Consider the following 143,812-nt stretch of genomic DNA (forward strand, 5'->3'; position numbering starts at 1 on the left):
TCCAAAAGAACAAATCTATGATATGCAATTTATGTAAAATACTAAGTTACTGTGCTGTAACCTGGGCCAAAGTTAACAGGGATTTTTTATTTGTCATCATTTAAGTTGCGCTGAACGGCGACAGAGGTCCACAGTTTCTCCGCAGCGAGGCTCCCCCCACCCCACTGCTGCAGCGTGCTCTCTCTCTTTTTTTTAAACTTTATTCTAAACTAAACATTTTAAAATCTCCTTCCTGCATTAAATGTGGCCATCCATTAAATGATTGGCCCCATCACGGCCCCAGAGTAAAATTAGTCTAGAACTGCCACTTGCCACAGCAAGTGTATACTACTTAGTATCTAAGAATAATGACTTAGTATCTCAAAACAACAAGAACGTTTATAAATTGACTTATAATTACCTAGTATCTAAATGAACAACTTAGTATCTAAAATAACAAAAAAAAACGTTTCCAAATAATCACATAGTATCTGCAGAATAACTATCTAAAAAATGATGACTCAATATTTCAATATAACTAGAACCTTTTTTTTTTTAAATGAATTGGTATCTCAAAAATAATTAATAAATACATTATTTTATTATCTTGTCAATAATTACTTAGTTTCACAGTAGTATCGCAAATAATTGAGACACTTTCTCGAAATACAAGGACTCAGTATCTCAAAAGTAAATATAGGCCTAGCCTATTTAAAAAAGAAAACTTTCATAAACACAAAATCAACATTTCTGAGTAAGTTTCTAAAACTAATGACTTGCATAATGTTGTTTGTTGATATCACATAGGCGGAAGTTTCCTGGCTCCTAAACTCCGCCTCTCCTTCGCGCAGTCTTTCAGCGCATCCGCGTGCGCAGCTCAGGTGGCACTTGTCTTCGTGAAGCAGCACGATAGGAGCTGAGAATAATTTAGCCCCTGCAGAAGTTAAATTGAGTTAAACTGGTAGTCTGTGCAGTCAAACAGGTGTACCCACACTGTTAGCGGCTGAACGGGACACATGGAGGACACGGGCGGTGCCACTGCGTACGGGGTTTCGCTCGCGGGAGGAGGCTTCGACTTCTACAAGTTTATCCGACAACCTCAAACCATCGTGCGGATACTCAGCTGGGTGAGTGGGCGTAGGGATTTATGTTTTAACAGATTGTGTACAAAGGTTGAAAGGAGACAGCAGATATATCCAACCAGGTGCGCGTGAGACCCCGCTGTCGGTCGGTTTAAAAACATATTTATTTTTGCCGGAACAACAGGCTACTGTGTGCAGCGGCTCCGCGGGGCTTCATGTTGCAGCAGCTGGTGTGTGACAGCAGCTCGGAGACAGCGCAGGTCAACACTACTGTTGTCAGAGGACAAAAGACAGGAAACTGAAACTGAGAAAGAGGCAAAACACAATCTCAAATCTAAAATGTTAACTTTAATCTGTCAGTGATTTCTGCAGCCTGTAACACTATAGCTGTGTTTACCAAAGGATAGAGGTTGGAGTACTCAGATGATATTGTACTTAAGTTAAAGTAGAAGTACCAGAGTGTAGGAATACTCTGTTACAAGTAAAGGTCCTACAATAACATGTTACTCAAGTAAAAGTACAAAAGTATTGGCATCAAAATACACGTAAATTACCAAAAGTAAAAGTACTCATTATGCAGATTGTTGTATTCAGAATTATATATATTATACGTTCTGATTTTAATGATTGATCATTAAAGTGTTTTCAAAGCTGGTAAAGGTGCAGCTAGTTGTAATGACTTTGTATACTGCAGGGTAGATTGTGAATGTACTCCAGGTGTAACTAAAGTCTTATTTAAGAGTTACTCAAAATCTGTAAAGTAACTAAAGGTATTAAATACATTTAGTGGAGTAGAAGTACAAAGTAGCAAAATATTGAAATACTCGAGTATTGTACCACAACATTTGACTTAAGAACAGTACTTGAGTACATAGTTACTTTACACCACTGGAAAGTAACACAACACAAACTCAAATCTAGGATGTGTGATGAACTTGAATCCGTCTGTGATTTATGCAGCCTGTAACACTATAGCTCTGTTTACTAAAAGGAGGTTTACATTCATTGTAAGTTCTAAAGACAAACATATTACTGCCTACTACAATGTTTAGCTTGGCAAAACTTGTAAAATACGAAATATCAATAGTTGTTGTCATAAAGGTTTTTTTTTCCGTTAATGTATTTGTTTAAAGGGGTTTTCCTGTAGCAGGGAAAGTTCGGGGAAGGGATATTAGCTGCTGGTCACCTGTTGCTAGGCAAATCTTGTGGCAATGATTTGTTTTTGTTCTTATGAGGAAACTGATCTGGAAAGTCCAAAATGAATTGTAACCTGACATGTTATACAATCAAATATGTTGTTGTCGTTTAACCCGTGAGATTGTGAGCATGCAGATTGAAGAATTGCTTCTGTCCTTGTACTTCATGGTCAAAGAGAAAGTAAAGATGTTGGTCCTCATTCAAAGTGAGTTTTCTTGTACGTGCTCTCGTCTCCTTTCTGACTCCGGCCTTTGATTATTGAGAGACTGGGTTTGATTTTCATTTACTTGGTTCATGAAGCGTACATTATTTGTGAGGCATGCAGGGTGATAGGGCTGCACAATTTGGGGAAATAATCTAATTGAGATTTTTCTGAAAGATATTGCGATTCGCGATATTTGTTTTTAAGCGACCCAACTGAAGTTTATTGTAAAATGCGGCCATATCTCCGGCAAGGAAGGTCGTATCAACGTGCTCCCGTCTCTAGCACCCCCGCAGCCTGAGCTACGAGTGAAAGAACTAAGCTTACATGAAACTTCCGTTGGGTTGCTTTAAAGTCAAGCTTCAGTTTAAGATACCCCGTAATAGATGTAAAACATGTGATGGAGCATTACTAACCTGACTCAGATGGTTTGTTTCACCAAACCATCTAGGAAAGCTCCATTGGAAGCCATTTGGAAAAGTATTTCAAAAATACTTGGAATGTATATCATGGGCCACTCCCGATTGGTTAACAATGGCTGGTACATGTGGAGCACAGCGCTTCCGATTGGTGTGGATGACTGACACACAAGAAGAAAAAAAAAGGAATAGGCTTTGCGATTTGATAATCGCATCATTTCAAATCGTGATTTCGACTTAAAATCGATTAATCGTTCAGCCCTACAGGGTGAGTGTATTGTATGGATGAGAAAACACACAGCGTCACCTAGACACTGTAGAAAATCCAGTGTGGTAGATGAGGACAGAATGTGCTCTGGTTGTACCAGCTGCTGTGTGTTGCTTGAGATGATGTGTGTGTCACTGGTAAACAGGGCCTAATGTGCAGGTAAGGTGACACCTCTCCCCCCTTGACCCTCGCTTTTAATCGAGGTAAATATGTGGCGCTACTGCTCTACCTCTTACACACACACACTTTGTGCAGCTGTGCCCAGCTCATCTCAAATTCACCTTGGCTAGCTAATCTCACTTCCACGAAACAGCACCTATGACACAAGGGGGATTGTTCACTTTGTAGCACTGCCTACAGGTCCCATGATGCACCACTTCTGCACCTGGGACAATTTAAAATTCTGGGTACAATGGCGCTTGGTCTTTTAAAGTGTTGAATGGCCTTACTATTGTTACTCTGTAAAGAAAGTGTATTACAAGTATATACACGTTAATTATGTCACAATATGAACATTTCATGATTATCCTGTTCAAAATCATTCTTAAACTCTAAAATGGCACCAATTTATACTGAAATTACTTTATCTTAAATGTTGTTGAAGAATCAAATATTTATAACTGCATTAGTGATAGGATGCACATTTCTTTTTGGTTTATATTTTTGGGGTGAAAAACAAACAATGTTACATCAGGTAATCATCACAATTTCATCCTGCATAATTAAAGGATACATTTAATAAAAATAAAATAAATGTATATAATGTGTGTATAAAAACTCTTATCACGCTATTTTTCCAATTTATAACGGTATCATGGTAATTATTTATTTACTTTCAATGACTGGAAATGTATTTATATTTATACGTTTTTCCTATCATAGGCAGTCCCTCGAACAAATGCGTCTTAAAGAGACGCTTGACTCAACTTTACTTTAGGCATTTCACCAGTAGTGCTTGTTGAAGCAGATCATATCTTTATACATTCTTCGTACTCCAATAAGTGCTTTCTGTTGAGGTGGTGGGAGTAAATGACTTGTGTTACCTCCTTGGGCAACAATTTTAGTTCGACAACATTCACAATAAATGTTTGTTTGGTCCACGTCAGACGTCCAGACGACAGTCACAGCTCCTCTCCTCGTATGTCATATCCATCTCCAGTCTCATTTTCTTCTGTGTCAATCTTCACATTCAGCTTCACATGTTATGCTACTGCTACTAAGTTTGGCACTGTACCCCATCATTCATTTCAGTGGTGCGGCAGTGAAATGACTCCCGAGGGGAGTTGCCGCACCGCTCGAGCGCCCATCGCCACTTTTTCAACAGTATTGCGGTTTATTAAAAATGAATATCATACAGTATAAAGTTCACAGTATTCGGTATGAAACGGTATACCGCCCAGCACTACCATCTGCATTAAACTCCTATATCTTTCCATCCCACAGTGAGCCCCCAAAGCTTCCTCTATACACATATAGACGGATAAGGCTAACATGTCTTGTAACATCTGTCACTCGACACACAAACCATTTGTCTGTTCAGTTCAGAAACACCGTCTGCTCCACTAACGATCCCTCACTTTTGCCTTGTGTTTTGGAACTCCCCCCACTACATTCACTTCCCTACTGTATCTGTCTTCTGCAATTTTTTGGTTCTTTTTGTCTCACCCTAGCAGCAGGATTGTGGCCCATTTTCTCTCTCCTTTCTGCTCTCTCATCTGACCTTGTCCTCCTTCCCACCCGTTCAAACTGTCGCTCTCTATCCTCCTCCCCGATCTCATTATGAGTGTTGTTAGTGGCATCTCTGCAGTCACATGGCAGGCAGCTGCAGTCAGAAGTAGGTCACATGGTTAGGTGGGTAACCAGAGGAGACAGCAACAGAGCATGGGACGCTCGGAGGGACCGGGCCGCAGATAGTACTCGTCACTTTGTAAACACGCGATGAGCAGAAGAGTATTTAAAGAGAATGTTTATGATGACACACATTTGTCCCTGTTTGTGTAATGATGTACATTTCCCCTCTGTGGGACTAATAAAGGTATTCTGATTCTGATCTGATTGCATGTTTTGATTTGTTAAATAGGAAATGGACAGAGGTTCTTTCAGGACTTTCTTTAAATGTTATGACACATTATTTTAGGGTTTTCTGTGGAGATGGCTTTCAGTAGGCACAACCCTGAGGATGTTGCTTATTTTGTCACATGAAAATAAATGTTGAGGACTCACTCTTAGTATATTTGAAATATTTGATATTTAAACTGCTTTACAGGAAGCTCTGTAATACAATGAAAGCTGAACACATTATTTGCATAGAGGGCACAAAGCTACTGATTGAAAACATTTTTGGAAGCAGATCCAAATACCAGATGTCGGGGTTTTGTTTGAATTCACCGCCAGAGTTTTCCAAATGGTCTCCCTCTCAACTACACTTTCATATCACAGTGATTCTGATTTTTCAGTAAGACTTTAGTTCTCTGCTGGTAGATTGTCACATGGTGCTTTTATGAAGTGAAACTAATGGCTGCCCGAAAAGGAAGCAAATCAGTCTCAAAACCACATTGAGCAGTTCTATGTTACTGTTAATCTGAGAAATTCCTATTGTGTGACTTTGCAAATTATGAAATGCCACATTTTCCTTTTCTCCCTATCAATGTAGATATTTGCCCTGGTGGTGTTTGCCTCAATCACAACAGAGGGACATGTCAACACTGCCCACAGTCCCGAAGCAAAGTGCATCTTCAACCAGAATGACTCGGCATGTCATTACGCTATCGGCATCGGTGTGATTGCCTTCCTGGCATGTGTGGCCTTCCTGGTGTTGGACGTTTACGTGCCTTTTATGAGCAACGCAAAGGAAAGGAAGTACGCTGTCATGGCCGACCTGGGATTTTCAGGTGAGCAGGAGAGTCAAAGTGATTTCTTAGTTGGTTTGTTTGAGATTTAAAGCTGCACTAATCAATATTTTATTTTACTATCACATAATTACTTAATGAATTGAGATAGATGTCCCACAGAGAAATGTCCATTTTCTCTGGTGTTCACTTCAGCTCTGAAACCCTGGCTCCAAAATAGTTGAACAAGCTCTTCATTTATATCAGGGCTACAAAAATTTCTACACATCTTCTATCCTGAACTAAAAACCAACCTGTTCAAATATATATAGAATTGTATCCTAATAATAATAAAAGCGTAACTTAACTATATTTCCCTTAGGCGTTGAAGGAGACCAAAAACGGAGCTAAAACAGAGTGTATATTGGACACATCCGACTCCATATGAATGCTAATGTTGTTCCTTATCTCCAGATCAACTTTATGTCAATGTTTTATTTATACAGAAAGTCCCTGAGTAATAACGTAATATGCAACAGGCTGCTGTCTGTTTTCCTGACATAACAAGAAGTATATTATACATCGCTGCACGCAGTAGAGGATGAGTTGCGGCAGATGACATCACAGATTGGGATGAGGTTAATCATCCAGCAGCTGTACATGACACAGTTCACAGTCAGCCATTCTTCGAGGAAACAAAGAAGTGGTAGTTCGGAAAACATCTTGTTGAATTGAGCAGATGGCAACAAGAGAGCTCTTTGTGTTCTTTTGACATTGTTGTTAGTGTTTCACAGCATTTTACTCTTCATATCAGGGTTTTCAGCCGAACACTTTTGTTGTCTTTTCATGCAGTGAGTATCTGTGTGTGTTTTTACATCTGTGTCCTTCTATGCTTTGCAGGGGTGTGGAGCTTCCTGTGGTTTGTGTGTTTCTGCCTGCTGGCCAGTCAGTGGGCCAAAACTCATGACGTCAGCGGTCTCCCAGAGGACGCTGCCCGTGCCACCGTGGCCTTCTCCTTCTTCTCCATCGCCACTTGGGTGAGCGGGAATGCTAAAAACAGCTCATATTTGTATTCTCATCTGAGTGAATGCTTATTACCATATTTCCCGAAATATCGAAATGTATCCTTGAAGCAAAAACTTGAAAGAGACTTGAACCCTGCATACTACGATCAGTAATCAATGTTCAGTATTTATTTATGGCTATCAGTATTCTCACATGATATCACAGGAAATCCCATAATGTATGTGGAAGTCTACCTGGTTGGTGTGTTCAATTATGGTGGGAACTTTGGACATTTTACGCTTGAATCAGCTGCTAAACACCAAACCTTTTATCACTAGAAACTTTGATTAAATGTGTGTCATACAAATACATGTATTATTGTACTGACTTGATATTACTACAAGGGCTGAGAGCAAACACCCAACATTTGCTTTTTGTTTGTCTTCTGGACAAATCATGGGTTTGAGGCGTCCCACCATCACTTGAATCCACCATTCAGGAGGCTTCAATACCACACATTTGGCTCGGATAATGTAGTTCCTTTCTTTTTACGTAATAAGAAACAAAATCCATTGTTTGCAAAAAGATTAATCTCATTTGAATACATCTGGAATAGTTAAAAAGCTTTTAATTAATAAATTAGATCCACACATATTCTTTTAAACATCTCATTTAATTTTCAAGTCAAATCAAATGCACTTTGCATTATCAGGATTGTCAGTAGGTCAAATCACATGACCCTACTTGAACAGACTAGACTACAGGTGCACTGTGTTTGTTGGTTTGTTTGGTTTCAGTTCCTGTCTTTTTGTTGCTACTGCTTTTTAATCAAATGCAACATGGGAGACTAGCTCTTGTAATACAAAATGAGCTCTTACTCTAAATGTTCATCTGCCATTTTCAATGCAAATGAAAAAGAACATCATGCACAAATGAACATTAATTAACAAATGTTTTTATTGAACCGGCTCTTATGATGAACTGATTGTTCATAATATTCAACTATTGTAATCCGAGTTGATGATTTACCCATTATTGTTTCCTTCTTCCCGATTGCATGTTATCAGTTACTACCCAACCATGTGTAACAGTTTAATGCAGTATATGTGATAGTTATGGATTACTTCCCCCAATCTAAACCAGTTCAGTTAGAAGCTGATAAGAATATGTCCATCAGTCAAATAAGTCCAAAGTAAACTACGGCACATCCTCTGAAATGCTGTATAAAAACGTGAATCATTGAAAGTACTGGAAAAACTAACTGTAATACGTTTTCGTTGTGCAGGGAATCCTGACCTACTTTGCTCTGGTCCGTTTCCGGCGCGGGGTGAACGATTCGACCCTCCCGACCTACACAGAGCCTCCAGAGGATCACCACACCGCCTACCCTCCCACCTACGCCCCTACCTCCTACAACCCCACCACCTACACCCCTACCACATACTCAACCTATCCCAGCAATGTGCCCGATATGCCTCCCTTCACCCCCAACCCCCCGCCTCCAGCCGATGCCGGCTACCAGCCGCCCAGCTACTGAGAGAAAGGGACGAGGCGGCGTTTCCTCTGTCGGCTCACTGATGAGAGCTGCACTGCGCAGGCTGAGCTATATCATATTGATGTGATTTGACATTTGATTCAACAATCTTTCTAAGTGTTTTTCGACTTAAAAGCCTGAGCAGTGCAACTGCAAGGTGTAGATGAGAGACGCTGCTGTTTACGTCAAAGGGTCTCAAGTCAGATCTTAAGAAATCAGCTGACCGTTGAGATCAGTGCTGACTTTAGACCTGTGTGCAAAGATGCAACTTTTTTTTACCTCATAGGCTGATCCTGCAGAGGATAGGTAGTTAAATTGAACCGAGGGGGTCAAAGGTCATTTGACGTTGTGAAGAATACCTGTGACGGCTCCAGCTCTCTGTTGGAACCTTACGATGTGCATTTGTACATAGATCCTACCGTGCAAAGCTGCCATTTTAATGGTTTTATGTGCCTGGATTTCTTTTCTTATTTGGTTTAGTCAGTGGATGCTTTCCCTTCTGTACATTTATCTTGAGGACCTTTATTAAACTGTTGGGTGGGATGTAATAAATTGACAAATTATTTTGTGGGAGTGCATTGGCAAAAAGACCAGTATAAGCCAAATGTCCACTATCTGTTTTAGTTCTCTATTAAATGTGGGTTCTGTAACGATCAGCAGTTAGGTTTCTTAGACATAAAAAGACATCTGAAAGAAAGTTTTGCCATCTATGTGCTTCATCTCAATTACTACCACTCTTAAACAGACGTGTTTAAGACAGGTACATGAACATTCATAAAAAACCCTCCATTTCTTAAACAAATCAGTATTGGTAAAAGTGCAAAACTAGAGGCGTTTATAGTCAGTGTTGCCCTTTGAACTAGTAGCTAACATCAAGATAGAGAAGAGGGAGGAGAATGTACTTAACTGCTCTTATTGATCAGGATTATCTGCAGAGAATGTAGAAGAGTAACTTATTAACTTCTTGAAACAAAGCTCCCTCTTCACACTTCCTCCAAGAACCTCATGACATTTAGGTTCGTTAACACTGAGGTTTTATCTCCGGTTTACTGGCTCCTTAATCTAAACTGCTGAAGAGCGACTACAGTGGACACACCGTCTTACTTTACAGATGAACACCTCAGCCTGCAGTAGTGGGACTCAAACACCTCGCCTTAGAAAGACCGCTGCTTCTCTTTGTTGCTTTCTGCCTCAGTGATATGTCTAAACTGTCTAGATCAGGTTCTGGCTGTTTTGGCCCTTAATGCTTAACTCCTGTTGTCTTCGGGTCAAATCTGACCGATTTCCTACTTTCATCAATCATAACTTTTTTGTTTTACAATCGATTGCATTAAGGCTTTATGATATCCTTCACAGTAGACATTTGAACATATAAAATTGCTGATCAGCACTTTCATTGAATTTTGGATGATTTAGTCAACTTTGTAACACCCATGGTGTTCCCGGTCAAAAATGACCGCCATAAAGAAAAGGAATTATTAACCTTCCAGATCAGATAAAACGCAAACACCCACACTCTAGATGTGCCCATCCCCCCATGTGAATCACACCCGACACCTGACACACACACACACACACACACACACACACACACACACAGAACAATTTGACACATGTCCTGCTCTTATGTGCCCATCCCCCCACATGGATCACACCTGGCACAAGCAATACATGTTCATTGTCTGTTCTTTGTATATTTACTGCAGTTTTTCATGTATACCAGTAGTCTGATACAATATTTACAGTTTGAAAGGGTGTTAAATGAAATTTGGTGATGATTAATGTTGTTTGTGTTAATGTAATAGCAGTTAAAACAGGGCCGGTCAAATTTGACCGCGAACACCAAAGTAAGTGGGGGGGAAACGAAGACAATAGGAGTGACGCTCAAGAGTTTGTCAGGATCAGAAATTGATTGTGGTTGTATTTATTAAACATGACGCTACTGTGGTACCACATTGAAGACATGTGTACAATACATGGTTGATTATAATGTGGAAAACAATGTGCATGACCTACTGAAGCCAAATATGATAACAATCTGCTGTTGATTTGTCTTTTGTGCCTTAAGGAGAGGAAATAAAGTCCAAAGGGTTTGTTGAATAATTAAAATGTACCATGATTAAATATGAATGATATATGATGTTGAAACTATTCAATTATTATTCAAGGATTATTGGAATCCGATTATAAATCAGTTAAACCTGCAAAACTTTAAAATGTTTGTATCTTCTGGTTAAGACTGAACCAACATAAATGACAGTGAGTCTCTAAATTAAGCCTTTTTATTTACTATAAGTATTGTTGTTGTACCAAAAGGCTACAGCTCAATATGTAATATATATTTGTAGCCCAAATACATTTTTCTTAAAGTTAAGTATGCTTTTATTTAGTAAGGTTAACTTGTATTTAATCAAGGTCCATGTTTGAGATGTGAGACTAGAATGATTTGTAAAAACTGGCACTTCTGCTTTTAGCTCGATTTGTTTTTTGTAATCTGTTTCAATGTTGTTGATTTTTGGATGTTTAAGACATGTGTTGCAATGATTTCATATCATGGTTTAAGAAGCACAACGGGGATTTACTGGAGACCTTATTTGTTTATGAAATAATATCAGGCACAGGATGTAGTTACAATTCAGGATGTTGATTTAGTGGTAATTCCGGTTTTCACTTTTTTTTTCATTCCAATCTTCCTGCTCACTGCAAGGCCTTCGAGCCGGATTGAAACAGGTTATTTTGGTCCTCTGTAGCATGTGACTGGGTTACGCAACAGTCAGTATAAGAGTTAAGAAACATGTACTGCACGTTTTAAAAAGTTGCACCCTTTTTATTTAAAAGAGGCCCTCTTATGCATTTTGCAGTTTCGCTTCCTGTAGTGTGTAATAAAGGTATTTGTGCATTTAAATTGTCTGCAAAATCTAAAATCCCAAAATGTCTCCCCCCCCCATTGGACGCCTGTTTACTTCCGTAACATGGTGACATCACTATGGTTCACCCATGCTCTTATTGGCTAGTGCTCCAACACATTGTATGTAATAGACTAATGAGCAGGACATCTCTAAGTGGTTGACCAATCACAACAGAGCCGGCTAACCAATCAATCAGAGTAGACTGGGCTCTGGTTTCAAACAGAGGGTGAAAAGAGATGCTGCAGCACAGGCAGTATGTGAACAATAAAGAGCTTTTTGAACATTAAAGCATGGAGACATGTCACAGTAGAGACACTAAATACAAATATGAACTTGAAAATAAGCATAATTTACGTTTATTAAGAAACCACCACTGCATTTCACATGCACAATACATTTAGTTCAACAAAATAATTTAATATCTTACATTAGGCAGGCTTAAGATAAAGATGTTGAAAGAAACTAAAACTGCATATTAAAACCACAGAGTAATTAAACCTATGAAAGTTGCTTAAATCATTGTTTACGTCCATTTAAGTGCAACTTTACATTATGAAAAAACAAAAATACATGCACCTATACAACACCTAATACCAACAAAGGAAATACATTATTATGTTCAAATGTAGTTATTTAGCAGTAACTTAGAGGCACCTTAAAATAACATAAAAATATTTAGATTTAAGGAAAGCCACTCCAATGCGCAACATACACAAACAATTGATTACAGGATTTGTTCCCACTGCTCAACTTTTGCAGTAAGTCTTTTCTTTGCTCAAAGTTGGAGAGAGGAGAAAAGCTTCCTGGGAAACGCAGAGTCCACAACTTTTCCTCCGTAGGTGTTTTGTGGAGTTTCGATCTTGAAAGGAGCGCTGTTCTCTTTTTGCACCACCAGACCTCCGTAACACTTTCTACACACCGCCTGGTACTTGTCAGTTCCACCAATCACTTCCACCTGTGGCAGAGGACACATTGTTACCAGGTTATAAGATTTCTTCCCCCGTTAATATACCACCAGGATTCAAGGTGATGGACACAACTGATGATGAATTAGGGCCACTGTTGGTAGAAGAGGCAAATTCCCAAGAATGTTTTGGGATGTTCTTTGGGATTAATGTGTTATATTTCCAGAAGAAATACTTGAAGGTCTCATTTAAAAGAACACTAGATATTTTTGGTCAAGTTAACTTGTTTCTATTTCATAAATTTCCCAAATTCAGAAGTCTTTCTCTGATAATTACCCCCTCTCCTGCCTAAAATGGTCTTAATACACCCTCTTACACACCATCTAAATAATTTTTATAATTACCGCTGAGAACACGAGATTTCAAATAACAAATAGGCTTTTATTGAAATAAGTAACTGTTTGAGTATTGCGAACAGGTTTTGGTATGACCATCTTGTTATAATATAATTCAATATATAGACACGCCATAGTATTGAAGGAAACGGATTGGCCTCCTCACCTCCTTCTCTGCTCCTATCCTCTTGGTGTAGGCAGCCTCTTTGTAACACTGCATGCAGACGGCGTGGAGCTTCACCACGCTCTCCGCTAGAGGGATGAGGTTCAGGATATTTCCAAAGGGCTACAAGAATGCACAGAACAGCAGTCAGAAAATGGATGGAGGTTTAATAACATTACAAGGACAGAACACTATAGAGAGTGATAATGAGCGCTGTTAAAGAGTGCTGCTCATGCAGATTGTTCACCGTCCTCGCTTAAGAATGTTTTTATTGTCTTGGACTTTTTCCAGACAGAGGGGCATTATCAGCATCCACACAGTATCTCAGTGATGGTGAAATATACATCGAGACAAAGACAGATACTCACTTTTCTCTGAAAGGTTCCATCCAAGGCAGCCACAATGACTATCTTCCCTAAATTGGCCATTTCTTCACAAAACTCCACTGTGTCTGAAAACTACGATAACACAAAAGAAGCAGGGATTGGTTAGTGAGGAATCTGTCCCAAGTAAGACATACTGGTTTCTACAAGTGAACAATATAAAGAAAGAGAAAATGTGAAGCATATATACACTTACAAACTGTCCTTCATCTATTCCAATGACACAGGCTTGTAATGCCTGAGGTCGCAACTCTCCAAGACGATTGGCTGGTACAGCTTCCATTATGTTTCTAACAGATGGAAGGAATAGAGGGGGGACATTAATATTGACACAGATTTTAAAATGTATCTTATACATTGCAAGTTACTTTATGCAGGGGGGGTAACAAAATAATTACTAAAGAAAGCGTTGAGATTAACAACAATGGAGGAAAACCAAGTGTCGAGTTTCCGATTTTCTAAGAGAGTTCCTCTAATCAGAATACAAAGGTGACATCAACAGAGTACCGTCTTCACTTGATGCCAGTAGATTCAACATGTGTGACACTCTGCACAAGGGAGGCTCCCACTGCAGCCAGTTGGCTTAGTTTTGGCACAATACCGTTGTACATACCGACTTTACCAGCAGCCTCGTCTGTGCACATGTCGACCAACTTTGTCGTCCAGTGATCATGCCTCCTGGAAGAGCTTCAAAGGTCCGTCTTTTATGGCCTGCGCAGTTCGGTCAGCACCCAGTTCAATCAGTCCAAGAAAGTCTAAAGCAACTCTCCGTTGCTGGAAACGGACACAATATGAACGATCTCCTGCTCGGTTTTTGTGATGTCCTCAGATCCATGAGAAAGCAGCCCCGAAAATTCAGCAGACTTCAACTTGAGTCTCAACTCCCCACTGATAGTTTACGCGATGGTCTTCATTCTCCGTGTCCCCCCCTTCATGTGAGTGATAGGCGCTTCCGAGATGTACCCCTAGACGATTTCAGTAAAGGAATATCCTCGAAATGGGAAGACATGGGACGTGCATGTTTAGCTCTATGAAAGTCAAGGAGAAAAGAGCAACCGGTCAGATGGGGACCTTACGTTACCCACCGTCCTGGACACTAGCTTACTCCCGCCCCACTCGCCATCTTCGTCCTCGCTCCCGGAGGAGCAGACTTTGTTGCCCCAAACACCGCCTCGGTGGCCCACATGTCCCAGGGGACCTCTGAAAAGAGAGCCTGCCCGGGTACATCTAAACAATATTCAAGGCTTTATTGTCATGTGCAGAATAGCTACAGCGTAGATCTGGCAATAAAAGACGTCAGTCCCAGGCTCCTCCAACAATGAAACATAATATGTAGGACATAAAACAAATAAAACCAATAAAATAGTTCAAGGAATAACAGAATAGAAATAAAATAGTTCAAGAGAATGTTGTAAGATGTGCAAGTAAATACAAAATAAAATTGAAATAATTTCAAGAAGAGTTTATATACACGTAAATGGAATATGATAAATACATTATAAGATGCAAACAGATGAATGTTTATGGAGGCACTTTACAGAGCTCAGGTGTTGAATAGTCTTATGGCCTGTGGGATGAAACTGTCTCTGAAGCTGGTGTTTTAGTCCAGATGCTGCGGTACCGCCTGCCAGACAGCGACAGACAAAAAAGTTGGTGCTGGGGTGATGGGGGTCTTTAATAATCCTGAGGGATTTCTTCCTGAGCCGCTGGGAGTAAAGGTCCTCCATGGATGGCAGCTCCGTCCTGGTGGTGATCTGTGCATTTTTCACCACCCTCTGTAAAGCCTTACGATTGAGGGCGGTGCAGCTGCCGTAACAGGCCGTGATGCAGCCAGTCAGGATGCTCTCTATGGTGCACCTGTAGAAGGTCAGGATCCTCTCTATGGTGCACCTGTAGAAGGTCAGGATGCTCTCTATGGTGCACCTGTAGAAGGTCAGGATGCTCTCTATGGTGCACCTGTAGAAGGTCAGGATGCTCTCTATGGTGCACCTGTAGAAGGTCAGGATGCTCTCTATGGTGCACCTGTAGAAGGTCAGGATGCTCTCTATGGTGCTGCTGTAGAAGTTGCAGAGTATCCTGGAGTCCATGTTGAACCTCCTCAGCCTGCGGAGGAAGAAGAGCCGCTGTCGAGCTTTCTTGGTGATGGTGGTGGTTTGAAGAGTCCATGTCAGGTCCTCAGTGATGTGGTCACCGAGGAACTTGACGCTGCTGACTCTCTCCACCGTAGTCCCATTGATGGCGATGGGGGCGTGTCCCTCTCTCTGCTGCTTCCTGTAGTCCACAATCAGCTCCTTGGTTTTGCTGACATTGAGGTTGTTATCCTGGCACCAAGATGTCAGGTTTTTGACCTTCTCTCTGTACGCTGTCTCGTCGCCGTTGGTGATCAGGCTGATGACGGTTGTGTCGTCAGCAAACTTCACGATGGTGTTGGAGCTGTGTATGGCCACGCAGTCGTGTGGGAACAGGGAGTAGAAGTACAAGAACCCAACTCGCCTGTACAGTGGGGTAAGGCTGTAATTTTGCAGCTCAAAAAGTGGGTTATTTTTGCACTGTAGTTAAAAGGCTTTAGCATAGAATACTGTTCTGTTTTACACCTCACTCATGTATTAGTACTCATTTGAGATAAGAGTACAAAAAGTTAAGCTTAATTATGATGTTTCCTATATATATATATAGGAATATATATAGGAAAGAATGAATGGGGCCATGTATCGTGAGATTTTGAGTGACAACCTCCTTCCATCAGCAAGGGCATTGAAGATGAAACGTGGCTGGGTCTTTCAGCATGACAATGATTCCAAACACACCGCCCGGGCAAAGAAGGAGTGGCTTCGTAAGAAACATTTCAAGGTCCTGGAGTGGCCTAGCCAGTCTCCAGATCTCAACCCCATAGAAAATCTTTGGAGGGAGTTGAAAGTCTGTGTTGCCCAGCAACAGCCCCAAAACATCACTGCTCTAGAGGAGATCTGCATGGAGGAATGGGCCAAAATACCAGCAACAGTGTGTGAAAACCTTGTGAAGACTTACAGAAAACTTTTGACCTCTGTCATTGCCAACAAAGGGTATACAACAAAGTATTGAGATGAACTTTTGTTATTGACCAAATACTTATTTTCCACCATAATTTGCAAATAAATTCTTTAAAAATCAGACAATGTGATTTTCTGGATTTTTTTTTGCTCATTTTGTCTCTCATAGTTGAGATATACCTAGGATGACAATTACAGGCCTCTCTCATCTTTTTAAGTGGGAGAACTTGCACAATTGGTGGCTGACTAAATACTTTTTTGCCCCACTGTTTATATATTACTTTAAGCCAAATTGTAAATAAATGTGTTAACCTACCTGGTAATAAACCTGTTTCTGATTCTGATTATAATAGTGTTTTTGGAAAAGGCAGTTTATTATTTATCCAGTAGTGGGCAGTAATGCAACGTTTGGATTCCAACCACCTCTAAAAATAATCCAAGAAGAAGAAGATAAAATAAGAAGGAATGTCCCCACTAGAGGTCCTCTTTTGCCAAGGTATCAGGACAACAAAAGGCACACAGAATTTCTTCCTTTCTCTTTAAAAGCAAATAATACAATCCTATATTTAGTTTAAATCGAAATAAAGTCTACTCTTTTGGACAAAATAATAATTTATTTTCTTGTAGAAATATTTTAAGCAATCTTAGCTTTACATTGTTCTTTTGACATTTCTATTTTAGCCTACTTAGTTTGTTTAGTGCAAACATTTTATGTATCGCTTGTTTTTGTAGGGAAATTGCAAAAACAGATGTGCAAACATTTACAATTCAGAGCAAGGTAACACAGTCTTAAGATCTTTCATTTTTGTTATATTCACAAACACAAAGACTGGTATATTTCTGTAAATCAATTAAAACAGGGTACTTACTTGTCATGTGTTGCCACGCCTGCGTCAGAATAACGAGTGTCTTTTGCATACTTGATCACCAAGCAGTTGTACTGGGCTATCTGGAACCTGCGCACTCTCCTCATCAGTTCAGTGCTTCACAAATAAAGATAATAGTTTAGTTAACGTCAGAAGAAACATAACTGTACATTAAAATGACATTTCCTCTAACAACAATTTTAAACGACATTCTACTACACGAGTCAACATATACATATACTATATTGTGATATTGTTTAGTATAATGTGCAATATCGTTTTAAAGTGGTGCTACAATGTATTAAAAATACAAAGCAGACTACATAACTTGTGATTCATAACCTCAATAGACAGCAGCTGGGTAAACAATGGAGGATATTTGGCGGGATGTTCAAGTATGAGCGGAATATATTTTTAACATTACTTTAAAATGTTGAAACTGAATGACAACAGCTTGCAACTGATTGAAAAGGACGTGCATTTTTACTGTTTTATGGATTAAAAACTCACCTTTTGCCTGAAAACATTGGTCCAAAGATTATCTAAAAACAAGAGTGAAGGGTGGTTAGTAAGACTAAGGAAGTCGGTAACGTTGATACAGCCTATGGTCAATAACACACATATAATTGATTTAATAAGACACATAACTGTAGCTAATACTCAGTCCTGTTTGTCCAATTTAAAAGGCATAGACTACTTTGTTCACGTCAGCAAATTGATGGGATGTAAATTGAGGCAAATAAAAAATAAATAAAGTTACTAACCTGAATTTGTCCCCGTGCTTTCCTTGGTGAATTTGGCAGAACTCTTGGGAAATCCACACAGTCCATTTTGACTTAAATACGCTGTAATTAAGTAAATACAGTACAAAAGTAACATATAAATGTAGTCACACAGAACAGTACGAGTGAAACTGACTGTTAAATATTTCGCGCCTTTGCAGCTTCAGAGTCACATGATTCTTGAACCAATCAGCTTCCACGGAAATTCAACGGATGTGGCGACAGACTTAAATGACCAATCAGCGAAGTCTGACTCCCATGGTGGGAAACGCTTGTTCGGAAAAATTGGGGGAATAATCCTAACCTAACTAATTGAAACAAACTCTGATTATTTTCCTTATTTTAACAAAAAATATCTTAATCAAAATCACCCCGTTTCCCATCCTCTTGTTGAGCCTCATATTATATCACTCAGTCAAACAACCTCAAAGGAAGAAGAGCTTTAAAGAAATATGAAACTTTTTTTAAATCAGACAAATATCTTTGCATGATTTTACTTCCTCACTCTGTAGGGGTCACATGGTTTGTCAGAGAGATTGTTATGGAGACAATATATTCAGTAGTTGTCCCATCCCCCTCTCTGCTGTAAACACGTTTTCAAGGTCTCGCCAGCAGTTACAGGGAACCGTTCAACTGTAGCTTTAGTCTAAAGTGCAGTGCTTCAGCTGTGGCTCTGATTTATCTGCCTGCAGACTTTGGAAACTCCAGGAGAAAACATGTCACACTGGACTGATCTGAAGAAAGATGTAAGAGTAGTAAACCTTTTATTTTAATCTCCTCTAGTATTATGATATTGTTGTGCGCAGAGGTGGGAAGTAACTAAGTACATTTACTCAAGTAGTGTAAGTACAATTTTGAGATACTTGTACTTTACTTGAGTATTTCCATGTTATGCTACTTTGTACTTCTACGTCACTATAAATCAGTGGTAAATAGTGTTATTTTACTCCACTACATTTACTTAATACCTTTAGTTACTTTGCAGATTTTGATTAATGATGTGAACTATAATCAACTCAGACTTTAGTTACACCTTGAGTAAATACATAAGCTACCCTGCAGTATACAAAGTCAAATAAAACTAGCTGCAACTTTACCAGCTTTGATAACACTTTAATACATAAATAATGTTATTCCTATCTGCATAATGAGTACTTTTGGTACTTTAAGTATATTTTGATGCTAAAACTTTTCTACTTGAGTAACATTTTGAATGCTGGACTTTTACTTGTAACAGAGTACTACACTCTGGTACTTGTACATACTTAAGTACAAGATCTGAGTACATCTTCCACCTGTGGTAGTGCGTATGAGAATTATAATCAGTGGTGGAGGAACTAGGCCAAACTAGTAATACCGAAGTGTAGACGTTAAAACTAAAGTAAGTCTTGCATTCAAAACTGTATTCAGGTTAAGTGTCAGCATTCAAAATATAGGAGTGGCAGTTGGTAATGCATAATAAATCTGAATGATTAACTAATTCATATTTACCATGAATAATCTAAATCTGCGTAGCACCTAATATTATCAAAATATCTTAAGTAGAGTAAAGTAGCTTTCAATATTTGGAGTAGAAGGAAAAGTACTAGAAAAAGAAAATAATCAAATAAAGTAGGCGTCAGTTACTTTAAAATGTTATAATTATAAAAAATGTTTTAGTTATTAATACAAATAAACCATAATACCATCTATTATAAATGTTATATATTTTAATAAAATGGGCATATTCTTACTTGAACTGTTATGTTTTATATATTCATTTCATTTTATGTTTTTAGTGCACAATTGTAATTCAACTGTTAATGTTTATATAAGTATTTTTATTCAATTTATTTATAATTAGACACGGGTATATTGGCAAAAAGTTAACACATACATATAAACCAATTTGCTTTGTGTAAAATAGTGCTTACATAAACATAGTAAAAGGAATGCAATTGTAAAAAATGAGCAATTATATAACTATAATAAAACATCTTGCTTTTTGAAACTATAACTTTTGTATTTATGTTTAGGCTACAAGAACAATAATATACTAGAAAAATACCAATCAATCAATCAATCAATCAATCAATCAATCAATCAATCAATGTTTATTTATATAGCCCAATATCACAAATGTTACATTTGTCTCAGTGGACTTCACAGTTTTTACAGAATATCAGTATGACAATTTGACACCCTCTGTCTGACCAATAAGTAAATACAACAGAACATGACAAGTTACCCTGAAGAATTAAATAAATGCAGTATTACAGAATAATAATAATAATAATAATAATAATAATAATAATAATAATAATAATAATAATAATAATAATAATAAAGAAAGGTTGCTCCATTTTACTTCCTTGCATGTTTTCTGTAGTTATATTTGTATTCACCCTGCACAATGCAGTTAAAACGGCCCAGCTCTCAGAACTAAATGAACTCAGAGACTAAAGCAGGGGGCTAATGCAGGGGAGGGCGCTGTTCACCGTGTTCCTCTGCGGCTCATGGGGGTCGGTGTCTCGGCTCTCATGGCTGACAGCAGTCCCTCTGTGTGACAGGAGCTCGAGAAGCAGTACTCCCCCAGCCGGTGGTCGCACAGGATGTCTGCAGACGACGTGATCAAAGCTCACGTGAAGGCTCTGAAGGAAGGTCGGTGTGTTTTGAAGCTAACATGCTAATTAGCAACAATGCCCATAAATCCGGTTATTAGCACACAGGGCAGGCCGGGGCAGCGTCAGAGCAACACAGGTGTTCAGATAAACTGTAACCCCGTGGATATCTGTCAGTGTCGGAGAATTTAAACCCTAAATAGGAGATATCCTTTTTAAAAAGATATTTGGAAACGCAGGCTCAAGCTGTGAAAACAAATGTCAAACGTTTTTAAAATGAATTAATAGGCTATTTTTAGACTATATTTGTGTATGCCTACTAATGTAGGCTATATTCCTTGAACAACTTAAATTTAAACAACAGAGGCTATAAAAACGCCTCTTCTTTACATATTCTATAACAAATGACTTAGTGAGACATTCATTGAATTGGGTATGCATACTGTCCATGGTTTCGCAGCGAAAACTATAACAAGGAAATTGTATATGAGGGTCTTTAAAATATGTTGCTCTTCCTTGTTAATAAAGTGTTTAACATTTTCTGTTTTTATTTAACCTCATTGAGACATGTTCTGTTGTACAACTTTACTGTGAATATATTTTGTTAAGTAAAAGTAATATATATATATTTTTAACTAACTAACATTTCGTAAGTTTATTTATATAGCACTTTCAACACAAGGCAATTCAAAGTCCTTTACAAAAGTGAAAGACATTAAGAACACTAAGAAATAGTGCAGCGGAAACACATTATAAAATGGCATTTCGGCCTTTCTTCTTTCAAAAAAAGAGAATAAAACAAACATAAAACATGAATAACACAGGTATAAAATAAATGAATAATAGTGTGTAACAGAATAAAAAAACATGTTATTAGTTATTGACTATCTATAATTGATGAGTTTTAAGTTTTCCGTAGTTTGATTGAAAATCGGTTTCTTTATAAGTATAAAAGGGGCGTTCTCCTTTCAGCCACACAGATATAATATTATGCCAGGATATTATCAAGTGCAGCATTTTAAAAAACATGTGTTTTACACATGTGACACAACACAAGTTGTGAATGTATTTATGTCAAAATCAGTCAAAAATCAGTCAAAATGTGTTTTCATGTCCCCAACTTCTTTTAATATTGACTAACTCATCATTCCATGCTTATTATTATTCTGTTTTTTTAACTTTAATGTATTTATTGCATTTTTTTCTTCACAAACTGATATTGCTTTACGGTGTGTTTCCAGGTACGGAGCGTGCCCGTGGTCTGGCTCAAACGTTGCTCAACGTGCCGTATGGGGAGGGAGATGGAGAAAAACTAGATGTTTACATACCCAGCACCAACTCTTTGGGTACATACATGTGTAACATATGACATATACAGACACATATTTAATGTGTAGGGGTTTAACTGATCTGATTCTCTCTGTTTCAGATGTCCCCCTTGTTATTTACCTACATGGAGGCTACTGGCAGTTTCTCAGGTACTGCATTATACTCTCTCTTGCATCTCAGTTTGATTTCAATTTCTTGCTCATGATTTTGACATTGATCCTTTTTTCTCATGCAGCAAGGAGGATTCAGGATTCATGGCTGTTCCACTCGTTGGTAAAGGTGTAGTGGTGGTTGCCGTCGGCTATGACATCGCCCCCAAAGGTACAGATTTTCAATTCTGACAAGGTTGTCTCTCTAGGTTGTGGAAAATAAGACATTTTTTTATGTATATGAAATGGGAATGATATCCTTCTGCTTGTGTCTGCTTCAGGCAACATGGACCTGATGGTGTCTCAAGTGCGCCGCAGTGTTGTGTCTGTTGTCCAGCAGTATTCTCACATCAGGTACCTCTGCTTGTTATCGGTGATACTTATTACTGAAAATATTCATCTTAAAAACATAATATGTAACTTTTTCAATTACAAAGGACTGGATCTCCTATATATATTTGTATTTATCTCTATACCTGTGCAATTCAAAATGTTTCCAAAAATGTTAAACCTAAAGAAATATACCATTTCTATCACAGTAACAGTACGTTTCATTTGGTTTCCTCCAATCGTGTTCTATTTATTTTTTGCATGCGTCAGGATTGAAGCTGTCATAAGTGTACTCTTTATCCAGTTTTAAGCCACAATTGTTCTATCATGCTATATTTGAATAATATAGTGTAGGACCATACCTATATAAGGCATATTTATACTTTTTGTTTTTCAAAATACCAAATAGATCATGCATTTTAGCCAGATTTTAGCCATTCCTCATTTCACTCAATTTAACACTGTCTTTGCATGGGCTGATTCTGTGAGAACAGCACCATCTACAGGCCTGGCATATGTACTACAGCGTCTCCAGCGCTTTCGAACGGCAATGTCCGTGGCTGTCTCCTCCTGATTGGTGGAGTTGGCCCAATAGCCGTAGCGCCACTTCTGTGACGTCATAGAAGTGTTCAAATGTGGATCAGTCTGTATCAGATCCATTGCAGCCCCTTTTTAAGAGATTTGGGTATGGAGGAAAATAGAGAGGGTTGTGTTTTCTGACACTTGGTGAGTTCCCTGGAACACCGGGGACACATATTCATGTGTAAAAGACGTACAAAATTGCCTTTTTCATGATAGGTCACCTTTAACCAGATGAAGGGTTTTAGTCATCAGGCATCTTGATATTAAGGTATCGGAGACACAAGCTGAGCAAACATTAGCCACAGCTAACTGGGAATCTTTGTGTCTGCTGAACTGCTTCTGAAAAACACAGATTTTAACAGGAAGCTGTTTTCTCTGTGTTTTACTGCTTTTAATCACCGGTTGGTTTGTTTTCGAGAGGAGGAGATCTTGGTGTTTTGTTTGGCTCCCAGCTAGTAAAATATTTGGAGCAATGATCAGAATAGCAGTTACAACAACTCCAATGATCCCATGCTCCTTCCATGTTTGGGCGAACTCTGACCCTGCTCTAAAAAAAGCCACAAAATCCACTGTCTCGGTTAAACTTATTTTAATCTGTCCATCAGCGGCTTGTACCTGTGTGGTCACTCTGCCGGGGCTCACCTGGCTGCCATGGTCCTCTCCACTGACTGGTCTGAGTACAGCATCACTCCTCAGATTAAAGGTAAGGTCCGACAGGTGAAATGCGTCCAACTGACAAACACTAAATACTTTAAAAGAAGCAGACACTCAGAACAATTAAGACCAATCCAGCTCATGTACTTTTTACCTTTGTTGTATTTTCTCTAATTGTCTTGTAGGTGCTTTCCTTGTCAGTGGAATATACGACCTGCTGCCCATCCTGTCCACCTATGTCAACGAGCCTCTGAAGATGACAGAGTACGTTCCTTACTGCAGTGCATGTTCCTTTTAAGTGCAATTACATGCACTGTAGAGATCTGATAGCTATACACTTTTTACAACCTACCTGTGCAGAACCAGTGAGCATTATATTGTTTACATAATTAGAGTTCTGCTGAAAGAGACCAGATCTTAAGCTGGTTTATGCTATATGAATACAGGGACATTGGCGGGATTCAGTAGTTTTTGTTACAATTTCTTATGGACATTTGCAAGTCAGATAATACAGAACAACTTTGGATCAGTTCTTCCCAATCCATCTTAATTTGGAATATCATGTGGAAGCTATACATTTTCTTTGGGTCACTCCACCGATCATTGAGTTGCTTAAATCCTTTTGTGGCTCCTGGAAGAGCTATGCAAATTGTGATAAATTATTCTATTAACATCAGTCTTAATTTATAAATATTCTATAGATATTTTATTTTTTCCCAAAAATCAGCTATGCCATGCCAAGCCAGCTTTACATGATACTACATTTTGAGCTTCTTTAATTCACATAACTACTGGAACAATAGTGAACTGCAAAGAGAAGAGCTTCCAGACTAAAAATGAGATCATGATCCAGATGAGGAATCAGTGAGTTAATGTAATGTGTTATTTTCTTTGTGGAAGAGATCTGTATGGGTGTGTCTGTGTAATAATCCTGTGCTGATTTGTTGTACCAGTCAGCATTTGACTCCTCTGTCCCCCGGGTGTCACCTGTTGGCAGGGAGGTGGCGGTGAGGAACAGCCCCAGTCAGCTGGTCCCTCAGCTCAAGCTCTCGTCCTCCAGCTGCCACATCATCGTAGCCGTCGCTGAGAACGACTCGCCGGAGTTTCGCAAGCAGTCAGAAGAATACTACAAAGTCAGTGCTGCTGATGAACACTATTACTGTTAGATGTTAAAGGTAGTATTTATTTAAGGTGGAACTGTCTTGTGAGCAATACAGTGAAACAGGCAGGATTGTGTAGCGTGTGCATCCCTGTTTAAAGTCCAAACAATACCTTACTATTAAAAATATAGCAAACAAACGCTACTGGTCAACAACTCATTGGGGTTGATTTGAAAGGTTGCAGATAATTATTATTTTTATCATCAATAATCAGATATTTTTACAGATGAATGGCTTTGTTTATAACATTTCAACAAATAGTGACAAATGTCCACCACAAAATGTTGAACCCAAGGTGAACTTTGATGAATTACGTGTTACAATTAAAAATAAAATAAAAACCAAGACAGTTAACAAATCCTTTACCTTTTTAATTTAGGAAACTGTAACAAGACAAAATGTTACATTTTATATTTGAACGTTAAACAATTGATTAGGAACCAACATTTTTTAAATAGATAGATTAAATAGATTCTATCATTTTTAAATCAATATTTTGTGTCAAAATATTTATAATAAGCGTGTTGTGTCGGGGATCATTTTAAATTAATGACAGCCTCACTGTACAATTAACCTTTAATTACCCTGTTGCTATTCACCATGTGCTAATAGTTTTTTCAGTGTGTGATTTGTAAGCATTCTGTGAATATGTATTATTTTCTTACCTCTGTCTCCTTGCTTTAAAGACTTTGGAGGCGTCAGGACTTGATGTGACCTTGGAAGATGTGGCCAACACAGACCACTTTAGTATCATCGAGCAACTTGTAGATGGGGAGTATCACCTAACAAAGGTACAAAGACTAAAAAAACAAAACATAATGAATGTTAATGCTATTTTCCATCATTTCTTTCTGTACTGACAACAGCAAAAGCCATTGTAGTATACTTACGTTTTTATTAAACATCAAACCCATTTGAAGTAGTTTCCCACACAAAACTTTTGGTAGGAGCAGTTGTGTTTTGATTCATTTCTATTTTCCTCCGTAGCTTCTCTTGGAGACGATGGGGAAGAGCTGAGGTGGCAGTCTTTGATGCATCATCTAATATCCACATACCTCTGTATCCACATGCACCTCAGAACAGGGTCATTGTGAAATGATAATGATAATATATGCATTATTTCAGGTTTGTAAAACAGTAAATGTACAATCTTGCATGGATTGGTTTGACTAGTTAACTCTATCATGACCTCTATGTTCACTGTAGCTACTACTGTCAGAACCCGAGTCACTATAAGGATGGTCATTGTAGCAAATTCTACTACTTTTAAACCTGCTCATATTCAAACAGACTATTAACCGACCATAGTGCACAATGGTATCATCAAGAAGTACTGTTCCACCGGCACACTGAGAGGGTGGGTCTGTCTCTTTTGTGATTTTCGTTCTTGTGACAATCTGAACCGCCACTTAAAGACCATGGGTAAGACAACAATACTCATTTCGGGAGTGCTGATGTATCATACAAAAAAGAATAAAGCTTTTGTTTTGTATACACATATCTCCCCCTGGGAAATTGAATGAACACTATATATGTGCACTGTTTATTTGAGCCTAATATAGAAGATAACTGATATTTAAATGCACATATTTTTAAAGATCAAATGAGACAAAATGTCCCTGATGCACATTGTTACTGCGCTTGTTCTAGTATCTTTGGTAATTGTTTACAAAATGTCTTAATCATTACTGTAGATTATAGAGAGAATCATCTCAATAAATATATATATATATTTGAAAATCTCTGTAATGATGTTGTTTGTTTTGGTATGCATAGGCTACTAGTAGAAGAGATTTGCTTTAATTTGATTATAGTGGCATATTATATAATGCTCCAAAACAAGATGGTAATGTCTTTGAATAAAAGTGTATTAGGGAAATGTTTACCACTGATATGAGGTAGGCCCTGCATCATTACTATTGTCAAACTCTCTGGAAACCTTTTTTTATATATACCTTTCTTATCCCAAATAAAGTTTGTAAAATTCCCACAATCTAAACAAAAAACCAAGGTAACTTTATAAGTCAACTTCATGTAGCTAAAACGAATAAAGTCTGAATAAAACAGCCCAAATAATATCTTTAATACACGTTATTCTGTTTAGTTTGACTTTAAATTGCTTGTGTTCTTAATATTGAGTCCACCTCATCTAGATCATCAAAGGTGTGTTAGATTAAGGCTGTATCAATTATTAATGGACGGTCAAGTTTTTTAGGAGCTTTTTCACCCCTAAATGTTTAGTGGCCATGGGTGGAGGGATTGTCCCTATCTAAAAATGATTTTCCTCTTACTATTTCTGTTATTTTGTGAATTTGTAGTCAATAATACATCATATATCAGTGTTAATTATTTTTGATTGGTTCAACATCATTTGCTGTTCAGTAGTTGAGGTTTTGGGGGCAGTTTGGGAAGTTGAGTGTTGACATCAGTTGGTCTCCAGGCAGGAGGAGCTAATCGCCCGGAGATCACAGCCCATCAAATATGGCCAGTCGGTCGAGCTTGGATACCCTCTGCATCAGGTAAGCCTTAAGGTTTTTAAAGTCACAAAATGACGACCTGATGACTCTTACCTCCGTTAAGCGTCCTAAGTCCACTGAATAAGAGTGTTAGCAGTTCTAACGTTAGCATGACATAAGAGTATGCTAGCAATCTGAGTTGCTAGCTGGTGTTAGCTTCACGGCTAACATGTTTAAACGGACCGGTGTAGTTCCAACTCTTACATAAACAAATGCTTAGCTCTCTTTATATTAATCGACATTTCAGTATTTCTGATGAAGGTCATGTTTAAACATTTTTCTGGGACTGAAGTCAGCGTTTTAAGGTTGACTTTTGAACATTTTCACTTTTTTGAAAGCTGGTCAAAGTTTATTAGTGTTATCGGGAGTGCACAACACCGGCTCGTCGGGTCCGTCTGTCTTGGTGGCTGGCAGGCAAAGATACATTAATTTACTTATCAAAAGAGCAATGTTGCTGCAGCTTTAACGTTACCTTGTCGGTTCTACAAGGACTAATGTTTGTTCTCTTTATTTCTTAACATAACAGTACTGTACATAATGTCTTGAAACCGTTGTTATGTGGGCGGCCGATGCTGAGGTTATGTACTACTTGTCTGTTTACATCTTCTTTTACCATGTTAAACACGAGTTACTATTTGTTATTGGTCAAAACAAATGTGTGTATTGAGCTTAATAGGTGTTGGATCTGTAGTGTCAATAAAGGTCTGACAAAGTGACATAACTAACAGAAGACATACAAACATTTGCACTATGGTGGTTGTCCCTGTTTAATGATCCACTTAATCGGATATATGTATTACAATGCCCTCAAAAGCCACTGAGACATCCCTGTCAAACCTCTGATGAATATCAGTTAGAAAGAAAACAAATGTCATAGGGTGACAGTGAGACCATGAGAAGTGGTTGAATGCTCCAAAAAAGCTTCTAGGTGAAAGTTATGTTTTTCTTTTGTAGGAATACATCTGTAAATATTAAATAGGTATACTCTGAAGTTGTAACCTTTCGCTGCTTAATAAACTGGATTTATTGATAATATGAATACGAAATTATACAATTTATGCAATTGACATCCTCTGAAAATTGGTGTTAGGGTCTATGACGAGCACACTCAGGAAACAGTCAAGATTTAAAAAAGTCAAACACAGACAAACACACCTCTGCTGCCCTTGTTGTGACCTTGAATGACACAGTGGGCATGAAACATAATGGAGACTTGGACGTATTAAACCATCAGGGGATTTAGACTTATATTTTCTGTCTAGACATCTTCAGTTCTCTTTGGAAGTGCAACCTTGGCTTTTAAAAGTGAATTCAAAACCTTTTGTTCAAGATTCACTGTGTTGCCCCGCCGAATAATCAATTACTTTAATCCCATTGTTATTCTAACAATCACATAGTACACCTTATTTTTATTTAAGCCTCCCCTTTTCATTTTTGGAGTCAACAAGAAGGGGTGGAAACTTGAGATAGGGTAATGGAGAGAAAAGGAGGAGAGTCTGAAGATAGGGATCAGTTATTCATGTGGGTCAGACGGAGGGTTGAAGTAGACCTAAAGTTCATTATGGGATGCATGCGAAGGAGAACAGCATGATGGTTACAGCGTGTTCAGGAGACAAGAGGCAAAGGAAGGGTGAATAATTTAATTCATCATACAGCGAGGCAGTGTTTGGGTCTGTGCTGTAGAGAGACGGGGAATATGGGCAATGTGTACAATAGTGACAATAAGGGCATTATTTGTTGGCCAAGTTTGACATGTCTGCGTGTAAGCATGTTAGTTGTGTAATATGAACTTGTTGAGAGTCGCTGAAGAGGCAGAGCGCATATGTAATGGTTAACAGCTGAATGGGATGTGGTTGAAATATTTCCTCAAACCGGCTTGTGTTTTTCTCCCATGTTTTGGAGTTTTCTTCAGCTGCCTAATATTGATCTCTCACTGAGACCAACATTACCGCTGACGCTGTTGTGACATTTATTTTGGGTTGCTTAATGGTGATAACTTATCAATTTAATTGCTCTTACTTCAGTCTCAGAGTTATTGCCACAAGTTTACCATAATTGTGTAATTTACTATGGCATCATCCTCCAACGCTAAAAATTCCATTCATTTTGTAGCTGCATTGTCACGGTAACTAATTATGATTCAATCTCAAGCAATCATTTGTAATTGCTAGGAAGGTGGTAAAAAATGTTTAAGGAAATGGCTTTCTGAACTGCAAGCAATACGGCTTTTCGGTACTGAATGTGCAAGGAAAAACATCTAGTAAAATTACAATAATTATAACATTTGTTCAGTTATTACTTCGCAATGATTATTTTTTAACCACATTCAGTTAGCATGAAAGGGTTGATAGAGCTATGACTTATGACTGTACATGCTGGTAACTCTTGACAACGGAAAGGTCAAGGTTCATCTTGGCACTCTAGTTCTCACAAAACAAGCGCACCTCTCCTATTTCAGCGTGCAGGGTGTCTCTTGGCGTCTCATTCTAACCTACACAGTCTTCAGAACGTTGACTTCACAGTTTTAGATTTGGTTGTTTGGTGAAATCACAGTATCCTATTTTCCTGTCTTTGACCTTAAGATGAGTTCCTTACAACCTTACGTTTACTATTACCTGAACACATTAGGCCTGAGAGGTGTCCGACTGATACTACAACTCATCAGGTGTATATTTGTATCTTTTCAAATATTTCTTCCACGAACAGATTAAGTATTGGCTTGTTTTTTACTTGTTGACATTGCATTTTAGCTAATGCTCTTTGGTCGATTCCCTTAATCCACAGAGGACGTTATTAATCTCATGATTTGATCAATGTAATGGGTAGATGAGGGCCTCAACAACATTCTCACTCATTAACGCGTCACACTTTGCCTCCCTAAAGATTTGTCTTATTTTAAATTACTTTTTGTGGAGGTGGTCTTTATTTGTGTGAGATGACCCACATGTGCTTCAAAAACTCTTGAACCCTTATGTCCAAGTAAAAACATGAAAAAGTCTCACATCTATTAGAGTTGACTGTTTTTGAATGTGCTGATCCGGTATTGGTCCAACACTGGCAAAATCACTGGACCGGATCACGGGGATAAGGAGTTTAACCAATCATTGAGGTGGAGGCCACATCAAGTGTAATGTTATATGTGAAGTGGTGCAGAGCAAACTAGTTTTCCCCACACCGCACAAGTGATTTACAGTTTCAGTGCACATATAAACATAATTTGACCTTAACATCAAAACAGAGCGAGGACGGGCCTTTAGCCTACTCAGTATGCAGATGAGAAGTTCTGCTTGAGTACAACAAAGCTCTGTTTTGAACAAAGAACAAAAGAACTAGCCGCCTATTTTCCCAATTCGTCATCCTCCCCACGTTCATTCTTTCATGTTCCCCAGCCATTGTTTCGGTGTTATTTAATCCAACATCCTACAGATCTTTGATAACATTTGACAAAGAAGCTGCAAATAGGGTTTCTAATGTTCATGTAATGAACAATAACTTAACAAGGTGTTTTGAATACCTAAAGGGAATATGTATATTGAATTTTAAGCAAAAGAAATATATAGATGTATTAAGATTTTTATCTTTTTTACAGTTGTCTGTTTTTGTTATATTTTGTAAAATACCACATCCCCCATCTTGCCTCTAATGTGCCTCTCTCCCTCAGTCCCAGGCTGTAGGGAATGCCCCCCCCCGTCCGAGCCTGAGGATGGAAGCAATACTTCGATGAGCTCCTTCGGCCTCTCGGTCCGGGGTCTCCCTCTGGCCTTGGTGTCCATGACACAAGCTACCGCCTCAGACTCACGCTTCCACCCTAAATGGCGGGCGATCACAGTTGCGACCCTGCTAGCTTTAGTGCTCATGCTATACCTGAACCGGACAGTAGGGGGCAAAAACGCTGCTACGAGAGGTGACTATCGCAACGGGGTTCACAGTTTGCAGATGCACAACGAGGGTGAAGGGGGCCTCCTCAGGGACATAAACAGACAGGCTGCACAAAACCCGACCCGCCACCAGAGAGGGTTAAGACCTTACAACAACACGTACCCGTTAAGTCGGCCGGTGAAGACGGAGCACGGCATCCGCTACCGTATCGCCGTGATCGCAGATCTGGACACAGCGTCACGCAGCTCTAAGGACCAGACGTGGTTCAGCTACATGAAGAGAGGATACCTCACTATTTCAAACAGTGCCGACAGACTGGAGGTGGAGTGGGACGCTGACACGGTCACGCTGGAGAGTCATCTGGCTGAGAAAGGACGAGGTATGGGAACATTAACAAACACACTATTCTCACAGTAGAATGTTAGTTACCTCAATTTGTCTTTGTCCCGGTGTTGCAGGTATGGAGCTGTCTGAGCTGGTGGCGTTCAATGGTCACCTGTACAGCGTGGACGACCGTACCGGCGTGGTGTACAGGATCGAGGGCAACCAGGCGGTCCCCTGGGTCATATTACCCGACGGGGACGGCTCCGTCTCCAAAGGTCAGTCTGAAAATATGTCCATATACCACTATCCATGTATTTCTATATATCTGATTCTGATTTACTTCAACTTCACAAGCTCTTTTCCACACAAAAAAAGTCTAGAAATGAACCAAAAAAAGTAGTGCATTGAAGCCTTTCTTATATTGTTTTGGTGTTCAAGAGGTTAACGAATCACTCCTTGCTTTGTGTGCAGGATTCAAAGCAGAGTGGCTGGCAGTGAAGGATGAGCACCTGTATGTTGGCGGCCTGGGCAAAGAGTGGACCACCACCACTGGGGAAGTCGTCAACAACCACCCGGAGTGGGTGAAGGTTGTCGGTTACCATGGTGACGTGCAGCATGAGAACTGGGTGCCCCACTACAATGCCCTGCGGAGCGCCACAGGGATACAACCACCAGGTCAGGACTTTTCTTTATGGTCCTGTCACATACACTATCAGTCACTGTTGGTATTGGATCTTATCAGGGGTACTGATGGTGCAGTTTGAGTTTCAGATGTTGGGGGTTCCTTATTTAAAAAAAAAAGAAAACAGGAAGAAAAATGCTGTATATAAAATCACCATTCATTTCATTGGAGGATAACGTTTTTTGCAACTTCTTTAATGAAGAAAAAGTTGAGAATTTACAACTCAACCTAAGAAAATATCCAAGTCTTTTTTTTTTTATCTTGTAAATTCTAGGTTTTTTTCTCTGAATATTACACCCCCTTTACTATCTCCATATTGTTTGTTTTTTAAATATCTACAACAGACCTAATACACTGTCTGGTCGAGAGATGCAGAGGGAAAATGTAGATGTTTTGAAACTTAAAGCTTCTCATCTGTATTTTGGCTGCCGGACAGTTATAGCGCATTTCCACCGCAGGCCTCGCTCGACTTAGTACGGGTTTGTTAGGCCTTGTTAGGCCCGGCTCACTTTAATGCTGCGCTTAACTATAGTAATGCAGTGTAGGCGGAGCCGTGACGTCATATTCAATGAGCGCCCCAGAAAAACAACACAGCCGTTAGCTGTTAGCACTCAGAGCTCGCAGCTCCTCATATCTGTTCAGAAACTAAACAAAAGTTAAACAAGTACAAACCACAGACTGTCTGTGTCATGGCGAATACAGTCGCTGGTTTATTTATGTCTGTATAGGCCGTTGTTGTGAGTGTGGACGGTCGGAGCATATACAACGTTAGCTTAGCCGATCTCCATTTAGACAACAAATCAAATCAAGTTTTATTTATATAGCACATTTTTAAACAATTTTTGGTCGAGCCAAAGTGCTGTACATATAATAAAAATACCCTACAGTAAGGACACTTTACAGCAAATACAACGGCACAGTTTGTGCAGAATATCAGTAGGAGAAAAAGACACCCTCTGTCCTTAGACCCTCACATTGTACAAGGAAAAACGTCCGGGGAAAACTCACAGTTTAAAGGGAAAAATGGGAGAAACCTCAGGGAGAGCAACAGAGGAGGGACCCCTCTCCCAGGACGGACAGACGTGCAATAGATGCCGTGTGTAAATCGAAAAGATAATAAATTTTACAGCATAGGTAGACCAAATGTTTGGAAATGCATGTGTCTATAATAAGAAGATCACACATTTTAAAAGGTTTTTCGCCTGCCGTCTGTCTGCAGACTTGTCAAAGCATTAATTCATGGTTTTTACGGTATCAGTATGTTGTTACTTCGGCATCATTTTGAAACGTGTATTACAATTAAATCACGGTCAAATATGTTCATTGTGTTTTAGTTGTAGCCCCCTTGTGATTCTCTCTCTAGTTTAGCAAACTCAGCCCGACTCAGCCCTGTTTGTTGGCCCCGATAGAACCACGATTTTGTCGGGCCAGAAAAAAGGTGAAAAAGTAGCCCCGGGCCGGAACTAGGCATAGTGGAAACGCAACCAAAAACAGGCCCGACATGGCACGCTTAAACCGCGCCATGGTGGAAATGCGCCATTAGAGGACATTTTGTGAGTGAATCACACCCAACGGGTGGGATAGTTGGGGAAAAATATATTTTGAGGAGTAAAAATAACACCCATGAGTGTTACATTTGGTCTCCATAACTCCTCATACTCTTCTTCACTCCTCATACTCTTCTTCACTTCATTACCTCTCCTTGTGCTATAGGCTACCTTATCCATGAGTCAGCAGCGTGGAGCGAGCGTCTGCAGCGCTGGTTCTTCCTCCCTCGGCGTGCCAGTCACAAACACTACGAGGAGGCAGCAGACGAGCAGCGTGCCGCCAACCTCCTCCTGTCCTGCCCCGCAGACTTCAGCTCCTTCACAGTGCGGCACGTCGGACCGCTCAACCTCATCCGCGGTTTCTCCTCGTTTAAATTTGTCCCAGGCACAGACGATCAGATCATTCTGGCTCTGAAGTCAGAGGAGTACGCAGGCAGCATCGCCACCTACATCACTGCCTTTACGTTAGACGGCCAGGTGCTGATGCCCGAGACACAGATAGGGAATGTGAAGTTTGAAGGGCTGGAGTTCATTTAAGAGGAGCAGAGCTGAAGGTGTGCAAGGTCTAGGAGATTAAGAAGTGGACTGAATACGTGCAACACTCTTGTTTTAAGTCTTTGTATTAAATTCCCCTCAGTTCTACTGTGCAATAATGACACAAAGCTATATATTTCATAATGATATTGTATAAGAGCAGCAAGAGAGGGCAACAGAGAAGGAGAATGTCATCACAAGGAGAGACAATGGAGTTGACTAATTAAGTTATTTAGCATGAAAGGGTTGATAGAGCTATGCTAGTTATTAAGATATTTAATGGTTTTAAAATCAGACACTACTTATATTGCAGATGAGTCTGGGTCAAACAAACGATATAAATAAGGAGCTGTCAGCGTATGAAACCCCAGGTAATGTGGATCTCTTGCCCTGCAGCCAAACGCTGCTGCTCAGACACTCAGGATAACATACTTTTAAAGGATGGAAATAAATATCCTACTACTTGAAATATCAAACTCACTCAATGCTCTGTGCTTTATCTTACCTGATCAGACACACTGAAATCTCATATATAATTTATATTAATGTAATGGGTTTATTTACTTGATGCATATCAACTTCTGATTCATAAGCTACATGTGATATTTTTTCAACCTCACATTTCTCACTTATTTTAAATAAACTGAATATTATAAGCTTCTCAGGCCAATATGTGAAGCACCAGCTATTACATTTAAACCGTAACATTTCTGTAATCATTTTGTATCCTCTCAAAATACAAATATTTAAAATAAATTCTCTTGTTTCAATGTGTGCTATGTATTCAGTCCGACAACAAATAAGAAACTTCAGGTTGGATAAATGTGTTAACATTTATTGTGCTGGGTTAAAACAATTAATTCATCTTAAAAAAGTATCTATACATTTCAAATGTTCTAGAAAATCAGTAGTACATCAGTGTTACCCTTTTTAATTTTATGCAGTAGTTTTTTTTACAAATGTCTTAACAAACTAATGTTACAGTGTTGGAGATGGCTTTAAAATTACACAAATAATTATTTAATACTACTAAGAAATGATGACGGATTACAGTTTGACATGCTGCAAAGTTAGCAAAAAACATTCAAACCTGAGGTAAATCCTTGCGATGATTTTCGCAAAGGCTTGTTCACAAGCTTGTTCACAGGCTTGTTCCCATGGCGATGATGTCCTGAGGAAGCCCGGCCATGGTTATGGGTTTGAAGAAGCCCAGTTTAGGATACAAGTCGAGCATCCTCCGATCGCTGTGCCTTACCTCACAGAACACGCCTCTGGAACCTGAAAGCAATACCAAGATGGTGTTTCAGATGCATTTCCTATTCTAGAATTAGCATTAGGATTGTGTTTGACAGATACAATCGCTCCATGTTTGAACAAATGTGTGTAGTGTCAGGGGATGCAAAGCTCTGCATCTCAGCAAGAAATACATTTCAACTACAGGAAATATTGATTTCTTCACCTGGATACATCTAACATCAAATATCATGTTGGCAGGTAGCTGGTGTGATAATGACATAACTCTTTCTTGTGCAGAAAATTGTGTATTTAAGGGAAACCTTACCATAATATCTAAATGAATATGTTTCCTCTTAGCTGAAGTGCTATTTATGAATCAAGTGTGTTCTGGTGTGAGTTACCAGGAAATCATATATCCATCATATTCTCCAATATAATGATACTAGAGGGCACTTGGTTTCTGGTGCTTAAAGTGACAACAGCAATTTCTCTTTCCAGAAACAGAGGATTCAAAATAAGATGCATTTGTGAGAAGTTTCAAGTAGGAACTATTCTTTCTTCTGCTCAGTGTGCATCTTCTAATGCAGGGGTTCCCAACCTTTTTTCCCAAGAGCCAAATGACTCCTGTTGGAAGTTGTGCCCACACACACACAAGAGGGCGTGCAACAGCTGTAGTTAAAGTTTAAAAGTCTCAAATGCTACAACTACTGTCACAAACTGGATGAATGTGAAGTATTTTGTTAAAGGAGGATACAAGTGTAATTAAGGAGCACTATTGGAGTGACTTAATTCATTTGGATTCCCGCTGCATGAAAAAATTAAAGGACAGTGGAAACAATTCACAAAGGGATTAAATTGTTTAAAACACATGCTCAAAGTAAGCCGGATTTTGCCGATGTGTTTATGTGGATTCAAAAGTCGTAAATAATCTACAAAATGGAGGAGACCGATCTGATCGGAGCAACTGTGACAAATAATCCAACTGAAACCGGCATGGACAATTACTATGTTTTAAAAAATGCGCTAGAAAATCCTGGTTTGGACACTTTATGGGCAGAAGAAACATTTCTATTAAAGACAGAATTATACATTTCTGTCTTTTTATGCCTTTATTAGCTACTAACTTAATTAATTAATCAATTATTTTTTATATTTTATTGTAATGTAGAGACAGGGCCTTTAGCGACAATCATGTATTGCCGCCCCCCCCCCCCCCCCCCCCCCCAATTTCCTTGAGCTGACACTTTTATGGTGTGTGTAATTTGGTAGAAAGATTCCTACATGTAAGTGATGATATCTGGAAAGAGACATTGTTGTATTATTGTTTTTTGGAGGGGTCTTTGAACTGCACAACCTAAAGGTAACCCATTCCCATTATATTAGAACTACGGTCGATACCTCCAACATGATTATTCTGCGGTGCGCTGTCTCTTTAAACCGTGTGAATTGGTTGTAGGCCAGTTACGTGAGCACTATCAAAAGGCATTGTGCGAGGCCTTGACCTACCACTGCTCCTGATGGAGGACAACAACCGACCAATCATGCGCTTGGCTGGAGAGGGATCAGCGACCCGGGGCAACACTTGTATGGTGACCAGGGAGGGGAAGTCCTGGAACACTGAATCACTTACTGCCCTCTAGAGATACAAGATAAAACAAAAATACATGTCATTCATTACATCTTTAAAGGTCCCCCCTAGTATACTGTCTTTCATCAATATATTATAGGTCTCAGATATATGCAAACATGTCTCTGAAGTGTTTGGCTCCAAATACCAAACAGATCATTGTAGCAAGCAACCAATAATCCCCTCTGTTTCAACCCTGTATCAAAAGTGCTGATTCTCTGTCTGTTACTTTAGATGAAAATAAGGAGCCACGCCCCACTGAGAGAGATTTGGTTAAAAATAACACAATAGTGCTCTAGGAGGAGATTCAGGTGGGGGGGGGTCAGCTCAAAAGAGAGAATCTTCTTTCCTGAAACTTTCAGAATCTCTTTACACAGAGGGGACACATGTTTATGTATTAAAGACATGAAGAAGTAGATTTTTCAAACAACTGGTTGCATTTGATCACCTGAATCCTGGCAGCAGCTGGTTTGGCGTCGGTGAGTGCGAGGGCGTAACCACACACCCCCATCTCATCCTCCAGGACCAGAGCACACTGAGGGGAGGGGGGGATCTCCCCCGCTGAGAGGCTGCAGCGGGACACAGGCAATGTTAATGTTAAGTATGAAAGCATGAATACTTACAGAGAGAGGATGTGACTCTTTCTCACCCATCACAGATGAGGGGGGGCTGCATCATCAAGGGGACTTTGCCCTCTCCCGCACTCTGCATCTCTCTGAAAATCCTTTGTACCTCCATCTATTGCAGAAAACTAAACTGTAACATCAACTGCTGATCTTTAACAAAGAGATCACATATCGGCGGCGAAGACAAGCCATACAGACAAGCACAATCTGAAGCATAGTCACAACTGGTATCCGTGGATTTATAAATTCAGTATCAGTGACACTTAATGATGGTAACTAAGAGCCACCAACGTTCCCGTGCTAATATAACATATATATATATATATATATATATATATATATATATATATATATATATACACAGTCTATGTACATACTGTAAGGTGACATACATCCTGCAAGTTCTTGTTTCTGAGCCAGCCCTAGCCTCTGCTCATCCTGACATCATTCAACATAGTAAGTGCTTTGATAGTGCTATGTTCTTATGAGTTATCTGATCAATACATGTATTATTTTACTATGAAACCGTACCTCATTTACAGAAGCTAACGGGCATAATATATTGTAGCAGTAGCCTGCATTAGGGAACATCGGTATGAACAATACTATAGTGAACCAATTATTACCTGCTGTCTCTTGTATCATATCATCAATGCTGGCATCCTCACCTTGTCTTCAGGGCAGAACATCCGTATGCTGTAAACCGACGTCATGAGAGGATGTCTGAACAGGTCCCTGTTTCCGTGGCAGGGCAGCATTCTCTGAAAGAACACATATTTAGTTCATTCATATTTATTTTGACCTACGCTGATGGATAATTAGGTGAGAACGCAACACTTGTTTTATTAATGAAGTCTATTACTGTACACTGGGAAAATGGCAAATTCATTGTGATATTAAAATAAGAAAACATTTGAAATGTGTCTTTATACTGTTTTTAGATAAAGTTACCTGGAACTCTCCAGAGAGGCCTCCTCTGAAACCCCAGGGTTCAGGATCAGTGTTCAGCAGCTGGGCTGCGGGGCGAGCCTGCCCTCCTGGAGAACACATTAACACGAGTGATGCTTAAGAAGGTCAAATCTTAAGGATTAACATTTTCTAGATTATAGAGAATCCAATTGCAGCAATGTTTTTGCTTCAACCAATTCACTTTTCATTGAAGTTGCTCCCCAAATACTGTGTATTTTTTCTCCTTTCAAGGAATACTTCACCCAGAAAATGACCATTTCTATATTAATTACTCACCCCCTCTTTCCTGGAATGCTTAAAGAAATGTGTCTTCTTGCATGCATACGCAGTGAACAAAGAATCAAAAATAGGATTATTGCTGAATTAGTATAAAAAGTAAATTGGGGGATTATCTTTTGACATGGATACAGCTGCCCTATCCTGTGTGATTTGATGAGCATTTTCTCACCGAGTGTTTTCACGTAGGCTCGAGCCAGGCCCACCCCACTCTTGATGTCACAGATGTAGTTGTAGAGGTCGTACAGAATGCTGCGGTTGGGGGCGTTGGACAGACGGTTGAACATCTGCACCACCGCTTCGCACAGGCCATCAAACTGGTGTGCTCTTGAGCGCCATTCCGCGGTCTAAAAAAAACACAGTTAACGCATGAAATCACAGAAAACCAGGGTCATTATCTGCTTTTGGTTGCAAATATAAAATCACCACTACCTTGTCCGTCTCGGCCGCCGCGGCCCAGCTGTGGTTCTTGAGCCAGTCCAGCTCCTGCAGCATGGTGCGGGCGGTGGGGCCGTGTTCGTAGGGCAGGTAGAAGAGCTCCGACAGCAGCTTCAGGTCCTCCAGGGTGAGGGGCTCGGCCGTGTACAGAGGGTTCTCCCCAGGTCCTGGGATATAGGAGCCCTCCCCCATATCTGTCTGCATGGGCTCCTCCTCTGAAACCTCCTTCTTCAGACAAGCTGGAGGACGACAGGGGCCTGGAAGGAGGAGGAGGGGGAAATTAGATGCTTTGCTCTACTGGGACACCCACCCCACCCCTGGCCTTAACATTAAAGGACTCCTATCATCCAAAATGAACTTTTTGATGTCTTTTATACATAAATATGTATAATATTCATACAACCCTCATGAGGGATGGCTAGAATGGGTGATCTGTTTGGTATTTTGAGCAAACGTTTCATAGAAATGTTTTTTATATATCTGAGACCTATAATATAGTATAATAGGAGACGTTTAAAGGATTCTTTCATGACTCTGTACCTCCAGGCTGGTCGGTGCTCATGAACTCCTGCAGCCAGTCGGTGAGGGCCAGCATCAGGGCTTTCTGGGGGCTGTAGCAGGGGTCCTGCTCCTCATCGTCTGGGGATGGAGGTCAGATGACAGTAAGACAATAAGAAGAATTCTCACTTCTATATATCATATGTAATAAGTTCCCAGGCTTTTGCAAGTGTATTGATATTTTATTACAGCCTAATTTTAAGCAACAGAAGCCTGTTTTGGCGCCTCCATATAAGTTACATTTGGAAGATCTTGTCTTTTTATGCATAAAAAAACGTCAGGGACAGACTGCCGCTCCCTCCACACATTTACTATTTAAAGTTTCATTGCTAATGTTATATAAAAGCACAGTCAAATCTTAGCGGAGATTTTCTGCAAATATGCCAAAATGTAACCATGCATTCAAAAGGAAAGATATTTTGATTTCTAAATATAACTCACCCATTTCCACATCCCTTTGTCTTCCATCAGCAGTTGCTTTGCACCATGTAGCTAATGTGTGGATGGCCACAAAGTTTGGGTAGAACTCGCAGTTGGGATTGGTGAGGACCCCTCTCAGTTTGGCGATCAGCTCAGTAGGACGATCCTGACAGGAAACATACAACGTTAATAATTATTAGATACCAATAAGACTATAGGCATCTAAAGGTACTGACTTTGAAGGGTCCGAGGAAAAGCCTTTGAGGGTCGTAGTCGTTTGCGTGGATATTGTCCCAGATGACTGGCGGCCTCCTCAAGATGGAGGACACCTCTTCTATGGACTCAATGGAGATTTTGTGGGATACCACTTTGGGACCTTAATAACACAAATAACCGAGAAAGAGAGAGTAAAAAAAAAACGTTGTATAACTTTACATTTGATTACGTCTGTAGCGGTATAGGACAGCCTCACCAGTCCACAGTATGTCTATCCCAGGCAGCAGCTTCTCCCCCACAGTGTGCAGGTAAGAGGACTGGAGCACGCTGGGGGTGCAGAACGCAGCACAATAATCTGGAGGGACAGAGCAAGTGTAAATGAAGGGAAACAGTGACAGATTATGAGCTTATCATGTAGAAATTAAGGGATCAAATGTTGTTTCCATAGCTTGAAACTCCCAGGCTGTCTTTAAATGGGCTTGATAATATCTGGAATTTTTTACAGAAACGACACGCTTACGGCCTGACCTGTGGGACAGAAGAGGAAGGTCTCGGGGTCTCCTAGGTGCTGGTACACCGCATTAGTGATGGCCACCTGAGCGTAGGCGAAGGAGCTGAAGGCCTTCTTATCAGCCGCACACATCTCAGTCTCGATGTCATCGAACAGTAAAGAGAAGGACCTGCAGCCAAACTGCCTCACCTGAGGGGGGGAGAGCACAGCTTGGGCTTTGGAGAAATCTTTAAATCATTTGGTTATCCTAATCCCTACATCACCATTTTGAAAAATGAAGTTATCCACTAGTTATAAACCAGCTACTAGGAGTGTAAGTGCCATCAGTTGCACGTTGAGCTCCTAGCTTTGTATCTTCTATTTTACTGCTGCATTTATGGAGCTATTTCAGGGTCATAAGTTTTGATCATTCAAAAAAATACAATTTATTTGAAAGTTCAAGTTTTTATCCTGAACTTTGAAAAATACAATGATGTATTCAAAATAAAAATAAGTATTTGAAATCATTTTTCAGGTTGAATATTATTTTTGATTCACTTCAGCAATTTTTTGGAATAAAATATTTATTTTCAGATTTCACTTTTATACATATTTTGACATTTGAATCCTTATTTTTTTCAGTTGCAGATTTTTCGTTTTCAGATTCATAACAATTATTTTTTCAGTTTCAAATCTTGTTTTTTCAGGTTTCACATTGCTTTTCACCTTCAGATCGTTTTTCACTTTCAGATCTTTTTTTTTCGCTTTCAGATCTTTTTTTTCCGCTTTCAGATCTTTTGGCCCTGAAGTGGCTTAAGGGGGGCGGGGCTTACCAAAGCGTAGTTTGGCATCCTGAGTGACAGGCCTCCCTCTGTCATGTTGCCTTCATGGATGTTACAAAACTGAGACCAGCGTCAAAGTTCCGTTAAGCGAGCTGTTGAGCATTGTAGTTGGCATCAATCAAGTACCAATAAACTGTGCTAGAATGTGAAATCCGCAACGAGCCAGCAGGTTGTTCTGGTTGTTCCTGACGCCATCCCCCGCTGTCTCACGGAGAGATACCGCAGGTCCTTCCTTCCTGCAGCGGTCAGACTATACAACCAGCACAGCCCCTAGTAGACCCCTTACAAAACAACACAGACTATAACACCTCTTGTTGATAACTACCAACTATGTGCAATATTTGCAGTATGTGCAATATATATATGCCGTTAAAAACTGTGCAATATATAGGCTACCTGGCTGCTAAATCCGCAGAACTGTCACAGGGTGTGTGTATTATGTAAAATGTGTAACTTTAAAAATATATATAATGTCTTTTTTTAATCTTTAATACTTTAATGCATACTTTAGGTAACATTAAGCTGTCTTTGGCTCTTGTCTGCTGTAACAATGTAAACGTATCCCCTGTGGGACTAATAAAGGTATTCTGATTCTGATCCCAAAAACCAAGCCAATACTATGCTGCGTTCATGGAGCTACGTGGAAATGGGGAAGGACAACGCTTGATTGCGGATACGTGATTTGAGATTCTCCCACAGTTTATTGCTTTCATACCTTGTTGCCAACTACGATGCTCAACAGCTCGCTTAACGGATCTTTGACGCTGGTATCAGTTTTGTTTACCACCAATCACGGGAGTATTGTGTATAGAAAGTGTGTAGTTGTATTTCTTGCGCTACCTAACATCCATGAAGGCATCATGACAGAGGGAGGGCTGTCACTCAGGGTGCCAAACTACTCTTTGGTAAGCCCCGCCCCCCGAAGCAATATCAGGGTCAAAACTCTGAAAGCGAAAAAAAAGATCGGAAAGTGAAAAACGATCTGAAGGTGAAAAAAAGATTGAAACCTGAAAAAAAAAGATTTGAAACTGAAAAAATAATTGTTTTCTGAAAACGTAAAATCGTAAAAAATATGTTTCAAAGTGCAGGATGAAAACTTGGACTTTCAAATAAATTGTATTTTTTTGAATGATCAAAACTTATGACCCAGAAATAGCTCCATATGCATTTCATATGAAGTAATATGGTGTCCAGCGCAAACCCTTTAAAGAGCCATAAAGACACATACAGCTGATGATATGATCTCTCCTGCTGCACCCTTCATCTGCGCATAACAAGTCCTCACCTGATCCAGTTTCCTCATCAGGGCGGCAGCCTCTTTGGGGTTGGAGAAGGTAATGTCCAGGCCGGGAGAGATGGCATAGATGAACTCCACGTCGTGCTGTTTAGCAGCTGATATCAGGGCGATGAGTTGTTCTGGGAAAAGAATGGAATATGACAAAAATTGAAGGATTGTATAAAGACTTAAGCAATGCCAACCAATTAAACGTTTTCAACCCACACTGTCCTCCCTGCTGGACAATATGTCCCACCCCCTCCAGGACACCCTGTCCCCACTGTGCAGCTCCTTCAGCGACAGGCTGCTGCACCCCACCTGTCACACGGAGAGATACCGCAGGTCCTTCCTTCCTGCAGCGGTCAGACTTTACAACCAGCACTGCCCCTAGTAGACCCTCCTACACACACCACAACACAGACTATAACACCCCCTTGCTGCTAAATACAAACCAACATTGTGCAATATGTGCTATATGTGCAATATATATATGCCATTAATAACTGTGTAATTTATACCTGGCCACTAAATCAATCAATATATATATGCCGTTAATAACTGTGTAATTTATACCTGGCTGCTAAACCCTTGTTACTGTTACAAGGTATCTATCTTGTATTTTGTAGATTGTGTAACTTGCTGCTGTTAAATACCGCCAAACTATGTGCAATATGTGCTTTATGTGCAATATATACTTGATATACATATGCCATCTTTAATAACTGTAGTATATACTGGGCTGCTAAATCCTAAGAACTGCTACAGGATTTGATTTGTAGATTTGATTGATTTTTGGTCTGTATTTTTGAAAATTATGTAACTTTTTTAGTTTTTATCTTTTTTTAGCATATTGTTTATTATATTATAACTTAGTACTTTTTTAGCATATTGTTGTGTTGTTTGTTTATTATATTATAACTAAGTACTTTTTTAACGCATTTAAGATATGCAACACTAAGCTGTCTGTGGCTCTTTCCTCCTGTAACGCTGCAAATGTCCCCTCTGTGGGACTAATAAAGGTATTCTGATTCTGATTCTGAAGACTTAAGCAATGCCAACCAATCAAACGATTTCAACCCACAGGGAGATTTTTGGGCCAATCGTGTGCCTATATTCTCAAGTCTGTGACGATTCTAACAGAAATTCAAATCTGCCGTTTTGAGTACACCATGTCCGACATTATTCCTGCCCGCGCATCCTGCATTTATGTGATGGCCACCGGCAGTGTCTGTTATGACCTACTCTCAGAGAGTCCTCAGAGACATGATAGTTTTAATGGGTCCAACTTCATTTTTGATAAGATGCACCCAATTAACAAAGGAGAGGCTCTGAACTGAGCAATTAAACAATGTATTTAAGGAGATAATGATGACTCACAATAGGACTTTGGTATGACACCGTGTCACAAATGTTAACCACTAAACATAACCTTGATGCCATTATAAACTACATGGTTTAACTACAAGTGCCAGTTAAGGATATTTTTTGTTTCAGACCTCGTTTTATTATTCAGGTAAGATTAGCGGAGATTTGTGCATTCTACCTATGTGTGGGTCACTGTGGCAAAATAAAATATGAGTATAGTTTTAAATTGAGAGGTCTGAATGAAAAATAGTCCAAACCTAATTACTGTATATAAATCAGTAATAAATATAGTATTTGCAACCTTTGTTTTAGTAGGAATTATAAGCACCTTTTTTCGATACAGACACTTAACTTCTTAAAAATACTAACTTTAAAAATATATTACATGGGATATGAATGCTTGGGGGAGTAGAAATATATACCAAGGGAAAACATGGATACTCAGATAGTAAATGTAAAAAAAAGTGGTGGCCCAAATGAACAATTTTCTTCTAATTCCCTGAACATTCTACTAAACTAGCAAAGGTAAAACATTGTTCTTGCTCCTGAGATGGTTTGAAAGTCCTGCATGATTTTTGGTTGTTGGCTGGTCGCAGAATCCAGATCTAAGACCGACAGAGGTTATTGGAGACTCACCTGCCTCCTCTGCAGAGTACAGGTCCCTCCAGTACATCCTGTGTTTGTAGTCATCCTTGGGGGCATAGAGGTACGTGTTCAAACCCCACTTCTGTTCTCTATGAAACACCAGTAATGAACAATCACAGTATTAAATCAATTATTACATGATAAGAGATGATTGTAAGTAGCATCAGGAGACAACAAATGTGGGTCTTAACATTGATTGTCCAGTGTTGTCCCCTGTACCCAAATAAACCCATCAGTAAGGGACAACGTCCAATATGAAGCCCTTTTTATTACAGGCTTTGTTTTTTGCAACCTTTAGTTTTGTTTGCTGCAGTTGAACTCATATATCCCATACCTTTTAAACAGCTCTGTTCTCTGCTCCATAGTCCATGGCCGCCCATAAAAACCTGTATAAAGCAAAGGTCAAGTTAAGCACCAAACCTTACCAGAAGTGATCAATATAATACTGATACTCATTTATAAAATATATATGAAATTCATTCTGTTAAAGCCTCATGATGCTGTACTGTATTGTTATTGGGGTGGTCCTGTGTGGCCCCCTGGTGCCAGTCTGCTTACCTTCCACTACCCCACTGATGAACCGCTTCCCCCCGGTGTTGGCTCGCCCCTGCCCCACGCCACTGCCCGGTGTAGACATATTTTCAGTTTAATGTTGAGTTGTGTCTACTTCCAGCTCACTAATGCTCAGACAGCAGCTCCAGCACTGACAGCGCTATTATCATATGTTTGTGTGCCAGTTTTTGCTTTTATTGCACCGTTCTCTCACGCCTGCGCAGAGCAGTCGATTTAAATCGTCTGCAACATGGTCTAAAGTCTGTAGTTGTAAATGCTGCGAGCAAATAATAAAAAATAAGCTCTTCTTGTTTTGTGATGACTGTAGTTCACCACAGCAGGCGCGTGCGGGACTGAACGTGACTACCGGGTGAACGTCTTAAAGGGACAGTGTCCCTGTAGTTTATGCGAACATTCACCTGAAACAAAGGGAGCAGGATAAATAAGTAAATACATTTAGCTAAACTAAATATTCTGAGCAAATGTATTGTTCGTCTTGCCATCCTCTAGTGCTGTAAAACATATGTTAATGTTGATGAGTCCACTTGTTGATATTTGTCCACTTAATTTCCTCATAATGTACATTTACATTATGTCACATTATATGTGACTACTATTCACCAGAAAATAATCCAGTGATTTATGTAGAAGCAACCATTCATTTGATTGAATATTAAATAAACTACTATTTAGGCTTAAGTCTCATCTTTAAGGATCTCCATTTTATATTTAATGGTGTTTTGAGAGATAACTCTACTAGTAATCATCAATTGTTTGAAAAATGTCAAACTTGAATTTGCACCTGTTTAAAATTCTATAAACTAAAAAAGTTCAGGGAATGTAGGGTTAGTTATGTGTTTTGGGGCGATAAAATATAATTACAACAGTATTGTACGGTTATGAATGCATAATTATTCATAAGTGAGTTAAAACAATATTGGATGATAGTCATTATTTTTGAGTTTTTTGGACTGTGATAAATTGAACGGTAACAGCTTTCGAACACAACACAAATAATATGGATTACAGTAAATGCTTAGATGTAACTCATTACATAAACAATGGCTCTGTTTCAATTAGGTGTGCTAAATAGCCATGTTAATAACAAGTGGGGACCCACGGGCCCTGGAAGTGGAAATTAATTGGCGTATAATTAAGGTTACGTTTATGTGATTAGTTACAGCTGTTTGGATGATTCATTACGTCTGCCACGAGAAAGGGTTATTTTTTAAAATGCAGACATGTAACGCTCTGATAAAATGTTGAATATACTTCCAAGGAAGTGGCATTTATATTTCCGACATCAACGTTGCGTGGAAGTCGGAAACAGTACCGAAGGAGTGGCAGACCGGGGTGGTGGTTCCCCTTTTCAAAAAGGGGGATCAGAGGGTGTGTGCCAATTACAGAGGCATCACATTACTCAGCCTCCCCGGGAAAGTTTACTCTAAAAAAGGTACTTGAAAGGAGGGTCAGGCCGATTGTCGAAACCTCAGATTGAGGAGGAACAATGCGGATTCCGTCCTGGTCGTGGAACGACGGATCAGCTTTTTACTCTTGCAAGGATCCTGGAGGGGGCCTGGGAGTACGCTTATCCAGTCTACAGGACTGTCTCAGAAAATTAGAATATTGTGATAAAGTTCTTTATTTTCTGTAATGCAATTAAAAAAACAAAAATGTCATACATTCTGGATTCATTACAAATCAACTGAAATATTGCAGGCCTTTTATTATTTTAATATTGCTGATTATGGCATACAGCTTAAGAAAACTCAAAAATCCTATCTCAAAAAATTAGAATAGTTCCTCAGACCAAGTAAAAAAAAAAGATTTATAACAGCAAAACACAATCAAACATTTGAAAATGTCCATTAATGCACTCAGTACTTGGTTGGGAATCCTTTTGCACGGATTACTGCATCAATGCGGCGTGGCATGGAGGCAATCAGCCTGTGGCATTGCTGAGGTGTTATGGATGCCCAGGATGCTTCAATAGCGGCCTTTAGCTCATTAGCATTGTTGGGTCTGGTGTCTTTCAGCTTCTTCTTCACAATACCCCACATATTCTCTATGGGGTTCAGGTCAGGGGAATTTGCAGGCCAATCGAGGACAGTAATGCCATGGTCAGTACACCAGTTACTGGTGGTTTTGGCACTGTGGGCAGGTGCCAGATCATGCTGGAAAATGAATTCCTCATCTCCATAGAGCTTTTCAGCAGACGGAAGCATGTAGTGCTCTAAAATCTCTTGGTACACAGCTGCATTTACTCTGGGCTTGATGAAACACAGTGGACCAACACCAGCAGCTGACATGGCTCCCCAAACCATCGCTGACTGTGGGAACTTCACACTGGATTTCAAGCAACTTGGATTTTGCTCCTCTCCAGCCTTTCTCCAGACTCTGGCGCCTTGACTTCCAAATGAAATACAAAACTTGCTTTCGTCTGAAAAGAGGACTTTGGACCACTGTGCAACTGTCCAGTGCTTCTTTTCCTTAGCCCAAGTCAGACGCCTCTTCCGTTGTCTTGAGTTCAGAAGTGGCTTGACCATGGGAATACGGCTATTGTAGCCCATTTCCCGGACACGTCTGTGAACAGTGACTTTTGATACCTGGACTCCAGCTTCAGTCCACTGTCTTTGAAGCTCCCCCAAATTCTGGAAGCGACTCTTCTTCACAATGCTGTTAAGGCTGCGGTCATCTCTCTTGGTTGTGCAGCGTTTCCTGCCACATTTCCCCCTTCCAACAGACTTTTTGTGGATGTGCTTTGAAACTGCACTCTGTGAACAGCTTGCTCTTTGAGAAATTTATTTTTTTGTCTTACCCTCCTGATGGAGGGTGTCAATGACGGTCCTCTGGACAGCAGTCAGATCAGCAGTCTTCCCCATACTTGTGATTTAGTTTACTGAACCAAGCTGAGTGTTTTTCAAGGCTCAGGAAACCCTTGCAGGTGTTTCGAGTTAATTAGACGATTCAAGTGATTCGTTGAACACCCTACTAGTATACTTTTTCATGATATTCTAATATTTAGAGATAGGATATTTGAGTTTTCTTAAGCTGTATGCCATAATCAGCAATATTAAAATAATAAAAGGCTTGCAATATTTCAGTTGATTTGTAATGAATCCAGAATGTATGACATTTTTGTTTTTTTTAATGGCATTACAGAAAATAAAGAACTTTATCACAATATTCTAATTTTCTGAGACAGTCCTGTACATGTGTTTTGTAGACTTCGAGAAGGCGTATGACCGGGTTCCCAGGGAGTTACTGTGGGAGGTGCTGCAGGAGTATGGGGTGAGAAAAAGGAAAGTTTGGGGCTCTCTGCTGGAACTGCTACCTCCCGACCCGAACACGGATAAGCGGGAGAAGATGGATGGATGGATGGAAGTGAAATTTAGACTTGTTTGTACTCTGGCAGTTTGTCTCCTGAGAAATCTGTTACTAATAACCAAAGAAACTCAAGTTGACAATTCATGAAGATGAATGAAATCATAAAGAGCTTTTATTTTTCATATAGTAATGTACAAAACATTATAAGCAATATTGAATTTAACGAAAAACTTTATTGGGTTCCACTAACATGCTATCAATTAAACAGTGCTACATATTTTTACATATTAACTGTACACATTAGAAACAGCATGCGTATTAAGAGTCCAAGGCTCCAAGCATGAAGAAAACACTAACATACAAAAGTTTGCTACATAAGTATGAGCCATAAGTCTCTGAGGTCCAAGGAAACTTTGGGTTCTTTGCCACATCGAGCTTGGTGTCGTCCACCCACACGGCTCGGTTAACTCTTTATTCCTTTCTGGGCCTGTTTTAGCAACGAATCAAAGTCGAGGTCCTCAAACCTGTTCTTAACAGGATAAGGCTCTGCATCTTTGTTTTCGTCTAAGGAAGAGAAAAACATTCACAGGATCACATTAAAAAACATATATATATTTTTTTTGTTTTTCAGAAAATGTGTGTAAAATACAGCTTTACTAAGAGACCACTGCAAAATGATCAGTTCGTCTGGTTGTACCATTTATAGGAGTGTGTTTGAGTAAAATAAAAATTGTTTTATTTTTTTCTATAAATTACTGATAACATTTCTCTGTGTTGGAGTTCAACAGACAGTGGAATGGAATGGCTGCCATACATGTAGAGCAGTGCCTCTCAAAGTGTGGTCTGCGGACCCCTGGTGGTCCGTGAGTGCCCCCTAGTGGTCTGTGAGTATATTGGTGAAATTTCACATTTGAAATAAATACATTTCAGTTTTTCGCACTCTCGCGGGAATATCTCCGCAATGGTGTGAGCTTAAGTTTCATTGCATGATATAGCCCAGCGCAACACCTTCATCACATGTCGCCACCTGTTAGTACCATTTGCTGGCGATTTGTAATCTGTTCTAGAAAAACGATGTGATTTTGGATATTTGTGGAGTTAGGTAGTACGCTTGTTTTTTTTTTTAGGGGTGCACCGAATGGGAAATTCTTGGCCGAAACCGATACCGAAAATAGGAAACAGTTGGCCGAAAACCGAATGCTGAAAATGATTAATAGAAATCTATATATATATATATATAAATATTAGGGCCGGGATTCGATTAAAAAAATTAATCTAATTAATTAGAGGTTTTGTAATTAATTAATCGAAATTAATCGCATTTTTAATCACATATAAATATTTGACCTGAGAACAGTGAGAAGATGTCAATAAAGTGTGCCAATGATCCAATGATCCCCAGTCAGGGCAACACATTCGGCTTTCTCCAATAAATTCTCTTTATCTTCCTTTTCATTGTCATAAAGCTGCTGGATTCTTTTTGTCACTGTCTTTCTGCATGGCAGCTCATATGTTGTGTCAGACGATGCAATCTGTAGTACCTTTTGCAGCCCATTATCTTCTACCACTCCAAGTGGTCTACAGTCGAGTGCAATCCAGTGAGCTGGTTATTTTTTCAGACGTGGACTTAGTTATCTTGGCCCTGAAACCAGTCATCTGGTTGAGTGTGGGTTGGGTGTGGGTCATACTTGTCAACCCTCCCGATTTTCACGGGAGACTCCCGATTTCATTGCCCTCTCCCGGTTTCCTCCCGGGGTCATATTTCTCCCGCATTTCTCCCGATTTCTGACAAAATCAGATTTACACACGACTGTTTCCACTCGGACTTTAATACAGCTACACCATTGTTTGGTTTCCATGGTAACACGTCTCTTTAGTAGCGCGCGCAACTCAAAGTCTGAGAGGGTGAGGCAGATATTCACAGAAAACAGAACAATAATCGACAACTACTCTACTCTCTGCTCACTCCTTTCCTGTAAAATACAGGTCCAGTCCACACATATGCTCCATCAAAGACGGTGCTACAGGCCGCAAGGCATTGCACTTACAACTACAATAATCATGTTAATGTTAATCTAACAGCTCCGGCGATCCACTAGCACCGCCACCCCCCCCCCAATTTTGCATTTTGAAATGCTCCCGATTTCTGAGGGCAACTATGGTGTGGGTCCTTGTACTCGGAGTCGGGCTTCGAATACCTTTTTGCATAATTTGCATACAACCGTGCTCTTATCGACGCTTCCATCCGTCCGTTTTTAAAACAAAATTTCCCATCCACGGGGCCAACCAAAGCGGTCTCATCAGTTTTTTCTATCATGTTTGACTATTGTTCACTGTGGTTTGTTGTTGTCTGAAGTAATGAACGTTAGTTGGTGCTCCAGTATAATCGGTACGCCTGAAACTCATCCAGTGAGAAACGTTCCGCAGGACAAAAATAAGTGCGATTAAAATGCGTTAATTTTTTTAACGCGTTAATGTTTGTGTAATTAATTAATCTTAATTAACGCGTTAAAGTCCCGGCCCTAATAAATATATAATGTATACATTTTTTACCAATGTTGTTCAGCTACCTGATTATGGAAAAAGACATGATTATGGCAAAACTTAACTTAAATAATAATCACTATTATGGGTCCATAAAACATTTATTCAGCACTTTTGAATGCATACAGTACATTAATTCCAGTGCATTTTCTTTTCTCTGTAGGATAACTACAACAAAAGTGCATTCAGAACAAAGCCAAGGTGCTTTAAAACGGCATAAACATCTAGGCCAGTAGGCCTACAACAAAATAGTGTAAATAAAGACTGTAACAGCCAGGCCTTCAACAACAACAAATGCACCTATAAGTTCAAAAAATTCAAAACGCGGCGACAAGCACGGCGCGCGTCCATGCTCGCGGCTGGCTCACAGCCAACATGTCTGCCGCTTGGAGATATTTCAAAATATCAGAGAAAGAGCCGCGGATTGCGATTTTTAAAACGTGTTCAGCTGACATTTCTCGAGGGGGTGTAACTGCACAGACTTTCACCACTTCGGGATTACTCCACCACTTGAAATCAAAACACCCCGACAAATATGCAGAGTATGATCAACGTAACCCTGTTCTCTGACATTCGGTGATATTTTTTCGGTGCTAAAACCCTTTCGGCCAAAAGCGGAAAGGGCCTTTTTAACCATTGTCGGCCGATAATCTTCGGTGGCCGAATATTCGGTGCATCCCTAGTTTTTTTAATGGTTAAGTGGTCCTTGGTATGAAAAAGTTTGAGAAACACTGATGTATAGATTGAGATTCAAGAAGAAATGGGTGTGGTATGTGTGATATTTGGATGGAAACTTGACTTATGGTTGAAGTAATTAATTCACATTTTTTTGGGAGAAATGACCCCTTAAATTGGGACTTCTGGTGATGTAATGGCCCCATAACATCGTGGTTCTAGGGCCAGGAACAACCAGGCTGAGTCGGGCTGAGTATGCTAAACTAACTGCGGTCAAGCCAGCCTCCACTCGGGAAAACCTAGTCAAGCCAGCCCTCACGTGATACGAATATCCTATGCATTACGGTAGAGTCAAAAAATAAATCATCCCTCTGTGTTTGGATGAGAATAAAAGAAAAACTGTCCAGTATCAAAGATTCATTTCACTTCAGGGTGATAGCAGGACACCCCATGTAGTCACTCAAAGAAAATCAGGACATTCTGATGTACAGTTTCAAAATAAAAGACCTTTGAAGTCTCATATATGAGCTATCATCCCTGTTTTTAGATGAGAATAAAACAAAAACTGTCCAGTATCATAGATCCATCTCACTCCAGGGTGATAGCAGGACACCCCATGTAGTCACTCAGAAGAAATCAGGACATTCTGATGTAGAGTTTCAAAATAAAAGACCTTTGAAGTCTCATATATGAGCTATCATCCCTGTTTTTGGATGAGAATAAAACAAAGACTGTCCAGTATCATAGATCCATCTCACTCCAGGTTGATAGCAGGACACCCCATCTAGTCACTCAGAAGAAATCAGGACATTCTGATGTACAGTTTCAAAATAAAAGACCTTTGAAGTCTCATATATGAGCTATCATCCCTGTCCCCAAAGGTCTTTTATTTTGAAACTGTACATGAGAATGTCCTGATTTTTTCTGAGTGACTACATGGGGTGTCCTGCTATCACCCTGGAGTGAGATGGATCTATGATACTGGACAGTTTTAGTTTTATTCTCATCTAAAAACAGGGATGATAGCTCATACAATAGATTTCAAAGGTCTTTTATTTTGAAACTCTAAATCAGAATGTCCTGATTTTTTCTGAGTGACTAGATGGGATGTCCTGCTATCACCCTAAAGTGAAATGAGTCTTTGATACTGGACAGTTTTTGTTTTATTCTCATCTAAACACAGAGGGAGGATTTATTTTGACTCTACCGTAGTGCATAGGATATTCGCGCACCGCAATATCACGTGAGGGCTGGCTTGACTAGGTTTTTCCGAGTGGAGGCTGGCTTGACCGCAGTCTAAAACTAGAGAGAGAATCTGTGTCAAGGGGTTTACAACTACAACAAGATGAACATATTTGACCGTGATTTAATTGTAATACACGTTTCAAAATGATGCCGAAGTAACAACATACTGATACCGGATAGTAAAAACTATGAATTAAGGCTTTGACAAGTCTGCAGACAGACGGCAGGCGAAAAACCTTTTAAAATGCTTGTTTTCTAATGGAGATTTGGCTAAGCTAACGTTGTAAATGCTCCAAACGTCCACACTCACAACAACGGTCTATACAGACATAAATAAACCAGTGACTGTATTCGCCATGACACAAACAGTATGTGGTTTGTACTTGTTTAACTTTTGTCTAGTTTCTGAACAGATATGAAGAGCTGTGAGCAGGCTTGGAATTTCGTCATTTTAGGGGCAAGGCCATTTGGCCTTTGGCGTCACACATTTTTTCAGGGCGCAAAGGCCACATGCCAGGGCACAAAGGCCATTGAGGGAAACATTTGGATTTGGAGCTTACAAATAAATAACTTCACTTTCTGATAAGAAAAACAAATCACTGTTTTAATATCAATAATGTCAAACATTATATCATCATATAGGCCTATGCCTCCTTAGTATTACCGTATATAAAATAAAATACTTTACTTTGAATAATTAGTGTTTGGTATGTTTTCCATCTACTTCTCCCATTCACAAAATCAAATCAAAACATCTAAAATTATATTAATATGTAACAAATATATTCAATTTCAGAGCAGAAGAAACAGCCTTCAAGGGTCAAACTCTGCACATACATTGTGTGTGTGTGTGTGTGTGTGTGTGTGTGTGTGTGTGTGTGTGTGTGTGTGTGTGTGTGTGTGTGTCACAGCTCTGGACAAAAGTTAAACATGTACAAACCACAGACTGTCATGGCGAATACAATCACTGCTTTAATTCTGTCTTTAGGACGTTGTTGTGAGCGTGGACGGAGCAGCTACAGGTTAGTTTAGCCTGATTGATCCATTCAGAAAACACGCATTTTAAAAGGTTTTTCGCTTGCCGTCTTGTCTGCAGACTTGGCAAAGCATTAATTCATGTTTTTTACTAACCGGTATCAGTATGTAGTTACTTCAGCATCATTTTGAAACGTGTACTACAATTAAATCACGGTAAAATAGGTTAATTTTGTCGTAGTTGGTTTCCTCCACAGTATTTACATTGAAATAAGCCCCGCCCCCTCTCCAGCACGTCCTGTTTGATTGACAGGAGTAAACACAGCTGACAGCCGCAGTGAAACTCCAGCAGTTAGAGCGATGAGAATATTCGCATCGCGTCCGTTGTGAACGCAGCATAATGCAGTTATGAAAACACTGTTCTGATGCTTTTAAAGCAACTTCGAGATTTGTTCCCGCGGCTGAGGAGGAGGCTGTCGGGCCCCTACAGGCATGTCTGACGGAACAATCACAGCAGAGCAATCGCTCTGATCCACAGACACGGGACTATCCTACTGCAGGCACTAATATGACTTCACTAGCGTTGTTTACACGGCATGTCTGACGGAACAATCACAGCAGAGCAATCGCTCTGATCCACAGGCACGGGACTATCCTACTGTGCACACTAGTATGACTTCACTAGCTTTGTTTACACTGGAACTTTTGACAGGGGCACAAAGGCCACGTTGGCCGTGAATTGCATTTTTTTTCACAGGGCATCACGGCCAAAGTGCGGGGCAACGACGGCCATGGCCGTCGTGAAATTCCCACCCTGGCTGTGAGCTCTGAGTGCTAAGAGCTAACGGCTGTGTTGTTTTTCTGGGGAGCTCATTGAAGATGACGTCACGGCTCTGCCTACACTGCGTTACTATAGATACTACCCCAGTTCCTCACGAGTCTAAAAAACCACTCACGTCAACGCACGTAAGCAACGTGGGCGCCAACGTGAGCGCTCTCGTGACCAAAATATTTGACGGCGCTGATTGGCTGAAATTATGTTTCGACGGCACAGTTTACTATTGAGACTTTTGCAACGTGCTGGTTGCTGCTGTTTGGCTCGGGGGCAGCGCCCCGTAATGATAAACTAATGCCAAGGGCAAGGCCAGGCAGGAAACATGTGACTTATCAGTAACTTTAGACATCGTAACACAATTTAAACAAGATTTTATTGTAGATTATACATTTTACTGATACCAATTGTATGATATTTACCTTGTTCATCAAAAATTAAAAATATAAAATATATATATATTTTTTAATTTAAAAAAAAAAAATGTGTATGTGGGAAGAGGTGGGGCGGCGCCCCTAGCGCCCCTATGGGCCGGCCGCCACTGAGCAGGAATATTGCATTATAGTTCCTTTGGGGCAGCTTTAAAAAAAAAAAAAAGAAGCAATCTAGTCTTGGGCAGAAATACACTAAACATAGATGTTCTGAAATGTATTTCACCATCATAAATACATAGCTTAGTAAAGGTGCTGTATTGCTGTGATGTATTGTAGTGCACAGCACACTCCCCTATGGGTCAGTATCTCTCTGCAGTATTGTTATTGCTGTGAACATAACAGTGCCATTTTTATTCAGCTTATTTGTCAAAGTATAAATAAAAGAATAATAAAAAGCTAAGCTCCCTTGTCTGCTTGCCATCTGATTATTAAAGTAAAGTTAGCGAAACCTTCAACTCAGGCTCACATTAGGTAGGCTGTCATTAAGGTGGACCAGCGATCCTCAGTGTATTGACAAGCAAAATGTCAGGGAGGTATGACGAAGTAGTTACCGTACAAAGCCTGTAACAGTGAAGGGGTTTGACCTGGCACGCTGACACTTTCACTGCACATAAAGCTCAATGAGGAGAAGCCTTCAATATAGCAGTGCACTCTGCACCTGCAGGGCTCGACATTATAATTGGCCCGCTGGCCCGGAAGCACTATTTAGACACCCCGGGCCAGCATAACGTACTTTCCACTTGCCCGCTCGGGCCACAAAAAATATTGCTTTAAAAAAAAAAAGAATTGTCCTGTGGTATTGTTATTTTGACTTGCAATTTAGTTCAGTGATGCAAACACAGGTATGGTGAAAAAAGAGAGAACTATTCGAAGCAGAAAAAAAACATCTGACAATGACAGATTTTTCTTTTTGGATATTTTACAAATCACTCCCCTTTCAAACTCTATTCTTGTTATTTTTAACAACTTTTTTTTGTTACTGTCATATAGTATTTTATACCTATTAATAATTGAGTCTCTAATGTCTCATTAATAACTATAATGATCATATCAAGGTGTGCCTTAACCTCACTGAGCTGAGGTTATTTGAGCCTCTCAGGAGAGAGCTCTCTTCCACCTGGTTGTAGAAAAGCTCTTTAAATTCGTTAGCATAGCTAGCTAACCAGATGCTAATAACAACAGATCGCCACTGTGCTTACAACTAAAGACACAGCCTCGCAAACACTGCGGCATGTGTACGGCTCCTTATGGGTACTGCAATATTTGAAGAGTTGGAGCGGCGTTCCGATGCTCTCCGTTACTCCTTTCAGACGAGACATAACCACGTGAAGACCTATGGTGAAGACACTTTACGCTCGTGTTGTGTTCAATGAACCTGTCCTTGGCCAGGAAAAACAGGCACTCGCTTGTTTAATTATTTTTGCGATCTAGATGTCTTCTTCTTTTTTGAAGTGAGAAGTTGTCCGTCCGTCAGTCGGACGGACGGACCCCCCCCCCAAAACGAAAACTCTTCGTTTCTCCACGAATTACACAAGTCACACAAATCAGCGTTAAAAAAGCGGGAGGCGCCGAAAAGCGACTAATTTGCATCACTGCAAATTGTTTCGTTTATTAACGCTACAACATAGTGTTTTGTGAGTCGGTTGTCGTTGTAGGGTGAAAAGCAAACAGCTGTTTGCTGCGGAGCGCGCTCCTTCACTACAGACTATCGCGCTACCTAACCATTCGCCATTAATGTTTTTAATACCAGCGGTAACCGGCCAAGCGCCGGGCAAAAAACAATCTTCAAATAAAAGAAAGTCACCGGAGGAGTTAAATGAGAGTGACAGGGAGTATGAGAAGAAGAGGGAGAGAAAGTTTCAGCCAGCTTGATCGATGGAGTTGGCTTCTAGTGCAGTGACGCGTCCTAAAACCCTTTTATAATCTATCGATTAGATTTATGATTTGAAAATTATAAAAGTAGGGTAGACATGTGGATATTATCCGGCTGAACAAAACGTGCATTTATCAAAGTTTGTTTTCCACAGACCTTATTTCCAGCTATTTTCCAAAACCCTTTGGAGAAATCCCATTGCTTTTTGTCGAGGAAACCAGCAGCTTATACTTCCTGGTTTTAGGACGCTTCACTGCACCTCTCAATATGATGGCAATATAAACAAGGTCTTCTGTCGGCTCTATACATCAATGCCGACCTATGCTGACAAGTAAGTGAAGAGTAGAAAATATAAAAGGTATTGGCTTTAGGGAAATGTCCCAGCAGTTTAGGAGAAGGAAGGTTCTAATCTAATCTATTACATAGCCATTACATTTCTAACTCCTAATGACAGGAAGGCAGAAAGCGCATTATACAAATAATAATAATACTCATAATAATAGCTGACATTTTTTAACAATGACCACAATGTCATTATTTTAATAAACCAAATATCAACAATAGAGGAAATGAGGAAGAACTGATGATTCAAATGTTGTAGTACAAGTAGTAATGTAGTTAGTTCATAAATTACTATTGCAACAAATGTGTTCATTTTTTTCATTATAAATCGATTTTTTTTGGACGAATGCTCCGGGCCAGTGGTTACAATGGTGGGGCCAGTGATAACCAGTGTTGTGCTAGTTACTGAAAACCAGTAACTAGTTACATTACTAGTTACTTCATTTCAAAAGTAACTCAGTTACTTTACTGATTACTTACAACAAAAAGTAATGCGTTACTGTGAAAAGTAACGTTTTAGTTACTTAAAAAAAGGGGTCCCAAAAAAAAAAGCTCCCATTAATGCCCTTATAGCCTTCATTTAAGTACTGTTATTGCATTGGAGAATAATACAATCTGTTGATCAACTTGACATGCATTTGCATCACTGAACTCTGCTAAGCAATGTGGTCTATACAAAAACAAAGATATGTTTCAAAGTGCCAATTTATCGTCGTCAGAGAGCGATTCCGGTTGATAAATGGCAAAGGCTTTCACAAAGTTAGAGCCGTTATCAGTAACCGTGGAGGTAACTTTTGTTGACACTCCATACAAAGAGTGAATGTGGTCAATCTCACTAGCAATAAGATCGTACGTGTGCCTACCCTTTATCCTTTTACAGGCCAACGCAGCTTTCTGGCGTTGTAAAGTGGTGGGGTCTATCCAGTGAGATGTTATCCCGAGGAAGCTTCTGTTGTGGACAGACCAAATGTCTGCGGTGGTCGAGATGTATTCCGGCCCCTCAAATGTTTTCTTTAGCTCGCTATCCATTTTGGTATATTCTTTCTCCAGGTAGTTGGAAAACGTTTTGCGTCCCGTGTGCCGCCCGGACATGGTATCATGCTTACTAGCTCCCTGAAAGCGGGTGACTCCACTGTAGAAATAGCCTGCACGTGTTCAACAACATACCGTGCAATGGCTTTATCCACTTTCACCTGACTAGCAGTCCCTCGGTTGAAATCCAGCCGCTGTTGCTTGGGTGGAGGTGGAGGTGGGGTGGCGTCGGATGGCTCTGGGTCTGTGGTCTTAACTAATAGCTTCGTCCCAGCATGTTGTTTTTGTTTTTGCTGTTTTGAGCAGTAGATAGGATCTTTGACCCGCCAAGACACAACTTACACTTAACTAACACATTCTTTTCTTTATGCTCGAGAAAAGTAAAATAGTGAGCATATCTCCATGCGAAGAAACTCGACTTGTGCTCCGCCGTCGCCATGATAGTATTGTTAGTAGGCTAACTAAACACAAACACGCCCACAAAGCGTCTCCGCATGTGACACAGGAAGTATCTAAGTACATTTACTCAAGTACTTAAGTACAGTTCTCATCTCTGTTCGCCTCGCTGTTGGCGCCGCTCACCATCGTCTGGGAGCCGAGACTATATACAAAAAATAACGGAGTAACGCACCATGTAGTAACGGTAACTGAGTTACTGAATTAAAAAAAATAACGCGTTAGAGTACTAGTTACTGCCAAAAATAACGGCGTTACAGTAACGCGTTACTTTGTAACGCGTTAGTCCCAACACTGGTGATAACACAATTCCACCGGCCCGGAGGGCCAGTGGCATTTTACCCTTAATGTCTACCCCTGACCTGACTTTGACTGTGGGTTTTAGTCTCACCTAGGTCGGCGTACTGAGAGTTACAGAACTGTCTTCTTCCACCAAAGCAGATGTCAAAAGGCAGCTCATTGGGTCTCCGTAGTTTTCCGCCATTATCGATGGCTGCGAAAGCATCGTCCATGTTGTAGAAAGTGACAAAGGCGTAGTGGTCACTGTGGGAACCAAAAGGTGCAGGGTTTAAATACTGATGAATGTTAAAAAAACAAAAACATAATAAAACATACATCAGTTGTGCACACTCACCCTCTATCTCTAAAGTGAAGGGACACACACTCTACTTCTCCGAACTGACAGAAGCGTTCCCTCAGCTCCTCGTGTGTCATAGTCCTGCAGATGCGGCCGACATACACCACCCTGCGCTCATCCTGTAGGGAAGGAAGTTTAAGAATTACCTATTTGTCCACTGAAAAACAAATCCAATCACAGACACATAAAGCTGACATGTTATTTTTTACTCACTATGGCTTTAAGTTTCTGCATCCTGATCTCGTGCTCTCTTCGGAGCTTCCTGGACTCTCTGCTGCTGGAGGGTTGAGAGGGGGATAGAGAATACTCATTAAAGACAAATGAAAAAATAAACAGCCACTTTTCTTCTATCAATTGTCAGCATTTACTAACCTGTAAACATCTCTAAGCTTCCGACGGTAAACCCGCTGTGATGGTGATCTGGATGGGGACCTGGACTGGGACCAAGATCTGGATCTGGACCTGCTACACTTCGACATCCTTGAGTACGACAACCTGTAGCGCCGAGGTGGGGAGCGGGAAACGGAGCGTGATGAGGATGAACATGAACTGCTCTCTGAACGCTTGTGACGACGCCTGCGAGAATGACAAATGAAGATATTAGGAGAGATGCACAAAGAGGAAGAACACAGTCTGACTGTGTACATAACACATAAGTCAGAACACATAAGAGAATAATTACTTTAGTCTTTTTGGAGAGGGAGATGCAGAGCTGGATGAGGAGGACGACGACGATGAGGAGGAGGAAGCAGAGCTGGAGTCCGAACAAGGGGCTCTCCCTCGATATCTCCTCCTCTCCCTGCCTCTGGAAGGAGGGCTGGGTGGAGGTGTGGGCAGAGTGCACGGGGGTGTCTCAAGACTACAATCTTGCTCGGTGGCAGCGATTCTTTTAACAACTTTGTCTGTGGACCGACTTGTCTTTGCGGAGTCATCCGCAGCCTTGATGGGGGGGTTAACGTCACAGGTGGAGGTCTGTTGTTTGCATTCAGCAGCAGCGATCGAGTCACTGGTATTCCTCTGTAATTCATCAGTTATTTTCGGCTCATCCTTGGGTTTAGATGTTCTGCAGTGCTGAGCGGCACTTGTCGTTGACCCGCAGTAATCGTGATCAATGAACACAGCCGAGTACATGGGAGGAGAGGGACGAGCAGCAGGGAGCTCTGGGAGGTTCGTGTGTGTCCTCTTGAACGGCAGAGGACGGGGGTCGATAATCTGAATGGCCTTGGACAGAGGATTTTTGCGCCTTGCTGGCTGATGTTGTTGAGTGCTGAGGATGATTTCAGTGCCGAGGGGCTCTGGGATGTCAGGTGACGTTTGAAGGTATGGGGAGTCCCTGAGGGTTTTTGGATTTGGTACAAGTGCTTCCACTGCAGGCTGAGTTCTGTCCAAGTGTCCGTCTGTCAGTACGTTTGAAGATGAGGTAGCAAGTTTGAGCTCTTTCTCTCCAACCCTCAACCCTTGAGCTAGATGAGTGAGAAAAACAAATTGTGTTAGCATCTGACATCTAGTTGCTAATAACAACAGATCGCCACTGGGCTTACAACTCAAGACGCAGCCACGCAAAAACTGCGGCATGTGTACGGCTCCTTATGGGTACTGCAATATTTGAAGTGCCGGAGCGGCGTTGTGGTGCTTTCCGTCAGCACTACACCACGTGATGACACGTTAAGCTCGTGTTGTGTTCAAGGAACCTGTCTTTGGCCAGGAAAAACAGGCACTCGCTTGTTTAATTATTTTGCGGTCTAGATTTCTTTAAAAAAAAATGTAAGTGAGAAGTTGTCCGTCAGTCCGTGAGTCGGATCCCCCCCACCCCCCCCCCCCCCCCCCCCAAACAATGAAAACTCTTCGGTTCTCCACGAATTACACCCAAATCAGCGTTAAAAAAGCAACTAATTTGCATGCATGCAATTGGAATGATCCTTTCCAATCAACTTTTTCGCAGTCACCCCTAGTTAACAGTAACATGATTACCCACCTTGTGTTTCCTCAAACTGTTCCAGTAGGCTGGTGAGATCGGGCGCTTCGATTCCTGAAGAAGAAGAACAAACAGACATGAAACTTTTGAAGATGTTAATTTCTTAGTTAGACCTTCATCAAAGTGAACTCAACAAAATCACCAATGTCTCGACAGTTTACCTGAGTCGGCTGGTTTCTCTAAGGCGGATACACTGGGGGGAACCTCTGATAACGTCTCCTTCACTGGTGTGGGAGCATCTAGGGGAATAGATGGTGCTGTGAGGGAAGGACGCTTCATTTCCCTCACTGTATCCGGACGTGGTGACGGAGGATTCTTTGGTTGCAGCTTGACTCCTATCGTCTGGTTTGGACTGCTTCTCTGAGGCTGCAGGGTTTTGAGCTCTGAGGAAAATTTGGTTTGTGTTGAGGTTGGGCACAGTGCTTGAGGTCTGGAGGTGACACCTGAGGCTATCTCTGTGAGCTTGTTTTTAATTTCCTGTAAAAGGGTGGAGTAGTCCTGGTTCACTAACAACACCTCAGGACTCGTGCCGGAGGTGGATGGCTGTCTTTGAGTTGATGTGCCTGAGGATTCAGTTTGAATTTGATGTAAGTGCTTGATGCTGTCAGAGTCTCTACTGCAGAACTCCACTTTGGACTCTGATGAGGAGTGGTCAGTAGTGGGCAGTGTTGTCTGGCTCGTTGGCAAATGGAGAAAGACGGGGTTTGGGGGATCAATATTGAGAGGCTTTTTTATTGGACTTTTTTTGCTCTCTGAAACATTCTGATTAACTGTGACGTTTGCCTGCAGACTGGTGGGTGAGAGGATTTTGGATTCAGTTCTTGGTCGCTTTAACCCGCTGTGACGTGCTTGAGTGGAGGGGTGAGGCCTGGGCTGAGTTTGAGATTTATGATCGGCAGAAGTTCTCCTACTGTTTGGATTATGGTGCGCTGCCTTTGGACAGCAGCTGTTTTGTCCATGTAAACAGATGGGGGTCAGCTCTGTGGGGGGCTCAGAAACGCAGGGCCACTTGGTGATGTTGTTCCCCTGTTTCTCCACCAGGGGCCGCCTCCTCTTGCGCAGCTGTCTGTACTCTTGGAGGCTGAGCGATTTGGCCTTTGTCTCAGCTTTAAGTAGAGAAACCTCAGCCGTGTTGCTGTTAATTTCTGAGGACAATGTTTGGGGTTCAAGTGGGGAGCCCGCTGAGTTTTCAATTGCTTTGGTGCCGTTCAGTGGAACAGACACACTTTGACTCGTTAGATTTGATTTGTTTAATTCTTCTTCTGCCGATTCATCGAGTGAAACCACCTGAACGGGGCCAAAGCTCACCTTTTTCTTCTCTCTGGATGGGGGAGTTCTGGATGATAGTACATTCAGCAACGCGCTCTTTAAGACGCTGTCATTATCTCTCTTTTCTTCTTCCCTATTTACTTCTCCCACCTCGTCATCAGAAACAACATTGATCTCTTCGTCGCTGTCCTCACTGGGTCTCTCGTACTTCCACACCTCTTCCTGAGAGAACAACGTGTGCTCCTTCAGTTTATCCGCCTCCTCCTCCTCCACATGCAGCTTCAGGCAGTAGGGGTGCATGAGCTTCACCAGGTTGACCAGAGAAGTGGAGGTGAAGATCTCCACTTCATTCGCTGCTTTTATATTTTGGGAGTGGATACATTTTTGTTTTTTGAACAGATGTGAAGGGTTGGTTCTCTCCAATTTGCTTTCCGCTTCTTTGTCTCCATCAATCTTTATCGAGAGTGTTCCATTTGGTGATTTGGATCTTGGCCTCAGCCTTTCATATAGTGAAAGATCCTAAAGACATAAAAAAATAATAAAAAAAACACATTTAGATCTTTGAAGTGTTTATATTTTCTCACATTTTGCGTAAATAACATATTTTGCAGTTACTTTCTTATTGTGTTCGTATCACCTAAGCCTAAACCATCATAGCAAGAAACGTAAAAACAGAATTCATCTTTGGATTTTCAAGGTTCTGACAGTCCTTGAACCCATCGTGTGTAACACACAATTTCAATTAAAATAGTGATATTTTGGAAATCTATCGGATGGAACAAATAACTTATGCTCTAAGGATCCAGACAGAAATATTTAGCAAAAGGTGGAGTCACGCCACAACTGTGCTGATCCAGTAAGTTCATTCTGATTTCCCCACATCTTTCGAACCACTTCAGGGTCTTACACCTCCTGATCTAATGGCGCATTTACACTACAGTGCGGAGCTCGCTTTCAGCGTGCCGAGCCGTGCGTGGCCCGTTTTTGGTTGCGTGTCCACTAGGCGTAGTACCGGCTAGCGGGTACTATTTCACAGTTTTCTGGCCCCATAAAATCGAGGTTCTTTCCGGGCCAACCACCAGGCTGAGTCGGGCTGAGTATGCTAAACTAGAGAAAGAATCGCTGGCAAGGGGGCTACAACTACAACGAGATGAACATATTTGACCCTGATTTAATTGTAATACACGTTTCAAAATGATGCCGAAGTAACAACATACTGATACCGGTTAGTAAAAACCATGAATTAATGCTTTGACAAGTCTGCAGACAGACGGCAGGCGGATTTTTTTTTTAAATGGGTGTTTTCTGTATGGAGATCAGCTAAGCTAACGCAGCATATGCTCCGACCGTCCACACTCACAACAACGGCCTATACAGGCATAAATAAACCAGCGACTGTATTCACCATGACACAGACAGTCTGTGGTTTGTTCATGTTTAACTTTTGTCTAGTTTCTGAACAGATATGAGGAGCTGTGAGCTTGAGTGCTAACAGCTAACGGCTGTGTTGTTTTTCTGGGGTTCTCACTGAAGATGACATCACGGCTCCGCCTACACTGCGTTGCTATAGATACTACCCCAGTTCCCATGGAAATGCGCCATAAAGTGAGCCAGTCCTAACGAGGCCTAGCCATACCGAGCGAGGCCGTGTAGTGGAAATGCGCCATAAGTGTAATTAGGGCTGTAGCGATACACTAATCTCACGATACGATACACGATATTGAGCTCACGATACGATATATATCACGATATTCAGCCAACGATACGATTCGATACGATTCGATATAATTCGATACACTTACATCATTTTCTGAAAGATTTTAAAGGGACAGTGTGATTTTGGTGACATCTTGTGAGTGTTCCATTGACTTGGATTGAATTAATTCAACTGAAAACTGAAAGCATCAATTATACAATATATTGCTCTGACTAGACAGAGAGTCTACAGCTTGCAAATGCTGGACAAAATGACTCAAAAGATGTGGTGAGAAAATTTGTTTCATTTATTGAAACAGTGCCATTTTTAGCTTAACACAGAATATGAGGTAACCAATAATTCAAGTCACTAAGAACAACATTTAATGTAAAATGTACCTGCCAATAATTCAAGTCCAAAGGAGTAACATTTAAGCCAAAAACACTAAACAGAAAGGCTCCTCTCTACATAACTGCATCTACATTCTCTTCAGATTTTTGTTCAGGAATATAATCTGATCAACGTGGTCTGGGAGAAGTGCACTTCTCTGAGCAGTGACGATGGCCCATTCCCAAACCGCCCCCTACACCCTACCCCTCCGTTTCCGCGTTCACACGGAGGGTCCGCCTACGAGTGTGGAGCGGTGTGGAGGGGGAGTGGGCTATCAAGCCCTCAAACAGCGAGTCTGCAGCGGTGCTGACTTGAGACCGGTCTCTAACTGACCGGAGTCGCGCTGTGTGTGTCCGCTGCTGTCAAGCTGTTAACAAGTAGTTCCAGCAAACATCCACTGATAAACTGCGATGTTAACAACCTCATGATAACCTCATATGTTTTAACTTAGAATCATACCAGTGTTTAGTCTAGAAAAAGGTAAATGTGTGCATTTTATTATAAAGTTGTGTATATTTACAGACCGTTGCAAAAACTAAGAAGCTTATAAACATCAGGTTTAAAACTAAAAGAGCTTTGAAACACAATGAAAGATGTTAGGAGTTTTATTTGAGTTATTAATTTAAACTTTTTGTCTTTAAAGGTTGTATCTTCCTGGTCGAATGCACTTATTGTAAGTCGCTTTGGATAAAAGCGTCAGCTAAATGCAATGTAATGTAAGAGATGCTGATTTGGAACCGTTGTTACATACAGTTACGGCATTTCCTGTTTCTGCCGGAGAGAGGGGAGGCCGTCCCAAAGCTTGCTGCTGTATTTACTCCCTCCATCTGACAGGAGGGAGCCTCGTTGAGCTGCGAGTGTGGCTACAAACGGAGTTCACTCCGTCGAGGGAGTGGTTTGGGATTGGGCCGATATCTCCGGCGGTAGAGAAGACCCTCTCCAGTGTGGTTAATGTTTGCCGCCATTCTCCTGAACCGCTTCGCACTCACTGCGAGAAGAAGACACCGGCGTCTGTGTATCTATAAATGCTCTACAGCGACACTAGCGGCTCGGCTGGCTGACGTAATCGCTCTTCATGCAAAGCGAACGGGGGGGAATAGGCAGCGAGCAGAGTGCCAGGCGGAACACGGGGGATTTGAATGGGAGTTAATGTATTGATACCCGCGGCTGAAATATCGATACTTTCTCGGGAAACAAAATATCGATATATATCGCAGGATCGATTAAATTGCACAGCCCTAAGTGTAATGGTTCTGACCTGCACCTTAGCACACACACAACTACACGCACACACGGATGACCCCCCCCCCCATTTGCTGTTTTATGTTATTATTATTTGTATGTATTTATCTTTTCATATGTCTATTTTATTATTATTATTGATCTCTTTTTGTCTTATGTTGGCTATGTAGATACTGCTAAATGAAAATGGAAAAACTGTTAACCAAAATGTGAACATGTGTGTATAATGAAACTATTATCGGAAATAAAAACTAAGTTTAAAAAAAAAGAAAAAAGTGATATTCAATTTAAAAGATCACCAAAACCAAAGCATTTGCATGAATCTGATCCTGTTAAAAGTATTGGTTAAGTACTTTGTATTTAAGTACTTTAAAACAAAAAACAGCCTTGTATTTCTTGTTCCTGAGTGTATGCACCCACCAGTGAGTTCTCCCTGCGCTCTGGGTGGGTGAGGAGCTTTGTGTCTGGCAGGGTGTCAAAGGGAGACAGAGTTACATCGTCATCCTCCACACTGTCCAACATCTCGCTCAGGGCCGACAGCAGGGTCTCTCTCTCCTCCTCCGCTCCACTCTTATCCTGGAAATGGAAATGCAAAGTGTTCAGTTTTATTCTTTAATACACAAAATTAATTTTCTACCAAAATTCCAAATGTGTCAACTAGTTTCCTGAATGAGAGGAAGTAGAACAAACTTGAACAAACATAAAAACGTGCCATCTTTTAAACTTCTGATGTACTGTGAGGTTATGTCTGACCTCTGATGCGACAGTGGAGTCTTCAAAAATTGCCAGGATTGAGTGATCCACGCAGGACTGAGCGTCCATCTCCACGGCTTCCATGTCACGTCTACTCAAGAGCAACTGCAGGGAATACAGACGCACAAATATATTATATCACACCCTTGTGCTTTAATTCACACTGATCTAATATAATCCTACCTCCTGCTATTTAAAAATATTTCTTGTCAATTCATTTGTTCAATTAAATAACGACAAATGCAGATCACAACTTCTGAAAGCCAAAGTTCATGTATTCTAATGTCAGATTTTGTCAAACCAACAGTCCAAAACTAAAATAGATTTGATTCCCTATCACTGAATACAAAAAAAAGTGAAACTAGTTAGTTTCAGGCATGTTAGCTTAACTAATACCTTAAAATAGTTATCATTCCAGCTCTATAAACACTGAAAACAATTGCAGACAAATATCATTCATAGACTTTAATAAATAACTAACTCAGAGTCCAGATAAAAACTAACCACTACATACAAATACATGACATTCAAAAGAACAACAAAACTCGTGCTTTATAAAGAAAATGTGTTTAACATGTATACTTTATTGTATGTTTAATATGTTAATAAGATCATGTCTTTTGTTTGTTATTGGGTAGCATATACATTAGTACATGATATTTGAACATTTAATGATTGAATACTTAATTATACGGTGTATAATCCATAAGTATTTGTTAACGTAGTAGTGTATCGAAGAGCAATGCCTACAACTACTAATGTTTTTTTGATCATTAAGGTGTGCTAGTAGGATAGACAGAAGGATGTTCATTATTGATCCCATACTGGTCAGTATAGACAGGAGGCAGAGTGAGGGGCCCTAGAGGCTAGAGCATATCCGTATGAATGAGTCACTAATCTGTAGTGTATAGGAGCTATGGGAAGTTGAAACAACTGCTCTGTCAGGGTCTGTACTGTAATAAGCAGACATTTAAACCATGTCCAAAAAGCTTTTTAATGACAATACATCAGGTTATATGAAGTTTACCGTAAAACAAGCACGGTGAAAATGAGAGTATTGTATAAAAAGCGACATAGCGGGGGGACAGTGCTGGGCGCAGTGCTGAGGGTGCAGCCTGAACATATTGTACTTCAGAGGAAACTAACCGGCAGCTTTCGAGTGTAAATCAATGACCACGGAGATTGTGTTAACGACATAGCTGTACTTGTCATTGAGCAGTTCTGTAAATGCACACTATCTTATTAATGGAGCTGCTCAGCCAACTCCCCGGTTAATACCTCAGTAATACTACAAGCCTCATTCAGCCACGTGTCGCTATGCGCGCATGTGGCCTCGCTCGCCAGTAAAATACCCCGTTACTAACACGTCGAAACCCGCGTGTGTGCAGCTATTTGGGTGTCACTTAGTTAAAATGAGCAAACCGGTACCTCATTGGGGTTGTTGCTGGTCAGAAAGTCGCTGTTCCCGGCATTTAAATCCTCGACATTCCCCCTCCACCGCACCGCCATCTTGCTGCTCCACATGGTCCGCTGGGAGGCCGTAGAGAGACACGTGGTCCGCGAGTGGAAGCGCGGGAAAACCACCGACCTGGGATCAGATTGAGACCGCCAGCTCCACTAGTGGAAGCAAAGAGAGGAGTTGAAATCAGATCCTAGGTCAGCTGTATATCCTGTGAAGTCCTCATTGATTGAGTTTTCTCTTGAAAACTAGCTACAGGTTTTATTTTGCTGCAGATACTCAGCAGGTAATGCACATACGCTCCTTTTCCATTGAATATTTGTTAAATATGGTAGATAAATATAAATAAGTGGTCTGTTTAAGAAACATGTGTAAAGATGTGTTAATTTCTCTGTGACAGCTAATACATGGAACAAATGTTTGTTTCAGCTTCCATATAACATTTGTAGCATTTATTAAAAATGTGGCTGGACTTTAAATACAGTCTATGCTTTGAATACAGGATTTTTCTACATTTACATTTTTTTGTATTGCTCAAAAGCGACACCTTGCGTCCGAATGACAACACCAACATTTCTTGCCTAATGCACATAAAGCAGATGCATGACAGGCGACAGAAATAACCCTAATACACTATCACACAGCAGGCTTTATATTGGCTTACCCGTAATATAGGCTAACAATCCGAGGTGGAAGAAGTACTCAGATCTTGTACTTAAGTAAAAGTACCAGAGTGTATAGTGTACTCTGTTACAAGTAAAAGTCTTGCGATCAAAAATATTACTCAAGTTAAAGTACAAAAGCATTAGCATGAAAATACATTTAAATTACCTAAAGTAAAAGTACTTTCAAAATACTATGTATTATATGTTTTCATTATATTGATGTATTAATGTGTTTATCAAAGCTGGTAAAGGTGCAGCTTTTAATAACTTTATATACTGCAGGGTAGCTTGTGAATTTACTCCAGGTGTAACTAAAGTCTAATTTAAGAGTTGATTATATTTCACATCATTAATCAAAATGTGTAAAGTGACTAAAGGTATTAAATAAATGTAGTGGAGTAAAAGTACATGATCACCTCTAAATTGTAGTTGAGTAGAAGTACAAAGTAGCATAAAATGGGAATGCTGAAGTAAAGTACAAGTATCTCAAAATTGTAGTACAGTACTTCAGTAAATGTACTTAGTTACTTCCCACCTCTGCTAACAATCATATTATAATCAAATGTACCAACTAATACAGACAGGCCTGCAGGTAGTTTTGGAAATGTACAGGCTTAAGGACTTGTGATATGCAGCATTTCAGAACAATACAATATACAATACAGCTTTCTTTGTAAAGCACTTTAAAACCTCAAGAAAGTACAGATAAATAAATAAAATACAAAAATGACAGACCACTACATAGGGTAAATTACAAATAAATAAACAATAATAACAACAATAAACAAGAACAAAATAATAACAGGCATATAGTTAAAACACTACTAGACTATTTTAAAAGCCACAATCTACAAAGTGTTGAACAACAGGTGGGTTTGAAGAAGCGATTTAAAAACAGACAGTGTACAATGAGTGGAAACACTTATCTTGAAATTGAAAGAAACTCTATATCTTAAAAGCTCCATTATTTCCCATGTTATAATAAATTAGAACATCATGAAAAAATCCAAGTAGGGTAGACATAAAATGTGGTCATTTTATAATCAACCCTTATCCTTGGTTTAGGTGTGTCAAACAGCAAAGTAAAGAATGTATCTGCTTCCTGTGGCCTGCTTCATACCCAGAACAAACATAGATTATCTTCATGTTCAGACACAGCAATATTGATGTGTTGACTTGGCTGATTAACGTGTGTACACACCCTCCAACAATACCTGGTTCACTGTCAGGGCCTAACAACTCTGTTACTAACCCGTTTGAAATGGCACCTTCAGGTGCCTGAGAGACATGCCTGCACACAAATAATGTAATGCACAGCAGTCTAGGATAGTTTTTATTTTTCTTGATATATTGTGACTTTAATTAAATTACACCTTTATTCCCAGACTTCTCAAAGAACACATTCAAATATGCAGAACGTTTTTAACATTAGCACGCGAGCAAAGTCCAGGGGTTTGAAAATGATTCAAATTAACTAATTAGCAATGAGAATAGGGACCACATGCACATTTAACAATTACAAACAAACACACAAAGGAGGGGGTAAGAGTTAATGCACACACATTTGTTGAATCAGCGTAAATATTTGAAACCAATACACAATGCCTTAAAGCCTTACTGCAAATGATTCTAGTATATCTTTATAATTTATATATTTTGAATATTCAGCTTGCGCCTGCATTTTGGGTCTCTTTACATAACTAGACATTTCCATCATTTAAAAAAAGGGGAAATGAGTCCATAAAAGATATAGCAATCATCCATATCTAAATTAAAGTGCTTGATGCTCAAATTTGACCTTTTAACTTGAATTATTTGCAAAAATAATGCCACTCCAACAACCTCTACATGTCCTATATAGCTTCAGTTTTAAGTCTTTGAAATACTTAAAATGTGTTCAGGCCTCAGAAAGTATTTGTACAGGCACTATAATATTATGATTGAATACATTTAAATGCATTCATGGCTTGTTTTCACATGACGTATCGTCTTGTTCAGGCCCTGCATGACTCTGGAGTCCCATGAATCAGAACCAGCGTTATAATAAATATATGTTTTGTTTACACTCCACCCTCCACTGCTTCACACTGATATATGACGAATACTAATTATAACGTCTGCAAACACAGCTGTCTAAGACCCACAGCAGCAGCAAACATCGTGCTCCACTGACAAATCTTATTATGGACTTTGGCTGGTTGAAAACATTTACATAATAAGTACAGCAGCCAATTTCCCCCCTCTTATGTCTTAGTAAGCATCTCATCAGCATGTTTCAGTGGTGCAGGAGTTGGACACTCCTTTTACTTAATCCAGGCTAACCAATCCAGCTTGACTAACTGACATCTTGTTCAGCCCCACCCTGTGCCTTAAACAGTTTTGGATCAACAGTGCTAAAACTTCTGGTTAAATAGAATATTATATATATCCTATATTGGATCGTCATTCATCTCGTCCCTCTAGAAACAGATACACTGTTGGTGTGAATGAGCTATTATTAACACTTAACACATTCTATCTAGTTGTCATGCTGTTGTCTCAAAATACCAAGAAGAGTATTGCCCCGAAATGCAGGAAGGTATATCCTTTATGTATTGGCATTGGGATTTTTGGCATCTTCCTTTTAAGATCATTTTTGCATATGGTATAACTTTTGGGTCAATGGGAATAATAGAATAACATTTAAATGCTGTTTTGAAATACTTCTACAGCATTTTAGAGGCACTGAATTATGACACGCTTTAATATTTTGAGATAAACCGGCCCTGTACTGTATCGGATAATATTCTATCCAGCGTACAATGAAGATAAGTGTGGTGAGGTTTTTTCTCCACTAGATGGGGATGTTACACATCTCCCACTCCCACTTTAACTTTTAGCCCTCTAAAGTTCTGAATGAGTTAATTCCCATTAGCTGATATCCAGTAATGCATCAGATATTCACATCTGAATGAAACGGCTGCATAATTAATTCAGGTTCGCCACCTGTTCATGTTTTGTGGAGTTATCTTGTATCATCTTCCTGTTTGTCTATGGAGGGCTATGGATGTGTCTGGCCTGTTATCTCGTGCATACCAGAAAGGAGTTGACCTTTCTGCTGAATGTCATGACGGTACACAGAGTCTGAATTAGATTAGTTGGGAGGGAAATATGCTCACAGACACACACTTTAACAAGACAGCACATATTCTCTGTTCATTTAAAATAAATAAGTAGACAACACCTTGGAACTTCCTCGGTTCATTATTTACATTAACACAAGTATTCTTTGCGTAAACCATTTTCTCAAATATAATGGTCCAATATGCAACCAGGCAATATTTGTTTGAATAATGTGCTTATTTGCATGTTATCCTGACAAAAAAAAGGTTTGTTTTAAGGAATGACACTGAAAAGTTTGGTGTTAGTACTACCGAAGTGGATATTTCTGGCTCAGAATATCGGCTTTTAAAGTTATACATTGTATATTTACATACATTTTGCAGACACTACAGGTGACACAGGGTAAACATTTAACAATTGAAACCACCAGGAAACCTCCCCAGTTAATAATATATATATATCTTTCTATGTGTTACAAATGTTTCTAAATATACAAATGAGGCATTACCTAGACTTAAAAATAAAACATTTGTAAAATTACACATACATATCTACCAGTCCAAAAGAAGACAGCTTAAACTCTTGAAACTGACCCCAAAAATAATGCCTCTAATGTGTCGTCTCAATCCCACATCTTCCTCCATAAAGTTGCTTTATCTCTCTTTACCCCCGTCGCGCTTACTCACACAGACCCCCCCTCGCTTCATTGCCCACAACTCTTGAAGCACATTACTGCTTGAAATGGGGCCAAAGCATCCTCCCGTCTCCAGCGGGTGAGGTGCGAGTGTGTGCAGAGGCATGTGTATAAGTGTAAGTGTGTTCAGGGGGGGCGGTTGTGTCTAACTGGGTCACCTTACTGCAGCATCCAGCCACCATGTCAGTACATGGCCCCACACGCTCAGACACACACATATATTTAACCTACTCTGTCTTCCTTTCCACTCGGGCTACTTTTGGTTTGAAATACAAAATGCACTCACTCATTTTCCCTGATTCCCTTAAGCTAAATGTGACAGACGTTACTCTCATTCTCTGGGGGGACAGAGGAAGTAGAGTAAAGAAAGAAAGAAAAAACATCTTTCTTGTGTTTTTCTTCCATGTTCCTCTCGCTCGTCATCTCTCCCTCCTCCCTCTCTCACTCTTGACCTGCAGGAGTCTCCCACAGTGCTCCTTTGGCATGTTTGAATTTTTTAAAAACCCACAAGGTCTTAGGAGTCAGGTATGTGCTTTCCCCTCTGCTTCCTGCACACTTACTGTTTTGTGTGTGTGTGTGTAAGCATTTCTCTATACGACTCCCAGTTGTGTGCACGCACTTCTTTGACCTTTCACATATTGTGTAACGCTGGAGGCCGTGTGTTTATAAAAAGGCAAAAGACCTGTGATCTTTAACTTGACACCTTCTCCACTCAGGCGTTACTTTGAGGCTGCAGAGTTAGCGAGTTGTTTTGCCGTTGTTTGATTTCTCTTTGCTTGAAGTAAGTCTCCTTTTTCTTCAGCTTTCAGAGCGGGGAAGAGGAATTCCCTCCCACATGGTGCCGAGAACATCTGTTAGTGAGAAATGAAGGCATGAGAGAAAGAAGAGGAGGAGGAGGAAGGGGACTTGCATTAATACAAGTGGGGGAAACAAAGGAGACAGAGAAAGAACAAGAGGGCGTGCAGAGAGGTGGAAAGGAGAGACGACATCAGCAGGAGCAGACCACCCCTTCGACAGAGCAGCAGAGGTGAGGGACGCAGTGACTTACAGGTGTGCAGGTTCACGGGCGCACATGCACACACAAACACACTCAGCGTGGTAACAGAAGTCGACATCAATAATGTAGCTGAGAGGAACAGGATTCAGATTCTGCCTTACATAAGAGTTTACAGAGAGTTGGCTGTCTCAGAACATACTCTTTCATTCTCCGCTTCGCCCTCAGGCGGGATGCACACAGGATTTCTCAAGCTAGATTAAAAGTGTTCCGCAACAAAACCAAGGCTAGAGCCCCTTTTACCTTCAGTCTGCTGACTTCAGGTGATTTGTTTTATTTTCAGGGGCAACATTTCTCAGTTGTGTCTTGTCCCTAATTTAGTTGATGTTACATTATTGAAGTTTCATCATTGAAACAAGCCTGTTGTTTGAAGCAGGCATGTTGGCAAGTACTTATCCTTCCTACGTACTTTTCATACTTGAACTTTGTCTGCAGCTATGGACAGATCGGTATGGCACAACCTGCCAGGAGCCAAAGAGCATTGTTGTTCCAGGTCACAGGGGTCAAAAAGACATAATTAGGTTTAGCAGGAGTCAATATTTACTATTTGGATAGAATAGATAAGAGGAAAAAAAAATCTAAAACAGGCTTTATCAATATTTTAGATTTGGTAGCAGCGTGATCCAATGTTGGTTTGTGGTTGATTTCATATTTGGTCAATAGTGAAATATATCAGCAACCATTGGATGGATTCCCATGACATTTCTTTCAAACATTCATAATACCTGGAGAATGTATCCTAATGTCGTTTGTAGTGCCGGGACTTTTTGTCTAGCTCCAACATGAGGTTGACATTTTCCCCTCTATATGAATTATAACTTAAATGATTAACCCGATTTTTTTGTAGCTCCACCATCAGGTAAAAAACATGTGTTTATGACCAAATACCTGAACAACTAATAATGACCTTCCCATAATCATTATCTGTACTTACCAACAAATGCTCTTGCAGGTAAGAAAATAACTGTGCCTGTTCTTCACAAAGCTGCTAGCATGGCCATAGACCAAATACTAAAAACACCTTTGAGCTTGGTTTTAGTTTAACTAATTTAACTGTCTTAAATCCCTCTCACTATTCTCGTGAGCGTTATTTCATGCAGCAGGTGGTGTTTTTCCATGAAAAGTCTCCAAAGAACCACACAGAGACGTATTTAGCATTGGTAAGGAACACATATTCCCCCAGGAGGTGATGACCAAAACAGAGCTAAAAGTGTGCGTTTTGTACTTTGACATCAAGAACCCAAAATCCTAACAAATGACAACTTATAACTATTTAAGGTGATAATATGTCAATGCTGTGTTTATAACTTGTTGCGCCACTCTCAAGTTAAGCTTAAACAAATCTTTCATTTCAGATCCAAACAAGATTATTATACACACAGGAATCAAGCGAATCAAACTGAGACCTTTTAGAGGGGATGTAGGCCGGAGCAGGAAACTGTGATACAGAAATTGCTTTCATGTTCTCCTTTGTCATCGTCTTCTCTGATGCCTTTTCTTCAGATTCTTGTTTGTTTGTGCTGTCTTTCATACTCTGGCCTCAACAGCTTTCTTTGTTATTCATCTGTCTTAGGCGGGCTTTGCCTATCTGCTAACTGGCAAACTGTTGGTGTGTGTGTGTAAGTGTGTGTCTGTGTGTACATATAAATAATTATGGTAAGGTGTAAGACTTGAAAGTATGAACTTGTCAAAACTGTCTCCATTAAACTGTTGTCGGCAGATATGTGTGAATCACAGTTTTCGTGTGTGTGTCTGTGTGTGTGTGCGTTAGTGAGCTCATCATGATTGTGCTAGCCTTTTTCTGCCACATTGCCATGGCGACAGTGCCCTCCCGGGGTAATGGGGGATGAGTGCGCCAGAGCTATTTATTCTCTCTTTCTCCCTCCCTCACTCCCCCCCCTCCCACCAATCCATCCATCCATCAGTCGCCCTCCGTTTCCCTCTCTCCCTCTCTGCCCTCTTCCTTCTGCAACCCTCTCTCTTTCTTTCCGTCTCTGATTGGCTTAACTCTCTCCTCCTCAAAATGAGATGATGCCTAATGAGACAGAGGGTAAGGAATAGACGAAGGGAGACAAAGAGCAAGTGTCTTAAAAAAAGGAAGTACAAAATATGTGGAGGAGGTGATCTATGCAGACTCCTCTTTGCTTCTAAAGAGAAAAGCTGATTAACTCTGTGATGTCATTTTGGAGGGAAACAGCACCGGGTGTCTTAGCTTTCTGTGTATGTGTGTGCACTGTAAAACATGTAGTCAGTTTGTGTGCTTTGGGCTCAATTGGGGTCACGACCTTTGCAATAGTTTGAAGATGTGGAAATATGTGATTGATCAGTGTTTGTATGTACTGGATGTGTTGTGAAAAGCCAAGGTCAGCAACACTTTTGACTGTCTACCTGTTGGCATAGGGGTATTCAAGTGTTGGGTTCCCTTTTCATACTTAAAAAAAAAAGGTTTTGTGTTAAATGAGGAGTTGAATACCACTCTTACTACTGTAAGTTAAATATGAAGCGAATTCCAGCAGCTGGTTAACTTAACTCACCATATAGACTGGAAACAGGGGAATCGAGTGAGCCTGGCTCTGTCCACACGTAGAAGAATCCAGGTAAACACTTCACATATAGTGTTCCCAAACTGTTGAACTATTCCTTCCATCATCGCTTTATTTTCCATTTCCTTTCAGGGCTCACTAGGTTGGGAACTGCCTCTGATTTAAAAATAAAGCTATTTATATCTTATACTTTTCATATTGTCAATAATCCCAAGAACAACCCCATTTCCTACAAAACGACATTACCATACGACTAGACTTCATTCTCTTGAGGGAAACATATTTTCTCCCAGATTTCTTGGAAGTTTTAAACCAGCAACAAAAGTGCTCGGTTAGGTTTGGAAAAATATCACTATTACGAAAGTCAACGTCAATTTCTTATGTACACAGAACACAAACAGCCCTCCCCTAGTGAAAATCATGTTTTCTCCAGACAAAATAAGTTTTCCCGGATTCAGACAATGCTGTTTTATGGTATGGAACGTAATTCGTTATTGCAAGACTAATGGTTCTGAACATTTTAATCGGGAAGAAAAAGGCTGTAATTTGTCATTTCCTTAAACATCTGGGTACTTCAGCTTTTGGTAAGCCTTACTCAAACAGGTGTTAACAGCGCGTATATTGGGGACTAGTTTCAGTGGAGGATTTATACACATTTGGTGTTACAGTAGGTACAGTAGTGAATGAGAAATGAACCACTGTCTCCATTGCAATGAAGAAACCTGTCAGCTGTTGACTCTAGCATTTAACAAAAACATACGGATGACATAATGATAGAAAGATCAGAGCGCGAATTAGACAGGGAAGGTTGGAACGGAAGAAAGAGTAATAAGGAAAAGGGGGAGACGGCAAAGGGAGGAGGGCCGGAGAGATAAATGGCCCAGTAGACAGCGAGATGAGCGGAGAGAGAGAGAGAGAGTGTAACACTGTGTGGCATACTGCAGACAGAGAGACTAACGGAGCGAAAGAGTGAATGGGCAAGAAAGGGAGATGACAAAGAGAGAGAGAGAGAGAGAGAGTAGAGGCACGTCAATCGCCCCCTCCTCCCTTTTACTCCCCCCTTTTCCCTCCATCCCTCCTCCTCCGCCCTCCCTGCCATGTAGCAGACCTTCGCTGGATGGTAACAAGCCACTCAGACTGTGTGTGTGTGTGTGTGTGTGTGTGTGTGTGTGTGTGTGTGTGTGTGTGTGTGTGTGTGTGTGTGTGTGTGTGTGTGTGTGTGTGTGTGTGTGTGTGTGTGTGTGTGTGTGTGTGTGTGTGTGTGTGTGTGTGTGTGTGTGTGTGTGTGTGTGTGTGTGTGTCACTACAGCAGCAGCAGTGGTGAAAAAAAGCCTCTACATATTTAAAGGAGGAAAAAAAAGGAGCCACATCACATGGTTGTTATTCTCTCAAATCTGCCTCTCAGGTCACTTTGACAGTCCACTCTCTCTCCCCCTCTCCCTTCCTGGCTCTATCACACACACACACACACACACACACACACACACACACACACACACACACACACACACACACACACACACACACACACACACACACACACACACACACACACACACACACACACACACACACACACACACACACACACACACACACACACACACACACTCAGCCTCTACTTCCCTCGCTTTTTTCTTTTCCTCTCTTTCTTACTCTCTCCTCCCACCTGAGCTGTAATTTGCAGGGCTGATGAGGGTGAAGGCAGCAGAGGCAGGAACAAAATCCTTCTCACTCTAAAACACACACACACACACACACACACACACACACACACACACACACACACACACACACACACACACACACACACACACACACACACACACACACACACACACACACACACACACACACACACACGTACACATGGTGTGATTCACACTGTATAGCTACAACTGAGAGAATCCGATCCTTTGTGCTCTTTTTTTTAACCTCTTCCTTCCCTCGTTCTCTCTTTTCCTCCCTCATCGTCACTCTCCCCTCCCTCCCTTCTTTCCTCCCTCCCTCCTCCCTCCCTCTCTTTGCTCCCTGGTGGTGTGTGTGTGTCTGTGTGTGTATGTGAACAGTGGGGATAACAGACGCTCATGTGAGCAGCCTCAGTGGCGGCAGCAGTGACTGGTGAGAGAAGAGAGAGCCGGGGATCACAGCCACCATCATTCTGATCGGATTCACACCAGACATGTGAGAAGATGTCCGTGGGCGGCTGCGCGTGTCCCGGTAAGTAGCTGCCGTGGTGATGGTTGCCGTTAACGACAGCCCCGTTGCTGCTGCTGCTGACTTTTTCTGGTCCTTGTTGTTGTTGTATTTTGGTCGGAGAGTGCAGCCGCTGCCGTGGCGTGACTCGGGCAGCGAGAGGCAGGGAGCCCCGGGGCCCTTGGGCTCTGTGTGCAAAGGCTCATGGGAGGTCGCCCTCTGTGATGGCTGAGAGGATGGAGACTAAGGAAACAGCTAGAATAGATCTACATGTATTCTGTTTCATCTTCACTTTTTCTTCAGTCTGATTTGTTGTTTAGTTTGGAGATGAAAATAAAATCTCTGTTGCCGCTGCAAACATCTGGGCATGAAGTTGTTGCTATGGCACCACGAATGCTACTTCTTCTTCTTCTCTACCTCCACCACTTTGTTTTTGTTCTTGCTGATGATTTCTGACCGATGGCCCGGGTTGACAGCAGTTATCTTTTTAAAGTCAACACAGATGTTACACTCACTTATCGGCCTCTCGTGTAGAGATGCCAGAGGAGAATAGGATATAGAGGGATCAGATTCTGACATTTAAAGGGCAAAGGTCACTTGCTCGTATCAAAAGGCCTGCATGATTGATGCTGCGCTTCTTCCCACACCAGCTTTTAATGAGCGTTTGATGTTCCACAGCTCACACAGGAGTATTCATCTAACATGCATAAAGTGTGCGAGACTGTCGGATTCTACTCATTCAGATTTAAAAGCAGTTTCTCAATGACATGTAAAATGCAGCATCATCACATTTGTTTGGCTGTATGAGTTTTGGCATCCCTAAAGCTTGCATTGTTGTATAATGGCCTTGACAATTTGAGTCCTCTTTTTACCCAGAAGTCCTATTGTCACGAGTTCACGGAAGGTCTGTGTGCATTGGTGAGAAGTACTGACCTTGTCTCGCACATTTCAAACTACTGGCATTGCCATTTGTTTATTGCTGCTGCTTTCAATCACATCCACTTCCCCCTCTGTCCTCTCTTGACCCGCTGCTGGGAATCCGATTGACAACACACTTTCATTTCAGTCCAGGCTTCAAAGCGACATGATGACAAACCAGCTCAGCAGTCAGGAGTTTTGCTTGTTACTATTTTTTAATAAAATGTGTTAAAGTTGAGCACCGGGGGCTTCTGGGAGCCGAGCCACCGCGAGCGACCTGCAGGGAGTAATATCCGTCATATTAGACCTCCATATTGAGAGGTGGGCGACCACAAAGGCTGAGGAACTCCCAGCAGTCCCCGAACTGTTTTGTTTGGGTGTCGAGTCCCGGACAGCAAACGGATAATTCTCCTCATTTTATTAGCTTTAATAAGACAGAGGACGGGAAAGAAAGAGGAATCTGGAAATAATCCCTGCTCCACTGAGGCTCAGCCAGGCAGTATATTAAGTGTTATAGCGATTTATGTTGCACTCCTGATAGGACATGAAATATAATCCCATTGCTGAAAAAGTATTCATAATAATGATAGATGTAGTCAGGAACTACTGCCACACAATATGCAGCAGCAAGAGGAATAAGTGTGTGTGTGTGTGTGTGTGTGTGTGTGTGTGTGTGTGTGTGTGTGTGTGTGTGTGTGTGTGTGTGTGTGTGTGTGTGTGTGTGTGTGTGTGTGTGTGTGTGTGTGTGTGTGTGTGTGTGTGTGTGTGTGTGTGTGTGTGTGTGTGTGTGTGTGTGTGTGTGTGTGTGTGTGTGTGTGTGTGTGTGTGTGTGTGTGTGTGGGGTGTATCACCCTGACGTGGCCTCTTCTCTCTCCTGCCTCCCAGGCCTCAGTGGCCGCTGTGGTCAGCCCTCAAACAGCAGGGATGTGGATTCAGAAATCTAGCCGACCACGCATCCAGCATCAGATTACTCTGTTGCCAGCCATGACTTTAATCATTAGAAAGATGGAAACACTAACTGGGCCCTTGTTCTGCGGTTTGGAAAATCTTTTTCGCTGACAGATTATTTCAAAGGCGGAAAGTTTAGGGAGGCAAATTAAGAGACAACTCATCCCTGCCTCTACAGTCGTATGCATTAGATATTATCCGGATAAAAGACACTCACAAAACGTTTATAATGGAGCATTTGATGTATTTTTAAAAATACATTACATGAATGATTTAAAAGCTGTCTTTTTATCATGATAGAGAAGTGAAAAATGGTGCCCTGATTACATTTTTTTATGCAAAAAAAATCTAATGTATTTATTTATGTTGTAGGATTTATGAAAAATGTATTTAAGAATGATTGGTTTTCACAAAATAGAAGATCTGTTTCCATGTCTTAGTGTCATTTCACAAGTTCGTAATCATATCGTGAACGGCAATTATTTTACCCATGATTATTGTAATTTCGCCATATCCCTAGGTCGAAAGACACACAATTCAAGTAAAAAATATGTAGAAAAGTGGACAAAAAGAGAGAGATATTGTCTCAGTGATCAAACCAGACATCTAAGCCATCAGCAAGGACAAACTCTAGACAAACCAGACGACAATTTGCCTTGAACACATGAGGAAACATGGTGTACCAGCGTTTAATGTGACCGCATGCACACAAGAGTTTCCGTGTGTGTGCACGCGTTTTCAATCTGTGTGCGCAGCGCCCCATGCTATGAAGGCAAACGCTGCCACCTCAGCCGTTAAACAAGCCTCAGCAGAGGCAGGAGCGTTTGTTTAGAACCGGGCCTTAGCTATCTTGCGGTCAGATTGCATACTTAATCAACGTGGTCATGGAAATTTCCAAAGCGACGTTACGACCGCACACTTATGCACTCCATTTTTGCTCTCATATTGTTCTCTGTGGTGTTCCCCCTTTTTTTTCTTGCCTCAGTTTCTCCGCTTTAGGGATTGTCCCTGTTTTTTGTTAAGATTTATTTTCCTCTTACGGGAAAAGAGCTGCTTCTCTTTAGCAAAATACATTTTCTTGATGAAAGCAACATAAGTAAAGTTATAACTTTGTAAAAGATCAACAAGTCATTCATTTTATTTTCTATCATGCAATCCCGGAGGTCTGAAACAATGTGTGTGGTGAGTCAAACTTCACCTCTACAACGTGACGCAAATGAAAACCAATGTAAACACTGCCTCCAAATGTGGAACAATCACTTCCATTGACTCAACTTAATATGAACCCGGAGCTTGACCCCATACAGTGATGCTGGTTATAGCACACTTATGCCTCCACTTGCTTTTATACACTAAAACAACTTAGAAACGGGTCAATAGATGCTGTATGATTATAGATTATGGAATATAATGTAAAACTACAAAGTCTCTCTGCAGTCGTCCCCGTTCTCTTTCTCCCAGTCTCTCTTGTTTACATTCCAGAGCCGTGTTCAACACACAGGGACCCTCCCCCTTCTTGTGTGGGCTCAGAGTGTGTGTGCGTGTGTGTGTGTGTGTGTGTGTGTGTGTGTGTGTGTGTGCACGTGCGTGCGTGCGCAGCATGTGCCCCAACATGTGGATGACATAAACATCGTAGTGGGGATGTGCAGCGATACATTCAGGGGAAATCAGACAATAGAGTGTGCTCTCGGCAGATACAGATGTTTAACGTTCAATCAGACTCTGCGCTGACCTACACAGACCTTCCATTACAACCCCCCCCCCCCCCCCCCCCCCCCCCTCACATCTTCCCCTTTCACACTGTTTCCCTATGCAGTGTGTATATACCTTCATCCTTGCTCCCCCCCTCCCCTCACTCCCTTGTTCTCTTTGACTCCCTTGATTGCTAGCGTATGTTGCCTGGCTGACTGGCTGGCTAGATGAGGGAAGGGGAGAGGAGGAGAGAGGGAGGAGAGAAGGGGGAAGGGACTGTGCCCTCTCATGCAGAGAGTCACATGGTGTCCCTGATTGGAGGAAAATGAGTAAAGACTGCAGCGCGGCTGAAATGGTAACAGACAAAACGCACAAAGGCTGAGCTGTTTAGAAACGGGTTGCACAACAAGAGAGAGCCTGAGGAGGGGGGGAGAGAGAGAGAGAAGGAGTGAGTGAGAGAGAGAGAAGGAGTGAGCAGATACTGAGGAGGGATGTGGATTAAGAGAGAGGTAGAGGAGGAGGGAGGGCGACAAGAAAGGGAAGCAAGGAGAGAAGAGAGGTCACGGGGGAGGTGGGAGGGGGAAAAGAAGATGCACATAAAAATAGGAAAGAGGGAGATGAGCACCGTAGGAGCGCAGGAGGAGAGGGTTGGGAGGGAGAGATGGGTGAGACGGAGTGAGAGAGAGAGGGATCAGACTGTGTTTCTATGTTTTCTGCAAGGCTGAGTGGTGACGTGATTGGCTGAAGGGTGGTGTGTGTGGTGGGGGGGGTGGGGTGGGGGGGGTACAGACCTGACTCTGAGATCAGAGACAGACAAAATGGCTCCCAGAGAACAGAGAACGCAGCATCAGGGCACTGTCATCCCCCCTCACACAGCTGTCAGCTGGCACACACACACACACACACACACACACACACACACACACACACACACACACACACACACACACACACACACACACACACACACACACACACACACACACACACACACACACACACACACACACACACACACACACACACACACACACACACACACACACTCTCTTAAAGGCAAAGCCACCTGTGAAATGCCAGTGCGAGGGGTAAAATCTGAGGATGGTGACTAATAATGCAGAGCTTTAAGTTACTATATTATTTGCATGTCATTCTTTTGGATACTAATATAACAATAATATATATTAGTTCTCCCACCAGGGCACTTTTTGCTGATTTAATCCCCTCACCAGTCGGCCTGCACTGACATGTGAGGCTGCTGAAGTTCCCTTGTTGCAGTGAGTCTGTGTTCGCCTGCCAGAGAGAATCCTGAGTGAGAAAACACTGTAGGGCAGCATGAAAACAAACACACTGGCTCGTCAGGGCCAGCAGAGGGCGCTGCCTTCAAAGGAGCCGCTGATTGTAGGTCACATACAGTCTATGGTCACATCTCATTTCTCCCCCCCATGTAATGATCCAATGAAGTCCTGACTGTAAATCAAAGGGAGAGCGATCGCTTTGTGCAGAGTAGCAAAGGCATAATTTGCATACAGTTTCAATCATGAAGCTCATTAGCATAACAACTTTGATTATTGTTCTTTTGTCTGTTGTTGCTGCCGCATCAAAAGCTATATCGTGTCTGATAAATAAGCAGTGGTTGAATTTTTTATTTTATAAATAAGCTCGGCAATGCCGAAATACTTTTGGAATTCATTTTCAATTTATGAAGAACATTTATACAATTTTTACTAAATGTGTTTGAATCATATTAAATAAGATTATTAATATTGTTTAGTTATAAACTAGAACTGGATGACAAGTAAAAGTTATGTTAGTTACATTTATAAAAAGACGGTTCAAGTTAAATGAATCTTGGATCTGGGTTGGACTCTTTTGCTTTAACTGCTTAGTTTGAAGAAGTTATCTATCTGAGCTTTCCCCTTTCATGTAGTGTTATACTGTATAGGTTTGTGTGCATGTAAACGGTCTGCAAAGGCTAAAATCCAAAAGTTTACTCCAGCGGGAGTTTCTTTGCCACACTCCCCCCTTGTCTGAAACGCCTCTATTGTATTCCTTTGTTTACTATTATAACGTAGTGACATCACCATGTCACACTCGAGCTTCTATTGGCTAGCGCTCCTACACATTGTACGTGATAGGCAAAGGGGCAGGACATCTCTAAGCGGTTCAGCAAGTCAGTCTTGATTACTTTGGCTTTACAAGTTACATGAGCAAAACATCAATGTGCAAAACATGATTTAATTAACGGTTTCTTATCTTTAACCCAACATTTACTTTCATCTGCCATAACGAACCAACATTTTCCCCAACCTTTCCTAATCAACACATTTTTTCAAGGTTGCGACGACTTTATTGCAATATTCCAACACCACTTGAATGCAGCATAAATATCACTTTATGTTGTATTCAGCTAAGGTGAAGGTAATTTCTTTCGTCTTTAATTTAATTTGTAACAGTGCACAATATTCCGTCTGATTTAAGTCATTAGATGTTATGTTTGTGAAATCTGAATCAATAGAAGATCACAGAAAAATGTAGTTTAGTTTAAAAGTACAGGTCGAGGTATAAAATATAGTGCAAAATGAGAGTAACGTACAAGTTCCACTGCAGTTAAGTGTTGGAGATTCTGACTGGCAGACTGTTTGATCTAAACTGACTTATTCCTCAGAAATAGTGTCAGCTTGTCCTGGAGCTGAATCAGACACACAGATCTCTGTCCCTCCATCTGATCCAGGAAGAGAGCAAAGAGGCCTGAGCGGCCAAGTGTATCAAATCTGGCAGATAGTGTCCACAGAAAAGAGCCCCAGAGACATTGAGCTTCCATATAAAGGAACGGGACTGTCTTCACTATTGATGTGTTTACAGTATGTCCGACTTTAAAGGGTAACATGCCATGAAACAGTACCGTTGGTGTGGCACTCAGGGAAAAGCAAAGAGTTAGATCTGTGAAAACAGGAGTGTTTTATTTCTGTTTGGGAGAAAGCTCAAATGAACTGATGTCACCCTAAGCTGCGATCAGTTCACTGAGGGCTGTTTCTGCTCTCACTCCAACAGACTGTCTCCAGATCAGCGATTAACGCTGAAGGCAGGGCCACGGGGACGGTTGTTATCAGAACTCTGGCAGATGTGTGCGCCGCTCAGTTTCCTGTTGACTAGTGAGTGGAAGTGGCAGGCTGCACACATTTGCACATACACAGGCGACCCGTGCGTGAGAGCACACACACATTTACACTCAAACACACTGTAGGCATCCAACCCCCCCCCCCCCTTCTCGTGCCCCTGAGCCTGACAGTCTGGACATGGGAGATATCAGAAAGAAGGGAGAGGCATGAAAACAGAGACCAAAAGTGTTTGAGTTAGATCAGTTTATAGTTGTGAAAGTGCATTTGTGGGTGACAAAATGGCGATGTCAGAACAGCTTGAAACTGAGGGAGGTAAGTCGCTCTTCCTGACCTTTTCCTTGTGGTCTTTCTCAGAGCTGATTCAAGAAGTAATTCCTGAGGTCAAATACCGCAACAAAGCTGAAAAAGAAAAGGCCTTATAGTTTTTTTTCTTGATGTTTCTCTTGGTTTCTGGTCTGAGACATTACAAAATAATGAAAGTCTGTTTCTTTTACGTTGACAAAGTAGTTGCACTTGTCGGTTTATGTGTGAGCTTAGTGAAAACATCACATCAGGCACTTCTGGGAGTTTATTCAACCTCGCACTCCAGCTTTAATCAGTTATTGTAAATGGATTCATGGCTTCAGGTGTGAATGCAAGTTTGAAATAGGGCTAACTGGTGAAGTGAAGCTTAGGCAGCTGTGTGTGTGTGTGTGTGTGTGTGTGTGTGTGTGTGTGTGTGTGTGTGTGTGTGTGTGTGTGTGTGTGTGTGTGTGTGTGTGTGTGTGTGTGTGTGTGTGTGTGTGTGTTGGTTGGGGTGCTGGTTGTAGATAAGGCCTGCCCTATGCCTGAGAGCGAAAGAGACGGTGTGTGTAAGCCCTTCAAGCCTTATCCTGACACACCTCCTACCCCCACCTCTTCTCTGTCAGCCCACCACACACACACACACACACACACACACACACACACACACACACACACACACACACACACACACACACACACACACACACACACACACACACACACACACACACACACACACACACACACACACACACACACACACACACACACACACACACACACACACACACACACACACACACACACACACACACACACACAGAGGATTAACCCCGTCATGTACCATTTGAATGAGCGAGTGCCGGAGACGCGCCGGAGACACACACACACGCACACGCACACACACACAAACAAACACACACACACACACACACACACACACAGACACACACACACACACACACACACACACACACACACACACACACACACACACACACAGACACACACACACACACACACACACACACACACACACACAGAGGATTAACCCCTGTGTGTCCATTTCCATGGATGGTTCTTAGCTTCGCTCCGGTTGTGACAGCATTGACTGCTTGTGTTGCCATGGCTACAGGGGCCAGCAAATGTAAGATAGGCAAATCCACATAAGTCACCCACAATACACACTCTAAGCTACTGCTGACTACACCTCCCCCTGATACTAGACTCACACAAAGATGCAGCCAAAAGACTGACAGCAGCCTCGTGAGCTGTGAAGAGCTCGTGTCACACGCTTAGCACGGTCAAACCAATGTACATAAACTCAGCCCGAGCATCTTTGTTGCTCCAAGGGTGAGAGACAGGCCTTAGAGCAGCTTATCCTCTCTACTTGTCTGTTTCTGGGAGAATCTGCACTTCACCACACTCCACATTTCTTCCAACACGAGTCTGCCAGGACGTCTGCATCCTAGTTGTTGTCTTTCTGTTGCAAATGTGAGAATATAGGGCTCCAAGACGCATATCCAGAGAAACGATCTGCAACATATGTCAGAGTAAAGCAAAACTCTTGCTTGGTAGTCAAAAAAGCAGAAAATAACAGTTTATGAGACACGGCCAGAAAATATCCAATGAAAAATCATAATTATGTATGCCTGCTGCACCGTCACATCAAAATGTCGCAGACGATGGAGCAGCCACAATTAAAACAGTAGAGCGTGTCACGGGACAGAGATAATTGGGGTCGAATGGAGGTTTGACTGATGGACTTTATTATTACATGGATGATGAATCAAATCAATGTCATCCCATTGATTTTTTATGATTAATTCAATTTGTGTATTCAACCTTAATTTCTGTAATACCTTTGCATATTTTATCAGTTTGGCTTTTTTTTTTATAAAAAAAGATATAAACATTTTAAGCAATTGGAAAATAAATTAAAGTATGAGGGGAAATTATAATATATCATGCCATAAATATCCAAAATGTGTAAGACCATGCGAAAGTGTATCCGACCCCAGTGTATGGTACAATGGGGTCGATATGTTTTTCAAATGTTGTTACAGGACCATAAACATTTGTATAAGAGCTGCAAGGATTATCATGCAGAAACTTGCAGAACATGCAGTTTTTTCCTGCTTTTTTTTGTTTTACATCATATTAATGTGAACGTTGGGTTTTAGGATTCCAAAGCACAACCTTAAAGGTATTACCTTGGACTTTGAAAAACTAAGATGGACATTTTTTGTTCAAACATTTTATAGACCAATTTATTAATCTAGGAAATACGTTTACGATTCAATAAGGAAATTAAGTTTTGATTTTGCAGCCCTAATATACTAACTAAATAATGTTAAATTATGATGTAATACAAATGTACCCTATTAGCACCGGTGTTCAGTTGCACAGCAGCCTCTGTAAAAGCTGTTTCCACAGAGCGGCTCCCAAGAGCAGCTTAATTTGTGAATAAATCATTAATGAAACATTGTGTTTTCACTCTCCTAGTACATGGGTAGTGTATAAATCAGAACCAGGTTCATGCTGGGGGCTGCAATAATTCAGACAGTGGAAGAAAGCACTTCCATGTTTGAAAGGAAATTATTTGTCAACGTTGATATGGGATCACATGTCAGAAATCATAGTAGTCCCTGTCATATTTTAGGGGTTAAACTGTGTTTATGAAATAAGCAGATATCATGACATATTCTTCTATAAATATATGAAGAAACTACTGACCCAATACTGCTTGTTCTTTTTATATCCCAACCTCAGCCATATGGGCGAGCCGTGGCTGGCTGTTATCTGAATATCTGATTATAATTTGAGGCGATTTAAGCAGATTTAGAGGGCTATAGGATTCTCCCTTTGGTTTAGTGCTTCCTGTGTGTGTGTGTTTGAAAGCAGAGAGAGAAATTCCCTATGGTAATGGATTTACGGGTCTGCCTTGGGAGACAGTGCAGTGTGCAAACTCAAAGACTAAATTAATTGTAAACAACCCTAGTCTGTTATCCGAACTTGTAAGCTAATTTGTAAGATCTTGATCAGATTTTTAACTGATCAGCCTGCTGCTTCAACAGTGGATGCATCACTCTGCATGGCTGCACCCATGGTGTATTATGCATATGACCAGGGTCTTGGCTGTCACTGTCTCAGATTAGTTGTTGATGTGCACTAATTAGGCAAACATGAAAACCACTTAGCAGTCAGCATGATGTTTATTTCCAAACACACTTCCACTAGGCTGCATTAGGCCAATTCTCATCTGTGTCAGTTACAAGGAAGATGTGGTTGTTAAGAAGGAAGAAAAAAATGCTTACCAGACAACCTTCATGTGCAGTTGTGCAGTTGTGCATTAGTGGGGGGGGGGAGGAGATAAGGGGGGAGAGGGCGGCTTGCGGTGCTGGGCAGAGGATAGAGGAGCAAATGCATTGCGGAGGGAGAGGAGGAGGAGGGCCTACAGCTATTGTTCATGTCCTCCCGTGAACAAAGGGCTCATCTGGGTCCGTATGTAAACCCACAGCAGGCTTCAGCCCACTGACAAGGCCTCATGCGGGACAAAACATAACCGACCGACTCCCGCAATTTAGGCCTTATTCCGTTTCAGTCTCGCGGTTAGAGGAGATTTTTTCATCGATCCTTTTCAGGGGGACGTATTGTGTTGGTACGTTGCGTCCAGCCAACCGCCGTCCAGCGGGCCTATCCGTTTTTACGCACGGAGCGTACACACGGTCTATCATCACGGATCTGTAAACATCAATTTTCTGATTGGACTTCTTTGCAGGTAAAGGGTCGCTTTTTCCGAACACACACTTTGACTGCAATGTCTCACTGCTGTAGTGCCTACATCTGGTTTACGAGCCGCCGTGGTTGTGACTTTCTCATTTTATTTCGGTGCTTTCTCGTTGAAAGGGGATTTAACGCTAAGGCGTTAGCAACTCGGCTAACACCAGCTAACTGTTAACTGTGTTCTAGCTGTGCTAACGTTAGCTTGCCGTGCAGGCCCATGGTGCAGGGTTGTATACAGTCAACATTTGGAGGTTGAAGATCTAGAGTTTGTTTGTTGTGTTTGGTTTATGTTTATATAGCTGTCGGGCTTGTTAAAAAGAGAAGTGGTGGGCATTTTGTAGCAAAGTTCACGGGCGTCCTGATATCACCTGTTTTTAACATTTTAGCCTAGCTAACACAAGTGTTAGCATTATTCGCTGGCTGCCTCTAATTGCCTTTGTAAGCAGACAACTGCACGTCAAATGTCCTTCGACTGGTAAAATGATAAACTCCACAGACATTGGAAAATACATTTCTAGTTGCTGCTTACGAAACTCAACTTCATCTTCATGTCTTTTTTTGTAGAAAGTTTGCTAACGTAGGTTAATGGTTTACCATGTAGCTATCGTCAATATCCCGTTTAGATGGGCTACTTATCCCTTTTTGCAATTATGGTGGCAGTCTGGAGTAGCAAAACCACTATAGATTACTCTTATTTAGAGGAGACTTTGTAAAGCTGACTTGCTTTTCTGTGTTTGGTGTTCAAATGAAATGGAATGCTAGCTGTGTTTTTGGCGTCGATGTTACTCAACATTTGAGTCGAGATTTGTTTTGAGGGGGGGCTGCCCATTACATCAAGCCAGGAAAATAATGTGCTGTATAATATGTATATGGTGTAGTGTGTCTACTTGTAGAGGAACATGATTCCCAGTGGAGGAAGTGGAGTCCAGCTGATGTGATTGTGACTGCCTGTCATTAACCGCTAACAGGAGAGGAGAGGAGCTAATGGAGCTCTCAACAACTAATGGACACATAACCATCGATTATTTATTTATTTATCAAACCCATTTGTTTTCCTCTGGTGGTGCATATAGCAGGCCTGACTCACACAGTAAACAACTCGCTTTTACATAAAGTAAAGGCTGGGTTTCTAATGGATGTTTTTTGGTTGCCATTTATATGGTGCAAATCTTTTTTTGAAGATCTGAAGTTATTTCTTTATGTATCCCTTATCAATAAGAGTAGGTTAAAGTACAGTAGGAAGCCTGATGTTGTTAGTCTTCTTAAAAATACGCTTTTTTGGTTAAAGGGAAGTTTGGTTTATATGGTTGTGAACACAATTAAGTCACACTGCAATGATATGTATTCGTGTGGCCCCTAAGGTCAGTTTATGACTGGGCTGTCAGGCCATACAGTCTGTTGATATCTGCATTATGTATAACTACACATTCTTTGACCAAAATACAATAAGAGTACTTTTATAAGGAATGTTGTGTTGAAAAAAGAGTCTAGAAAAAGTCTGTTTATTTTAACCCTTCAACGAAGAGAGGCCTTTTTATTTTCATTGTTTTATATAACATTTATAATTAAACATATATTATAATATCTCACATGACTTCTGCTGTTATCGCAGTTTCCCTTCCTATAAATGCAATAAAAGCTTATCTCTCCCTGTCTAGGTCTCTAGATTGAAATCTCTTTCATACATACACACATAGTCAGAGAGACGTTTAATATGCAGAGACAAGACAGAGAGACATTAATGAGGCGGGGCTTCACCATGGTGACGGCAGGGGTCGTGACCTGAAGGCTGGCACGCCTGGATGGCCTTTATTGGAGAGCTGGGCAATTAGAGTAGAACAACGGTTGCAGCAGTATGTGTGAGAGAAAGATTAATCAGGTTTATTTTATTGGTGTGAACAGTCAGTATTGGTCTGCTTGGTATTTTATGGTTATTTATGGAGTTGTTGGGCAGCACTTTCTGTGGGAGTTCAGTGGAAGCGCTTTGTTTACAAGAGGCTCCTCCTCATCTTGTTGTTGTTTTGTGCCTTCATAAAACAAGATTGGTGTATTTGGCATGACCTGTGAATGAGTGCAGCCAACTGAAACTGGGCCACACTGGCCCGCTCAGGCTGCATGTCCCTTCTCGCTCACATGGTAGTTAGTCTTTGTACTGTAAGTTTCAATCCAAAAGTGAATAACTGTGATTAGAAGCAGCACTGTAATTCCCGAGGGTGAAGTGACTTGTTCTGTTACCATCTTTGTGCGTTCTCTCATTTGAGTTTTTTCGGCTTCGGCTTATAATTTAGGCCTTTTTATTTACAGCTGGGTTAACAAAAACAAAATCGTGAAAGATTTGCACTGATAATCCTTATGTTTGTGGATTAATAGACCCATTATTTATAATCAGATTTACCAGACCACACCGTCATGATTTTCAGGGATTTCATTTGAACATTTCAAACAACTTAGCCTATATTATCAAAATGAAACTCTTATGTTCTCTCTTGTTTTTCCGTATCTCTTATACAGGCTGTTCCTCCAAGTCCTTCAAGCTGTACTCCCCCAAGGAGCCCCCCAACGGTAGCACTTTCCCCCCCTTCCACCCCGGCACCATGCTGGACAGAGACGTGGGGTGAGTTGAATGTCCTTGTGTTTTTTGTGTATCTGCTCTGGGTTAGGAGTTCAAGCTGCAGCCTTTAAACATCTTCGACAGGTGCTTTTATTATTTGCACGCCATGTTTACACAGCCAAGCAAAACCAGCCTCAGTATCATGAGTTTAATTTCCTCAACAATATGTTAGTCTGGAAAATGTCCACTGGTAATAGATTCAGCGTGGCAGCTGGTAGTCATGCCAATCAGCAAACTGTAGAAAGTAGTTTTGATCCTGGCCACAGGAAGGAACAATCGTTTTGTGAATTTAAACTGAAGTGACTGGTTCTATTTTGCATCAAAATATCAGATTTTACTGCATGATAATCATTGGCAAAGGAAGTCACAATACCCCAAAAATCGTGACAACTTTAGAAAAATGGGAAAGATGCCGTTATCTATTTTTTGGAAAAAATGTATTCCACTCAACATAACAGTGTCGGGAGGTCAAGGAGAGACTTTTTGGAACCATAACTTTACAAAAGCATATATTTATAGCCGGCTGGATTGTTGCACAATATTGTCATATTAAGGATAGGCAATATATCAACTATATATCATTATTGGGATACAAGTTTCGTTATCGCCTTTGACTTTTGATATATTAAACTAGGGATGTCCCGATCACCTTTTTTTGCTCCCGATCCGATTCCGATCATTTGGTTTTGACAATTTGCCAATATTAACATTAAGGTATTTTATCAAAAATATTACATTTTCTTCATATCGCCCAGCCCTATTTTACATGTGCATTATTACCATGTTATCCACATTTTATTCTTGAATATCATGGTTCAACAACAGTATAACCCTATTATAAACTTCATGAACAAACACTCTAAGAAATGAAGATGGACATTAGGCTGTACCAGGAAACTGGTTTCAGACAATAGATTGGTAAAAATGAAGTTTAAAAAACAGCTACATCCCTGGTAGTGTTGCGTTTGTAAAGGCCGATTTTTCCCGATCCGATCATTATAAAATGCATTAAGAGAAAAGAAAAGAAAAAAAGCATTCAAGTTGTCCCTTAACGTTATTTTTTAAATTTAAATTGGATATTCTATCCAACATGGATATAGCTTCTTTTTTTCACAGCAGCATTGGCTCAGTTCAGTTGTGCAGCATTGGATCAAAACAAAATAAAGCTTATCAGTACTCGTTAGCTTACTGCTACAATTAGACACTGCACCCTGCCACTCTGTTGCCAGATTTGAGAGAAATAAGCAACCAGGTCTATGAAAACAAGCCCCAAAGAAGCAACACATACATGATGTTATGTCATTTGAAACCAAAACTAAGGCCTCAGGATGACTTTAAGACTTGAACATGGTCATTTTTGTTTTGTAACATTGAATACAATTTATTTATTTTTAAATCCCGACCCCCGATTTTTTTCTCCCGATTCTGATCTTTTGAAAATCACGTGATCGGCTCCGATCCCCGATCACGTGATCGGATCAGGACATCTCTAATCAGAATAACACTAACGATTTACTACATTTCCCAGGCTTGGGTGCTCAGTTTGGTTTTAGTGTACAGGTTACAGCATAGAGTCCATTCTTTTGAACAGCTTGTTGAAATGGATTCTGGGGACACCTCTTGGTTTATTGGTGATTTTGAGCCAAATAGTGCACCTGTCAATTTCCTGTTGATTGGTGAAAGATGCCTGTATGTTTTAGTGTAGTGTTATTTTAGCCACCCACCCTTCTAAAGAAAATGCCTGTTGAATGACAGTGACTAAGGGGTAAAAGCTGTTAGAATAGAAACAACGTGTAATGCCAAAACTGAATTACCTTGACTCATCAGTTAGTCTTAAGGCAGGGGTTTTCAAAGTGTGGGAAGGTGAGCCTCCCCTCAGAGAACATAAGAACAGCCGCGCCCCCCCTCCCAATTATTATTGCTGTTATTATTATTATTGTTGCTATAATGCAGGGGTATTCAATTGCATTTCAAAGAGGTCCAGTAAGAGAAAATGTAATTTAAATGCTCTGTTTTCGCTGTCGACCTTCCGCCATTTGAAATTACTCCGACTGTTTCTCTCCTCTTGTCTCGTCTCTGTGTTTGAATCTATCGTGCTGACTGCACCGATTTGATTGGCTGAGTAGCGTCACCTCCTTAAAGCATTAAACAATAACTTTTTTAAACCTTTTTATTTTTATGTTTTAAACATATTGTATAAAACTCCCCCAATACTTGGACTATTCCTTGCACCCCTCTAGAATAAGCCTGAATGGTCTCAACCATATTGCATCAGTAACGTGCACTTGTTATTATAACAAGATCGCAAGGACACTGGTAGCGATCGGGAAATTGAGTGTTGTTCAGTTTGTGTGTTGTAGAACATGCGTGTCCGTTCATGAAAATATACCACACACCCAATTACAATTGCATGTTCAATTCACTACCCTGGAAGTTAATACAGTTGTTAAAGTTGGAACAGCCTGTGGACAGCCGTTCTTCCTTGCATGTCAGTCGCCGACATCTTCTTACAGAGGACAGGCACATCTAGCTGCAGCACGACCCGTATATTTCCGCACGCCGTGTTGTCAAGACATTTTTTTTTTAACATTTTCAACATCGTGGATACATCCTTATATGCTCCCGGTAACACACTGAACGTCAACTTTGCCTCCTTATTACACTCACCCCTACTTTAGTGGGAACAATGAGTCTGCGTCTTTGGTGCACACAGGAATAAACGCAGATCATACTCTGGCTGCAGCCTTTACCGGCACTTGCTTTTGATCAAAGTCAATGCGGAAAACCTGCACTCACACAGGTAGGTGGAGGTGAAGGGAATGAGCACTTTTACAGCCTTTTTGGCGAGGTGGGGGAACTCGGTCTCCACAGACAGCCACAAGTGGGCAAGTGTCACTTTACTCGTCTTTTTCTCGTTCTTTTGTGTCTCACGCTGCGCCTCCCCTGAAGCTCTCTGGGGCCCCCCAGGGGAGGCGCGCCTCACACTTTGAAAACCGCTGGTCTAAGGTCTATACCTCTGCAGGATTGTGTGCTGTCAAACCTTGCCTTGCACCAAGCAAATCAGCGACATTTGGTTTGTGTGTGTGTGTGTTTGAGAAGTGTTGTTATTTACTGTCTCCTTGTATCATCCAATTTGTGCCATGTTTGGCTTACATCCCAGTCTCATAAAGACAGACAAGCCAATGGAGGAGGGCATATTAGCGCTATAGCTGAATCTAATAACCTCTCTCTTTCTCTTTATTTTCTCCAGTCCTACCCCGATGTATCCTCCCACATACCTTGAGCCCGGAATAGGGTAAAAGACTGAATTGTTTTCCATTATCTTCAGCTTAGGTGAAAACGGCAACAACAACACAAGTAAAGATTAGGCCGTGGGAACTTGTACTCTTATCTAACTTTTAAAACAGATTTTGTATTTAGTCTGTGACGAGGCTAAACTAGGTAGTAAAACTGCCCTAACAGCATGGAAGCACATACCAGAAGCTAACTGTTCTCAACCCCCCTTTCCTGTTTTTGTTTTCCCCTCCTTCTGCCTTTCTATGATAGGCGGCACACACCATATGGCAACCAGACAGACTACAGAATATTTGAACTCAACAAACGGCTACAGAATTGGACAGAGGTTCGTAGGCACACATATGCACATCCAACACAAAATCCAAGAATTATGTTTGTCACTAATTCTTTTCTCCCCTGTTTAACCCTCTAGGAGTGCGATAACCTGTGGTGGGATGCATTTACTACAGAGTTCTTTGAAGACGACGCCATGTTGACGATTACGTTCTGTCTGGAGGATGGACCCAAACGTTACAGTAAGAAACAAAGTCACTAGAACATATTGCCTCTACGTTTCACACATATACTGCTCTTAAAATCAAAAGTCCTGCATTCTCATAGACTTCATATTATACTTAGGCTCATGCCCCTTTTTGTTTTCTCTCCTCAGCAATTGGCCGGACGTTGATCCCGAGGTACTTCCGGAGTATATTCGAGGGCGGTGCCACTGAGCTCTACTATGTGCTGAAACATCCCAAGGAGTCCTTCCACAATAACTTTGTCTCCCTTGACTGTGATCAGTGCACCATGGTCACCCAGAATGGAAAGCCCATGTTTACACAGGTGTGTGTCTTTGCAATCATTGCTGTTATTGTGTCTCTAAATTTGTTGGAAATATGTGTGGCTGTTTCATGTCATTTTTTATTATAGATTAGAATAAAAATCACTTTCAATTTGATAAGAAAAATACACACTTTTGGCTTGTGACTCCTAAACAAAAACAATGCATAACATTTCTCCCAAACAATAAATACATTTTGGATGAGGTGTGTGCCGGAATGGATTTAAAAGCCATTCAAGTTGACTCTAAATGGTTCTTAGCTTCCACTTCTTACCATATGGGACCATGTCTCCCTGAAGGGTCATTATGGGTATACATACCATGGGCGTGGCAAATAAAGGAATGTGTTTTTACTGTCACTGCTAGCTTCAGTGCTAACCGGAGCGCCTTGACCTTTATCAAGTGGAAAAGTTGTAGCAATTATTCAGCCACAATTAAACTGGACACACACTGCACAGATACATAACTGCTGACTTGATACTTGCTTCACACACACGCTTGTTTGCTTGCTCTTCGACAGACCCTCTGCAAGATCACAATCACTTCCCAAAGTACCGTGGGTTGAACCAAGATCATCTGTGGGTGTTGGTGGCAGATTGGAAGTTAAATACAATCCAGATTACTAACTTGCTGTCACACACAAGACGCTCTTTTCTTTATCTCTTTCTCTGCCTGTGTTTTTCTGAATCTCTAATGTAAGACACAACCTGCGCACCAAATTAAAAGCTAACGTTTAAAAAAAAAAAAGAAGAAGATTCATAGGCCCAGAGGGGTTCAATTTGAACTCATGGAGCACCAGACTTGCAAAACACAGGGGGAAATCTTGAGTTTACTCCAGTAAACAGTGGTGTGAAAGAAATGGCGTGGACCGTTCCCTTACAATGTGATTGGTTGGTACCTTAATTCACAGAACAAAAGCTTAGAGCAATTACTTGTGTTCTGGAGAGGAAAATTGCATTGCTTTTTCAGTGTTTAATAATTGCATTCTGTCCAAGTACTCAAAAAAATGGAGAACATATATTGATGTGAAACTCATGTTCTAAATCAATCAATGCATTGTTTGATTTACCTGTTGGCAGCAGTGCAACATTTACTTGTTTCTGCAAAGATTACAAAGAGTTCAACTGCTGTATCCTGACGTGAGTCCTCTGATCTGTTTCAGGTGTGTGTAGAAGGACGCTTGTACCTGGAGTTCATGTTTGACGACATGATGAGGATAAAGACGTGGCACTTCAGCATCAGACAACACCGTGAACTCATCCCCCGCAGTATACTGGCCATGCATGTGAGTATGAGTGTAGGAGTGGGATCAGCTACATATAGTTCACTGATGTGTCTCTGTGTGTGTATTTAATAATGTGTGAGTGAGTTTCAGCCTTTTAATCTGACCACTATGTGTGTCTCAGGCCCAGGACCCACAGATGCTGGACCAGCTGTCCAAAAACATAACAAGATGTGGCCTGTCGAACTCCACTCTCAACTACCTCCGAGTAAGTGGAGCACTTACAACATTTTACCTATAGAATGAAACTGGTCTTGGTGTTTTTGGGAAGAGCTATTTAAGAAAATACACCTAGGTGGCTTCCAGTTATAGGTACCTTGAGTCAGTGAGCTTCATCAATTTTGCCATAGATCATGGTTTCAGCTTAGGATAATTTGAGTATTCTAACAATTGTATTGATTAAAGGTGGGGTAGGTAATTTTTGAGAAACCAGCTCGAGTGCGCTAGAATTTGAAAATACACAGCCGGAAGAAATCTGCCACTTCCTTACAGAGCCCCTCCTCCCACACACACGAACGCGCACATGACCAATGAGGGCACGAGATAAGTTTGTGCACAGATGGAAGGCTGACAGGCATGTAGGCCATCCAGTTATTTTAGCCGGGCCGGCTAAAATGATTGGTCGTGCTTTTTACAGTGCTACGGCTTCCACAGATGACATTTTTTTAATGGATTTTTTGTCAAAGCACTTAAAGTGGACCTACAGGGCTCGACATTAACGACTGCCCGATGGCCCGGGGCCATCTAGTATTTAGCTCGGGCAATGAAGCCTCACCTGCTGGTTGCCCGATCGGGCAATCTATTATGCCAGTATCATGCAGCTCGCGGATCCAGTAATGACTGACCCAACAGTAAAACTAAACATATCTATAACTAGTTTAGGTAGTTTGAGAGGTAATTAAAATAGCTACGTGTGATATTCTAACCTGGTGTGTGTTTTGTCCGCTCACCACTGCATGTGATCATGCAGAGCTCCGTGTCGTCAGCAGCAGCTGATCTCTCTCTCCCGTCAGATTAGACTTCACTCGCGTTTATGTCCATATCGATCAGATCCAGCTAGTTTTAGCTAATGATATGACTACCTGCTTATTAAAAGACACCTCAACAATAAGTGTCGCTATGAAACCGGGTGAGGCCGCAAAGTATAGCGCAGCATTATGCATTTGTTTAAATGCCCACCAGAACCCCGAGGCATTACCAACGGATCAACGCACAATCAACCCATACAGGACATTCTCTTTCTCCACATTAAGTGTTAGACATTAGAATTGACTATTCTTGTCTGTCACATACTCTTCTTATCTCTCACATAAGTGACGCAACTGAAGCGGTATTGCGCTAAAGGGAAATTATTTTTGACCGAAGAGATTTAGATTTGCCGGCTAACGGGAACTCTGACGTCACCATTTTGTGTGCTTCGCGGATGCGCTCGGCTCCTCTCGACTGCTGCTCGGGTCTGCTCGGTCAGCTTCCGGATGAGGAGGCATTCGTTCGACCAATTTACAGTAGATAACATTACAAACATTTTTAACAGGGGCCATAATAGTGTAAATAATGTTTGTTTTGGCAGTTATGACTGAATGTTATGTTTTCTACTTTTTTACATCTGGGAAGGCATTTGCCTTCATCAGATGGAAAGTGTCTTGACCAACAACTTAAGTATTTCTTATAGCTATGCAGGGCATGCAAGCGAGCAAACACAAACAAGAACAAACAAACAAGTGAAATGAAGAATAAAATTGAAATTGCACAATATAATATTGTGGTGGTTCATCTTATAATTCAGTCTAATGCACCAGACAGTATCTAAGACCTGCAAAAATCTAAATGTTCTAGGGGGAGGACCCCCAAACCCTTCATGCGTCATTTCGTCCCCGCGCATTTTTCAGGGCAATCTCTATGGGGCTCAGGGCCATGACCACCAAAACATAAAAAGATGCCCACAGGGCCATCTCCCAAAATCCTTAACGTCATGCACTGACCTATCATGCTATATTTGAATAATATAGTGTAGGACCATACCTATATAAGGCATATTTATACTTTTTATTTTTCAAAATACCAAACAGATCATGCATTTTAGCCATTCCTCATTTCGCTCAATTTAACTGTCTTTTCATGGGCTGATTCTGTGAGAATAGCACCATCTACAGGCCTGGCATATGTACTACAGCGTCTCCAGCGCTTTCGAACGGCAATGTCACGCCACTTCTGTGACGTCACAGAAGTGTTCAAATCTGGATCAGTCTGTATCAGATCCGTTGCAGCCCCTTTTTTAAGAGATTTGGGTATGGAGGAAAATAGAGAGGGTTGTGTTTTCTGACACTTGGTGAGTTCCCTGGAACACCGGGGACACATATTCATGTGTAAAAGACGTACAAAAGTGCATTTTGCATGATAGGTCCCCTTTAAGATATTCATTGCTATCGGGATGTTAAGAGCATTCCATGGAATATAACAAAAAGTGTATCTCGTTTTCTCAAACTTACCTACCCCACCTTTAATCGGATAATAATAGTTTCTGAAAAATGACAAGATCTTTTATTATTGTTTATAAAGGTCCACATTTGTATTGTTGAAATTGCATGTGACAATATCTGCCAAAACTAAACCAATTTAGTAAATAAGGAATATATTTCATGATTCAGTTACGTACTTGAGTTTCTAGAGGAATAATTTCCACATTTAATTAATAATGGTGCTGTTTTTTTTTTTTTTTAACTTGATTGATTTGGCTCTTTGAAACATATAATGGTTACAGGAGAAAGTACAAGTGGAGAGGCTGTAAAAAAAGAAAGCCTAGATCAGGGGTGGGGAACCTCCGGGCCGTATACGGACCGCGAGACCATTTGGTACGGCCCTCGAGGTCATTTATAAACACACAAAAAAAATTAAAGAAATCTAGACCGCAAAAGAATTAAACAATTGAGTGCCTGTTTTTCCTGGCAGGGTCCTTGAACACAACACGAGCCTAACGTGTCATCACGTGGTATATGTCTCGTCTGACAGGGATGTAGTTCTGACGGAGAGCACCAGAAAGCGGCTCCGGCACTTCACAAATTGCAGTACCCATAAGGAGCCGTACACATGCCGCAGTTTTTGCGTGGCTGTGTCTTTAGTTGAAAGCCCAGTGGCGTCTGTTCATCTGACATACTGATCATACAGTCAATAACTTTGTTGTTATTAACATCTTGTTAGCTAGCTATGCTAACGAATATAATAAGCTTTTTCTACAACCAGTGAGGTGAAGGCACATCTTTATATGGTCATTATAGTTATAAAACAAATAAGAGAATAAAGTAAACAGGTATAAAATACTAATATGACAGTAAAGAAAAGTTGTTATTAATAAACAAGAATACAGTTTATAATGGGAGTGATTTGTAAAATATCCATAAAGAAAAAGAAAATCTGCTTACAGTTCTGTTTCATATGGGTGTTGAGAGATGTATCCATAGATCTCCTCATTTTGCTTTCAAAGTGCACCAGATTGATGCTTTTAACTTCAACATTTAAACATTTTTATGTTTTGGTGGTCATGCCATAACCGTGCACGTGCAAGATATCTGGATTAAGAGGTTGCTTTTTCTTTGCACAGCATGAAAGAAAGGACAAATTAATGGGCTGTGTTTTTAGTATTTTTAAGCAGAGGTCAATCATTTGTATGGCCCTCGGAGGATGTTGAAAAAATTGAAATGGCCCTTGAGAGGAAAAAGGTTCCCCACCCCTACCCTAGAGTAAAAAGAATTATGAGAACTTGACATTTTTAAGACCAAAGTCCTGCCCAGCCCTACCTCCAGACAAAGCCACAGTAAGCAAGAATATCAGAAAGGAAAAAGCTAGATTCAGTCACACATAAAAAAATGTTTTTGATGTGAACATCCATAACACATGTTTTCTATGTAGCTCGTAAAGCCAGACCAGTATTTAAAGGTCCCATGTCATGGCCATTTCTACTAATCATAATTCCATTGTTAAGGTCTACTAGAATAGATTTAAATTGTTCAATGTTCCAAACTCACATTGGTTTCTCATACAGCATCTCTGTATAGTATGTGTATTCACTCTCTGTCCTACACGGCTTGTTGGAGCTCCTTCCCCCCCTCCCTATGAGCCCAGTGTGCTCTGATTGGTCAGCTCGCCCACTCTGTTCTAATGAGTCCACCACGTTACAGCGGAAAATCAGTGTTTATGTGTTAGAATGGTGTTTGTTAGCAACCAGAAAATGACACCAGAAAATGACAAACAGATGAGAATGCTCCCTGGGGTCTGGGTGCCGTGTTAGCGGGACGTTGCACGACTCGCTGCTGCGATGAGCAGACAGTGTGAGCTGGGTTCATTCCCTGGTTGCTCCGTGGGGCCTGCGAGACAGCGAGACATCGCGAATGGATGCGGGAAGGAGGGGGTGCTGAGGGGGCTGCAGCACCCCCATCTGCGAAGCTCCACTAGCACCCACACCCCCAAACGCGGCGCACCTACAGTGTAAGTGCGCCACAGTTTCGCCGCTGCGAGGCTCCACTAGCACTTTCATAACACACAAGGGGACGTGTAATAACCGGAAAAGCATGACATGGGACCTTTAACAAAGAGATGTGGTAATGGTGGAGCTGTGGTGGAGGCTGCACTGGTTAGACTTGAACTGCAGTTTCAGTCTGGTTTACAGATGCTAAAAAAGTCACAACCTCATGTTGGCAAGTTTAAAAATTGCCATGGTTGAAATGGGATTAGCTTGAGTCCTGAGTCATCTGAGAATTTGAAGTCAGTAACACCAGCGAAGAATGATGGGGCGGAACAATGTGTGATGTTTACTCATTCGCCTCTCTTTCTGTTCCTTCCTCCAGCTGTGTGTGATTCTGGAGCCCATGCAGGAACTGATGTCCAGACACAAGACGTACAGCCTCAGCCCTAGAGACTGCCTCAAGACCTGCCTCTTCCAGAAATGGCAGAGGATGGTGGCACCGCCAGGTAAGTGAACAGTGTAGAATAAAAGGAAAACACATCCACATAAACCCCCAGGATATGTATCTGTAACTCTCTCGCTTCTCTGCAGCTGAGCCATCAAGACAGGCGCCGAACAAACGGCGGAAGCGTAAGATGTCAGGTGGAAGCACCATCAGCGGAGGAGGAACTAATAATAACAACAACAACAAAAAGAAAAGCCCTGGCAGTGGCTTCCCTCTGTCCAGCCAAGTTCCAGTGAGTACAAGCACTGCCATCTAGTGTCGGCACTCTGCTATTACACCTCCAACACAACCATCACTGCTGCATTCAGACATCAACTGGAGTTCACAGGCCATTAAACCGACCAAATAAGGACACATGACCCCCAGGACTATTTTAAGTGAAAACAAATGTCTCTAAAAATATGTAAACATTAAATACTATGGCATATTAAATGCACAGTAAATATGAAAATGTAATCACATGTGCAGCCAATTTGAATAGCTAGATTTTTTAAATGGACATGGCCTGAAAGTATTTAAGGTCTGACAGACGATTTAGGGATAAATAACCCTGTAATGAAGGGTTAATAGTAAATAACACAATTTCCTCAAGAACTACAAAGGCACATTCTTAACAGGTTAATGAACATTTGACACAAAAGTGTACAAAGTCATTTAAACATAAATCTGAATATTCATTTCATTTAATTTCAAACCTTTATTTAGACAGATTGGTCCCTTGAGATCATCGATCTCATTTATAAGGGAGACCTGCATAATTTAGTTCCACATGAAACATAAAAACAACATACAAACAACAGAGGATATCATATTTACATATTCAACATTTACAAATACCCAGAGTGTCAGAAAGCATTTCATTTAGACATGCCTTAAATACATTCAGAGAAATAAAAATGCTCAATTTCAATTTTGCCTGTAGACTGTTCCAAGCAAGTGGAGCTGCGCACATAAAAGCTGTCTTACCTAAGACAGTCCTTACTCTTGGCACATCTAACAAGACTATATCCTGTGATCGCAGACAATAGCTGCTTGCAACTTTCTGCTTTATCAATGAACAGATATAATACGGGAGTTTGCCCAACATAGCTTTATAGATAAAAGTGTACCAGTGACTGAGCCTCCGTACAGTGAGTGATGGTAAACCTGCCTTGGTATACAATGTACAGTGATGAGTAAGTGCTTTACAGTTTGTGACAAATCTCAGAGCACTATGATACGCAGCATCTAGTTTGCTCAGGTAGTTGGCAGGTGCATTCATATACATCAGATCACCATAGTCCAGCACAGGTAAAAAGGTCACAGTGACTAGCCTTTTCCTGGCCTCAAGTGAGAAACAGGACTTATTCCTGAAAAAGAAACCTAGCCTAACCCTCAGTTTTTTAAGCAGGTTATTGACATGAAATTTAAAAGAGAGACAGTCATCAAGCCAGATACCAAGGTATTTGTAACAGGCAACAACTTCAAGTTTTGTTCCTTGCGTTGATACAATATCTAAAACAGGCTCTGGTGTCTTTTTAGCTTTTGAAAAGAGCATTTTGGTTTTATCCACATTTAAAAGAAGCTTTAGTTCAGAGAGCTGAGTCTGAATAATGTTAAAAACAGCCTGTAATTTAACAACCGCCTCCTGAATGGAGGGACCTGCACAATACATCACGGTATCGTCCGCATAAAATTGTAAAGTTTTTAAATAAGTAAAATATATATGAACATAACTTGTGGAGTACCTCAGGGGTCCTCGTTGGGTCCAAAGCTGTTCATAATATACATCAACGAAATTTTTAGAGTATCAAATATATTGAAATTTATTTTATTTGCAGATGACACTAATATTTTTTGTTCCGGTGACAATTTGAAAGAGTTAATGGAAGTGATAACAGCAGAAATGATTAAAGTAAAACATTGGTTTGACACAAACAAATTATCATTAAATATAAGCAAAACCAAGATTATGTTATTTGGAAATCATAAAACAAATCCACAGGTACAATTAATACTAGATAACATAAACATAGAAAGAGTATTTGAAATTAAGTTCCTTGGTGTGGTTTTAGACTACAAAATCAGCTGGAAACCTCATATCACTCATGTAAAAGCAAAATATTGGGAAAAGCCAGATACATTCTGGACTACAACTCATTGTATACTCTATATAACACACTGATATTGCTTTATCTGATTTACTGTGTGGAGATTTGGGGAAACACGTACAAAACCAACCTACAGCCGTTATGCATATTACAAAAAAGGGCTATAAGAGTTATCAATAATGTTGGATATCTTGAACACACTAATGTATTATTTTTTAAGTCACACATATTGAAGTTCACTGATCTGGTTACATTTAAAATGGCACAAATCATGTACAGAGCAAGACTTAATCTACTACCCAGGAAATTAAAAACATTGTTCGTAGACAGAGAGGGTGGGTCTAATTTGAGAGGAAATCTACATTATAAAAAACTCAAGGTCAGAACAACTCTGAGAAGTATGAGCGTAACAATCTGTGGGGTGATTTTATGGAATGTTTTGGAGCAGGAGTTAAAACAAAGCACAAGCATAATTCAGTTTAAAAGGATGTACAGAAACACTTTTTTGAAAAACTATGAGAATGAAGAGAGGTGATTGAAGATGAGAAATTATTGTAAATGTATGTATAAATGTAAAGATGTGAGTAGGAATAACTTGCAGAAATGATTTAAAGGATTATCATTGATTAGTAAGGGGTGGGAATTAATAAGCATTTGCTTCCTCCTGCTCCCTTTCGGACACTTATTATTATTATTATTATTATTATTATGAATATTTTTTTGTTGAATATATAAATATTATTATGAATATTGATAAATACTGTATTCTAACAATACGGTATTCTGTTTTTCACATTTATTATTTTGTTTTTGTTTTTTTAAATCTGTTCGAATTAAAGATGAAAATGAAAAAGAAAGAAAAAAGAGAAATAGGTTATTTCTGACATAAGGCGTTAGGAAGATGAATAGATTTACCTCTTGTATTTTATTTGGCATGACAGCCATTCATCTTCTGTCAAGCAATACATTGATGGCTCTGCTTCCTGTTTTGCGTCCCTTCAGGATGTGATGGTGGTGGGAGAGCCCACGCTGATGGGAGGGGAGTTTGGCGACGAGGACGAGCGCCTGATCACGCGGCTGGAGAACACGCAGTTCGACGCGGCCAACGGCATCGACGACGAGGACAGCTTCAACAACTCCCCGGCGCTGGGCTCCAATTCGCCCTGGAACAACAAGGCCCCCTCCAGCCAGGAGAGCAAGAGCGACAACCCCACCTCACAGGCATCGCAGTAGAGCCCCGCCACCTCAACACAAACCCCCTCTCTGCCACTCCTCAGACCCCCCATCCCTACCCCGACAGCCACGAGTGCAACAGCAGCAACCCAGACATCACTGTAGAGCTCAGTCATCACACACACGGGCCAGAGGGGGCTTGGCATGTCTCAGGCAACGTCACTGAGCCAATGCTGTGACTCCCCCATATTTAACCACTGTGTCTCCCCTCTTTCTCCCTTTTCCTCGTCGCAAATGTCCCGTCAGATATCGGGTGGATGTGACCGAGGAGGCGTAAGGGATTTAATCCAGGGGAGAACTGTGCACACTAAACCATCCGTACTGAATAAACATGTAGGGCCCGGGGTGGTGGGGATGGTGTCAGCGAGGCCACAACATGGTGGCGAGTTGCTTAGGGACCACTTGTCCACCCGTCACCCAAAACATGCCTCTCAATTCTGGTCTGCCCCGTCAACGCACAAGCCACTGGTAACGTTTGTTAATAGAGTATGTGTGTGTGAGAGTGTGAAGTGTGTGAGGAGCGAGTAAGGGGCTTACTTGTGGCTTTGCTGAAACAGACAGCCCAGAATTCAGAGTCCGTCTATAAAACCATTGAAATCCACACACTTGTAGGACAGCTGAAATGTGGCACTAGGGAAATGTCATACACACACACACACACACACACACACGCACACGCACACATGAACATAATTGAAGGAGTCCCCTAGTGCCAGAGCCATCTCTGATTAGACTACCATGGATGCAGTCTTTCAAACGAAGAGCATTAACAACACACACATACACACAGTTACACATTTTAAGAGTTTTTATACAGTATATATTTCCCTAGAATGTTTTTTAATTTGTATTAAACGCCTTCATTTCAATTGTTACTTTTTTATTTTCTACCAATACTGAAAAGCTACAGACCAAGGAGCAACACAGGACTTTTATCCCTCCCCCCTCTAAAATATATTGTTTTTATCTTTTATGTTTATAAAAGAGAAATAATTTAGTGTGGATGTTTTTATTTTGTCTTTTCGTTCCTTTTTTTTGGAGATTTAAATTTGTGTATTTGTGCTTGTATATTTAAGGTAGTAGCAAAGTTCTGTCTGACTGTAATAAAATGTATTCTTACTTAGATTTACCTAAAGCCATCCCGATCTAATGTAAAGAAACAAATAGGAAAAAGGAGAAAAAACACTCATGAACCCGTCCCCTTCCCACATGCTCTTTCCCCCTCCCTCTTTTTTAAGAACTTGTGTAAATTAAATTACAAAACCTCCGGGGGGTACAACGGCACCATAGCGTGATGATTTTACAGTTTTCAGTTTTTCTTTCTTAATTTATTTTTGGGACATTTTTGAAATTGACACATGTATTTCATCTATACAGGAAGTGATTTTCCACTTGGCATCCATCACAATTTTGTGTACTGCAACTTTCAACTTGATGTCAAGTGAATGTGCTCACACAATGTTTGTTAACCGGTGAATTTCATCTTTCCTCACTGGCTAAAACTGATTTTTTTAAATGAAGTTTCTGTCTAAATTGCCTTCATTTGTGCAGTGTCTTTCACAACCACCCGAATGATACCATCAACCACCCAGACATCTTCTAAAGCCAGCTTAACATTAAGTTCAGTCGTCATATTGGGTAGCAATGCGGAGTTTGTAAAGTCTGATTAAAAACAGCTGAAGCTCTGTTTGTTTTGTACATTTCCATTTCCTTACAGTTGATTCCAGCCACAGTTATGACTGAGTTTGAATGGTGACTTGTACCTTTTTTTCAATCCCTGTAGAAAAAAAATCATTGTTTGATATATATTTTTTGATTTGGTTAGTTTCTGCCCTTGATAATTAATGTATGGTACCAATAAAAAGATACATTTTCACTTTAAAAGAGGGTCTTGTAATGAATATAACACAACTACGAAGGGTTGGTGCTTGTCAGTGTTTCTGGGTTCGGTCCATTTTGAACGCCAAAAGGTCGACTCCATCTGCATTCTTCTGAGTGTTTCGAATAGAAACACCCATTGGCAAAAAGCAGGATGTAGTAGTTAGTCATAAACAAAGGCTATGATATTATGTTAGCTCTGGTAAACTTAAGGAAAGGCTAGGGAACATGTATTATTACGCATAAACATGCATCCTTGTTTTGAATACATAAGGAACACCACAGGGCTCTTGCATAATGTTATAAAAACCTTAAAAACAATTATGGAACTGCCCTCTAAACTTGAATATGAAGGTCTGACACAACATTGACTTAACTATTACAAGTAACAGGTTTTCTATTTAGGAGATATTTAAGTGTGAGGAAGTGGTCACAAAAGTGGTGAAAGAAGTTGAAGCAATCGGCCTATTAGCTCACAACACCACAGGAGCCTACAAACCCCATAATCACATTCTGAGGTTTATCATGATAGGTTTTTGCCGATGTGTTTCACTCTACACCCCGAGACTGCAGAACAACCTACCCCTTTAAAAACATTATACGTTATACTTTTCAGAGCTGCAGAAAACAACTCTGTAATGAGCTAACGGACATTGACGTGATCAGAATGAAGAAGGGTTAGAAATGGAGCTTTAGGTGTTGTTTTTCTAACTGACTGCAGCACATGACTTTTCTGGCTGAAACAAACCCCTCCTCTGTGTAGCCCCGTCCCTCTGCAGTCTGTCTGTTGGAAACTGGAGCTCTGATCACACCAGCTTCAGGCTGTGCTGATGGGTATCTCGCAGCTCCCCAAATCTCTTCCTTAAGGATCTAACTTTATTCAACTTGATATCCACATCAGTCCTAAAATGGATAGCTTGAATAAACGCTGCGGGCATGAAGGAAGATTCCCCAAGGACACAATCGTTGAGTGCTGCAAGGCCTTACCTGTGGATCACATTCTCACATTCATTTTTTATACTGCAAGTCTTCACAATTACAATTACAATGCTGTGTTTAAGGAAACATAAGCCCCTACCTATTATGAAAATTGAGTCTAAGTAATGCATTAGATTCAAATTCAGAGGCTTTATTGGCATATGCACAACTGTCACAGCATAGTGTAATTTAAACTTCTACATAGTTGTGGGCAGAGGTGTAAGAAGTACTTAGGCATTTTACTTAAGTAAAAGTAACTACAGGAGTTACTGGATTATTTTGTTTTGATATTTCGTATTAGTGTGTTCATTACAGCAGGTGAAGATAGAGCTACATTTAATTACTTTATATACTACTGCTGGATATCGTAACCTATAATTATATATCATAGTTTATTTATTAGTTTACTTATATTTGGTTTTAGCTAATAATCTGAATCTGTAAAGTAACTAGTAACTAATTGTCTCAAATAACTGCAGTGAAGTAAAAAGTACAATACTGGCTTCCAAATTGTAGTGGAGTAGAAGTTTAAATTACATAAAAATACTCAAGAAAAGCACAAATAACCCACAATTGTACTGAATTACAATACTTGAGTAAATATAAGTCACTACATTACACTAGTTGTGGCCAATACAAATCACAAGTCCCAGGCTCCTTCAGCAGTGTAACATACAATATAATATGACCTTCAAATAAATAAAGAAGTCAAATAGTGACTTTCTGCCTCTGCTTTGTTTCTGTCACAGAAAGTGGACTTCAATGTGCGTAGCAAGATTAGTCAAAATCAATACTTGCCAACCCTTATTTTTCCTGTCTGCATGTAAAGCTTATAAAGTATTGTGTTTATTTCCCTCTCCTGTTTACATGCAGGAAAGTGACTATGGGCCACAGCCTATAAAGGTCTCAGCCGCTGTCTTCCACAGCAGCCTCACACACACATCCTCCTGCCAACTATCACACGTTCTCTTCAGGCATGTATTCCACTCCCTGTGTCACACTGCACCTTCAGAGCTGTAAAGGCAGTCAGTGCAGCCGGCTGAAACACTGAGGGTCTCCTGGAGTTAAAGCAAAGCAGTAACACTCCCATGAAAACTCTCACCTCCATGGAAGAGCAGACCGTTTTTTGTCCTCACTGCGGTTGTTACGACACCTGATTCTGAAATATTTGTGAGTCCAAAAAAGGCATAGAAGTATGAGCATGTACTTCATATATCTTCATGATCTGGGTCAAGTTGCTTTCCTCGCATTATCCGGACTTCTTTGTTCGATCTTTGCTCTGTATAGTTCCCAAAGAATCCCATTATGAGTGCCGTTTGACACTTCAAACAAACACACTTCACATTGTCCTGGTACAAAAGTCCATTATTCGAGAGCTGCATTATGACATGACCTTGTTGTCCTATGATGAATCATGTTAATTAGCCATATAAAGTCATCGAAAGTATTTGATTTAGTGTAAAGGTATTAAGATGTAGATAACACAGCACATTTATTGATGATATTTTATAAAATATACCACTGCAGTGATAGCAAAGAAGGAAAATAAAGCACATTTGTAATGCAACTGATCTCTATGTCTGTGAATTTGTGTTAAACACATAAATCATACTGTTATGCACATAGAGCAGGGTCAAATACACAGTGGGCCAAAATTAAAAAATGGGTAGGCTACTAGTCGAGGGCCGGACTGGTTCAATGTTTATTGCAAAACGTATTGAAATGAACTTATTGCACATATTAAACCTGGAACTAACAAAGCTTACATGATTGCCTATAAAAACAACATTAAACATTAAATAATCAGTTGCATTAATTTCTTACGGCTCTATCTGCAGCTTTTCCGGAGTCATTTCTTATGATTACATTTTTCCACAGGCCAACAACAGCTTCAAAAAATCTATTTCCCTCAAAGAAAAAACCAAACATGCCCTGTTGTCGTGAGAAAAAAGGGCAGAAGGAAACATCCATTGAAACTCAGTTTGCTGCTCTGTGATGCTAGTTCAAGCAGATACTTGGCATCTCATCTTGGGTGCAAGTTCATCAATGTTTGGGCTCAGGCTCTGAGCTGAGGAGATCCTCAGGGTTGAGTGAAGGTGTGCGTGCAATATACCGGCGGGCCAGATCTAATAGTAATTAGAAATTATCCTGCGGGCCGAAATTAAATCCACCAGGGGCCTGATTTGGCCCCCGGGCCTTGAGTTTGACTCATGTGACATAGAGGGAGAAATATATCTACAGATGTAAGTCTTCTTTACGATAACTCACTTAACATAACTGGTGTTCAAATATGAAACATAACTTACTCTCTCAAAACAAAGCATATTTACTTGAAGGTCCAGTGTTTAGGATTGAGTGGCCTCTAGTGGTGAGGTGCCACCTGAATGCACCCTTTCCCAGAGTGTAGGAGACCATACAGTGGCCTTTAGTTGCATTCTCGCCACCACATCCAAGTTTCAATTTAACATACAATTATGAAAGTTTCTCTTTAGATTCAGTTCATTTTTTCCATGCTAGGCTACCAAAACATGGCATATAACTATCAGTGTATCATGGCATAGAAACATGGCTGTGCAAAAATGGCGGACTTTGAGTATAGATAAGAAGGCTCATTATAATAACAAAAACAGGACTCTTAATTCGAGAAGGTTATACACTATTGAAAACATAGTTATAAATATAATATTTGATATCAGACAATAAATAACCTTTAATTCGCCACTCTGGTCCTTTAAGATCACAACATTCAACAACAATTAACCAAGGATGTATAGATAATTTAATCTAACATTTAGGATTGCTCCCCTGGATGTTGCAAGAAAGCTGGCGACTGCAAATCTAAAGGTTTAGTGCACATCGGGATACACTGGATTAGGATTTTATTGAGGAATGTCTTGGCACAGGAATCTCCTTCTGATGGTGGTATACCGCTTGAGATAGGCCAAGTGTTTTCTCATTTCACACTGTTTTCTATCAGGGGTCACTATATTAAACGTGGTGGTGTTATCTCGTCGTGACTAAGAGCTTCTGGCCAAAAAATCCTTACTACAAGCAAACTTTCAAACTGCAAAAAAGTTAGAAAACAATGTGTTCAAACAGTTACCGTTTAACTTTGTCTCCCTCCCTCCATTTGTGTCAGTTAATGATGTTTTCTCTTCTAACGCTCTCTCATTATATTCTGATTTTCTTTCCTCTCTCTTGCCTCATCTCCTCTGTCTAATGACGCGGTAAAAAGCGAAACTCGTCGTGGAAATTGAGGCGCTCCATGTAGTCTTTACCAGAAATATAGTACCTTGATGGTGAAGTTAATTGACCATGGAACCCATGGGGTCACAACACAGAGGTATCAACTGTTGCTGTAAATTGGAGACAAAACTGTTCAATTTATTTACCCGGAGCAGAAAAACAGGCCTACCACAGAATTCTGCCTTTACTCTCATTCACAAATGTTGATAAATGTATAAATCAACAACCCGCTGTAGTTTATTAAAAAGCAGTTTTTATGCATCTAACACATTTTCTCTGTGGGGTTGATTAGGAAGAAGTCATGTAAAAATGCCATTAAAACGCTGATTAGTACGGAGCCCCCTGCCTGGGGGACATGGAGAAGAAAACCAAATTATTTGAAAAAAAAGAAAAAAAGAAATGTTTTGCGAGATCTTGCAAAATCCCGTTGCAGTTTGTAGACGGTCCCTAAGCACTCCTTCCTCCTCCAGCTGCAGATTGTGACCAATTCTTGATTTTTAGCTCAGATGACGGCGCGTATCGAACTGTTCTGATAAAAACGACTCTGTAGCTCGTTGTCTACCTTGCTATGATTGTAAAGTCATGTTTTTTGTATTTTTACAACGTTATGTTCATGAGTTATTGATCCGCGAAATTCGAATCTGTCAATAACTCAGCTCAGAGGGACGTGCATCCCTCGCTCTGAGTGTTCTCTTGAGGTGTCTTAGCACTGACGTCATATATTTATTTTTAAGGCCAAGCTCAAAGTAAAATCGATGAACCGCTCCATTGTTGTGGTTTCTGTGTTGCCGAACTGACCAGGATGTACATTGAGTTTTGCGAAATCTCGCAAAACATTTTATTTTTTCAAATAATTGTGTTTTTCTTCTCCATCCCCTAGGGGGCTCCGTAGATTAGTACACATATGAATTCCTGAGATGAAGGACATCTCTGTCATTTTTTTTCAAGTCAATACCATAGAGGTCAATACATAAGATTGTGAAACTTGGGGGCGTAAATGTAAGGAAGTGAGCAGTTCAAAAATAAATCTCAGTTCTCTTGTAAGCAGCTCCTCTGTAAATCATGTCTTCACACCATGTTCTGCCCTGCTGATTACATCTAGGATAAACTATTGCATGCTTTCATTATCTCACAGATGGCTTGTCACTCTTTCAATTCTTTTTTTTAATCCTAAACTCTATTCTGCTTGAATCAGACTTCTTTTAATCACCACTTTTAATGGGTATGCAGAGTTCAAAGCACTTTACAAACAGCCACAGGCCATAGATAAAGACAAAACAATCTTCTTTCAATGCCGAGTCTGTTCACTGATAAAACAAAGTCTGATCATCACTCAAAGTCTGTTTTTCCATAGAGATACAAATGTCATATAGAGGTATACCCTCTTCTTACAGTATGATTAAACACAGAAGCACTTACTGATGATCAGACTGTCAGAGGAGATACAGTGCTGTATCTATGGCCTTAAGACAAATATAACCCATTTAAAGAGTCTTCATAATATAAGTCTAAACATTTTTATTGCAACATCTTTTCATAAATTAACATTTAATTTCTTGACAGAATAACTAATTCATTAATTGATGATAATGGCTTGTCTACAATTTGCAGCTACTTGCCCTTTAATGCTTTCCTTTCTCTTAAGACCTAAGCAATTATTTTTACTACATAATTTTGTACGTGTTAATTGATTTAGTGCCCATGCATGTGAGGTGTGAATGACCCCAATGGCATTACATAATCCAATAATGTCATTGTTGGGCAATTATTAAACTCACTAAACAGAGCACTCAGTAAACATTACAGGAGAGGTTCCTGTGGGGCACTAGGACCACGAAGACCAGCAGCAGGATGCTATTGTTAGCATCAGTATGCTAGCAGAGACAAGTGTTGTCACAGGGATTAATGAACTCCCTTTTTTAATTGTAATACTTGGATTGAGGTAAGAACAAACCACGCTCCTAATAAAGCCATGTTCATAGTGATGTTGTCAACAATAGCACCCTGACATTACATGTTACAACCCTGGTCTGCCAGGCATTAACTTAGCTAGCAATGGGTAGCGTTAGCTTTAGCTGTGAGAATATAAACACATTAGCAGACTTTCGTTTGGTGATGTAGCTGCTAATAAACCAGCTGCTCTTCATATGTGTCGAGTGGACAAGAACTCATGCTTTTTAACTTAAACACGTTTCTGTTAGTGGTTTACTATTCAAACCGGCTTACTAACGATGTGTCAGTTAGCAATTATTAGCTAACTAGCTAGCAGCCCATCCCTACTTGCTTTAATGATAGTTAACTGTTATATCATGTGTCATCAATTTGAGCAAATGTCAACACAAAATGTTTTATCCAACGCAATATTGCCACCCTTGTTATTTAAACATTAGGTTACTGTGTTTACCTAGCCAAAACGTCTACCTCCATTTGCTAATACTAGTCATATACACCATATCTTACCGGTGTGTCACTGAATGACATTTTTGACGTCCATAGTCGATAATAAACAAAATGTAGTAACAAGAACTCTCCAAAAAATATCATAGTAAAATGGAAGATACATGTATTCCTTTACAGAGCAGTAATGAATAAAGTGACAATCTGTTGCTGAAAACATTAGGCTGCAAACTGGAGTACTGTTTAAGAGTAAGCAACTGTCAATGAATTGATCTCACTACAAAGTGTGTGATATGTATATCTTAGTGGAATTTTGTATTATTATTCAGTACTAAGACAAACCAACAGACGTATTGTTGGTTTTGGTATTTTCATGCGCTTTGTTGGGTGTGACAAAAATATAGAGCATTGTTTACCTTATCCTTTAATGAATCTATCCAAGAGAATACATCTTGTTGATATACGCCATAGCTTTTTTACATAGTTCGGGTCTGCATCCTCATCTACCTCGTTGTGTCTCTTTCCTCAGACTCAGTCATGTCTCAGGTGGAGAAGAAGGCTGGGCTGCTGAGGAGGACGTCGTCCTCTAAGAAACCCTTGAAAGAGAAGGTGGTGCTGATGTATGATGAGATTTTTGCTGTAAGTATTTCAAAAAGGAGAGTATCAGTGATTGAAAGAAATGAACAACAGAGAAAAAAGATATTTCAAATGTAAACAATCGCCCTCTCTGCTTCTTTGATTTAGAAAGAGGACCCGGCCAAGAACAACCCACGGTTCTGGGATGAGCTGTTTCTTATGAAGGTAAATTAAATATAAGAAATACTCAACATCTTGTTGAGTGCATATACAGTATGTTCTGCATAAACAAAAAAGCACTGTTGTTTGTGTTGATGACCAAGTGTGCAAGCAGTAAAGCTAAATGAGATATCGGTAATCTGCTTTCAAAATAAAAGACTGTCAAAAATATTGAAGCAGTAGAAAATATGTATGCAACTTGAAGGAAAAGGAAAAATCGAAAATTATAATATGTACCTAAACACGTTTAAACATTAATATGAGGTTCCTGTGTGCCAAAAATACCGGAGTGCTGTTGTGGGAAACATGTACATTTTACCTTGTCAAAAACTAGATGGCAAGAAAACTAGATGGCAAGAAAAATGACACCCAACAAATGGCTAGTAACTGTCAAAATGTAACCATCCAATAATAGATAATCATTGTATTTTTGATGGTGAGTAATGCACGTTTACGAGCCTATCATACAAGCATTTGGGTGGTCATTTTGTGCCCTGATATCTGAAAAGACACACAATATATGTAGAAAAAAGAAAGTTGTGAAGTGCTCAAACTAGAAAAAGTGCTGTACAGATTAGTACACAGTTCAGGACTTTGACAATTGTCAATTTATATAAAGTAGGCTATGGAACTGTAACCCAATAATCCACCTCTCGTATGTGTTTACAATATTCCTTCTTTCGCTCCGAAAAACCACTTTTCCTTACATTAACTTGTCTTTTGTCCTTCCACCATGTTTAAGGTGAACCTGGAGTACCTGGAGACCAAGTTGGAGACTGTCGATGGGGAGGAAGTTCAGAAGATACAGGATAACATCAACTCTCTGTTCCACCACTGTGTCCAGGCCCTGGGAGAGGAGCACCAGATCAAAGTAGTCAATGCCCTGCAGGTAACTAAAGCTCAGGAGGACCACCTGGACAGCAGGTTACATTGCACATGTCTCCATCTCATCAGTAGCACCTGAAGTATAACACACGGTTTCCGTTAGCCGGTATTTACCAGACTTAGACCAGAATAATCTGTCAGTTAGACAGATCTGAATTTCTTTGCAAAACGGGATCAAATCAACACTTGATTTCAAGTCGGCATCAGCAACATTTGATTACAATGTTATGAACCATGCAGGCCTACATGTATTTTGTTGCATTTTAAAAAAAATTTCATATGAGAAGATATTGGGCTTAAGCTGAGGGAATATATATATATATTGTAATGTAATGTATATATATTTTTCAATTGATAGGACTTACTTTTCAATAAAATATAAATCAACATTCTTTGATAATGTCATTCTTTATATCCTTTTTATAGATTGTTTAAAGGCTCAATAATAAACACAGGTAATATTTGACGGAATTTCTAGTTAGTCTGGAAAATGTAAACTTCTCGGACTAGTTTACAGGCACTAATTTGATCTAACTGACCCAGAAATCTAGTATGCTGATGAGCATATAACTGTTATTATTCCATGAAACATGACATTTGTCACTCTTCTTGAAATGCTCCTCTGCATTTCTTCCCAGACCCTCTGTGCACTTTTTCGAGGGGTTCACCAGAAGAACAAGTCTGCGTCTGGCTTCGACATCATCAACATGCTCATGGGCTTCGACAAAGCTGAGCAGAGGATGAAGGTGTGTGGGGAAAATACCCTGAAAGGTGAAACAAAGGAATAAAATAGATGATTCACGTTCATTCACGTTGTATGCTTTCCCTGTAGGACCTGATGGAGAGACTGGACAGCCTTCTTTGTGGAGAAGGCTCAGACAGTCTGAAGAGCCTTTGTCTCAAACTGCTGCTGTGTCTGGTGACGGTGAGTAATATCAAAACAGCAAGACTAATCATAGAGCAAAAGGTCATGCTTTTTGTGCCGTTAAAAACCTATTGAATATCACTTATATGTGAATGATGCGTTAACAGGTAACGGACAATATTAGTCAGAACACTATACTGGAATATGTGATGATCAACAGCATCTTTGAGGCCATTCTACAGGTAAGTGTTTAGTACAAAATATGTGCAGCATACATTGGAGATTTTTATTTATTTATGTTAAACTGTTTCTCTCCTTCTGAATTGGTCATCTCTGTTCTACTTGTAGATTCTGTCAGATGTGTCCAGTAGAGGGCAGCATGGTTATGACGCTGTGGTCCTCCTGGCCCTGCTGGTCAACTACAGGAAATATGAGGTGTGTACATATGCTGTGGAACTTTAATTGTCCAATACAAGCAACTCTAGAAGTCTCTTTTAATACTGGATTCAGTTCAATTCATCTTATTCACAAACAGATACCTATACAAGTATACTCATAAGACGTAATTGAGATATCTGTCTGAAATGGGACATCCCTTTAAGCTGTCAGAAGTTTGTGAATACGGGCCCACAGATTAAAAAGAAAGTATTTAAATATATCTCACTAACACATCTGGAATTGGATGGAGTTGATGTATTATACAGCTGAAAAAAACACCTTACCATTAACCAAATGCCCTGAAAATGAAATAATATATTACTCTAACTACTAACTTGTCCCTTGAGGGAATAGAAAGTAATTATTTTTTTAATTATAGTTTTACAAAGGAAATGATGCAAAGCTCAGAGTAGAAAAATCTCCTGAGGAAACAAGCTCAACCATGAACGCATCAACAAGGATGTTTGTGCAGCTGAAAGTACATTTGTATTTGGCTCCACATGAGCATGTGACCTTGGTTAAGTCAGGTATTACAGACACACTTGTCCTACATTTGAATTACAGAGAAGCAATCATGCTCTCTGAAATGAAATGACTTCCAATCTACGTCCCTCGCAGTTATTTCCTAGAAAGGATAAGAGCGCCAGTGTACGGGGGGATTAAGAGGATGAGCAGTGTTGGATGCAGCCTCATATGTAAGCAACCAAAGCAGCCGCACAAAGAGCATATACTCTAGGAAAATATGTCCTCAAAAATGTTTGAGATGGGATAAAATATGCCTGCAACGGTCGGCAGTTGAGGTATTTAGGTAAGTCTAACTAGTACAAATGTAGCCGTTTTACAATCCGGCATCACACAGGCTTATCTACCCTGTTTGTTTCAAAAGAAAACTGAGCTCCATGGATGTTGTCGTTGCTTTACTGAGTGTAAGAGGCACTTTTTAAGCCTATCTGTAGGTGAGGCGATAAAATGAAAAATAAAAAGCCCTATTGTCAATGCAGTATTAATATTTTTGTCACATTTGAATTTTTTTTAAATGTAATTGTTTCTATTCATTTTTCAGTCTGTGAATCCATACATCGTGAAGCTCTCCATTGTGGACGATGAGCCAACACTGGATGTAAGTATGCTGTCACCACCTGTCCCTTCTTAACGCAAAGTAACCAGTAGTAGTAGTAGTAGAGGTTTTACCTCAAGTATATAATCAAAGGTTTGACTGAAACACCTGATGTTTTCTTCCCCAGGGAATGGGTATGGTGGTCCACCACGCTCTGACAGAATATAACAGGTGAGATCTCAAATATGCGTGAAAAACATTTTTAACAATGCAGGCCGTTCTGTGCCGAGGCCACTGGCGTCATCGGTTTATTTTGATGTCTCGCACCAATGTTCTATTTCTATTCTCCTGTAAGAAAAAAAAAGAAACAGTTATTTATATCTGACAGTTTTCTTTGGCAGTCTCCGGTAATGTTTTTTGGATGAGGCGAGGTCTGGAAATTAAAATGCTGTTTGTGAAGGAAGTCTCGTCTGCCTGCGTGCACAGACAGGTGAATCAAAGTGATGGATGACGGCTCCACACAGTGCATTGTTTTTAAGTGAATGTCCCTTAGCTTAGATAATAGGCTGTGGGGAGAAGAAGGAGATGTTGGGTGACTGTGTGTTATGCTGTGTTTGAGTTAAATCATATATCTCTGCTGTTGTGTAGCCCTACCTGTCTTTAATTTATTTGTCATTGTCTCCACTTTCTCATGACTTCCTGTCTTTGTCTTTCGTTCCCCTTTTTAGGCAGTACAAAGACAAGGAGGAGGAGAACCAGGGTGGGTTCTTTTCCACCCTCACTAGTATGGTAAGATCATATTGTTAACATATTTAAAGTACATTTATTTTGAATAGATTGCTTTTTCCTCCTTTTGGTTTTTATTAGTTTTTAACAGTGTTTGCCTTCTTCTCTCCGCAGGTGGGCAGCATGTTTATAGCCGACGCAGATGAGAAACTCTCTGTACAGTAAGTCAAAAGTATACGGTTGAAGTTACACAAACCTTTATGCATTGTACTCGGCACCTTCAATAAGAGAACAGCTGCAGTTGTTTTGGCTTTATTTCACTTGAATCTGAATCTGGTTTTTGACCCATACTTTAAAGCTTTAACTTCTATAGCACAGGCTCACATTTGATTGGCTTAAGACACGTCTTCACCATTTGTCGGGGCCTACATTTACACATGTTGATCATGAACATGTGTCTGGATGAGAAAATATGAAAACTTCTTGAGAGGTACAGAGTAATCTGTGTATTGCTGCCCAAATTGGAGCCAATTACTGGTATTGATGAGGAATGTTTAGAGATGTTGTTTTTTACATCTGTAATGTCAAATCATTTATCAAAATATAATATAAAGAAAAGGATGTACCAGTAATTACATACATTCTGCCTTAGTTAATGGTACAGATACTTAAAAAGGGTTACCTGGTGAGCCATGAAGTCATTGTTGATAACACTTGAACTCCTCTTGAGCTTCGCTGGATCAAAGCCTGAGGATTTTCCCTACCCAGTCTAATGTCATGTGATGTTTTGGAGATCTTACTTCATAAATGAATAAGCTGACCTTTAACTTCCCTTTCCTCTCAAGGACCAATGAGGCGATTCTGCTGGCTCTCTATGAGGCTGTGCACCTCAACCGCAACTTCATCACTGTATTGGCACAGGTAAGATGCACCACTTATCATTACACTGTACATGTGTACCCTGCACAAGGGTCTGCATAGCCTAAGAACCTAAATCTCCGGTCTATACTGTTGTATTCTCCTGAACATTATGGGACACGAGGGAAAGCTGTTCTCTATTAATGACACATTTGTTTTGGTCTATCAACAGAGCCACCCTGAGATGGACATCCCAACCACACCCACCACCCCCACCCCAACCACACCCACTACTCCACTGGGCACAACACCGCCATCCTTAGACAGTAAGTCATACACTCTGTCATATGTTTTATTATGGAGGACATAGACTGCATGACATATTGGAGAAGTGTCAGGGATGGCCACAGCTTTCTGAAGGGAAGATCTCAAGTGTAAGGGACTACTCTTTCTAAATCTACCATTATGTCAGTTTGTGGATCCACATTTTCGGGGAAGAAACTAATCGTAACTCCATGTTTCACCTGTCAGAGCATATCGATGGTTTTAGGTTATGCAGTAGAAAAACATGTTTCAGTTGAAATATTTATGGTAAATCCTAGTGTAAACTCAGCCCGGATGTTAGCCTTTAGCCATACGTACATGCACAAAAAAAAGTTTGGAGACCTGGGGCCTCATTTATAACGCCATGCGTAGGATTCACGTGGGAAGGTTGCTTACGTAGTAGAAATCCCAAAAATAGGTACATACATTTTCCGACATTTTCCGATTCACCAAACATTGCGTACCGGTGAGGAAAGTGCGTACAGCACTTCCTACGCCTGTTTCGCTTTTATAAATCACAATCGACTCGAAATCAGGTGCAGCTTTTTCGGGCTTCACGTAACGCCCATATTTGCCTATAAATAGTCAATGAAACGCCCATTCATTCATTCATTTTGACTGACTGCATGAAGAAGATAGCAGGAAATCTCACACCGTGTCAGATTTTGGTTATTTTGGGGAGGTCGAGATAAATCCTATTGTTTGGTGGATGCAGTTTGAACCAGAGTAGCAGAATGGAGGTCGGATCGTCACCAAAATAAATAAATAAGTGGTCCGAAAAAGGTTCATGACAGAATAAATACACATAGCCTTCCTCAGGCAGTGTGTTTGTACCGGGGACAGGAGACACCTCCTTGATGAGAAACTCTAAGAAATGATCGGGGAATCCCTCCGGAGTGGAGTCATGACGACTGGATCTGAATTATGTTTTCGTATTTGGTGGTTTGTGTCCCAGCTGTCGATCAGCTGTGCGCAGCGTCTCCACTTCCAGTTAAAGGAAATACATCTAATGTGTTGCGTTATATTAGCTGTACAATTTACCACATATGATGTTCTTAGTTTCCATACCTCCTGTGTATTATGAGCGACTTATCAAGTCTTAGCAAACAGCATAAAACATGATTAAACATGGTAGTATATAAAACCATGCTCGTATCTACAACCTATAGAAATGCAAAACGGCGTCAGTTTAGACGTAATCCTGTCCTCCTGCTTACCGCATCATTTATGAGAAAACATTTCATAACATTAACACAACATATTCGAGGTGGTTTTAAATAACATATCCGTATTTATTTATTTCTCCAAGTTATGTTTTTGTTTGCACAGAGGAGTCTCAAACAGGCGTTTGTTAAATCATTTTAAGATTGGCTTTAATCAATGTTTGAAAATTAATTCTTCATATATGATAAATGAGAGGTAACATTTTATTTATGGTATTATTTCCACATATTTCTCTCCATTCTTCCTTCTGCCAACGGTGTCGCAGTTTCTCATCTCTCCCATTTTTGTGCTTAGTGCGTACGCATGGGTTAGAGTTTGCATGGAGGACTGCACGTTTTCCCATCAAGTTAGTTTTTTATAAATCGCAAACATTGCGTAGAAACTGGCGTACGCCATTTTTTGAGCGTATATCCCTTTATAAATGAGGCCCCTGGACCTTGAAATGGATTGAAGGATTTCTAAAGCTATTTGGCATCCCATCAGATCTCTGCTTCTTTGCCTAAATATAATCTGACCAGTGTTTTTACATACATTTTAAAAAACTCCCCCCCTAACTCCAGCCTCGGGTTGACATACAGAGGCTCACATGCCTTGTCAAATATTCAATAGATTTTTTATGGTTATCCAAAAGTAGAAAGATGCTCATTCACAATACATTTAGCTTCTAATTTGGTTTGATTGCATTTTAATAATCAGATAACTCCAACACTCGAGCCTGCATACTTATTATTATCATCTCTTTAAACTTGAGCGCATGGCTGTCACTTCACTTCATATTATAGCCATCACGTTGGAGAAGCAGGTCATTCAGCATGCACACACGCTGTAACTGTTAAAAGGTTCATGTTTTTCTATCTATGGCTGGCTCTCCCTCCATCGCCTCGAACTTAAGAGCTATATTCTGTATGAAATATTAAACTACAGCTTGAAATACAGATGAATGTTCCACATGCAGCGTGCATTGAAACATGTCATGGGAGCGTCAGCACTTAGGATCCTCCGCTCCGACCAGAAACATTCACACACACAATTATGCCAGCAATCACATCTACCACAGTACGGCCCCATGTGATGATGTGTGTGTTTGACAGTGTTGAATCTTCCTGTGGTGTGGGGAAGAAATATCAAATGAGGGGATTTGTGGCGAAAAGATATTAGTGAGGGCTCATCATTTATCCATGAAACAAGTTGTATGTTTGAGCGAGCAGAGATTTTAAATGGATAAAAACGCTTGTCTATACAACGCGCCATGCTACAGTAGCCACGGTAATGAGACAAAGACATCCATTCTTTTATTGTTTTATCTGCCTGAATGAGCCCTCCATCTGCCCAAACAGGGGCGACAGATTCTTATTTACTCCAGTGTGTAGACGGTAGGATTTGCATTCCAGCTCATGTATTTGGGAGGTCATTATTTATGGAATTGCTGACTGCACAATTCAAGTTTGATTCATTATTATTAGTTACATTTTCTCTGTTATATCTGTCCTTTTCCTCCCTAATATTAAGAGAGTTTTTAATAATGGGATTGTATCTTCCTCTGTAGTGATGAACAACCCAGAGCTGCCTCTGGATCCCAACCTGCAGACCAGCAACCTTCTCATCACCTTCCTCAAGTACGCCTCCATTGTAATGCAGGACACTAAAGGTAAACATCATCTCCTCCTCCTCCTCCTCCTCCTCCTCCTCCTCCTCCTCCTCTTTGTCTCTGTCACTTTACCTTTATATAATGTGTCATTCTTTCATTGTATATTCTCTACCTCTGTCCTGACCCGTCCTCACGTAGACGCCTTACATAGAAGTGATAAATCAATGCTGTTCTTTGCCAAACCACAATTTGTTATCCCACCTATAACCTTCAGGAAACAACTACCTGGCCCTCTGTTTTATTTCTACCTGTTAAGAGTCTCATGTTTGTGTTTCCAGATGAGCATCGACTCAACAGTGCCAGACTGTGCCTCATCATCCTCACCTGCATAGCCGAGGTAGGAAAGGCAACATTATGTCGTGTGTCCCCCCCCCCCTCCCCCACAGATTGTCTCTGTTCTGACCTCTCCTCTGTGTGCCACAGGATCAGTACGCTGATGCCTTTCTTCATGATGACAACATGAACTTCAGAGTCAATCTCCACAGAATGGTGAGTAAGTGAGTGAGTTCATAGTCAGATAATACACTAATTGATTTACATTTTGAGGCGACACTTTGTGTTGCTTTAGTCAGACTTTGAATGTAGTTATTTTCAGTAAATAAATACAAACAATACTTATTATCCCTCCTGTCATCCACCTCTCAGATGATACATTCCTTGTTTGTCACGCAGATTCATATTTGTATTCATCTAAGAGAAATCAGCTTTCTCGATGTAAAACTAGATTGGGAAATCATATTTCTCTTACCCCAAACAAAGTTTCTCGTCTAAATGGTGTTATGAAATAAGCTTAATGGAGAAAGCGGACTTTACCTCGGTTATTTAACTCCACGTAAGCCCACTACCTGATGAAGAAAATTATACTTCATTATGTTTCCTCAATTTGAGTGACACGTCTCTTAGGGCTGCACGATATTGAAAAAAACTTACATTGCGATATATATTTTTCCCCTGCGATATATATTGCATTTATTTTAACTATATTTAACCAGATGAAGGATTTTAATCACGGACGTCTGGATCTTAACTGGTTGACTCATCATACCTTAAGTCATGATCTAACATGTCAGGATAATGCATGTTGCTTACCCTCAAATAAGGGGGTTCATCTGTGAATGAAGAAGAGAAGAACCTTTTTGTATCCAAAATAGTTCCGGATGGCAGATGTTGCTTTTCTTTTTGGAAGTAAATCTTCATTCTCGCTGGTATTGTCCTCCTGTGCCTCGCTCATTTTTTACCGGTGTTTTGATGGACTGCAAACTAGCGGGGCGGGGCCTGCTGTGATCTGATCAAGAATGATCGTGATTGGTGGTTTGCTGTTCATGCAGAGCCTGCATGTCACTCACTCAAGTACCCCTGGCATGGTCTCTACAAAAAGGGAAAAGATTGCGCATTAAGCCAGATATGCTACATATTAAAGATGTCTTGTACAATATTTGTTATTAAAATTGAATTGTAGAATGCTGGTATTCATCTTATATATGAGCATTTACATACCTATATTCTATATTTTAATTCTGTATATTTGTTTTTCAGCCGATGAGGCACAGAAAAAAAGCAATTGACAAGAACATCCCTTCACGCCCGCTGGTGTGTGCAGTTCTAGGTATGGGAAACATTCAAACCGTTTTTTTTCAAGCAGATGCCTCTGATTCTTTTCTATTTGTAAGGCATTCTTTCACTGGATGTTGCATTATTGCAAGATTCTTCAAACAGGGATTCATTTTCTCCATCTTTCTCTAGATCTGATGGTGGAGTTTATTGTCACTCATATGATGAAGGATTTCCCAATGGATTTATACTTGTGAGGACACACACATATCACACACATATAACTCACAAAAACAAACAAAACAACGCCATCACAGCTGTGTGTTTGTTTCCTGTGCAGGCGCTGTGTGCAGATCATCCACAAACTCCTGTGCTACCAGAAGAAGTGCAGAATCCGATTACACTACACCTGGAGAGAGCTCTGGTCAGGTAAAGACGCCCTGCTTTCTCTCTCAACCTCATTCACAGAACAAGGAACTCACGCTTCTATTGGCTAGTGCTCCAACACATCGTATAAGGGCTAAGGGGCGGGACATCTCTAACCGGTTGACCAATCACAACAGAGTCAGCAAGGCTAACCAATCAGAGCAGCCTGGGCTCTGGTTTCAGACAGAGGGTGAAAAGAGGTGATGCAGCACAGGCAGTATGAGAAAAATAAAGAGCTTTTTGAACATTAAAGCATGGAGAAATGTCACAGTAGAGACACAACATACACATTTGAAACCTGAACATCAGCATAAAAGGGCTCCTTTAACATGTCACTCTCAGAATTAACAGTAATCACTTTGGATTATCACCAGAATAATGTAAGGATTATGAGGGCTCTTTGTTATGGCTAGTTTTATCACTAGTTTCAATCATTTCAACTTTGTTTCATAAAAAATAATTTTGAGTCTGCCATTCTTTGCAAATACTATACTATGCAGGACAAAAACTGCTCAATTCCTCCTAAAAGGTCAAACTTAATTGATTTTGGCTGCAAATTATTTGTCATTTTTCTCAGAGATTATGTTTTAGTAATAAAATAATGTTTTGTTTTGCTGGGGACCACCTTAAAGGTGGGGTAGGTAAGTTTGAGAAACCGGCTGGAAATACACTTTTTGTTATATTCCATGGAACGCTCTTAACATCCCGATAGCGATGAATATCTTAAGTGCTTCGACAAAAAATCCATAAAAAATGTAATCTGTGGAAGCCGTAGTACTGTAAAAAGCACGGCCAATCATCTGAGCCGGCCCGGCTAAAATAACTGGATGGCCTACCTGCCTGTCAGCCTTCCATCTGTGCACAAACTTATCTCGTGCCCTCATTGTTCATGTGCGTGTTCGTGTGTGTTGGAGGAGGGGCTCTGTAAGGAAGTGGCAGATTTGTTCCGGCTGTGTATTTTCAAATTCTAGCGCACTCGAGCTGGTTTCTCCAAAATTACCTACCCCACCTTTAAGAGTTGAGTAAATAGTTGATGGTTTTTGCAATTTCCCCTGAAGTAATTGGTTCTGTTGTTTTTAGAAATGTATTGCATCATTGAGATTGGATAATGAGTCTCTGAAGAAGCACCATCCATCCTGTTGGCCTAGCGTTAAGCCTGGTCAACGACACACAATAGGATAACATTTCAGTTTATAATAGCCCCCTCTCACTGTGTCTCATTAGAATACAGACTCCTCTAATCAGACCAATCATCAGCTTAATTCCCTGAGTGACACTAACCCTCTCTCCATGCTGGCAATATAAATATAAGGCTGGAGTAAAAGCTGAATTAAAGCAATAGATGTGTTTATCTTCTTTAGCCAGTTTCTTCTCATGGCTCTGTTTCTCCCACTTTTTAAACTTCTGAAAGGACTTTATTAGGTGTTGAAATAGTTTTCTCTCTCCTGTGTTTCGATGATATGCTTCAATAAAGAAGCTCACTGAGGAAAGCAGACTGTTGTCACATGCATCTCATTAATGTGTGCATGTGTCCCTCTGCACAGCGCTCATCAACCTGCTGAAGTTCCTCCTGTCCAATGAGACGACGCTGCTGGCCAAGCACAACATCTTCCATCTGGCTTTACTGGTGAGAAACACGCACGCACGCACACGCACACGCACACGCACACACACACACACACACACACACACACACACACACACACACACACACACACACACACACACACACACACACACACACACACACACACACACACACACACACACACACACACACACACACACACACACACACACACACACACAACATACAACATACAGATAGTACACAGTGGAAATTAGTTCCACAAGGATGCGTGTCGGAACTCCTTTTTTGTGTGCGTGTCCGACGAGGAAAGAGACTAACAGGCTGTGTGTGCAAAAACTGATGCAATATGAATTATATAACTTTTTTTTTGGTTCCTTTGAAAATGAATATTGTCCGTCATCTAATGTGTGTCTCCTCATCAGGTGGTGAACCTGTTCAACATGTTTATAACGTACGGCGACACGTTCCTGCCCACCTCCAACAGCTACGACGAGCTGTACTATGAAATCGTACGAATGCACCAGGTGTTCGACAACCTCTACTGTATGGGTATGTTGACTTGTTTATACCTTTAGATCCCCATTAGCTACTGTTTCAATACAGTTTAGTACACTTACTTACTCACAAAAAGATAGATAATACCTTGCTAAGACACACAACAACATATAGAAACTCTAAGCCTGTCTTTTTTTACATATACTGCTTTATGTAATAGTCCCATGTTTTAAATAATTGAGAAATAAAATGGCAGTGATTAACCCGAGCGATTGTATTTCCCCTAGAAAAGCTATTATTCAAATAATGTCAGTCTCAAATAAAAGCTATCACAAATATAATAGGATAAAAATACAATTTGAGAGGAGCTCTTTGGGGTTTTCCCTTTCTTATAGTGTGTTATATAGGTTTGTGTGCATGTAAATGGTCAGCAAAGGCTAAAATCCAAGAGTTCCCTCCACAGGGAGTTTCTCGACAGCAAAACTTCCAAGCCCTTCCTTTATCCACAGAGGAAAGTAAATGTGCGTAATTTTGACATCATATGTGTATCTAACTTTGTGTTTATGTCCTTCTCTGCCTTCTAGTTCTGAGAGTATCAACCAACACGGGCCAGTGGAAAGAGCCAGCCAGTAAAGTCACGCATGCCCTTGTCAACGTTCGGTAAAAACACACTCAGCACACAAATGCTGTACCCTAAGAAGGAGAAATATATTTTCATTAAAGGGAATTTAAAAACAAGGATTTGATTAAGAAAGCTCACATAAAGTGAATTAAGTGAAGTTTTTAAAGGTCCCATGTCATGCTTTTCCAGTTATTACCCGTCCCCTTGTGTGTTATGAAGGTTTTTATGCATGTAAATGGGCTGCAGAGTCACAAACCATCAAAGTACACCCTGTAGCGAGTAAAACACTAACACTAGTGGAGCCTCGCAGAGCATAATAGGCATCATGTCTGGGTCCATTCGCGATGTCTCGCAGCAACCAGGAAACCACACCACTAAGCCAGCTTACACTGACAGCTCCTCGCAGCAGCGAGCTGACCAATCAGCAGTGGCGGTTCTAGACCAATTTGACTGGGGGGGCCACTGGGGGGCCAGTTATTTTCTGAGGGGGGCACAATAAATGCAGGACGAAAAAGAGAACTAGACAGTATGAAGTAATTGCGCATAAGAAAACAATGCAATACAGTTATTGGTATTTGTTTCAGTACACTTATTTATTTCAGATATATCTTATAGTTATTACTGTTAGCTTCAGCTTAAGTTATAGTACAATTTTTGCACTAACACCATATCATATTTATATAAAAATAAAGGCAATGAACAGTTACATCTCTACTTTACATCTACAATTACACAGATACAATAGTTTAACTCACCTTCAATTATCGTGGTAGTCTCTCGAAACGTTCTAAACACCGCTCTAATGGGTCCTGAGTGCACCGCTCTAATGGGTCCGACGAGAATGACGAATAACGTTAGTTCCGCCTATTCCGTCATTCAATAAATCGTGTAATAAATCATACATTTTTCATTATTTTCACTTTTTTCACTTTTCATTTTTAGGGGGGCCACAGGGGGGTCAGAGGTCAGCGTTAGGGGGGCACTGGTCTGTGTTGCCTGAGTAAGGAGGGCAACACAGGAAGGCGGGGAGGAAAACAATTTTTTATTAATAATATGTGGAAGAAAATATGAATAGGTGAATCAGAGAGGAATATAGAACCCACAGAAATATTAAATGTGTGTGTTGAATTCAATTAAGTGAAGGGACCAATCCCATTATACTCCCACCAGCTCATTCCTCCATACGCTGGCTCATACGTTAATGACATAGAATTACCACGATGGAGAATTCTCTGCATTTTCCTTAATATAATTTATTTGATATATGACTCGTCTAAGCCAATACCAAATAAGCCATTTCATCTCACAGCTGTGCTTACGGCATTAACTTATATTTGAAATATAAAGCAGTACCGGTATATATATTTGAATTGAGAAGAAATTGAAAACGACTGAATAATTTGCCCTCTCCTGTAGAATATTATATAGATTTTTGCGCATTTAAATGGCCTGTAAAAGGCTAACATCCCAGAGTTCCGTCCGAAGGGAGTTTCTCTCCCACACACTCCCCCCATGCCTGAAACACCTTCATTGGACTCCTCTGTTTACTCCTGTAACATTATGACATCACTACGTAACACCCGCGCTTCTATTGGCTAGCGCTCCAACACGTTGTATGTGATAGGCTAAGGGGTTGGACAGCTCTCAGCGGTTGACCAATCACAACAGAGCCTGCCAGCTAACCAATCAGAGCAGACTGGGCTCTGGTTTCAGACATAGGGTGAAAAGAGGTGCTGCAGTATTAGAACAATAAATACTTTTTGTTATCATTAAATCATGGAGACATGTCACTGTAGAGGCACTAAATACAAATAAGAACCTGAAAATTAGCTAAATATGGCCTCCTCAATTTTTTTCCAAATGCTTATCTTCTTACCTTCAAATATTATGTTATTTTTATTATTATTATGTTAACAAGAAATAACCTCATGTTTGGCTTTTTTTGTATAATCGTGTGTAGGTATACATGTTGGTCATTTAGTTTAAATCATTGGACTTGGGGAAAATCTTCATGTTGCTTAATCTTGTCTTTCAGGGCCATCGTAAACCATTTTAATCCCAAGATTGAGTCGTACGCTTCTGTGAACCACATCTCCCAGCTCTCAGAAGAACAGGTAAACACAACACACTTTTTCTTTTATACTTTAACAAAAAGTTCCATGTAAAAAAATAAAATAGGCATCATGTCTGGGGACGTTTTGGCAGAACGCCACGGAAACCTCACTGCTGTCATTTCAAAAGTAAATCCTATGAATTTTTTAGCACACAATGGCAAACGCTCAGTGCTTTGAAGTGCTTGGCATTTCTTTTTGAAAGAATGCCTATTCATCATGGAGTAGTAACAGTTATGTGGCAGAGATGGATGACTCACACATGCCTCATTTTGATGAGACACGGAGAGGAGCCGCTCATCATCGGGGCTGATTCACTGCACAGTGCACACAGTTCAGACAGGTGGGAGGAACCTGTTCTCATCAAAATGAACCCTTCAACACTGCACTACAGACGGTGACATACACACTGAGTGTCGCGGCTTCTTTCCTTTCTTCCCTTAAGCCACTTAGATGCCTTTAAGACAGATATTTCTTACGCGTTATCTTTTAATTTATTTGTTTTCCATATTGTTTGGCATCTGATGATGTGTTGAAGTTATGCGACTCTTTGTTTTTCAAAATACAATTATTTTCACAAACATTCAGCATAGAAAATAGGCCTTTACAAAACTCAAACAAATCAAAAGAGGCAAAACTCAAATAAAAATGATAAACAAACTTAGACCTTCTTTCTATTATGTTGTTTTTAATATATTTGTATTCAGTCTCACCTGTGTCTCTTAAAGGCTGGCCTCTTGGGAATTGTAGTCTTTAATAGTCCCTTAACTACAGATGACAATAATAGGACTTTTCCTCAAAACTAAAAACTGTCTGTAACACTGAAAAACAACCTAATAGTTTTCTCCTACACAGTATGACAATAAACGTATTTTGATAGTTTTAAACAGTTTTACATAAGCATAAATATAGTCCAGTTGTAGTGACTCTTATATCTGTAGCCCTGGTTTTGAAAACTCATCAACAAAGCGTCCAGCTTTTTTAATGACTCAATTTTCCCTGAGTTATTCTTTCATCGTCAGTGGGAACACTTGAGTCTGTAAGGGAGCTGATATGACCGTTGTGAGCTTCACTTCAGGCGTTCTCATTTATGTCGAATTGGTAAGGGTAGGAAAAGAGCCAGAAGAGTCCTTTTTTACAAGCTGATAAGAGAGTGATGGATTTGGTCATTATGCTCTCCAATTACCTCTCTGCTTTTATCTGCGAGATTTATTCACAACAAAGAAGGAAGGCAGCAGTTAGCTCTGGTCTCTAATGCGGCTTTCACACCAGCGCTTTTCCATTTCTAGCTCCGAGCTAGAGCTTTTCTGGTTCAGCTCCGGTTTCCTTTTTCTGCTCCCGCTCTGTTCACACCGCCCAGAGCCCGACTGGTGCAGCCACTGCTGCATCATGACGTCACCGTTTAAACCGCTGATTTGCTCCCCAACGGTGTTACGGCGCTCACAACAACAACAACAACAACAATAATGGGGGACTGCGCGGGGTCGATGATCGTGTTGCTTTTAATCACACGAAGCCAGATTAAATTAAATAACGACTTCTCAGCGGCAGTGTTTCAGCGGCATTTACCGACCGCTGCAGTGCTGGCTGCTCTTCCACGGGAGTTTATTCTCCCGTTAGCTCCCGGTTAGCTCACACTGCAGCGGCCGCTCTAAAGTATTCACTGTCTGACTGTCACACAAGCAACTGATACATATCCCCAGTTCCCCTTAAGGCCCAGATACACCGGTCAGTCACCTGAGAAGTCGCCGACGCCGACACTGACTGTTGCGTCGCCGGACCCTCCTGCGTATTTGCCGACTTCGCGCACTGGAACACACCGCAAATCCGAGCCGAGCACGTATGAACTGCGCATGCATGAGTGGCAATAACTTTCCTTACCAGCAGGCGGCAGTAGTGTGTATTCATCATTCAAAAGAGGCAACAACCGGAACAACCGGAAGACAGAGAAGAAGAACAGACTCCGTGATATAAACAAACAACAAATAGCGTTTTTCTTTCCATTTTCACTCTCGTCCATTGAAAACATGAACGAACAGGAGCAGGACGAACGGGAGGTACTGGAGCTAGCATCCCTTGGACTCACGCTTGTGTTAAATCATTTGTTTACCTCCCTCACTTCCGTTAACGCTTCTCATGCACTGATTCGCTGGCTGAACAGCCAATCAGTGTTATCCCTTTGTCCGACTTCTGGTGGTGTTCTCGACGCCGATTCAACATGAATCGGCAAGAAAAGGCGTCATGTCGGCAGAAAAGACCCGACGGTGTGGCGCACACCACTCCGAATAGGGCGTGCCCACGCTCATGTTCGGCCTGACTCCCATTTACTGCCGATTTCGGGCCGGTGTATCTGAGCCTTTAAGTGAGTGTGTGTCAGTCTGAATTGACGCTGTTTGGCATCATAACGCTGTTATGAAAGTTTCTCTGGTATAAAATGGGTGATGTTAGCATAGCAACCGAAGCTAAACTGACTACTTGCTATTGCTATCCTATTGTGGCATAAACTGTTTTCTACAGGCACATTTTACCGGCGTATTTTTATTATGATTCTACTTGTGATAGTCGGACACGACAACCTGTGCAGCCCATGTATTGATTCCATCCGATAGCTGCTATAATACAAAACAAAACGTCTGCCTCTCTCCACAATGATCAATAACAGTGAACGGATGGTCAACGTAAGGTACAAATAAACAGAATCACACGAAGCCTGGTTAGTGTTGCCTGACTTTATAAAGTGTGTTTATAAGCATGACTGCTTGTAGGCAGGCATGACGAGACTCTTCAGTCGACCCATGTTCAGGGGAGGTGGGTTTAGTTTCCTGCACGCCTCAACGTAAGAGAGACGTAAGCGACGCCACCTCTTAGCTCTTGCCTCTAGGCCGACAATTTTTTGGAGCTGGAAATGAACCGGATTCCGGAGCTAAGAGGCGGCGCCGCTGCAGTGTGAACAGGAAAAACCGGTACTTTTCAGGCTCCAGGAGGTGGATATGTGTTGAACTTTGGTCCATTTGAGGGACATTTACAACAGTTACATCTTTAGAAAATGCTCTTATGTAACTTAAATTAAGTTCCTTGTATTTTCTCTTGACATACAGTCCTCGACACACACTCTCACAGACACAGCTGAACTGCCTGCAGCGACTTCACTCCTCCCAGTGACAGTAGAAGATGGATGGCCTCCAGAAACACACAGCGTTACAACATTCTCTATGTCTCTCACATACAAGTCACTTCATACACACATGCTGCTTCTGTTCACACACTGCAGGATAAAAGCATGCACACAACCATATCTGCTTAGGGAAACAGAAAGTCGCTCAGCGGAGTCGGATTCTCCAGTTTTTCCACTTTCATATTTTTTGTGCTACTAACAACTTGGTCATGGCTCACGCCTTCCTCCCCTCCATCCAATCACCACCAGTTGTTGGTGGTGATTGGATGGAGGGGAGGAAGGCCATCCTTAACGTGTGTGTGTGTGTGTGTGTGTGTGTGTGTGTGTGTGTGTGTGTGTGTGTGTGTGTGTGTGTGTGTGTGTGTGTGTGTGTGTGTGTGTGTGTGTGTGTGTGTGTGTGTGTGTGTGTGTGTGTGTGTGTGTGTGTGTGTGTGTGTGTGTGTGTGTGTGTAAGTAATATAAGAGGTCTGCTTGGGGGCTATTTCACGGTTGAATGAGAGGATGGCAGGGGAGGGAGTGTGGAGAATCTCTGAATAATTACCTCTGATTTCAACTCACCTTATCTCAGCTGGACTTTGAGGCATGTGTGTTCACGCACATACTGCACACACACTGTACACACTCAAACACACATATGCGTTATGCTCTGTTTGACCTTTCTGTGAACCATTGAATCCTTACCCAAGCGAAAATGCTCTGATTGTGAAGTCTTACTAAATCTCATTGGTACGAAAACACACACTCTCATTTTTGTTACAGATTCAGAACCATTCAGCTCATCTGAAGAAAAAAACAATTTTAAAACAAACATTTTTATACAAACCTCACGGATATAAACATTTAGTGCGTAATTTTGTGGAGAAATTGGACTAAACCATTTTATAGAAGGTTGACTGACTTTTTTTTAATCAGTCTACAGCTAATTTGTCCTTTTTTCCAAACGAGCATATCCCTGATAAGAGTTGACCCTGATGGTAGGCAGTCACGTGGATAGGAAAAGATAGATCACTCATGAATAAAGATGTTGTAATGAAGTATTAAGCACAAATAAATATTTGACTGCTTGGTGACAATTCAGTGTTCACTGTGCGATGCATTAACCTCCCTGTATTATGGTGTGATGTAAGTAACACAGTCGTCTTCTGTTTCCATTCTGTTCCTCTGCTAGGTGTTGGAGGTGGTTCGTTCCAACTACGACACACTGACGCTCAAACTGCAGGATGGTTTAGACCAGTTTGAGAGATACTCGGAGCAGCCCAAAGAGGCCGCCTTCTTCAAGGAGCTGGTAAGAGACGAAGAGCAATGTATTCTGGGTGATGAGGAGTTTAATGTAGTCTTCTGAGATTCAGGCTCTGTGGGGATGTCACTTCATATACAATTTCAATGATGAGGAAGCTTGAGGAAGATTTTAAAGATGCCCTATTAAGCTTATTTTCTTTCCATATCCTGTGTGTGTTGTACAGCACAAAATATAAAAAATATATATAACCCTGAAAAAGAGAATTAGGGCCCCTTTAAAGGGGTGTTCCTCTGATTTTATTGCAGTTGGAAGACTTGAGACAAATATAAAGAAACAGCACAGGCTGAGAAACTCTTGAGTTGAATTGAAGTCAACATCAAAGTGCAAGGCCCACAGTTTGTTATCCATTTTACTTTGAATGTCCTTCTCTGTGTGTCTCCAGGTGCGCTCCATCAGTCTGAATGTGAGGAAGAACGTCTCTCTGAACACGCTGAGTCAGGACGTCCTGCTTAAAGAGTTCTCGACCATTTCATGAGACTCAGACACACACACACACACACACTGACACACACTGACACATCCAGCATCCTTCCCCCTCCAGAAAGACATACCCAGTGCATTTGTGTGCGCATGGACATGAACACATATTTTCACACAAACAAAACCAACAAGTAAGAATTGTTCTTTCCCCGATTTGTCTCGAGCCCTCACCTCCCTCATGTCACAATGGAAACAGACACTAACAGGCTGGAGGCACCCTAAGGAAGGACCTGAAAACTTTCCGGACTAGTTGATATGTGTGTGATCATTTAAAGGAAGTGCCCGTATTGCACTGTTCCCTGTGTGCAAACTGCAGTATTGGCTGGACTGTTAAGTGACACATGAGAGTTTGGATTTAACAGAATTCAAGTATTTTCAACCCAGGTGTTCATCTCCAAAGGTTCTGATAATGTTGTAGGTAATCCTGCTGTTTAAATGCATAACAGTACAGATTTATGATTTATCTCTCCAGTAATTATTTCAGAGGACTTTGACTTTAATCTTTATGTCAACCTGAGCCTCTTTCAGTTTGAACCCTGCTGTAAATCCTCTTTCATTTGATCATTAACTCTTTCTTTTTGGCTGATGATGGTTGTGGGAATGTTATTGTAAATCTTTACATGTTCGAAACAAATGTACAAGTATTTTGAATTTACTTGTTTGCGAAACGGTAGAACTTTGAGCTATAGTTATCTTGAGAATGCTCTGGAGTGATGAAAAACATTTTTAATGTTGTGGCAAACCTATTTCTTTTGATCAAAGCCATGACTAACATTCACTACTGCACGCACACGAGTCACTGTCTCTTTCAGTTCAATAAATGTGTCTGAATGTGTTGAGTTTGAAGGAAAACTGTTCAATCAACGGTTATGATCCATTGAAGTGATTATTGATGGTGTGTGTTTCGCACATTGAGTCAGTTTAGCCAGGAAACACAATTATTATTGACTGGAAGCAGATCTTAATTATGCAATTTTCTTCAAGTGTAGGGTCTTGTTTCTTTCATCTCTTAACTCCTGTAGGTTTATTTATGTTTCTTTTTTAAATAAAAGTTTGTTTCCTAATACTCCACCGGTGTTTTCTATTGACTTTTAAACTTGCTTGTATCCCTTATACTGTAATGGGTTGTGTCAGAAATTTCAACTGGAAATCACCAAGGTCGGAATTCCTACTTGAAAACTCAGAGATACCTCGCCATACCTGAGATCATCATTCAAGATGGAGTCTCTGCATTTGTTAAGATATCTAATGTTAAGAAAACGCTTTGATAATATAACATTTTTGCCTCTTCTGTATTATTGTGTCACATTAAATCAACTGTGCATATGGTACTGCTCTTCTTCTATACGTGGATATTTTTCAACGATGTTTGTATTCACAAAATACTATAGAGTATCAAGCGGCATTGCTAACAATGGCTAAATTAAGTGACTGCTAAAGCTGTTACCAAGGCAAACAACTTTCTCGGGCGGCCATTATTTTCCGACTTGTGCTCTTGGAACACATTCAACTCGTATGTGACATCACTCCCAGTTCCGATCTCCTACTTCCAATGTAAATGGACCGCGGCTTCAGTCCGGGAAAGAGTGCTGGAAAGTCTTGAACAAAGCGTCGAACGATGTAGAAAGACAGACACGCAAAGCATTGTGGGGATTTGAAGGAGGCGAAGTCTACCCATGTGCAGCCTTGAAATTACCCCCAAACCAAGGACGTGGCCTCGGTGGAATTCCAAGTATGCTGGAGATTGGAACAGTCCTTCGGCGGCACTCGATGACGTAGCATCCTTGAAATATTGGCTTGGAAGCCAGAATCCTCGAGATTGAGGCCGTTTCTCAATCGCGAGGATGCTTGCTTGGTAGCACATGTCTTCCGATTCACTTCCTTCAGAAGCTAGGCAAGAATCCTTCCAGGCATTCGGAAAATGCAGAGTGGAACAGGCTAGCAAGTGTGCAGGTGTGCGTCATATGAGAGGCCCCGCCTTACATTTTCCACCACAGATTTGTGGAAATTGGTCCGTGCGCAAAGCATTGTGGGGATTTGAAGGAAGCAAAGTCTACCCATGTGCAGCCTCGAAATTACCCCCAAACCAAGGACGCGGCCTCGGTGGAATTCCAAGTATGCTGGAGATTGGAACAGTCCTTCGGCGGCACTCAATGACGTAGTATCCTTGAAATATTGGCTTGGAAGCCAGTTTCCTCGAGATTGAGAAACGGCCTGAGAAACGGCCACTGCCACACTTATATACTTGTTTGCCAAGGTGTGCTGATGAGATGGGAAGGGCTAGCTGAAGGTGTGAGGGGGCGGGGTCAGTGGAAAATGAGTGGGATTCAGCCGGCAGGGCAAGAAGCAGACTGTGATATACAGTGGGGCAAAAAAGTATTTAGTCAGCCACCAATTGTGCAAGTTCTCCCACTTAAAAAGATGAGAGAGGCCTGTAATTTTCATCCTAGGTATACCTCAACTATGAGAGACGAAATGAGAAAAAAAAATCCAGAAAACCACATTGTCTGATTTTTAAAGAATTTATTTGCAAATTATGGTGGGAAATAAATATTTGTCACCTACAAACAAACAAGATTTTTGGCACTCACAGACCTGTAACTTCTTCTTTAAGAGCCTCCTTTGTCCTCCACTTGTTAACTGTATTAATGGCACCTGTTTGAACTCGTTATCAGTATAAAAGACACCTGTCCACAACCTCAAACAGTCACACTCAAAACTCCACTATGGCCAAGAACAAAGAGCTGTCAAAGGACACCAGAAACAACATTGTAGACCTGCACCAGGCTGGGAAGACTGAATCTGCAATAGGTAAGCAGCTTGTTGTGAAGAAATCAACTGTGGGAGCAATTATTAGAAAATGGAAGACATACAAGACCACTGATAATCTCCCTCGATTTGGGGCTCCACGCAAGATCTCACCCCGTGGGGTCAAAATGATCACAAGAACGGTGAGCAAAAATCCCAGAACCACACGGGGGGACCTAGTCAATGACCTGCAGAGAGCTGGGACCAAAGTAACAAAGGCTACCATCAGTAACACACTACGCCGCTAGGGACTCAAATCCTGCAGTGCCAGACGTGTCCCCCTGCTTAAGCCAGTACATGTCCAGGCCCGTCTGAAGTTTGCTAGAGAGCATTTAGATGATCCAGAAGAGGATTGGGAGAATGTCATATGGTCAGATGAAACCAAAATAGAACTTTTTGGTAAAAACTCAACTAGACGTGTTTGGAGGAGAAAGAATGCTGAGTTGCATCCAAAGAACACCGTACCTACTGTGAAACATGGGGGTGGAAACATCATGCTTTGGGGCTGTTTTTCTGCAGAGGGACCAGGACGACTGATCCGTGTAAAGGAAAGAATGAATGGGGCCATGTATCGTGAGATTTTGAGAGACAACCTCCTTCCATCAGCAAGGGCATTGAAGATGAAACGTGGCTGGGTCTTTCAGCATGACAATGATCCCAAACACACCGCCCGGGCAACGAAGGAGTAGCTTCGTAAGAAGCATTTCAAGGTCCTGGAGTGGCCTAGCCAGTCTCCAGATCTCAACCCCATAGAAAATCTTTGGAGGGAGTTGAAAGTCCGCGTTGCCCAGCGACAGCCCCAAAACATCACTGCTCAGAGGAGATCTGCATGGAGGAATGGGCCAAAATACCAGCAACAGTGTGTGAAAAGCTTGTGTAGATTAACTTTTGTTATTGACCAAATACTTATTTTCCACCATAATTTGCAAATAAATTCTTTAAAAATCAGACAATGTGATTTTCTGGATTTTTTTTCTCATTTTGTCTCTCTAGTTGATGTATAACTAGGATGAAAATGACAGGCCTCTTTCATCTTTTTAAGTGGGAGTACTTGCACAATTGGCGGCTGACTAAATACTTTTTTGCCCCGCTGTACATGCATGTATGTAAGATTTGTACCGCATCCTCATCAGATTGACACACACACACACACACACACACACACACACACACACACACACACACACACACACACACACACACACACACACACACACACACACACACACACACTGCTGACACTGCTGCCAGAGACTGATACGTTAGCCGTCATTGCGTGACTTCATTTCTTACCCCCACCAGAGGCACGAGTGAAATATCACTGTTCTTTTGAAGAATATGCTCTCTGATAACAAATGCTTTTTTCTTGGATCATTTCTTTACTTGTTGTCCCTGTTGAGCATTTATAAATAGTTTGTTTTATGAATTGTCAGGGGGGGAAACGTCAAACAGCTTGCACTCATGATTTGATTCAGTGTATTTTGGCGAGATTGCAGATATGTGATGTCATTACGGTCTCAAAAATGACTCCTGGGAGTATCACGTATGAATCCATCTTAAACAATTTCCTTGCAGAGCGACTATAATGTCCCAGATGAGTGTGGGTAAAACCTCTGAGGCAGAGATAATGTGATCATAGCAGACACAGTAAGTACATCAGATACGTACTGTATTCAATGTATACAGAAATACAAAGGTGGATGTGGTGAAGAAGTTCCAGCTTTGATCTACTTTTGTGAGAAAAAGTGTAAACATAGGACACTCAGCAGTCTGTTTACGCCATGATTTTTAAACAGTTGAAGGAGGAGTGTTAGTCTACTACAAATAAACACAACGTTTATCTTCTGTTAACTTGGTTTATTCAATCAACGTGCATAACACCAATACAGAGCCATTAATGAACAGTGGACCTCATGCTCCAGGTCGACACCGACGCCCTGCGCATGCGTTTCCCAGCCTCAAGAGGGCAACCTAGACTACCGTATGGCCAGTAGTATTGACGCAAAGAGATTACATGTTAACAGGAGTTCATACAAACTAATCAATATTCTGCTAGTGACTTAAAATTTGAATAAAGTCAGAGGATTGATAAGAAGAGTCAAGGAAAAACAGAAACATTCCTCTCCTCTTTGACCTCCATCCAGCGCTCCCTGTCCCTTCCTGTTGTAAAAACTAATTAGCCACTAACTCTGATAAACTTTGTCCTCCAGCTTCTCTGTAATGATGTCTGTGCCCTGCGGCTCAAACAAACAACACAGACTGAATCTTTCATTTGTCAGAAGCTGCATATAGTGACAGCCACTACCCGATCTGCATCCCTGCCGGATCTGCATCGCGCATGTGCAAGATGGTCCGCCATATTGGACAACTCCGTACGGCAACTCCAATAGGACATTTGACGTCTAGACATTGCACATGTGCAGGCAGACTACGTGCCACCCTGTCAGAGAGCAGACAGGCATCCCTGTTTCAGGCAATTTGCAGACTGCGACAGGGGGCAACGGTGACAGCTTTGACCTTCATGCAGACTCTGGGTCTCATGGCGGCTGCTCACCTCGTGGTACCGCGGGGGTTAGTGCATATGCGTCGCCTGCAGAGGTGGATTGCCGGCCTTCGTTTACATCCCAAGAGGCACAAACGACGTCGGGTGACCATCCCCCCCTCAGTGGAGGACAACCTCTGATACTGGGGGTCCCCAAAGCATCTGCGGAGGGGAATTCCACTGGGGCGGGTGACCTCCTACGTCACAGTGTTCATAGATGCATCCATGACAGGATGGGGGGGGACCTGCCTAGAGAGAGCTATAAGTGGTGGCTGGCTTCTGACAGAAACTCGGCACATCAACCTTCTAGAGCTACGGGCAGTAATACCGCTCCTACAGCACTGCAAACCAGAGTCCTGCACGGGTCTGATTTTCAAGACCCGCTCCCGCCCCGCACACGCGACGTGCAATACCGAACCCGCCCCGCTACCCGCACATATTGCCAATTAGTTCCGCAACCCGACCCGACCCGTCGGCACAGGATCCGTCACATTTCACTCTTGAGGAAGTGTTATTGAAAATGCTGTATTCTCCGCTAGAGAGCTTCACCTCAGCCATTTCGAATGTGGCGCGCTCAGAAGCAGATACCCGCGGGTACCCGACCCGATGCAGGACTCTGCTGCAAACCCTTACTACAGGGCGAACATGTGCTGGTGAGGAGCGACGACCACACCACAGTGGCTTACATCAACAGGCAGGGCGGAGTCCGGTCCGCTGCCTTGTTGAGCACTGCGGAGAACCTGTGGTTGTGGGCCTCAGAGAATGTGTTATCTCTGAAGGCCCTCCACATCCCGGGGCTGGAGAACGGGGGGGGGCGACCTCATGTCAAGAGGCTGGCCCCTGCCAGACGAATGGATGCTTCACCCGGAGGTGTAGGCCCAATTTGGGAAAGCGGAGGTGGACCTGTTCCCCAACCAGCACAACAGCCACTGTACCCTATGGTTTTCCCTGGCTCGGCAGGACAATCCACCCTTGGGGGTGGACAGGTTGCACACGAGCCATGGCCTAGAAAGCTAATCTAGGCCTTTCCACTGCTGCGCCAGCCCTGGACGGTTCCTAAGGTCTGGGGAGCGTTGTCTCAGGAAGCAGGTGCCTGGGCCAACCTCTCCAGGCTTGGCTCCTGAGAGGGACAGGCTGAGACGGGGTGGACTGTCTGACAAGGTTATTCAGACTATCCAGGCAGCAAGAGCAGGATCCACCACAGCCTTTTACAGGACGAAGTGGTTGGGATTCCAGCGGTGGTGTGAAGAAAGGAGTCTAGAGCCTCTATCCCTGTGGTCACCAACCTTTTTAAGCCCAAGATCCCCGGCCTTGGCCTTGGTGAAAGGCGAGATCTACTTATTGCAGAATTGAGTGAAAAAGACAGCCCAGACAGTACTTCCAATTTGAGGCCTTTTATGTAGGCTAATTGCATCTGAATTATATCAAATCATTTGGTGCAACTTCCAATTTGATTAAACCAAGAACACAACATAACTAACATGTCAAAAAGGATAAATATATATATTTACATCATACCTATCATTTTAAGTTTAATTCATTCCGTCATTACAATCCTAAATATAAATGTATGTAGCTTATTTTCCATTTTCCATGTTTGAGTGAATGAGTACATTATTTTGTTGACAGCAACAACAACAAAAAAACAACATCTTGCAGTGAGCAGATAACATAAAGTACCATTTTAACTTTGAGGCTTATCCACTGAAGCTTCATGCAAGTGCAACATTTAACATTAACATTAAAACTAGTTATTTTAACACAATTCTTACAAATTCAAAATTCTATCAACATTCTTTATCCGTGCATAAACCATTGGTGCTTTCAAACCGGACGCGATGCGAATGACACGTTCGTGCGGTAGCCAATCAGCAGTGAGGATCTCTGCCTGCCGTCACTGACGTTGAATCAGAAAACCAAAACATCAGCCGTTATCTGTTAGCACTCAGAGCTCACAGCTTCTCATATATTCAGAAACTGGACACAAGTTAAACATGTACAAAACAAAGACTGTCTGTGTCATGCCGAATACAGTCGCTGTTGTATCTGTGTCTGTTTCATGTTGTTATGAGTTTGGACGGAGCAGCTACAACGTTAGTTAAGCCTGATCGATCCAATCTCCATTCAGAAAACACGCATTTTAAAGGTTTTTCGCCTGCCGTCTTGTCTGCACACTTGTCAAAGCATTAATTCATGGTTTTTACTTACCGGTATCAGTATGTAGTTATTCCCGCATCATTTTGCCGGAATTTTGATGACGTGTATTACAATTAAATCAGGTTGCGCACCCTCAGTCAGTTGAGGCATCCTCAGCAAGATGAGGCCCCCTCCGCAAGGTGAGACTCCACGCAGTCTGCATGATCGGCCTGTAGGGAGGGACGGCCCTGGGTGCGGTGGCGGTCAGGGGCAGTGTGGTGGGTCGATGTTGTAGGACGACAGGGCGTTTATCTATCAGGGCTCCACCCACTTTACCCATAGAGTCCAGTAGAAGGCGGAGCCTGTGTGGGATAGAACGGTGGGTTACGTATTGTAACCCTAGTTCTATAAGCACAGGCGGAGCCCTCTACCTAGGGACCCAGTCTTTCCTATGCCGCTCGCTGAAGAGGGTGTAGGATGACAGTACATGTGCTTAGTTACTTTACACCACTGGATGAAAGTGAGTGGTTTTAGTGGTTAATTGACAGGCATCATCAGCATACTGGAAGAATTAATAAAGGCTACGTAATAAAAGGAGAAAAAAGGAACGCAAAAAATACACTTTCAATAAAATACGAAGACTTTGAATAAAGTTTTATTATTGTTGTTGAGGAATTATTTTCCTAGGCCCATAACTTTGACCCAGTTTGTCAGTTTCTATTGCCCTCACTGAGCACAGGCCTGCGACCTTGTGGTGCTCTCAGTGTGTTGGCTCCTTATTCCTGCCTGTTGCCGTCAGCTGATAGAGGTGTTATAGTGTTTTGCCTGTTTTATGTTGTTATGCAGAATGTTGATGATTCTCTCAGAACCAGCTTAATACATGGGTCTGGGGTAGAGATCTTCAGAATTTTTTGGGCAACCACTGTGTCACCTTGTGGCTGCAGCACAATTTTCCAGCCGTATCTTTAAATAGATCTTCAGTGTTTTCCATCAAGTTCCGGCTCTCCCGTGTGTCATTGTGTTTCGACTC

At 40.9% G+C, this 143,812-nt stretch overlaps 9 protein-coding genes across 18 annotated transcripts; 5 read left to right on the forward strand and 4 right to left on the reverse strand.

Moving 5' to 3' along the window:
- The first annotated feature begins 838 nt into the window (after nt 1-838).
- On the forward strand, nt 839-10,654 carry syngr2b (synaptogyrin 2b). The gene is made up of 4 exons (XM_079673446.1): nt 839-1,106; nt 5,801-6,038; nt 6,876-7,012; nt 8,266-10,654. The coding sequence occupies exons 1-4, from the start codon at nt 996-998 to the stop codon at nt 8,515-8,517; spliced, it is 738 nt and encodes a 245-aa protein (XP_079529572.1). The 5' UTR covers nt 839-995; the 3' UTR covers nt 8,518-10,654.
- A 1,109-nt stretch (nt 10,655-11,763) lies between these two features.
- tk1 (thymidine kinase 1, soluble) lies at nt 11,764-18,127 on the reverse strand. Its single transcript, XM_079673459.1, has 7 exons — nt 17,929-18,127; nt 17,675-17,706; nt 17,168-17,281; nt 13,466-13,559; nt 13,255-13,344; nt 12,890-13,009; nt 11,764-12,378 (listed from the first exon to the last, which is right to left on the reverse strand). The coding sequence occupies exons 1-7, from the start codon at nt 17,992-17,994 to the stop codon at nt 12,199-12,201; spliced, it is 696 nt and encodes a 231-aa protein (XP_079529585.1). The 5' UTR covers nt 17,995-18,127; the 3' UTR covers nt 11,764-12,198.
- On the reverse strand, nt 13,566-59,887 carry LOC307034643 (uncharacterized protein). The gene is made up of 2 exons (XM_079673469.1): nt 56,459-59,887; nt 13,566-16,235 (listed from the first exon to the last, which is right to left on the reverse strand). The coding sequence occupies exon 2, from the start codon at nt 15,354-15,356 to the stop codon at nt 14,766-14,768; it is 591 nt and encodes a 196-aa protein (XP_079529595.1). The 5' UTR covers nt 15,357-16,235; nt 56,459-59,887; the 3' UTR covers nt 13,566-14,765.
- afmid (arylformamidase) lies at nt 18,534-26,248 on the forward strand. The gene is made up of 11 exons (XM_079673441.1): nt 18,534-18,692; nt 20,496-20,586; nt 21,788-21,892; nt 21,976-22,024; nt 22,111-22,196; nt 22,306-22,378; nt 23,542-23,639; nt 23,776-23,854; nt 24,588-24,723; nt 25,437-25,541; nt 25,738-26,248. The coding sequence occupies exons 1-11, from the start codon at nt 18,663-18,665 to the stop codon at nt 25,765-25,767; spliced, it is 882 nt and encodes a 293-aa protein (XP_079529567.1). The 5' UTR covers nt 18,534-18,662; the 3' UTR covers nt 25,768-26,248.
- cant1b (calcium activated nucleotidase 1b) lies at nt 26,939-35,002 on the forward strand. 2 transcript variants are annotated; one of them, XM_079673374.1, is made up of 5 exons: nt 26,939-27,269; nt 30,928-31,524; nt 31,604-31,744; nt 31,941-32,144; nt 33,865-35,002. In XM_079673374.1, exons 2-5 carry the CDS (start codon nt 30,987-30,989, stop codon nt 34,233-34,235), a joined length of 1,254 nt encoding a protein of 417 aa, XP_079529500.1. In that variant the 5' UTR covers nt 26,939-27,269; nt 30,928-30,986; the 3' UTR covers nt 34,236-35,002. The 2 variants fall into 2 exon arrangements, with proteins under 2 accessions (XP_079529500.1, XP_079529499.1); XM_079673373.1 differs by lacking the exon at nt 26,939-27,269 and adding an exon at nt 28,758-28,896.
- ogal (O-GlcNAcase like) lies at nt 35,047-46,107 on the reverse strand. Its single transcript, XM_079673363.1, has 17 exons — nt 45,775-46,107; nt 45,551-45,602; nt 45,208-45,305; nt 43,216-43,346; nt 41,127-41,298; nt 40,855-40,953; nt 40,619-40,758; nt 40,404-40,548; nt 39,945-40,043; nt 39,399-39,661; nt 39,139-39,313; nt 38,673-38,758; nt 38,390-38,482; nt 37,745-37,833; nt 37,544-37,664; nt 36,975-37,104; nt 35,047-35,510 (listed from the first exon to the last, which is right to left on the reverse strand). Exons 1-17 carry the CDS (start codon nt 45,851-45,853, stop codon nt 35,374-35,376), a joined length of 2,109 nt encoding a protein of 702 aa, XP_079529489.1. The 5' UTR covers nt 45,854-46,107; the 3' UTR covers nt 35,047-35,373.
- LOC307034514 (uncharacterized protein) lies at nt 49,240-89,488 on the reverse strand. 3 transcript variants are annotated; one of them, XM_079673340.1, is made up of 12 exons: nt 89,461-89,488; nt 68,894-69,082; nt 67,466-67,570; nt 67,133-67,288; nt 62,277-63,903; nt 62,116-62,169; nt 60,823-61,603; nt 60,513-60,716; nt 60,354-60,417; nt 60,138-60,259; nt 59,895-60,046; nt 49,240-49,659 (listed from the first exon to the last, which is right to left on the reverse strand). In XM_079673340.1, the coding sequence occupies exons 2-12, from the start codon at nt 68,987-68,989 to the stop codon at nt 49,559-49,561; spliced, it is 3,462 nt and encodes a 1,153-aa protein (XP_079529466.1). In that variant the 5' UTR covers nt 68,990-69,082; nt 89,461-89,488; the 3' UTR covers nt 49,240-49,558. The 3 variants fall into 3 exon arrangements, with proteins under 3 accessions (XP_079529466.1, XP_079529465.1, XP_079529467.1); XM_079673339.1 differs by lacking the exon at nt 89,461-89,488 and adding an exon at nt 69,589-69,595; XM_079673341.1 differs by lacking the exon at nt 89,461-89,488 and having other exon boundaries at nt 60,354-60,414; nt 68,894-69,073.
- ldb1b (LIM-domain binding 1b) lies at nt 74,157-108,110 on the forward strand. 7 transcript variants are annotated; one of them, XM_079673394.1, is made up of 11 exons: nt 74,157-74,412; nt 79,052-79,202; nt 92,441-92,543; nt 96,087-96,162; nt 96,250-96,352; nt 96,487-96,659; nt 97,820-97,942; nt 98,064-98,147; nt 102,781-102,904; nt 102,990-103,135; nt 105,996-108,110. In XM_079673394.1, the coding sequence occupies exons 2-11, from the start codon at nt 79,175-79,177 to the stop codon at nt 106,224-106,226; spliced, it is 1,191 nt and encodes a 396-aa protein (XP_079529520.1). In that variant the 5' UTR covers nt 74,157-74,412; nt 79,052-79,174; the 3' UTR covers nt 106,227-108,110. The 7 variants fall into 7 exon arrangements, with proteins under 7 accessions (XP_079529520.1, XP_079529524.1, XP_079529522.1 ...); XM_079673396.1 differs by lacking the exon at nt 79,052-79,202 and adding an exon at nt 95,791-95,835 and having other exon boundaries at nt 74,158-74,412; XM_079673392.1 differs by lacking the exons at nt 74,157-74,412; nt 79,052-79,202 and adding exons at nt 86,151-86,170; nt 95,791-95,835.
- A 6,007-nt stretch (nt 108,111-114,117) lies between these two features.
- On the forward strand, nt 114,118-136,365 carry armh3 (armadillo like helical domain containing 3). Its single transcript, XM_079670881.1, has 26 exons — nt 114,118-114,270; nt 115,255-115,364; nt 115,470-115,526; nt 116,263-116,409; nt 117,044-117,151; nt 117,238-117,330; nt 117,438-117,512; nt 117,619-117,705; nt 118,772-118,828; nt 118,953-118,996; nt 119,494-119,554; nt 119,666-119,712; nt 120,337-120,412; nt 120,582-120,675; nt 123,444-123,545; nt 123,824-123,882; nt 123,969-124,034; nt 125,082-125,151; nt 125,289-125,349; nt 125,437-125,525; nt 127,067-127,149; nt 127,536-127,662; nt 128,193-128,268; nt 130,266-130,344; nt 134,685-134,801; nt 135,199-136,365. Exons 2-26 carry the CDS (start codon nt 115,263-115,265, stop codon nt 135,289-135,291), a joined length of 2,070 nt encoding a protein of 689 aa, XP_079527007.1. The 5' UTR covers nt 114,118-114,270; nt 115,255-115,262; the 3' UTR covers nt 135,292-136,365.
- Nucleotides 136,366-143,812: the final 7,447 nt, after the last annotated feature.

Source organism: Notothenia rossii (genome assembly GCF_949606895.1).
Source record: "Notothenia rossii genome assembly, chromosome: 1".
Classification (NCBI taxonomy): Eukaryota; Metazoa; Chordata; class Actinopteri; order Perciformes; family Nototheniidae; genus Notothenia; species Notothenia rossii.

Coding starts and splice junctions, on each gene's coding strand:
- afmid (XM_079673441.1), top strand. CDS start 18,663: ATGTCACACTGGACTGATCTGAAGAAAGAT. Junction 22,025..22,110: donor GGCTACTGGCAGTTTCTCAG/GTACTGCATTAT, acceptor TTTCTCATGCAG/CAAGGAGGATTCAGGATTCA. Junction 22,197..22,305: donor CTATGACATCGCCCCCAAAG/GTACAGATTTTC, acceptor TGTCTGCTTCAG/GCAACATGGACCTGATGGTG.
- tk1 (XM_079673459.1), bottom strand. CDS start 17,994: ATGGACTGTGTGGATTTCCCAAGAGTTCTGCCAAATTCACCAAGGAAA. Junction 17,707..17,928: donor AAGCACGGGGACAAATTCAG/GTTAGTAACTTT, acceptor TCTTGTTTTTAG/ATAATCTTTGGACCAATGTT. Junction 13,560..17,167: donor GGCGTGGCAACACATGACAA/GTAAGTACCCTG, acceptor TCCATCTGTTAG/AAACATAATGGAAGCTGTAC.
- armh3 (XM_079670881.1), top strand. CDS start 115,263: ATGTCTCAGGTGGAGAAGAAGGCTGGGCTGCTGAGGAGGACGTCGTCC. Junction 125,152..125,288: donor GCTGGTGTGTGCAGTTCTAG/GTATGGGAAACA, acceptor ATCTTTCTCTAG/ATCTGATGGTGGAGTTTATT. Junction 128,269..130,265: donor CATGCCCTTGTCAACGTTCG/GTAAAAACACAC, acceptor CTTGTCTTTCAG/GGCCATCGTAAACCATTTTA.
- cant1b (XM_079673373.1), top strand. CDS start 28,833: ATGCATGCGAAGGAGAACAGCATGATGGTTACAGCGTGTTCAGGAGAC. Junction 31,745..31,940: donor GGACGGCTCCGTCTCCAAAG/GTCAGTCTGAAA, acceptor CTTTGTGTGCAG/GATTCAAAGCAGAGTGGCTG. Junction 32,145..33,864: donor CACAGGGATACAACCACCAG/GTCAGGACTTTT, acceptor CTTGTGCTATAG/GCTACCTTATCCATGAGTCA.
- ldb1b (XM_079673394.1), top strand. CDS start 79,175: ATGTCCGTGGGCGGCTGCGCGTGTCCCG. Junction 102,905..102,989: donor GAGGATGGTGGCACCGCCAG/GTAAGTGAACAG, acceptor GCTTCTCTGCAG/CTGAGCCATCAAGACAGGCG. Junction 103,136..105,995: donor CTCTGTCCAGCCAAGTTCCA/GTGAGTACAAGC, acceptor GCGTCCCTTCAG/GATGTGATGGTGGTGGGAGA.
- ogal (XM_079673363.1), bottom strand. CDS start 45,853: ATGTCTACACCGGGCAGTGGCGTGGGGCAGGGGCGAGCCAACACCGGG. Junction 45,306..45,550: donor AGAACAGAGCTGTTTAAAAG/GTATGGGATATA, acceptor GGTGTTTCATAG/AGAACAGAAGTGGGGTTTGA. Junction 35,511..36,974: donor GTCCTCCATCAGGAGCAGTG/GTAGGTCAAGGC, acceptor TATTGCTTTCAG/GTTCCAGAGGCGTGTTCTGT.
- syngr2b (XM_079673446.1), top strand. CDS start 996: ATGGAGGACACGGGCGGTGCCACTGCGTACGGGGTTTCGCTCGCGGGA. Junction 1,107..5,800: donor TCGTGCGGATACTCAGCTGG/GTGAGTGGGCGT, acceptor CTATCAATGTAG/ATATTTGCCCTGGTGGTGTT. Junction 7,013..8,265: donor TCTTCTCCATCGCCACTTGG/GTGAGCGGGAAT, acceptor TTCGTTGTGCAG/GGAATCCTGACCTACTTTGC.
- LOC307034514 (XM_079673340.1), bottom strand. CDS start 68,989: ATGTGGAGCAGCAAGATGGCGGTGCGGTGGAGGGGGAATGTCGAGGAT. Junction 67,571..68,893: donor CCAGCAACAACCCCAATGAG/GTACCGGTTTGC, acceptor TATTCCCTGCAG/TTGCTCTTGAGTAGACGTGA. Junction 60,047..60,137: donor CTTCACTTTAGAGATAGAGG/GTGAGTGTGCAC, acceptor TGGTTCCCACAG/TGACCACTACGCCTTTGTCA.
- LOC307034643 (XM_079673469.1), bottom strand. CDS start 15,356: ATGGACTCCAGGATACTCTGCAACTTCTACAGCAGCACCATAGAGAGC.